The following is a 121,896-nucleotide window of genomic DNA, read 5'->3' on the forward strand; positions in this document are numbered from 1 at the left end:
ATGTACTGTTTAAGATTCTTGTCACTGTATGAGTTTCACTGCCCTTCCATATTATGTCAAAACTCATATTGTCCAAAAACGAAAAATCGGATATATTACATGCTAAGCAAATCAATGTCAATTAACAAAAATGTTAATTCGTTTATAAATGTTAAGCAAGGTCTCATTCTTTTGACACGACACACAATGGCAACCCTCTATATTTATCACCCAAATTAATATAATTAACACATAACTTGCTGCCGATAACCGTTATTATATCGTATTTTCATTGGCTGCATGTTGTTTCGGGATAACGACGTCACCCACAGTACTTTGAAGAAACGCCATTCCGTATCAGTGAATGTTTTAAGATCTGAGGTAAGTTTTTACTTAAAGGCGATTCAGATAACCCATTTATAGTTGTTATACGGAGTTTTTATGTTGTTGATTTTTACATCTTAAAAATAATATTTAAAAGTCCTTTTTTAAAAGAAAACATTTTTGAGAAATATGGTAGAAGTTAGCAATTTTAAGTCAGCACATTTTAATTTTGCCATTTAGCATGACAGCTTCTTTAATATTTTTACAGGTTATAACCTAAAACGAAATCGTTTAGATTATTGTTCACAAATTAAATCTACAATCTCAGTATCTATTTACTATATATCAATATACTGTCCCTTTACAGAATAGTTTATAAGAATAAAATTTTTGGTTATTTTTAAAATTGTAATGTCTAAAATTCAGTTTGGTCACAATCTGGGCAAGATTTACGTAAATATTTATAGCCGAATCATGATCAATAACAAATATTTAATTGGTTGTTTTGGTTTTGATTTTTGGTCATTACGAATCATCTGTGGCCGTTTTGACTAACATTTATGGCCTTTATGACAAAATGTTTGGCCCATTTTGGTTTCAGGGCATTTCATCATAAATAACGTAATGTGATTTACCTTTTTTTAATCGGACGGAATTCAATTCTGAGAGGTTCTCTAAAATTGATATTTTTGTTTTTGTAATCACTTCTATAATAATCAATTTAAGCAAATTTTATCGTAAATGATAAGCCGTGAAATATTAGATATTGTCAGATAAATGAAATTCGCGATCAGCGGTAAGATAAATTATTGAAATAATTGATAAAGTGTATTAATATTCTTATTACAGGGAACCACGGAGGTGATCGTATAGCCATGTCGTGGTTATTAAAGAGACATCGAGTACAACCAATGAAAGATGATGACGTACGAACATCAATATCATCATTATCGCCATCTGAACTAGATGTGGCCATCAACAATATGTTAGAAATACGACCAGCTAGAAATAAATTTGAATATGCATGTAGAGGTATGCTTATCTGTATGAAATATTTCAACATTCAAAGCATGTGTTTTTAGAAAAAAAATTCAGATAGCCAAAAACTTTGTTATACTTTGTATCCTCTTCGTTTCAGGTAATCCTATCACGACTTCCGGCAAGCGGACCCAGTTGGTGAAGATGGTCTGTATTGTAATGATACCAGTAGCTGTTTTAACAGGTCTTACAGCCAATACATTCTTTAATACGTTTACTAGCTACATGTCGTCTGGAATCAGAAACACTATCTTGTACAGTGTAGAACTTGGCCAGGTTGTCCATAGTTTACAGAAGGAGAGAGATATGAGCGCCCTGTATATCAGTAAGATTAGTCCAGTATCCAAATCCTTTCTTCTGCAACGGTATCCAGAGACAGATAGATCGATCGAACAGCTGACTTTTTGGACGACTTTGTCTCAGTTTGAGTTCCAGTCCAAGGATAAGTTTCTGTCCTATCTCAACAGGCACAGGTAGGATATTGGAAAATTCTTACGCTTTTCCAAATAATTACTGAAGGTAATGAATGGTTTTATCTGCCTTGAAGCAAATCTGTACTTTTCTGTAATCCTTGGTACACATTCTTTCCAACACTTATATTATTCAAGCAAAGATCCACAAGTTTTGTAAATTTCTTGATTTCGGATTGCATGTAGAATCAGTTAAGAGATTTTTGGACCAGGAACTGAGCCCCGAGCGCTACTTGTTTTTGTTGTTATTCTTGGGACCGACCATCTTCGAAAAAAGTCTATTCAAGTACTATCGACATGAATTTTAGCGTGCCTGTTCCTTGGACAATTGCTCATCGATTGACTGGTTTTGCTGTTGATATGATGTCCAAGATGGCGGGATGGGGTCATACTCGGTTCCTGGTTCATAGTAAATTTCAGTACTGTCAATGTATTTATGTAATTTATAATTTTAGGTATGAATTAGATACTTTGAACCAAACGGTTACCATGGAGCTAGAGTTGTACACAACTCTTATCCGAGTTTTCATCAAGTGGTTGTATGATACTATGCCTGAAGCCGAGTCTGGATTCATCTGGAGAAGTCTTGTAGCCTATCTAGAAGTTATTATCGTCAAGGAATACATGGGTTTGGAAAGAGCCCTTGGTATGGTGTTTTACGCTAAGGGCCGATTCCCATCACGAGATGTGTATCTATGGTTTTCGGAAAGTCAGGACGTGTCGAATGCAACTTTTCTCTCAGCTAGACGTTACTCTGATCTTGTAGCAACACTTTACAACAAAAACATCGAGGTACGTCCAACCCTTGACTAGACACTTTTCGCCCGGTAATTCAATTCACTTTGAGAGGACATTGTGCTTTCAGTGGTATATTAATATTAGTTCGATTCAATTTTGTTCAAAATTGCAGTATGTTGCTTTCTGGTGATGTAAAATGTTCATTTATGATCTAATTAAAGTATCTACTATATTTCTTTTCAAAGACAAGTTTTGTACGTTTTGCGTAAATATACAAATTACAGGGTCATATATTGAGATAGTCTGGTCAGCTACTGCCATGGTCGTCAATTTGTAAACGTGAAAACGATCGGAATGATAATTCTGTACAAGATATAGCCTAGATGGGAATTATCTAAGAATCGAGAATAGCACTACGGTTAAACAAAAGTCCATTTTGCTACAAAATTACAATTAAGATCATAGTTGTCCAGACTCCCCCAGTATATGACTCTACTTTGTTTAGTTTATATTACTTTTTCAAATGTTCTGCTCCGACTGGGCTAATGAAGACAGGCATATACGCTATAAAGAAATTGTGCCCTGACAGTGGCGCTACGGCCTACTCTTGTATCGAATTCCAACTGTCCAGGGTTCTTTTACGTGCACGCGATCTCGGTTTTTCGTCCTTCCCACAAGGAGGAAACCACGCTGGAAAATCCTAGTTAACTATCTCGGCCAACACTTGGATCGAACCAGCGTCTTAGCGAGCCCCCACGTCTCCCCTTACTACTTTAAACCATCTTGATAGTTCAAGACGAAACCCTGACAAGTGTTTTAAAATATTTCAATTACTGATAATCATTATCTAGGTTTATTGTTATGCTGTTTAGTGTTATTTTTAGGGTAATGAAACTATTTTAAACGTATTGGGTAGAATGAGAGCTGAAATTCGACGTAATGACCTAGGTGGACAAGGATCTATCAAGATGGCTGAATGGTGGTATAACAACATGACGGTTTATATGGATTTATTGTTAGAAACTCAATCAGAGTTATCCCAGGAAATTACAGGGTTGTTAGATGAGAGACAGAAAGTGAATTTACAGAAATTGATTGCGATATCTATCGTGTTTGTGTGTGTTTTTGTCATCTGTCCAATCATTATATATGCTGCTTATACTCTGACAAATGAGATACAAAAATATTCCATATCATTAGCCAACAGGTGGGTTCATTTTTATCATCATTTTCTGTGGTGAAAAAAGTAACTATATTCGGGAATAAATAGACTTGGTAACTTGGGAGACTTAATTTAACTAAATTGAACTGAATATATTAAATCAATTGTTTTGAGCGAATGATTTATTGCCTTATATTAGGCAATCGTATTTTCGTAAGTTATACATACACTCAACATACACGATTCCATATGAATTGCCAGGCTATCAGCTGAAAATGTCTGTAGACAGGAATTTTCTGTGAGGGATTATCTCGTGGTGGTGAGGCGTGAAATGACCAAATGTTATGAAGCAAGTTTTCTGTAATAGGGCGGGGTGGTGCATAGTCCCCAGAGACAATTTTGCAGTTGATTGGTTTGATAAGTTTATCTAGCTTCACTAGACAAGATGCTTTGAGTGGGATAATATTGACATTTCCGATGCGATAAATTCGATATTAATCAAGATTACTTCGAGCAATAAACGAGGTTGGGCGGGGGTTGCTAACCATCCGTTCTGAATTGGTACAAGGGGCATGGAGGGGTGTCTATGACTTCTGTTTCTTCAACTTGGTCGAAGGGAGGAGGGACCCATTCCACTGGTCTTACTACACCACCACATTTACGTGATATTTCTTATAATATCTGCCAAAATTTATCGCCACCTCCATCTCCTATTTTTACAGAACAAAAGCTTTAAACAAAGAGAAGAAGAGAACAGAAACACTGTTACACCAAATGTTACCTAAATCGGTAGCTGATAAACTTAAAGCTAATGAAGTTGTTGATCCAGAGAATTTTGTGGAAGCTACGTTGTTTTTCTCAGATATTCAAGGTTTTACCCAACTCTCTGCTCGTAGTTCACCTATACAAGTTGTAGAAATGTTAAACAGTTTATATTCATGTTTTGATGGTAGAATAGCCATGTATGATGTTTATAAAGTAGAAACAATAGGTGATGCTTATATGGTTGTTTCAGGTAAATATTGTTTCAATATCTTACAACCGCCATCTTCTTTTCTCAGAATCGAATGAAAACTATGAAACCCCTTCATATTGGGGTAGTATATCATTTAATGGACATCAAATCACCACAGTCACCTGTAAAACGAAAACCCTCCTACAAAAATAACATTATATTACAAATAAAATATTACACCTTTCAGACAAATCGGTTTCAGGAAAAGATATTTGCCCCCGACGAACATGGACGTAATTAACTTCCGACATAATACTTAGCTCCATTTAATGTTATTTTTAAAAGAGATTTTCAAGGTTACTGGCGTCTCTGCATTGCAGCTGTTGTATGACCATGCTGATGCTTCGTGTAATTTGCTTCCGGTACATTGTATTATCTCGACCAGGAAGATTAAATACAAATACAGTCATTCTTTATACTAAACCCACTGAATATTTTTTTACTTCATCTGCTTGTATACTTTTCTATGTCTATATTCTGGAAACATGTGTTTAATCTTTAAAGGAGTTCCGAAAAGAAATAATAATCAACACGCTGCAGAGATTGGAACAATGGCGCTGAGCTTATTGGATCATATTAGTCGACTAGAAATACCACACCTACCAGGAACCAAGTTTAAACTTAGGATAGGAATTCATACAGGTAATCTTTCTCTAAATATTAGGTCTTGAATCAGTGAACTGATATATTAGTAATGATCTACTGAAATAATTTGTTAGCTATCTAGAAGGACTCCCTGGTAACATGCGCTATCTTGTTCTGAAAGAGGTTGTTAGTTATCCATAAGATCTTCATGGTATCATGGTGGTGTTCTAGCATGCGCCATCTTGTACTGAAGTAAGTAAGTTAGTTATCCACAAGAACTCCATAGTAGCATGACTATGTTCTAGTAAGAGTAAGCATATTGTGCCATTTGGTATACTATTTATCAAATCTCTATATCCAGTAGCGCTCTATCCTAAAAGTTCAAATTATCGCCCAATTAGTTTTGACTTTCAGTATATAGCGCTGTTGGATGGATAGACTGTAATCCTGGGATAAATTACACCAGATGTAATTTAACATCGAAACTGGTTTAAGAACGTTATTCCCCAGAAGCAACAATGGTTACTGTATTATATTTGTAGGCGCTGTTGTAGCTGGTGTTGTTGGTATGAAGATGCCTAGATATTGTTTGTTTGGTGAAACAGTCAGCATAGCAGCTAAAATGGAATCGCTTGGAAAACGTAAGATCAATGTTTACAATTTTTTCAGCGATCAAAATAACAGAAGGCCTGTAAAACATAGTATATTATTTATTTAAATTCTAAATAAATACGAGCAAAGAACATATTTTATTCATGGCAATGACGACTTAACCTATACCTCCCAGTTCGATTTTAAATGCGATATGGGCGATTTCTGCATGTCACACACCCTCCACCCCGGAACTGGCAAGTTAAGAGATGCGTAGGTCGAGTAGATGGAACGAAAAACATTGGCGTGCACGTATAAGAATCCTTGAAGATTGGAATTCGCTAAAGAATAGGTGGATATCCGCTGCCCGAGCAAAATTCACCTCCCTAGCACTGCACACGTGTCCATGGAAAAAAAGGGTTAGTCTAAAAAATGACCAATGTGCTGATGATACGTTAAACCCCATTCCCATTTTATAAGTAATTTTTTATGGATCAGGTTGTGTATACCAAAACTTTTTCACTTGACAACAACTCACCACCCACCCACTAGTGGCTTTGTCATTCGAGTCACACTAGTCACAATTTTAAAATTCCCCTCTCTTTACTTCTAATTTAAAGCGGGAAGAATCCATATAAGTCATAGTACTAAAGATGCGCTTCAGACATTGGGTGGGTTTACTATGGAGGAAAGACAGGATGACGTATGTCGGGTAAGTTTGTATTTTATACAGAGTAAATGTTATTGTATCTCTCTTAGATTCTTTCATGATTAGTCAGTGATAGATCAATGTTGCTATAATTTGATTTCTCAGTTTCGTCTATAATATGGCATACTCCCCGCAGTGTTTTGTTTGATTAGAGCTAAATCCCACTAAACACTGCTTTAATGTAAGCAAATTTCTGTTCCAAATTATGACTGGTCAATAGCTCGATTAACAACCAATAGCTAACTGCGTAACAATGTTATTACGCTTACAAAGCTCCAAATTGGACTAAATATGTTTACATAACGTTACGTCATGACTCACGATTTTATTATGCCCAATTAACCAGTACATAGCAGAATATTGCAGAAAAACTAATTGCGTGACAAACGAGGCTATCAACACGAATACGATGTAAACCATACTGTATGGAGATGAACAAGACTTTCAAGGTTTTTAATACCTTAAATCATTGTCCAAACTAGAACATTTCGGGACTAACATTACATTAGCTGCAGGAGGATATTAAATTACACATTTTTCATTTGCTAGTATCGTACTTACTTCTAACTTCTTAATTCTTATTTACTCCTGTAGCTAGCTAAAATTTACGTTCTACTTTTCTGCACCAACAAGGCTAACAGGAAGACAAACAACTGATGATGTTTGTTTTTGTTTTTAATTTAATGTCGAGATATATTTGCGTGCTGTATTTATTTTAATATTGAGATAGAGATCTAATGGTCTTTATTTGTATTTGAACAGAGAGACAGAGAATTAATGATGTTTTTACGAGGCAGTTATCATACCTATTGGTTAACACATAACGATGGTCAGCCGCGCCAATCAAGAGACAGTACGTCATCGTATTCCATGGATGAAATGTCCGATGATGAAAGTTTAGAGGCTACAGGTAAAATATATTATGTCATTCAGTGTAGAAAATAAGATTAGGTCTAAGTCGAACTTTCCGACCTTATTGCCAGAATTATAGTGGATGTTGTTATACCTTGACGTTGTGAAGATAGTATCAAGGTAGGCGAATGATTGCTAGCTGCTACCATCAGTCGCCGGGCCAAAATGTAAAAGGATACAATTGTCACTATTTCTTGTAGAATTATTTTAAGAACATGGCTTTTCTGTAACATAATGTTATTGAATGGATACTAAAGATTAGTACATAAGAATACTCTACAATTATTGGGTTAGGGAATTCTCTGTTTGATATTTTACTACCTCGGTGTCTATTTGTTTGGATGGGACGAAAAACCGAGGTCTCGTGTGCATGTTGACGTGCACGTAAAATAACCCTTGACAACAGGAATTCGAAATATGAGTAGAAATAAATGTCCCTCTTAGCATTAGCTCAGATAATGTAGGAAAGTAGATGTTAAACCCCATTTCATCCACTTTTCGGAAAATACATCACCAGGGCAACATCTGGTGGTGTTAATACTTGGCATACTCATTTGCACGCTCCATACTCTTAACAATTATTAGTGCAAAAGTGTTTGTCTCACCTGCTATCAAGTTTTGCGCTACAGCAATGGAGTTGCTTCCCTTTGTGCGGGTTGAATCTTCAGATATTCATTAGAGCAATATTGTCGGTTTTATTTTCAGTGGGCCAGAGAGCGAGAGGAAAAGCCACAAATATTGTATGAAATTGGAAAACTGTTCTGAGTTCGTGATTCATCTGAGAGAAGCATAGAACATTCGGTGACAAGATTTTCCAGTAATCCAGTAATTTTCAAACATTCCCCACGAAATACGCAATTTGGAGTGTAAAAGCAGAAATAATTAAAAACTGCGAAGTGTTGTGGGTTGTCATTGTGAATATTTAATTAACTGTATTAATTTTCATCACATTTAAATAGCTATAATCAGAGTTATAGTCAGAGGATTGATGAAACACACCCGACTTATTATTTAGCCATTGTCCAGATTAAGATGTCGCATACGAGGGGCGCGCATCCCGCTCATCTGGCGTTCTATAAAGGGAATTAATTTGCAGTGAAACCTATGACAAAAATTAAAAGGCTTCGTCTTGTAAATATTAAAATATTATTGTTGTATGTATATGTGGTTATTTTTTAAGTTAAAGTAGAGAATATCAGCTATAAAATGAATGTAAATATAGGCCTACTCGTATGTATGTATATATGTATATACAGATGTATATATTTAGATGTTATTATTTATTTTTAATTCTGTTAACAAGGCGAGATATTCTGGACTTCATACTAGTCGCTCTCTTTGAGCTATGTTTCCGGTTCCATTATCGCAAAACCATGCTATATACAAGCGTTATTGTTTATATTTAATCGAAATCCTACGTCTATAACCAGAATACATGTATCACGTAGATTTCGATTTGATTAAAACGATAATGGCGGTCTTCGCAAGTCACGGATGCACATAGAAAGCTCTTATATAACTGTCCACAGTCAACATGGCTTGTGCATAACACATTGCTACCTGTACGGTCGTCAGAACATCTCCACGCTAAGAGATTGTTTCGTTTCGCTAGTTTATTTCAATTTCATCAGAATAAACGTAAAGAAAATGAAACCTCATTTTGACTACTTTTTATCCCATGCCGGATAAAGTTAAGGGAGGGACGTGGAAATGTGCTCCGCCCGTCGGTCCATCCCAGTTTTGTTTCCGGGGCATATCTCAGGAACCTTTCAGAATTAAGAAACTTTGTACACACCCCAAAATTCAAAATTTTATTGTAGTAGTGCTTTTTGCTAATTACAAATTTCTAGGATTTAATATGTTTTTGTATTTCCATGGAAACAAATTTCACTGAGTTTTTGATATACAAATTTTTAGCCATATCATAAACCATTCAAGATTTATTGAGACTTTATACAAATTAGAAATTTTTCAGTTAAATAATTGTACTGTTTCTTCTGCAGAAACAAATTTGTCTACGTTCTAAAATATGCCCAAGTGTACGGGATTTTGATGATCGAGTCTTTTAGTTACACAGCATTTCATGTGAGTGATTTAAACTTGAACAATCCAATAATCGTGGGGCTTGACACAATGCACCCCCACCCCCCATCCAATTAAGATTTTAATCAGATTGACAGTGATTTATGGAACATTTAAATATTTCACCCATTGAGATGAAGATCGATTACAATATGCTGGGGGAATCCAAGTAAGCATTAAGTAAGAACTAGGTTAGTGAACGAAGAAAACATTGGATCTCCTCTATGTATAATGTTACAAGATCAGCCTTCTCTCAGACGCCGGAATCAACAATTTATATTACAGTTCTACCACAGTCACAATCCACAAGATATATAATTTAACACACTACCAATAGATCACAGGTACATAATCTCTAAAACATCACAAATGGCGGATAAAAAATAATTACTGTGAAATTAATAACAAACAAACGTGGCTTACGTTTCCATTGACGGCTGTAATAATGGCACCATCGCATTCGATCTCTTCTCGTTTATTGAAAAGTGGGGAAAAAACGTGCCGAACTGGAGGGAAAAGTCCTGGCATTAGTGAAACTTTATAGGGTATTACAGAAAGCAATCGTTAATATCCTGCTTTTGACATTTGTCTTCTATTTACAGGAAAGATTAGATCGAATTGGAACTGCAATAAAAAAATTAGGTGCTTCAAAAAGTCATTGGGTTTTAACTTGCCATTGATTGACAAAATCAAGTCTAACCAATATTGGTTCCGGTTTCTTTAAGCATGAAGAATTCTGTACAAATGCCCATCATGTCTCCATATATTTTGCAGATCGGTGATCGGTAAGCGCATGCGCGTTGTATCATAAGGTGTGTATCGTAAGGTCTGTCTTTGTGTTAACTGGTGTGGTTTCGTTTCCCCGGGTGTACGTGAAAAGGAGTAGGGTCGCCTGCCCAACCTCATGGGTTTTCTTCGGGTCCTCCGGTTTCCCCCCACTGCTAAAGACCCCTTCGCACATGCGTATTATTGAAATAAAATTGAACCATATGTTAGTCCTGAAATGATCTAGTTTGTGTCGTGTGGACGTTAAACTCTCCCTCGGTATCAAGAGTGTCATTGGTTAATGACGTTATAATGTTTGTTAATAATGTGTCAATATGCTGACAGTTTAAACACGAAGAGGTGTTTACGGAAAATAAAAATCTGGCACGAGTAGATGAAACACTGTATAAAAATCAGCTTGTTTACTTTTGATATTCCTTATAATATTTAAAAGTCACACCAGTTCTCTAATACATTATACCAGGCACCTAATCTTCTAGATTCAATCTGAAATATTTACATAAACTTGTCCTGAAGACAATAAAACTCACGACTCTACCCTACAGCTCTATTGTCTCTTGTGTTTGGTTATTGAGTTGCTTGATTGACTCAATTGGCCTTTTCTTTCTTATTGCCAATATAAAATTTGACTGCTACGTTACTTGAGTAATTGCCGACACAAATTAATTTTGCTCTGCAATTTCCAAGTTTCATTAAAGTGTCTATTTTTGACAGTCTGTATTGGTGTTTATAGTGTTGGGTCGACTTGTAGGGAAAGTGGTTTGCTAGTCGCCACCGTTCTTTCTTCATTCTCTTTCTACCGTTTAGCGGCAAATTGAATCATTTGCTCGAAAGAGCTCGCAGACACATAGGAAATAAAGTTATCTTGGTCCAAAGGGCGATCACTTCGGTTCCATATTCCAGTTCACGTATTTATTCGTGTTGCATACAGATTTATTTGACTCTAGCAATGAGCTTTACAATGGAAATTTATGCATAGAATAGACAAACCGTATGTTTATCATTGTGTCCTTTCTAAAGCTACAACGCACTAGATAATTCAATGTCAAGCAAAAGTATATGGAAATTATTTTTACGATCGACAACTAAACTTTTGATCTTCGAAGTAGTTGGGGCCTCGTTTTACATCATTTGACGTCAAGGCAAAGATTCGTTTACGAAAGGGCCAATCAAAAGTGCAGGAGGAACACTGGAACACCACAAAGAACGGCGGATAACAGTGATTTCTTACGAACTTTGTAAACCCGTTAGATCATGATGAAAAAAATAAACGAAATTTAAAACATGAATTCCATTTCCGGACTATTTAAAAATCTAACAAAACAGCTTACTGGGGGCACTAACGTGTTTCCCATCTTAAATAGATTCAATTATATTTGATAGTGCATAGAATTGTATAAAGAACTGAAGACTTTTGTTAATGTTCTTCTACACAGTTCTGTGAACGTATTTGGCCTTAGTCGATCCTTTTCTAAAAGATAATTATACCCTTCAGAATTTCTAAGCTTGTGTTTATATTAAAATATTTCAAAAAAAAGAAGAAAAAAGAATCGACATTGTATTGTCCAAGTATTGAAATTAAAGCCTCCCAATGTTGCCCGAGGGAATTTGAGCACACTCAGAACTATGCAATAACAAGGCGTTCCTTATCTTCTACATGCTTCTGAAAGAAGAGTTGTTAAAATGTCCATTACTGTAGAACGTGAAAAGGCATATTTAACTTATTTAGGTATATTCGACATGTTTTAGAGTTTTGATTCTTCTTTCTCTAAACTGAATTAATTAAACTATATACAACTTTAAAGCAATGGAGTTTGCATAGGCATAATTAAATTAACTGTTTGACAAAATCATACAATTGTTATAAGCATTACACATATTCGCTATTATATTTTTTTACGAAAGTTAGGAAAATATATTTTCAAGAAAAAATCCAACTCATCGCCAAAGCAAGCAGAAAAACCCCAAGTTCGTTTAGTGACTTTGTTATTCTTCAAAAGACCCGCATCTTTTTATATTTTAGGTTCAACTTATTAAGTAGATATCAAATGAAAATATATTTCCATTTCACCTGTATCTCTTATCCAATAAAAACAGAGGTTAAATAGTTTGACATTTTATATTCTACCAATCGGATCCTTTGATTGACAATAGAGAAATTGTTTTATGATAATTGAAAGTGGTTCTCCCTAAGTCTATTATATGTATATATATATTAAATCTATATCTATATAAATGCTATATTTACCTTCTTTAAGTGATGTAGTGATTTCTAGATTTATTAAATTAGACACCGTTGGTCGAAAAAAATGCCTTAAGGCGTGCAATTTATTCTTCATTTCTTCTGAAATTCTCAAGGGTGTTTGATCAACCCTTTCCCAACGCGGCCTTATTTCGTTTCGGGTTATAAAAATCTTTTAGTTGTCAAGGGAATGTGTTTAATAGAAATATCCTCTGCTGAATGAAATATGTATACATAGAAAATATTACAATTAATGTGCAAATATTTACAATTGGGCTTTAAAAAGGGATACATTTAATCCACTTAAACACTATAGCCACTCTCATGTACTTCATTTCTTTTTACATGAGAAGAACTTTCTGGATGAATAAGTCGGGTTAATTTTTTTTTCACTTTTTCTTTTACAAAAGTCTGTCAATTTTTTTTTTTTTTTTTTTTTGACAGCGTATTGCTTTTAAGGAAATTCGTTGTTCGACAGCTAAATTATCTTTTTTTATAAATAGAATTGAACTGAAAGGTTATTCAAAGATGACGAGTCTTTTTTTTTAATATATGATCTATACACAGAAACAGTCTATATATTTTTTGTCTTAATAAAATGCAAGGATAATATGCAGAAGAAAAAAAAATCGATGTGATGGTTTTTTCTTTTTTTTATGGCGGAATATCCAATTTGTTATTAGCATCACGTTGAAGATCCCCTAAGAATATGTCCGGACAAAATGTTTGTCATCGCACGCTGTAGATCCCCTGAGCGTCAGGACAAAGTGTTTGTCATCGCACGCTGTCCGTTTTCATTATCGGGGTTTGTGCCGAAAATTAGAAATTAAAACCAATTTCATTTGAATTAATTTTTTTTTTTTAGTGCAGGTTCAGTGGCCGAGTTGTCTAATACGTGCGGTTTATATCGTCAGGTTTACAAATGAGTTAACTGGCATGATTACGATCCAAGCTTGTAGGTCCTGTCTAACGTCGTGGATATTCTCGCGGTCCTTCGGTTACCTCTTACTTCTAACAAATCGTGGAAATAAAGAACACTTGTGGATTTCGGTTTTCCGTCCACTTTCCTTGTCTGCCCCGCAGGTGCCACCCTGACAAGTGACAACCCCAAAGTTCTTCTTGACCCATGCTGGGATTTTAACCAATGATATTATAGCCGAGATGTCCTACCGCTCGACTACCGCGGTCCTCTAATTTAAAGAAAAATTCGCAGTTTTAGAATAAGATACATGGAAACAGGACAAAACATGTTAAGGAATTCACCAAATTCAATGCTTTTTGTCTGTCTTACAAGAGTTTCGAAAAGGTATTCTAGCCTGTTTGTCGGGGTGGCCTTTTAACTATTCAATTCATGCAAAGAGCAATGTGTTAATGTATATACACCTGGTATAAGTGTTTACATGTGTTATTGTGTTGGTTAATACAATGTAAATACATGTCTTTATCTATTAATAACAATGTAAATACCAAACTAGAGAAAACATCTTCATTATAAAAGGTTAGCCCTCTTTATTCTGTCATCTTTCCTTTTATGTCAATGTAGAAACTGGCCAGATGGGAATGGGCGGTTATGTTTTTTTCGCTGATTCTTGTATGTTCAGTATGGTGGAAGCCCAACAGCCATTTATGTATAGAATTTATTGATAAAAAGATTTCTATTTTTCAACAAGCGAATAAACAAAACTTTTCTCTTTCAAAACAGAACTAAAGAAAGATGATAAATAAATTATTGTATGACATGGAATAGAAATATAAAAAGTGTGCAATTTGATTGGTAGTGACTTCCTTGTGTTAATAATTCAATTTTAATATAAGCTACGTATTTAAACTATAATTACTGCTAATTGTTAACCCAAAGTGATTTTTATAAGTGAATAGGTATATAAATGGATCGAAATGGATGGATAACAGAAACTCACCCGATTCATGTTATCTTAAAAACAAATTTTGTCGAAATTTTGAACAGGTCAACTTAAAATGAAAATATATATATTGTCAACGATAATTTAAAACATATTTACATATTTTGTGTAGAAGTTTTATTTTGTTTCAAGTTTCCACAACGGAAGAACATTTTTCCAGACTATCGACACAAAGATCATGGTGAAACATCTGAAAAAAAAGAAGAAATTCAGAATATCTGTTGGCAGTTTAATGTACATTAGTTTCTATTGATTTGCCACCCTCGTATTTTTGGGTCTTTTTTTAAAAAAAAGTAATAATAATTTTGATCTAGCCAACCCATTCTAATAAGAGTTTGTTTTTAAATACTATGATGTCCTAAATAACAATAAAACCAATCTTTACATCAAAACAGTGCATATTTTTGACTTTCAGGATTGGTGAACAATCTGGTTGATATTAGTGAAGGATTTCAATGCTACTGATGCATAAGCAGAAATATGATCGAATATTTATACAAAATGTTGATCAAAATTTGTATACGAGATGTATAGTAAACATGCGTGATTTATAAGACAGGCGTATACGTCTCCAGTTTCCAAATGTTTTCACCTCTGAGAAATCCAAGCAAAGTTTCCATAATATGTAACACGCGATAGTTTCGTATGATCCGAGTGATATTGACATTGAAATCAAAATAAGGCGGGAGCTCGGTCTGGAAATTAAATACGCATATTACCTCAATTCGAGAGGGAATAAAACTCATTTAATGTGGATAGCGACTTCAAAAACAATATCTAAGCTTGTCTTAATTCGACAGGAAAATTGGGTTTCTTGTGTCAATGGCGTGTCAAACGAGACAGAAAACACAAGTTAAGCTACAATAAACAGACGGCAACACAACTGGTTTAAATCTTGGATCTATTTTTAATTTCCGTGGTTTAAATCCCAGGGAGCAGGGATCAATTACTTCTCACATTTTACCATCGATCTTGAAAATGTGTGTTGATTTGTGTTTACTGTAGATGAGTTATTTAAAACCAGTCCTTTGCCATTTTCCATGGAACATATTCACCACGAGTCGACCAATAACGTCTCATTATAACCACTGTTTGTTCATCATTTACTGAGTCAATAACTGGCTAATCGCGAAATAGAAGCTGGATAACAGAGAATCATTCGTTGGTTCCATTGAGAAATCAGGCAGTCTGAAAGTAAAAATATATGAAGGGTTTGTTTGCATACATTTTACTTTTTGATGCTAACTTAACAGCTTAATCAAACTGGGTTGCAAAGATGGTGGACGAATGACTTAAAATCCTATGTTGCCAAGCTACAATTTCGCAATTGTATATAACAGAGAAAGGGGTCGCATGTCTAATTCCTTGTATTTTCCTTCATGATCTCCGCTTTCCTCCCACGTCCAACTTTAACCCCCATTTCCTCTCTGGCCTCAAGGAAATATCAATACCTGCGAGTAAACAGAACGTGTGCAATTCAATCAACCGGCCCGATGTCGCGAGCGTTTCTGGAATACCTGACTTCGACTTTAATTCCACTTATCCAATATGAAACATATTTTGAGATTTTGTAGTTTGTTTGTTTTTCCTATAAAATCGATTGGAAAACACAGAACAAAGTTAAAGAGTAAACTGACATTTTATCATTATAAGTCTGTCAAAGCACTTATGTTTATGTCATCAGAATATGCGGAATTTCAAAACCGTGCCATATGACATTGTTTATAAGCATTGAATATATTTCGATTTATAAATCTGCCAATTAAAATATTATCAATATATAGTTTGTACCCTTGCTAATATGAAACAGTTATTCTGGAAAACAGACAGGTTGTTTCTTGTTAAACCTGAAAATTACCTACGATTGCTACAATGACACAAATTCTTAATGGACTATTAAATATTCCTATATTTTTTGTCTATGTTGCTGTGGATAAATCGTTTAGAACAAATTAGAAGACAAAATGATATAAAGAATAAATAAATGAAAATAATACAGACGGTAAATAAGTGATCTTTAACTATAACATAAAATAATACAAATGGTAAATAAGTGATCTTTAACTATTTAACATAAACTAATACAGATGGTAAATAAGTGATCTTTAACTATATATAACATCAAATAATACAAATAGTAAATAAGTGATCTTTAACTATATATAATACACAATAATATACATGTAGATTGTAAATATGTAATCTTATAGATGAGATGGTAAATAAGTAATATTTAACTATATATAACCATCAAAGCCATGAAATCATTTCGGTACTATTTCAACATGCGTTTCCTGTCCAGAGGTTTTAAATTCATTGACTGTTTCACCACTGGAAGCATATGATAAAATAAGAACGTCTCGTTAAAAGCATATTTTGCCCTGACAGTAACTAACGTTTTCGCGCACTTTTCATCGAATAACACCCGACAAGGTTTCATTTACGTGTACTCGGGCGTTTGTTTTTCACATCCGAAAGAATAGGCACACTTTCCTTGTCCATCCACATTGGAACAAGGTAAACGATATGCCCCTGGCATCTGAATCATGACTGAATGTTAATGCTTGAGATTTCAAAAAGTTTTTCCGAAACGATAGGTTAATCCATATTTTATTGGCCTTTGGATTTGGGAAAGTTTAAACACGAGGATATGGTCGGTCTTCTTAGAACACCGGATGTATTTCAACCTTGACAATTGTACAATTCTGACGATTCCATAAAATGGCAAAGCGCCGCACACAACAATTAAAGATTGAAATCTAATTAGTTGATATTTTTACATAATAACTGTATTATTATATTGGAAGCATTGTTTTATTTTAAAACAATCAGTTATTAATATATGAAATGTCAGACTTCAGTCATTCACAATTAAAACATGTCAGTTTACATTTTGTTATCTATTCACTGACAGATATAACAAAGCCGGGTGATCCATTCTCTTAATGTTATTTGATATCGCTTGATTATGGTCAATACAGAACACTAATGTGATGCTATTGAAAACATTGGATAGCGGAGATGGAACATTGATTTATATAGTAGAAAATAATAGAGTTGATTACTATAGCTATTATCACAGATAAGGGAAGACATGTCTAGATTTGTTTTGTTAGACATTATAACATATATCTATATTTATATTTGGTAATCCATTTACACGTGTCTGTTTATGTTCTATGGCCACTGATTCCACCGATTCCTGGTAACAGGTCACGATTCATCTGGGATTTAGATTTTACCCAGAACATTAAAGAATAAAACAATCGGAATCCATTTATGGTGTGTAATAAAATGTATACATGAAGACGTCTTAGTTTTATGGAATCCAAGCAAATAAAAGCTGTCCATCTCAGAGACGTTTCAAATCTTATGTGATATGAGTGGATTATTTTGACTTTAAAATTGTGGCATACTTTCAAACTAACTAACATGACTACAAGCACTGTCGTCATCCCTGTATCGTTTAATGTGATAAGTATGAGATTTATTCAAAATTCTTCTCCAATTTTAAACACGGATAGAACTAGTTTACTAAGGTACATATTACACACGGTATTTGGGAACTATTAATTCTGAATGTTGATGTAGCATATTACCCACTCAAAATGCTATACTGTCGCTGTCAAACAACATGCCCCGTGCAAATGCGAAAGCAGTGTATACTTACTGCTGTTAAACACTTAATATCACCTCTCATTTGTTTGAAAAGGTTACATAGCTAACACTTTTTTGGTACTATGTTTTTCTATTGCTATGACATTTTGGTATCAGTAATTTAATTTATTTGTTTAATTACATAATTGCTAAATAATTACACATTTAAAATCATTACACACTTGTAGAAAGGGCAGATTTATATTCTACATGATGGAATAAACACAATGAATAAATGACGCAGTTTATGATAGCTGCCATCTGAAAACATACACAAGGATATTACTATAAACACCATTACTACAATATTGGCACCATATGTAGGAATGTAACGGACTTATTAAAATATACTAATCATATAATTACTACTGACATTAGTAATCTGTTAATCATCTAGAGTAATATAAAACTAACTATATACCAACTACTAAAAAACTACTCGAAACAAACAGAATAGTACTTATGTCCATGGTAACCATTGTTTTTGGCGATTACTTGTTGGGATTTGCAAATGTATGTCGTATCGAAAACATAGTAATTTGTTTATGAATGTGTCAATTTTTAGTGACTATAAAAAGTATTGCTTGAAGGTAGGTTTTTTGTCCGTTTCTGGCATGTCAACAAAACCCAAGATACTGAGTTGGGCACTTATTCAAGAATTGGACTTTTGGTACATTAAGGTTATAGGACGCGGTCATGAGTCCTTCAACTACTTTAAAATTATCTATATTCTTATAAATTCTTTTTCAGATGCAATTTATTTATCTACAAGATTTCTGGCGAAAATGTCTGGTCTATGTTAAAGAGACACATCTTCAGCGTCAGTTTACATTAATCAGCACGCATTAAACTCATTTGTCATATCCTGGCTATAATATATCCCTTTAAATTAATGTATAAATTGTCCTTGGGACATGCATTGATATCAACAACAACATTCTTCTAGCGAAACGGACCATTTTACGATGGTTTAGCTGATTGGAATACTTTTGTTAATCGATATAACTTTTTTAAATTTAATAAATGTATTTCTTTGTTTTGAGTTATCAGGTGGTGTCCTTGACAGAGAAAGGTTTGAAAATGTGTAATCAAGGGTTCCACTTGGCTAGGTGACAAGACGTGGCACGATAAATAGAAGGATTGAATAGCAAAAGACCACTTGAAAACCAACAAAATATCAGTTTTTTTTATATCTTCACCATGGTTAATTATGAAAACACATGACTCATACCTTAACAGCATTAGCCGTATTCGTTGTACACGTGCGAGAAACACCATAAAATCGTTATGGAAGCGACTGTGGCCAATACATGAGCAAAGTGGGGTCTCGACGGTTTCAAGGGGCCCGTAAAATGCTTTATATTCGCCCACATTTTACATAGGTGTATTATTTTCGTGTAAAGGTTGTACAGATCAGAGTGTTTAAGACTGTCAGAGTGTTTAAGACTGTCTTTTTCAAACTTACTTGGTTTCTTCGGCTAGGAATATTGAGGAAGCCGTTTGAAAATCAAGGTTACGCATCGATCTTACAGTGTTATAACCCCTGTAAACCCTCTAGGTGTCAACATTTTTTTCGATTTTCATTTCACACCTTCTGAGTTTGTTCGCTTGTCAGTAGGGGGAACACTACAAAATTCCACAGATGGCCTACACTACATGAAGATCTGACAATTTGTACTCGAAGGTCGTGTCAGGGGTCGTAAGAGCGGCTTTTGACCTATGACGTCAGACATTGATTGATCAATCAGCGTTGACGTTTCTTGTACGGATTACCTACAGTTCCGTGCATGGCAATCCAAGACGTCAACGTAACAGACCGTTTCATTGGGGTATCCCTCACTTCTATAATAACGCTCTCAGATCCTATAGTAAAGACAAGTAAAACAAAATTTTGAATTATAAAAAACGAAACGAAATGGGGTCTGTGTTTTAATCAGATTGTTGATCTTTAGGCCATATGCCGGTATTAAAGTTTTGAGAGAGGAACAGTTTCGATAGGTTCAGTAATTTTTACGCAGATTCAGTGCTCCTATCACCGATATCCAGGATAATATTCCTAATCGCATATTCTTTTAGGATTCTTTTACCGCTGGGTTACAGTCTTGGTGTGCGTACATTGCTGACCTGGCAATAGTTTCTTTATTCAAAGCATGTGCGCGCTGTATCATACGGCCTGTCATTGAGTCAACTGGCGTAGTTTCTAATCCCCGGTTGTACGTGACAAGGAGGAGGGTCGCCTGTCCAACCTCGTGGGTTTCCTCCAACTGCTAAAGACCCCTACGCGCAAGCGAATTATTGAAAAAAAATTGAACCATGTGTTAGTCCCGAAATGACCTAGTTTGTGTCGAATGGACGTTACCCCCCCTCTCTCTCTCTCTCTCTCTCTCTCTCTCTCTCTTTGTTCAAAGGTTTTAAAATCCCTTGGGTGACCCTAGTTTTCGAAATACCGATAAACGAGCTGGTTAGCCCACTTCCTTACTAATTCTGTTTCCGTACAAGAATTAAAATTCACCCCCAAGGAAAAGAAGCGCAAATTAATAGAGATGCATTTTTTATTTCATTAGATGGTGTCGACATCTAGTTAAATATTGGGGTCCTAAGCATCAAAATTAGATTCCAAGTCATGAGTGCCTAATCACGATTTTCTCATTACAACATTATCAACAGCTTTTAGCTAAAACAATGAACTTAAGTACTTGTTAGGAGTTCTAAACCAACCAGTCACTAGATTCAATTTTAACCATTTTCGTTATTATTGACCTCTGTCCTCATTTCTATTAATCATCTATTTTCATTCAAAATAGTGGCACCAATAGAAGATATTTTCTCAATTTTATGATTCAGTATGCAGTATTCGATCTGCAAAATATTTTTTGCTGATGTAACTGTCGTTATGAAAAACGGAAATTGAAATTTTGTGTAATTTCTTCTCTCGAAGATTTTGAAAGATTAATTGGCACTATTTGAGGCATGTTCAAGTACTTTTATCAATCTATGAGTGGTCACTTAATTACTGTACTCTCCATCTCAAAAAAGTCAATTAGGAGCTAACTAATTCATATATCCATCTGCTTCCCGAGCTAGCTCCGCAGCAATTGAATTTCTTCGCCATTAAGTCTCAGATTGTCGTCTGCTAAATAGAATTTACGATGACCTTTCAGATTGCGGGAACCATGCTGAAGAAAGTGAGTCAAGCTATAAAGTGTACCGCGGAGATTAAATAAAATATTCCAACGAGAAGCGAGTAAACAAAACCCATAAGAAGTTAAATTAGAAGGCCCCAGTTATTGCAGGAACTTAAACTCACTTGAATAGATCGTAAAGTCATCCATGTCCATGAAACGGAAAGCAAGGAGATTGAATTTCTAACATTTTGTATTTAATCCAGCCATTCAAAGTTCAATACGATTTTCAATTAAATATCATGAGTTCGGTGCTCAACCACAAAAACTCTCCTATAACATACTGATAAATCGATTTCTTTGATTTGCTGACATTTTTTTGCTGATTTTGTTGTGTTCTGAAACGCTCCGTTAAACGCTTTAATGATCTATTCAAAGCCGGTACTTTGAAAATTTGTATCCGATGTTATATGATTTTAATGACGCATTCTTTCCTTATTTAGATGTAAATTACAACTGGGAAATAAATCAATTAATTACATGACTTTAACTGTATGAATGTTAGTGGGTGGTAAGAGCGATGTGATTAATTCGAAAGTTACAGACATTTTACACATTACTGAGAATTGGTGCAAAGGGAGGGAATCGTGCTAGTTTGTATTTTCTCGTACCACTGCCGCGTGTAATTTAATGTAAGTACCAGCGTAAATAAGTATTAAATAATACACATTAATCAACTGAAAATACATATTAATCAACTGAATAATCAGTATGCACGCCTTTTTACTATGTATGCCAACAAATTAACCGTTGACCTTAGCTCAACGGCAGACCTTCGACTTGCTGAAATCCATTGCTGTCTGTTACCACATCCTGTTTATATACAGAACCAACTCGAGATGTAATCTATATCTATATCCATATAGTAATTAACTGAAAAATTAGAAAAAAACAGTAACTCTAGCAGATGAATTTCCGGATTTGTAATAATACAGAGTCTTTGGTATAATTAATGTTCTTCAAATATTACAATCATTACTTATTTATGTTCCTACGCTGCTGTCTATTCTACAAATGGCTTGTTTCACACGTATGTGATAGGCGGGAACACCTCAAAATAGTTGACTTTATAGTTGACCTGCATGGATTAAAAATAGAAAAAGTTGACTATAATTCACCCGTGTCTTTGTATTAAGAATCGCCTTGTTGGTAATTTAAATGAACTGCAACAATTTTGGTTTTCTTCCGATTATCTCTCCAATTATACCGCATACATGAAAAATCTGTCGGTATCATTGTTCTTAAAACAAAATATACAATTGTCATCTTTAGCTGTACGATATATAATTACTCTTCAAAAAAAAGTAGTGGATATTCAGAAACAATACAAAATTTATGGTGAAGATAAAGGACCAAGCACAAATTCAGTCTGTAAAATATTACCAAGTTTAAAATACCAAATAGAATTGCAACGAGTTTTGCAATAAATACTCTTCAAAAAAAGTAGGGGATATTCAGAAACAATACAGAACTGCGGAAATGCACTGCTGTTTTTATTAGAGGTAACCAGTGTATGTTAATAAAAGGCCAATTGCCTACACATGAACATAAACAGTTCATATGGGCGGCTTATCTGACGGTCCATTTCACTCGCAAAGAGATACACTGTCAAAACTGAAAATGGACGTTTTAGATTTTTGTCTTAATAATGAGTAATTGCTCCACCAATCATCAGACATTCAGCAATTCGTCGTGGCATGCTCCAGATCAACCGTCCAATCACGATTTGGGGCAATCTGACCCTCTTCTCTTGCAGTGCCACGGCCAATTCTTGCAGTGTTGTCGGTTGACGTTGACGTAGACGAACACGTCTCCCGATCATATCCCAGACATGCTCTAAAGGGGAAAGGTAAGGACTCATGGCGGGACAAGGCATACGGGCAATATGGTGACGCTGGAGGTAGTCATTCACGACACGAGCGCGGTGGACACGGGCATTATCATCTTGAAAGATGAAACGTCGACCTGCACGTTGAGCAAAGGGCAGAACTATCGGTGCCAGGATGTGGTCACGGTAGTAGTACACACCAGTGACCCTTCCTTGAACAATATGAAAGTCCGTTCTGCCAGTCATGGTGATTCCTCCCCACACTATAACAGACCCACGCCCGAATCTGTCTGACGTTAACGTTAGCATGACGCCCATTTACACGCCTCCAAACGCGAGCACGCCTATCGGTAAAATCCAGAGTAAATCTGGGCTCATCTGAGAACATTACACGCGCCCATCGACGATTACCCCAATTTCTACGCTGCCTACACCATTGACGCCTGTTTGCCATGTGCTGGCGAGTTAATGGAGGCACAACACGCGGCCGTCGCACATGCAAATGGGCTGCATATAGCCGATTTCTAATCGTTTGGGGTGTAACTCGAATTCCAGTAACTTGGTACAAGTTTACAGAAAGCTGATTGGCCGTTTGTCCTTGATTTCGCAGGACCTATCTACGAATGTATCGACCCTGGGCTTGTGTAGTGGCTATAGGTCGACCTGAACAAGGTCTATCATCAACATTATGTGTTTGTTGGTACCGGTTCCACGGTCTGCTAATCACAGACTGTGACACATTAAGCATGTTGGCTACTGCTCGCTGTGTGGAACCCATTTGAAGCATGCCAATAGCACGTAGACGTTCTTCATGTTGAAGACGTCTCATTGCAAATTAAACTTAACACACTAAAGCAGAGATACGCTAAACAGTAAATCTTATGCAAGAACCGATAGGAAAGCAAACATGGATAGGATAAATCAGCGGGCGGCAGTTTTCATCAACCCTTCCTTGATGTGTCAAATTTGACAATGAACCCCTCCCACATGTGTGGCGCTATTGCGCGTCGCACTTGCAGCTCAGTGGTTCTGTTGGGGCGATAAGTTCTTCATCTGTTAACATACTGTCAAAGCATGTCAAGTGTCCATGAATATTTATCATATTACAACCTGCATAGGTATTTGCATTTCAATATCCCCTACTTTTTTTGAAGAGTATATTTAAAAATAAGTCAGTCGTTCAGTTAAATGATAAGGAATTACTTGCCTGGCCCAGATTATCAAAAAAACACGGTTAAGAAAATCTTTGGTGTTTATGGATTGTTCCTGGAACCAGGCATGATGCCAATCAGCACTTTATGTTATTCCCAAGATATCATCACATTTCCTTTATTTCTTCAGAGATTTCAGTGTCTAAAACATGAGATGAATTGATTGCGTGCTGCTGTGGTTGTTTTTCGTTTTGTCACTTATCATGGACTCTAGAGTATATTGTTGTCTTACACACATTTTCTAATTGTCTTTATAGACGAGACTTGTGTTCAACGATATTCTTATATAACGAATAGAAACACAACGTTATAAAACGTTACTTCCGATCCCCTTCAATTCGTTTGTCAAGAAGGAGATAGCTGGGGTACCTGGGTCATTTCTTCGGGACTAAAACATTACACGTTTCTTGTGTTAATATTGCTTGAGTAATCGGATTTTTAGAAGAAAGGGAGCTACAGATAGCGTTTTTACACCAGTAGAAAATTATATGACCAGAAATGCAGATGGCGTATTATGTCCATAATATATCTATACAACGGTAGACATTATATCTTCACAAAGTGATAATGTGTAAATTGTGTTGAAGAATAATCACCCAACATCAAATAGTCAGACATAGAATGAGTTTTTTTCTTGTCTCTAGAGAAGTTGTACGTGTGTCTAGTAATTTACCAGTTAACAGATTATCGTCTGCCTTTTACTGCGCTTCCTCACCCATTTATAAAAACGTCAATAATTTATCAAAATCTAATCACGTTCCCTGCCCTCTTAAAATGAACAATTTTTTCAGATTTGCCGTTGAAGCAGAAAAAAAAGCTTTTTGTGTTAACCCCTGCAGTCCCCAATTATTATGTTTTGATTCAAGTGGACTGTGAAATTGACATTTTTGGTTCCTTTATGAACATTACATTTAAAGTGAAAGTCGTTTTCTAGTTCAGCTATGTGATCTTCCCGAAAGATCTGACCCACAAATCTTAACTAATTAGAGTGTAGGTTACTCTTAAGATTAAGACATCGAAGTACACCAGTAGCCAACACCCCGGTTGTTACGGAATCATGTGCATTCACACCGAGACATGGTTTTGTAGTTAGCGATGACAACTTGAAAAGTGGTATCAAGTGATCTAAAAAGAAAAAATGAAATGAAATGAAATGAAATGGGGTTTACGTCCTATTGTTCTGCTCCGAACTGGGCTAATGAAGACGGGCATACGCCATACAGTGTGCACTACGGCCTACTCTTATGTCGAATTCCAACTATCAAGGGATCTTTTACGTGCACGCCAATGTGTACACGGGACCTCGGTTTTTCGTCCCATTCGAACGACTAGACATCTGTCCCTGTCATCTAGAAAGAAAAAGGAACAATATTATGCTGCACGATACTCTTTCAATACGCATAGCTAGACAGAGCGACATTTGACAAGCAGAAATTTGTGAGCAGCGTTAATCAACATTACAGTTGTTTTCGGTTGGAAGTTGCATCGTATAATAGGATAAATATAATTTTAAAGACTACAGCAAAAACGCACCCGACATTATTACTGTTTAAAATAACACATACCCGATAATAAAGATAGGCTGGTAATATACAGTCCGCCCATTTATTTTTTTATGATATACATATCTCAGTAGATATAATGTTATTAACATATCTATGCACATAACTAGATATACAGTAATACTTGCATGTCATTCTCATACATACAACTAGTTTTCAGTATGCAACATGAATACCAGATGGTTTTTATGTAGCACTAATGGCATAAACATTAGTGTGTGTCGCAAATATGTCATACAAATATATTAAGATAAAGTATATGTTTTGACTGCGTGTCATTTAAACAAATTACGGAACTAAGAGTTTTGATTATGTTATTTTTGAAGGTTTGTCAACATGACAGAGACCCGCCACAGAGCGGTTATCTTAGTCTTTTTAAGATATGAGGGAATCGCCAGTAAGCACCCACACATGACCATCGTTATTTGAGTCAGAACGGAAAGAGAGAGGGAAAATGAGGCTTAACGTCCATTAAACACCAATTAGATCATTTCGAGACTAACACATGGTACAATTTTATTTCAATAATTAATTTGCGCGTAAGTGTCTTTAGCAGTGGAAGGAAGCCGGGGGACCCGGAGAAAACCCATGAAATTAGGTAGGCGAAACCACGTCATTAGACTCAATGACAGACATTATGATCATTTGCCACCTCCCTGCAAGGCGAAGGGTTTGCTTACAGGGTTAGTTTAAGCTGGGCGACAATAAAATTCCGCGAACACGAGAAGATATTTTCATCAAATCTTGTACCCATATTTTACCTATGGTAGACGAATACTGTCCCCCGTAGGGGGGATCATTCTCAGGGTGCGTTTAAAACAGAATAATTTTGTCACTTTAAATGAATTTCGATATTTTGAATAAATCATTTCGGACATTAGCTACTTCTTCACTGTACACAACCTTAATTACCCTTCATTGAATTAGAAACAAATCTAGAAAATGTCTTAATCAACTCTAGAAAGTTGTAAATGTGTCTCTCTGACAACTAATTTCATTTATGAGTTTATTAATGATAATACGGCTAATAAGAATGACCTAAACTCAGTAAATATATTGGCTGAGCTCAGAGGGAGTAATCATTCAGGAGTAATAACAGCTCTGACAAACCGGCAACAATTTCGTTATGTCCGCAAGCCACTCAGCTACGGTCAAGAGCTCTTATCGCAAACTTTTATTACATTAACGGATCGAAGGACAATGGCGGTTAGGTTCATTGTAGATTGTATTACATCCCCCGTTCCTTTATTCATATCAGTTGAAGAGATACGTGAACACGGTGATTGATTAGAACTCTTGTAATATACAGACTAAATTCAGGGTGGAGATGTGCTCAGTAATACTACACAATGACAAATAAGTGTTCTTTACGTCAACTGTGTATAATTTACTTTTACTCAATTTCGTCTTCTTGTCTCCTTAACTTGCATACAATATTCTTATTTTATTATGTTGTGTTTTATTACGTTAAATATATCTCGGTATCTGACAATTATGTTTACAGTCTGGGTTTTAATTCTGTACCATATCCTTAAAAATCAAATTAATTAGTTTCGCTTATATTTAAACGGTGGCCCTTCTTTATAATTGGGTAAATCATTAAAAGTTAAAGGTGTCAAGACACGTTCTCAATCCATGATTTTCCTAATTTTACATGACAATTAATCTATGTATTGTAAAATGACATTTGTGTTGATTGGATACTAAAATGTAACGTACAACATCAAAATCGAACAATACATAATTGGCATTTATTTTAATTAGATTGCATGATAGCATTCTCTTTTTGGGTTTATTGCTCCTGTTTGCTCACTACACTTATTATTTTAGCGTTTTCCGAGATTCTATCCGGATTATCGCCCTTATTGTTAAAATTGTTTGACGTTCTAACTCATGACGTCAACTGGCAGAATATCGCCATTGAGGAGACGACCACTGTCAAGATCGGTGGCATTATTTCTGTTACGTCTTTTTTGTATTCCTGATCTGTTTTCAAATTTGAGTGAAGTCTGTGTCACTACAGGCCCGGGACTGTACAGCGCAGTGGACGCTTACGGCTGGCCCCCGGACCCATTCACTTAATTTGATATTTGTTTGTTTGGTGCAGTGTCTATTTTCTGTCTTGACCGCAGGTTTATCTTGTAGATTTTTGTTTTACGTGTAGTGCGGTCCTCCTGCACTTACTATTAGTATTTAACGTCAGCTTCCACCGAGGATGATATCGCAGACAAGTTGTCTTATTTTCATTTAATTATCTTAGCCCACGCCCAGGGGTCTTTTATGTGGGAGGAAACCGGAGTACCCGGAGTAAACCCACGAGGTTGAGAAGGCGCCCCTATCTCCAAGCCACATACGCTCACACCAGGGATCGAAACCACGAACGCAAGCTAAATAGTTAAGGCCATTGGTCAAGGCGAACGAGTTCTTCTCCATAACGTCACACCAATGTCTAGGTAGTTTGTTTCACAAACTATTAACCATTGCATGATCTGCCGTGATCGATCAAATATCAATGTTTCTCTCACTTAATATTGATTTAACTATTACGTTTCATATTAATTATTGTTATTTTTCAGGACTGGCATACGGTCCTTTGCTAGTATAAATATTCACTCAATTATCATGAATTAATATTTCTGATTGATCTAGACAGAATACGTGATCATATTGTTTGAGCATCATTTAAAAATAGTCAGTGTTTTGTTGGAAGAATAATACACGTAAAGTCAATTAGAACCTTATATAGAGACACAGACAGTTCTGACATCTCGAAGTTTTGAAATAACTGTATGTCATCTGGGTTGCGTGCTGTTCCTTGTCTGTTTTTCTTGACTTAACATGATTTTGTAATCAATATATGATATGCTTTTACTGGGAAAGGGGTTCTTGATTGGCAGTCTGTCATCAACTATATAATATTATGTATTTTTTTTAAAAAGTTAACTTTCAGAAAATTACAGTATAGTAGACAGAATGATCTCGCTTGAACGAAATACCGAATCACAAGAACTTTAAATATCCCAGCAAGACCGACTTGGAAATCAACGTATCTGTAAAGTCTGAGATGTCATCCTTTTGATATCGTATCCAATCCTCTAATTTCTCAGGCACTAAAGACCATTCTGGTAAACGACGTCCTAACCAGGTGAGAGAGAGAGAGAGAGCGAGAGCGAGAGAGCGAGAGAGAGAGAGAGGGGACGTCCATTTGACACAAACTAGATCATTTCAGGACTAACATATGGTTCAGTTTTATTTCAATAATACACATCCGTGAAGGGTTTTTTACCAGTTGGAGGAAACCGGAGGACCCGGAGAAAACCCACGAGGTTGGACAAGCAACCCTACTCCTTGTCACGTACAACCGGGGAATCGAAACCACGCCACTTGACTCAATGACAGACAACCCTCCGTTCTAGCCAGATATTATTTCTATTGAGAAGTTGGTGACTTTGATTCCAAACAGTCTAGCTTGACATTGTTTTTTAAGAATAAATTGAGAAAACGCGCCCCATATGAAGATTTCACATAGCTAGCACATTTGTATTATGTGAAAACTTTAAATCCGCCAATCGTTATTTGAGATTTTTTTAATCTCTTGAAACAACGTTCTGCATCATCGGAAGAATCCAGTACCACCTACAATTGTTGGTTAAAATCTTTTGATGGGCCTCTTTCTAATCCCATTGAATCTTTGAGATTGTGTACCGCTGATTGTCCACCGTTTAATAAAGAAAGCAAAACCATAATATCAAATGAAGAGCCCCGGGGAAGAACGATCTAAGTCACTTTTCCAACGAACCCCAGTTAATGGCGCCCTCTGTTAGCAAATTGTATAAGCTTTCTATAAAACAATCAATTTCAGGTAAAAACGATTGGAGTCATATCGAACCAAGGCCCTTCTGAAATGGCTTCCCGGGCAATACGTCCATCGTACCCGTTATTTGACCTTAATTTGGCTGAAAAGTGGAAGTCAATTGTTGAACTGGTAATTATGATTCGTATTAAACATCATTTTGAAGTTGTAATTAAACCTACTCGTTGTTCTGTTCTCGTTATGCGAAACGACAAAAATGTGACTTAGATCGTTCTTCCCCAGGACTCTTCAAATGTTAAATGATTAATTTTAGTACTTTAGTATGGATTAAGCCGTTAAATGACGACAAGAGAATTTAACCCCCGAGCCAAAAAAGGTGACCGACTTATCATATCACAGCATAATCTCACTTTGGTACTTCAAAATATATATTGACCAAAGATGGCGACATTTGTCTCTTGATTAATTTATTGGCCAGGTAATAATAAAAGCAGCATTTGAAAATTTGTTGACATTAACATAAGAATGGCCTAAAATTTCACTCTCATAAATTTGAAGTACCAGATTATTATCTATGATCTAATAAACTTTTAATATGTAAATTGATAGATACAGAGAGCTTAACCTGTCTCAACCATATGGTACAAGACAGAAATCAATACCTGGTATTGTTTGTTTAAATCATAAAACTGATCATATCACTGTACTAAAAACGTGTCTTTAATATATACTTTGATATAGTATAACATTGGTTATGATATTGATTATACTGTATACATGTAATTAAAGATTATATTTACAATAAACTATACTGGACATCCTTGGATCAATCAAGTCTGTATCTTTAAAGGTACCATATAATAGACAGTATTGTTGGGATTGGTATCGATCTGATTAGATTTTCAAACATTTAAGAGTAGGCATGTCTAACTAATTATGTTACAAACTTACGATTGATGGGCTTCCGACAGATTACATAGTGTTCTATCTGGACGTGGAACTTTAAAGATATTCGAACTTATTGTGGTATTAGATGATATAGATCATATCTCATTGTTTACATTATTACCTCAATCTGATTGAAACACAGATCTTATTTCGTTTCGTTTTTTATAGTTCAAAATTTCGTTTTACTCGTCTTTACTAACTAGGATCTGGAAGAGTTGTTATATAACCCGCGTTCTGGTTGATGTTTGGGGATTAGCCAATAAAATGGTCTGTTGCGGAGAGTCACACTAGAAACAAAAAATGTTGATTGGTTAATCTGAAGTCATAGGGTCAAAAACCGCTCGTATGATCCCTGACGCGACCTCCCACTACAACCGGTCAGATCTTGGTGTAGTGGAGGCCATCGATAATATATAAAAAAAACGAAATATAATCTGTATTTTAATCAGATTGTTATTACCTTTCAGATTTAGATCTTTTCGAATTATCATGAGAACGGAGAATGCAGTTCGAGGAACAACCCATATTACGTTTCATATTTATATTACTCATTCATATTATTATCACTTTGTGTGTGTTTACCATATCCACTTGAAAAACAAAAGAAACGTGATTTTGAATGTAATATCTAAATTAAGAAATAATAAGCCCTAACTTAAAGTAGATAAGAGACGTAGGGTTAATTACACTGTATGGAAATGGGGAAATCTTGACTTACGCGTCAATCTTATGCCACATTAATGGAACATTACAGATTAAGTTGTTGCGTCTTAAAGGGGTTTCCATTTTTAAAGATGTTTGCTTCAAATTTGTTTTCGAATGACTTGTAGGCTAAATTTGGACCGCTTTAATATGTGTTGAAATGGCAGAACTATGATTGTATTGTCTATTTGTCTATACAGACTTAAGTATGGCTTCTATTACTTGCATAATTAAAATTCATAGAAAACCCATCACTTAAGGAAAGGTTCGCGCTATTCTTTTACTGACGCCACAGAAAATTGATTCCCAAGATGGCTAGCACATAAATAATGGAAATAACATATCAGAAAAACTGATTCCAATGATTTTAATTGCATATCAGTGTGTTTTAGTTTTTAAATATGAACATCTGCTGCCCGGTTTGTTATTTCTAAGTGACAAATAGTTATAGGCAATATATGACGCATATGTCAAATTCATCAACAAGGTTCCCACGTTCTCAAATTACACAAGCTAAAATCAAGGTTACACACCGGAAGTGTGTAAAACAATTAAAGTGTAAGCGTACTAGGTAACTTTGTCAAAATATTTCTTGTTATTGTATATGTAAAATAATATGACAATTCTAAAGTTTGAGTTAATATTTCTCAAATTGCGTCAAAGAATTGACCGTGTTTTATGTGTTGATTTGTTTTGTGATGACACATTGTCGTCTTTCAAAATTTTACGTCCATAGATTAAGCCAACAATAAAACAAAAGAGATAAAAATCAATTTCTGCTCAATACATTCATTGTTTCAATGGCATTTAATAATTGAACTAGAGTATACAGGTCACAATTCTATGGAATACAATTACTGCTTATTACTAGAGAAACCTAGTCGAAACGTCGCTCAGTAATAAGTAGTAATTGTATGCCATAGAATTGTGACCTATATAATCAATATATTCAACGGAAATTTTAATCATAAAGACCTCGTCTCATTATTAATCGAAATAACACCTGATCGAGATAATTTAACAATTCGTGTTTAAGTGGCTAGTAAATGGGAAGTAGTCAATACAACCAAACTAATTGCCCGATGGCCCGATGGCCCGATGGCGAACACCACCATCTCAGCCCCCAATTTCTCGATTTTTCCTTCACAATGCCATATCTTCTTTGGGAAAGTGTTTCTAATTGCATAGTATCTGGTGTATTCCTGTACAGTATATGTTTTTATGTTATGTTACCCAGCGCTATTTTCATGTTACATATTCTTGTTGTTATATTTTGTAAGGAACTGTTACTCTAGTTTCTAGCATTGTTTATTATGTAACATAGTCTTCTTGTTATATTTGGTAAGGAATACATGCTCTACTGTATGTTGCTCCAATATTCGGCATTGTTTGCTATAACATATTCCTCTTGTTATATTTGGTTAGGAATACATACCATACATTATGTTATGTTAATCCAGTACACAGCATTGTTTATTATGTAACGTATTCGTTATAATTGGTTAGGAATACATATATGCCACAGTATGGTGTGGTGATGATAGATCACCATAATAGCAAGAAATAAATCATTTTAGAAATACAACCCAAAATAAAAGGAGCGTAAAATTAAAGCCACCACTAATAACATTTCAATTTATATTTCAATTTAATAACATTTCTGTCACTTTATAACTAAATAGGATAGCAAAATAACATTAAGTTTATAAAATTACTTCTATATTACATCACAAAAATATCGATTTAAGTGCCAAATAACTATGCGGATTAAGTGATTATTGGATATCACGATTCTCAATTGTAACCGCTGTTTATCAATCCTTTAACAATTTCTTAGTTGTTGTTGAAAATTCGATATGATCCCATCAAAAGGCAGGAAGTTTGTGTATTATTATAAGCGCTTTTCATAGAAGTCGGATATGAGTTGTCCATTTTCCTTGACAGATAGATTGGTTTAAAGTCATTTTTACAAGTTGGTGATCGATCACCGTTCAATTTGATCAATCGGCGAACTTTGAACTAATTTAATCACTGAACCGTCACGTTGTTTTAAGTCTTGATTATTTTATGAATCATTGTTTGGAGGTATGTTCGTCCAGTACATACATACACTGTAATAAATCAGAGTATAGAAATATTGTTAGAACTTGAACTAAGCGCACCGTGCACGCACCGCTAGTTATGGCTAAAGCGATCGTATGGAATTAGATTTTAGAAAGTGAAGATCTGTTTTGATTTAAAGCTTATGTCTAATGTTATTGATGATACACGGGATGCTTACTTCTTATAATACCATGCAGCCCTGCCATGTGGGGTGGGGATTAGGGTAGAGAGGGTAATGGGTTGTTGAGTGGTCCAAAGTGTACATTGTAAATAATGGGATTTTTTATCTATGTAAGCTTGTACGTGACAAGGTTTAGGATCGCCTGCCTTACCTCGTCAATTTTATAACTGTGTTCCCCCCGCCCCCACTGAAATTATTAAAATAAAGATAAACCATGTCTTAGTTAAAAATGACCTAGTTAGTGGTCAGTTAGTTAAACTCCATTTATCCTCTTTCACTTGCTACACGGGTCGTCTGTGAGAAGGGTGTTGCTTTGAGAGTCAACGTTATAGCCAATCTGATTAAAACACCGATCCAATTTCGTTTCGTTTTTTGTAGTTCAAAATTTCGTTTTTACTTGTCTTTACTACATGTAGTGTAGGCCATCGAAAGTATAAAAAACGAAACGAAATATAGATCTATATTTTAATTAGATTGGGTTATAGCAGGCTACATTGACAGTTGCAATACACAAATTCAGTCCAAATATATTTATGAAATCAGATTTGTTTACGCTTGAGCGAAATCTTCAATTTTCCCAAGGCGCTATATATCTGTCGGGTTGATCTAATAAATACATAAAATTGCAACATACCATTGTAAAAATATTATCAGCCTTGGGGTTATAAAGTCAACCGAGTAGAAGATCGTCATATGAGATATAATCTAGAAGATAATTACCATGCACAACTAACATAACAATGTACTATAGATATGGTTTAAATTTCCTGGACAATACAATCAATATTACATTAAATATATGGTAATCGTATGATAAATTGCCGGTTAATTATCAGCCTAACATTACAGCAAAAAGAGAAATTTATGCCTAATTCTACTGTAGTTTAAAAGCAAAAATATAATCATATTTTATTCATAGTTATTCATTGAGACGATCAGAGGTTCACTTTTTCAGAAAATATGTTACCACTTAACATTGTGCGTGACGTAGCTACATGTTTGATACCCTTTAAGATTTAGGATTTCTTGCGCTGTGTGCATGTTCTGTTTGTTTTATGTTTTATTGTATACATAAAGAAGTGAAATGAAATGAAACTGAGTTTAACGTCTTACTTTTTCTGCATCAGTCGGTGCTAATGAAAACAAACATACACCCATGCAGTGTGCCATTGGAAATATTTGCCAGGACAGCGACGCTGTGGCCTATTCTTATTACGATTGCGATTTAACGTACTGCCAATTAACGTACCATCCGAACGACTAGACGCCTTTCCTTTCAAGATCCCCCACTCCCATCCTTCAACACCCACAAGACGCAGGCAGGAAAATCGCCATGAATTTTCTCGGCCAGCACTTCAAACCCGGAAACTTCTGGTTACCGAGCTAGCGTGGCTGCCTCTAAAGAAGTAATGACACATTTAGGTTATGTCCATGTACTACATTTATGAGAGGTGACACTCATCTTGACCTATATTATGATAGATTTAAGTGTAATTTATTACATGTTACATGTATACTTCACGTTACATCAATCATACGTTATGTCTACTTATCTAAATACTTATATACCTAATACAAATAATATAATACTAGAATAGTTGCATTTCTTATTTACATATATCATAATACATTATATACACAGCATGCTTAAACAGCAAAACACGACATGTGTACGTCTTACTTATGATACAGTCCAAAAAATAAATCCCAGAAAGTGAAAATAGCAATATGTAACCTTGTACAATAGATAAACATAATATTCTGTAGACGTGAAATTATCAGATTAATGCCGAGCTATTACAGTGTAAGAATGTGAACACACCTAGGCGAGTTTTAGGGTGAAAAAGGCTTGGATGGAAAGAAAAACGAAAATATATGAAACAATAGTAGAGGAGAAGAATATAGAAGGAATTCGTGACCAATTTCAGTAGAACTTATTTTTAAGTTGTTGACTGTATCTGAAAAATGTTCTGATCAAAATGAGTGTCTTTGACCCTCTCTAACATGGACCCCGTACCTCCTTGTTAGTGAGTCAGCGGCTAATCTCATTGAGCCACCGTGGTTCCCATGTAAAATCCGGGATGACTGTTGATATCATAAGGTCACATAACGAACTGACATAAAGCTATCATCAGATAAAACAAGATAATATATGAAAGTAAATGATACGATCCTTAAATTGGTTGAATAGAAAACAATAAACCCCAATGTATATAATTTGTTTATTTGCTGTTATTAGATCTCAACCACGACCTATATCTAATTTACTTTAAATCACCCTTTAAGACACCATAATCCTTGTTGATATACCAATACACTGCAAAAATAAAGGAGTTGACTGAATATATTTAAACACATTGTTACTACGCACAATCTAATGAAAATTACATAACAATTTCGTTTCATCTTTTCTGATTTCGTTTCGTTTATTTTTCTTGATTTTCTAATCCAACCTACTTTTTTTTATAACAGCAGCTTTATGTCAGCGAGAGTTTTATTTGTATATTATAAAACGCAGCACTGAACACCGATACCGGCAATTGTATTGATTACTATGTTCATGTGTTTTGAACACTGTCAGTGATGCAGGACGGAGGGCCTAACAAGGACAGCTGACTAGTCGTTCGAATGGGACAAAAAACTGAGGTCCCGTGTACACATCGGCGTTAAAGATCCCTTGGCAGTTGGAATTCGATATAAGAGTGGGCCGTAGCGCCGCTGCCCGGGCAAAATTTCCCTCATAGCACACTGTATGGCGTATGCCCGTCTTCATTAGCCCAGGTTAGGAGCAGAACAGTAGGACGTTAAACCCCATTTCATTTCGTTTTGAACACAAACTTCAAAGAAAATATGCCAAATGTGAGTGTAATAGAGCAGCAAAACTAAAACTAAAATGGAATGGGGTTTAAGGTCTAATCGGCACAATCCTTCGGTACTTTATAACAAACAGAATATTGTGTTTTCTATTTCTACGGTTGGGTGTGCAATACGTGGCATTGAAAATATTGACCGGGCATTGGATTTAGATCAATTGATTCTACCCCCAAGCATCCAAACTTCAGGGACAATCACGACAGTGTTGGTTTTAACGCTTTTTGTTTTAAAGTGTATCACCCCTTCATGGCATAAGTGACATTAGGTACATGAGCCCGACAATAGGCGTTAAAATACATTTTCGATCTCTTAAACGTAAAGGTCATAAATCAATGTCGGGGGGTTAATACCCAGGTGACCTGAAGGGTATTTAGTATGTGCTATAGTTGATATTATGTTACTATTTACGTATATGTCTATAGTATTCTACTGTTTCATCTGTCATTTTTATTATAAATACTATTTATGCTAGTGTAATACTATCAGTCAGGTGTGGAGAAATACCTGCATTTGAATTTTTGGAACAATCACCCTTTAAATAACTACACAGCACTCTCCGAAAATTCATAAAAAAAAACAAATTTCTGGGTTATATGAATCAGTCAAATGAAAAAATACCCATTGCTCGGCATGATATTATAGGCGTGTAAATTTGAAATAAAAAGATTTGTTACAACCACAGGTTTATTTCTAAAATTAGATGGAATCTGTTTATATTGGCGTTATATTATATAATTATAATATCTAGAATTTTATATATTAGTGGCTCCCAAAATACGAGTGCTTATTTGAATGGATTACATATTAGTACTGTATTATACAAACTGTTTAAAACAATTACATAATCGCCCTAAACAGTTACTTGCATTAGATCTTTTACTCTGGATTAAGTAGATAATCCGACATTTTGTTTCTATACACTGTTGAAGGGTTTAACAATTATGAGCAATTTCGCCGTTTAAGGACATAATACGTGACACTTTTTGTACTGTTAAACTATAATCAGTCTGAACTTAGTTGTGTAAACAAGAACTATTTTGTCATTCGTAAATTAGCTCTCGTCAAAATTACTATTATGATTCATCATGCATTAATGTCGCTTAACCTTACTGAAAATGCTGATAAATAAATTGTCATAGTTAGTTTGTTTGGATAAACGAAAAGACGGAAATATGTACCATTAGGGTACTTTAGTCGATTGTCGCATGGGTAAAATGTTTCCACTGCGAAGGAAATGTTTACATCGCGCAGGTAACGTTTTTCATGTTGTTTTTATTTACCATAATTTTCATTGCAAAACTCTCTTTCGTTGTATTGCAGAGTGAATCGTTCTCATATTATAAGGTAAATTACTAGAAAAGGGTATAAATTAAGGAATAGCACCAATAGGCCATCGTATAACAATTATGAGAAATGTTATCTTTTCAATTATCAAATCCGCCAACCCTTTTTGTCCCCCGCCTTTCGAGGACAGCAGGGGACTAATAAAATGAGTTCGTTCGTCCGTCCGTCACACTTTTTGGGACACAATAACTTGGTGCATGTGTTTATTAGGTCAATGCCTTGATGAAGTTCGAAGATGAGCATTTTCTGCAAAGGGTAAGCAGAGATAAGCAATTTGATTGGTTGATGCTTTGGGACACGATAACTTTATTTCTAATTAAGTGAGAGTAATGACACTTGGTGTATAGTTCATCACATAAATACCTTGACTAAGTTCGATAATGAACGTTTTCGTTGGTCGATGCTTTGGAACAAGATAACTTTGATTCAATTTGATAGAGAGTGATGAAACTTAGTGTATAGTTAATAATCAGTTTGATTGCTCGATACTTTTGAAAAATATAAATGTGCGATTAATTAAACATACATTATGCAAGAGCTAAATCTGTCTATTGCAGGTCTTTCTTTGGGCCTGAAATGTTACCTTAATTATTAATTAGATATTAATTAACCTATCCAGACCGTAATCAACTCTAGATGGCATCGCTAGCCTGCGATCTTTAGTGGATTATGAGCCGATTTACTGCATAACTTTCCTTCGCGATTTAACGATTAAATGGATAATCGAGACTATGCTGTTTATCGTATTGACTTTAGTAATGGTGATCGAGGCTAGGCGGAAATTTCAATTGCCTTTACATTACCTAATTTTTAACTATTATAGTGAGAACTGCCAACTCGTTATCGAATCTCCCATAATGTATCTTTAATATGTGGCATCTATTTATTTCGGGATTTTGGCTGGGGACATCAGCCTCTTTGTTGGCTTGTTCCAATATAAAAGGTCCATATTTGAAAAAAATAAAATAATCATCAACTGATCGATAAATCGATTATATAAATAGTTGTGAGTTATCGATTAATCAAATTTATCACAGATTCTTTATTTATTATTTTATTTTTCATAAGGTCTTGTTGTTTTAGTTAATAGTTTATATGATGACTTTAGATCAAAGACAATAACAGTGACAGAAACACATTAGTTAACTCATTACTGATGTTAGAGAGACATACATATCATAATTATAGATCAAAATGGCCAGACAAGAGAACAAAAAAGAACAATTGGAAAGTCTGAAGAGAAGAAAAAATCCAATTAACAGTGAAATGAGAGGAACATTAACGTCTGAATAATCTACAGTGTTATAAATATAGTGATGAATATACAATCAGCATAAAGAAAAAGTCATTATCTTTGAATTATGTGTTATAACAATGGCGGTAATGTTTCACAGATGATCAACATATTAATAAAACTACTGTATATTTTACAAAAGGTTGCCAGATATGATGAGATGCTACTGTATTGGTGAAAATTGTCCTAATATTGCAAACGTAGATTAATCATGCGCGAATAACCTTGAAATGAAATGAAATGGGGTTTTACGTCCTACTGGTCTGCCCCGACAGAGCTAATGAATACGGGCATGGGTCATACAATGTGCGATGAGGGCAATTATGTCCAGACAACGGCGCTAGGGCATATTCTTACATCAAATTCCAACTGCCAGGGTTTCTATTACATACCCGCTATTATGTGTACACGGGACCTCGACTATACGTTGTCTCTTGCCATTCCCTGTGTCCTACGCCAGCGATCCCGATGAATTTTCTCGAACAACAACAACTTCTTACTCATCGTGGCTCCGAATAAACTGGAATTGAAATTGTCTTTGGGTTACTATCTTAACTACGTTTAACGCAACCGGGGACTATCATATGGTTAATTTATTACTTGTGTGGTCCAGTAATTTTGCGCAAGATGCCAAATGGAATTCCAAGTTTCAGATGATTACATGGAATGTCACTACGGTCGACGTATGTACACAAACTTGTACAAACTGCTGTTAGTGGAATTAAAAGAATACTTCAATCTCCGATGAAATGTACATAAAAACATATTGTTTGTGTATATTTTTTTTTTATTACGTTAATACATGTTTTTGTTAACAACACAGATCTCACAAAAACAATGGCATCAAAAGATCTGTTTCATTATATGACCACGCATGCGGTGTTGAAATTTGTATTTGAGCAGGTGGTCATTATATGTGGATGGCTGTTTAAGATTGGCGAGCCCCTTTAATCTGATAATTGAAGCATATGAACAGAGCGATATTCTTGTATGTATAATTAAGCAAAGCTAAGATTACTAGATTTACAATGGGAATATCAGGGTATTAAGGGAAATGGTATAATGAGAAATATGATATCTAATTTATTACCATATCATACAACATAATGATAAATTCATAACATCTGTCACATGAGGTGTAGCAAATATCAGGATTCTTATCAGCTCGTGTTCAAAAGATCATCTGTGCTAAATGAGTATGACATTGGCAGAGCGAGAGAGAAAGAGAGAGAGAGAGAGAGAGAGAGGGGGGGGGGGCATGCCCGTATTAACACACGTATTAATTTCATCCTTTAGCAGGGGGAAATCTCGCGCTTTGCATCAGCGATTATCCGACTACCAGCCTACAAATGATACCTAGTGTTTATTTGTAGTTGACAAACTTTCCATGCTTCAGTACATAATTTGCACCAAATTCAGACAGGCGAGGATTATCATTAACTTTCGTCTTTTGGTGCATTAGACACAAATCCTGAAATTCTTCAAAGAAAACATATAGTCCATATATTTCAGCAAAGTTTCGTATTCAATATAGCTTAATTATATCAATTCTTGCATCGTTTCATGCGTCATCTGATCTGGGGTGATTTTCGTATCACATAATTAAAAACCGCTTATAATCGTAATTCGTTTAGGGTTAGTTGTCGGATCAGTGATCTTATAATAACATTATCAAAACTCCCCTCAATGACAATGATAATTAGGAATATTTGCAGAGAAGACAAAATACAATGGAGAAGAAGGAATCTATAAATATTATCACTTAAGCTTACATGAAGCGATGTCTAATGAGGATTTGTAAGATAAAAGATAAAAGAAGATAAAAGAAAATAGTTAAAACGAACCGTCTCGAATTTAATAAATACACTGAATTTTTATAACGTAAAGTAAGTCTTTAACTCAATATCATCCACAGTCTTCGATATTGAAAACACAAATTATTTGTCAATTTAAATCAACATTGATGTTGTGATTTTACCAGAAAAAGATGGGCTTCTGATATCCTATATTTAAGACAAAATAAACATTTTACCATTGGTACATGAATGGTGCACCAGAATGCGTTTCAGTGCCATTTGTGACAAGGGACTCGGACAACGACACTTGACATATCCCACAAGTCATGTCAAACGATTACTTCATATTCTTATCTGGAGAGCATGCGCAATAAATACTAACGGTGTAGACTGGAATAACCAGGCGCTAGAGTTTGCCATTCGATTTAGACTTCTCGCGTATTTCGCCGAGCATAACTGATTTGAAATTAGAGTAAAAATGGAATCGATTTAATGTAAATCAGTTTATATACATCCATATTACATGATTAATATCATATGCGATGGGACCCATTAATTGTGCCAATTTCTAGGTCCCAAATATTAGCGATTTAGCTCCTTTAAGTTCACAATTCCATGCCATATTATAGTTTCGATCACATAAAGGCTCCTTGTCGATCGCTCAATACGTGTGTTAACTACTTCCGGTCAGTGAAATACGTGTAATGGCGAGCGAACATACTACCGCCGTTACATTTTCGGCCACGGAAACAACAGAAGTATCAGGAATGGGTAAAAATATATGTTGCTCAAACTTACTCAACAATATCTCGAGGTTGCGTCATCCCGTTTTTCTAGAAAGGATATCCAGCATTTGGTTCACATTCTGCATTCAAATGATTGGAAAGCACGTGATTAATTTCGGGTCATCGCGATAAAAATGGTAAATAAACTTTTGGAGGACACCTTGGTCATGACTTTTTGCGTTGATTGCAAAGTCGTTCTTGTTTTCCTTCGTGTTTTGACATACATGAAATAATAGCCATGACTAGCAGTGTAAACTTTCTTCCCCAACATCCATGACTTGAAAGGGCTATACTTGAAAGTCGCATTTTAGTAGCTATAAATGCATATATGTCCGGACAATATATGCACACCAAAGTCTATTCGTTGGCTAAGGAAAATTGCTGACAAGTTTGCGCTCAGCTATAGTCTCCAAATATTCCCTTTGAACGCAATAATGCCATACTTGCAATTTATTTAAAATTTCCATGATTACTGTTGTTGAATGAAATAAGGTGAACGCTATGAAAGAGATTTTTCAGATGGCGGAAGCCAACAAACCGTAGATAACCTAAATCTAAATAGGCAATGCACATTTACATGACTAATTGTGCTAGATTTAAAACGATAAAGACCAGTACTTAAACCTAATCGATAGCCCCCTCGAATTGACCTTCTAAACCAGACTAATCGTCGTCTAACACACCAAAAGGTCATAGAGTATAGGTAAATATATGACAGTATGATTTGAACTTAGGAAAGGTATATTTCTTTGATGTTAAAAAGTCGCATGGCACAAACTGTTTACTGGTTAATGATACAATTAACATTTGAACTGCGACAATTTCTACTATTTTACACGACTGATTGTTGTCACTAAAGAACACATACACAACAATGCTTGCTATGTCATTTTTCATTATCTGCCCCCGCGAACAAATTGAGAGAGAGAGAGAGAGAGAGAGAGAGTAGTGGTAGGAAACAAGAGAACCTATCCTACTCCGTGTTACGTACAAGTCTGAGATCGAACAACTAAGCTTGACTAAATGATACCTTGCCTCGTGATTTCGACTCATGACCTTTTAAAAACAATACGTGGTTCGGAGACAACTACAAATGTATTTATATTTGTACAGTCGATATAAATATAGCATTATGGAATAATATGGTAAACCGCTTTAATAAATAAAAAAAACCCTGTTTTATACGTTCTTTGCATACAGACATCAGTACAAAATAAAAACAATACAAACAAAGCCATATCTTATCTACATCTGACAGTTGTCATGCTGATTCCATTTATATTTTAATTTCTTCTCTTTATCTTTGTTGAAATCAATTTAAAACACATGGTACGTTTAATTTACCTGGATCATTTCAATTTACACAATACACCTCTTTAATATAAACATCTGAATAACAGTTTAATCTATTATTAGAAGTAGGCTAATGCATAAAAGATTGAAAGAATTCATTTATTTAATCTGTTTTCTCTGATCTGTTTTGGAAATCGCCTTTTCTATCATTTGTTTTTTTCCATAAAATTAAAAGATTTTCTCATATTTAAAGAACGTCTTAGTAGTTTTCAATGTGTTTAAGGAACACTCGGCGATTTTCAATAATTAAGAAATGTCATTGGGTTTATTCAACAAGGTGTTATTCAAAATTAAATACACATATTTTCCTGTTACATAAAGAGTTGCAAGTCAATACAGTAAGTTAATATAACCTTGTTTCGAGTGTACTGATGAATTGGACCTAGGGCTCACAGGTAGGTAAATCCGACCCTGTTAGTGTGGGTTCTTGGATATTCCGTGTGGGTTCTTACGATTAAATAATCTGAACTTAATGATAGAAACAGGAAAACAATGGTCAAATAAACGAGTATTCTAACACATACACTTAATCCAATTAGTACATAATTAGTGAAATTCATAAAGGTTCCAGAATCCAGAAATTTACATTTTAATATCATACATCCTTTTTAAGAGAATTATGTCAAAAGCTAATATAAGGTTTGGTCTGTAACGCGATTTCTAGGTTCATCCTTATGCTAAGCGGTGACGAATGTTTTTCACCCGATAATAATTGTGTATCTCTCCCGTTCCAGCAATCCGTCTGATAGTACCAATGATTCCGACCTATTTCAGATACAAAGAGCTTTAATTTAAATTACATTTTCAGATGACCATCCGTTATTATGTGACGAACAGGCCATAGGGTCATTGTGGTGTCTTTCCAGGCCTTTCTGACATGGCAATATGCCTCTTTCATTCCTTATCTCGGCTGACTGCTGAGAAATACCGAAGCCTATTTTAGATTAGGACTTTAAAGACAACACACCGTGTCCATAAGTGAAAAACTTTAGAAAACTTTACGCGCACAAACCTCTTTAATTTCAATTATCTTACACATCAAACGTTGCCAAATGTAAAATACAGATGATGTCTTTCAACAAATTCAAGATAACTAGCAGTTGAGTTACTCCTCAACTTTCATCTTCGCGTTATTCTCTTCGTGCCATGTTAATTATATATGAGTACAAACAAATTAAAAAGGTGCACAAATTTAAATCCCAAAATGCCAGAAAAAAACCCAGTTGGATATATAGCTTAATACCTTTACCAAAACAGTTTGGTCCAAAACTTATTCAAATCGATCAATTCCTACTTAAGTTGTTGTGTCCATTTAAACTTTAATCGATTTGCATTGATTTAACACCGGCATCTTTATGTATCTTAGATAAATAAATAATATTTATGCTCTCTTTTTTTAAGGTTATTATTCGGGACTCTTTTTATTCTTGAAAATCTATACATCATAACAACAAATATTCTTTTTCACTTAATAGAAAATCGATATCTAACTTATTTCAAACAAATTATAAACCCTGTTTTAACGAATTGGTATAACCTTGTAGATCGTTTAGTGATTTATCCAGAAGTAAGCCGCATTATGCTGGTATTATCCTATTCTTCTCCCCTTTCTTAAACATATGCAAGAGGCAAATCTGCCTATTACGGGTCTTTCTTTAGGCCCGAAATGTTATCGAAACTATTACTTAGACATTTATTAACAAAACAAGACCATAATCAACTCTTGATGGCATCGGATACTCGAGATGTTAACTAGATTAGAACAGTTCGCCATTTAAAAATTTAATTTAGAAATGGGAAAGCGAGCCTAATTCTCGAATATCGAAAGCAATCAAGATCTTTGGGACCAGTGCATTACCACAATGCATACATCTTGTCAAAACTACAAACAGTGATAACTTGGCTAAGAATGAAGTAATCTGAATGAAAGTTTTAATATTTTCATTTTACATTATCTATTTTTGAGCTATTATAGCAAGAATGGTCAGCTCTATATATACATCTTACATAATGTATCTTTAATTCTTTCGCCGACCGGATGTCCGCGATAAATTGGGACACACCGGATTTGACGGAAAATATATCATCGAGGAATGCTGACTAGATTCATGTTTTATACGCTTAGGAATAGCTTATTCAGTACAAATTCTAGTGTTTTCTCTCATTAAGAGTGGGGTGAAAGTCAAATATAGGGTCTAATACCTAATCAAAGTAACCATATTATACCCCGACTTTTTGTGGTACTCGGGCCTTTTAAATTATTTTATATTAGTCTACATGTATATATTTCGACATTACAGTTTTTCTTTTAAGATATTCACGAACCACCTTGCTTGAATATCAATAGCCAAAAAACAAAGGAGGTGGGTGTGTGTGTGTGTGGGGGGGGACAACAGGTCAGAAATTTGTGACCAAATCTCCTGAATTTATGTTATTATGGGGAAACTATGTCCATTGCTGGGACAGTCTATGTTCTGATTGGGCAAACAATTGGAAAGTTTATACATTTCCCCAACCCCGAAGAAAACAAGTTTAATGATCAGACTTTTATCTTTAAAATTGTACTTCTAATGAATATATTTTAAGGGTAAAAACATATAGCTTATCACTTGGAAATTTATATTTATGTTTAATATCGTTGTGTCGTATCCAACTAGACTAAAAGATAACTTTCTCTACTTCAAAGATCTAGTTAAAATGATGAATTGTAGCCATTCCTAAACTCTGCGCTGTGCATCAGTCTTATCTTATCAGTTCAGGCCTCACTGCAGGTAATATACCGTAATAAAATCTTAATGTAGTTTAGCCAACCAAAAAAAGGGAAAAGTTGCCGCCATACATCAAATAACCGGCTAAAAAAGTAAAATTTTATAGATTTTCCGAAAATGATTTTATGTTCTGTGACCGTTACATTATTATCGTGTTATAGCCCTTTGATCATATTTTCTGTAGTTTCGTGCAGATTCACTTAATTACAATAAAGTCTATTAGATTCTTTAATTCCATACAGATGCATGTGTTAATGTAGTGTTTAACTTTGAAAATTACCCGACAAATTAACGGTAAAATAACAGTAAAGGAGGAGTGAGAGAGAGAGAGAGAGAGAGAGAAAAAAAAGAGAGAGAGGGAGAGAGAGAGATGGGTTTAAAGTCCACTCGACGCAAACCAGGTCATTTTGGGACTAACATATGGTTCAATTTTATTTCAATAATTCGCTTGCGCGTAGGGGTCTTTAGAAGTGGGAGGAAACCGGAGGACCAGGAGAAAACCCACGAGGCTGGACAGGCGACACGGGGTTGGACAGGCGACCCTGCTCCTTGTCACGTACAACCGGGGAATCGAAACCCCGCCAGTTGACTCAATGACAGACCGTATGATACAGCGCGCGCGTGCTAAACATTCGGCCATCCAACCCCCCGGTAAAGGAGGAGTAAATTAAAAGTCATAGTATCGATAATAATGTATTTTTGGAATTGTAATCGTTGTTTTTGGTATATAAGTATACTTTGCTATTAATAAGTATTGCGGCGGGTTTTGCAATATTATGAAAATACATTTGGATTAGTGACAGTTTTGATGGTAACGACGACGACGATGGTGATGATGGAGACGATGGTGATGATGGAGACGATGATGATGTTGTAGACGACTATTTTGATGATAAATTTATTAATAATTCTTATTATATTACTAAATTTAAAATTTATGGTGAAGATGAAGGACCACGCACAAATTCAGTCTGTAAAATATTACTAAGTTTTAAAATACCAAATAGAATGGCAACGAGTTTTGTAATATTACAAAACTGGTCGCTATTACCAAACGCGTAACGGCGTCTTTGCGAGAATTGTAAAAGCGAATTTCGTAACTATTAACAAACGCTCAGAATAAAGTTTAAATATATATCGTTTAAGGCTATACTATGGTGGCTGATTGGTATCATGTCGTGATGTCGTGGTGTCGCGACACTACGACATTTTCACCCGACACCACGACATTAAGAATGTCGTAATGTCGCGTAAAAATGTCGTATTGTCGCGTAAAAATGTCGTAATGTCGTGATGTCGGGTTGTCGTGGTGTCGTGATGTCGGGTTGTCGTGGTGTCGTGGTGTCGTGATGTCGGGTTGTCAACTTTATTTATCAATGTTGAAGCGGCCATGAATAATAGAGAGCTGCCCCATGCCGAGACCAAGTCGGCCCTCACTATCTCATCCTTCACTAAGAATACTTGCGAATCAAGCTGGCCCTCACTACCAAAATTCGCTGGATGACCATGACTTGAGCGTAATCACGTGCTCGGTATGGGCTAATTCGAGCCTTCGGTAAATAAAATGAATTGAAAGTACTTTTAGTAACTCATTTCTTTGCTCAAAATAAAAATGCTTTTATCTCTTCTAAAGTATGTAAATGAAATGGGGTTTAACGTCCTACTGTTCTGCTCCTAACCTGGGCTAATGAAGACGGGCATACGCCATACAGTGTGCTGTGATGGAAATTTGGCCCCGGCAGCGTCGCTACGGTCTACCCTTATATCGTATTCCAACTGCCAAGGGATCTTTTACGTGCACGCCAATGCGTACACGGGACCTCGGCTTTTCGTCTCATCCGAACGACTAGACAGCTGTCCTTGGTCAGTTCTAAATTTTACATATTATACACGTGAACGATCTGACTTGTGCCTTTAAATCTCTTTTCGAGTAAAGAAACCAAGCTATCTAAAAAAGCATAAGAGTGAACACTTGAATAATCGAAATAGAACTTCACTAAGGTCCGTAACTCATAACTACTTTTTTTTTTTTTTTAAATCTTGTTTTTATTATAATCTGATAAATTTTTGTCTATTCGATCTTAGTAACTATTTATTATATGATATCAAATATCGTTTAATTTTTCGTTTTATTTTCTACGTTGTATTACATTTTAGTGTAAATATCATACAAAAAAAGAAACGAACGAAATTGTAATCTATTACATTGAAAGATATCAGAATTATCTGCAATATTAAAAAATATGTTAACATATATTTAATCTTTAGAAGATATCAACATATTTTAAATTCTCTGAAGAGATCTACATATTTCAAATCTTAATAAGATATGAACTGATTGTTTTTTTCACAGAAGTGGCTCCCAAGATTCATACGTTCTGTCATTAGGATTTCTGATCTGGGTGGGCACTTCCTTTTATTAATCTAGGATATTTTCTAATCATTATTATCCGTTCTGTATCCCATATTTCCTTACTAAGTCTGACTGCATTCGTTCTTTTCTTACATTCAAATGAGTGCAATAAGTAGACCTAACATATTTCATTCCTGTAGAACAAACAAACACAATATTAGAAATGATATCATTCTATCATTCTTAAACCGGAAATTAACCTGATATATTGCTGTTAGAACTATATGGATCAGAAGTTTTAAAGTCACAAATGTATACATACATATTACACCCCCTTGGCGCATATGAATTCACGGCATACTTTTAAAATAGCCCCCTTCGATACGTGACATTTTTTCTGTTGATATAGATTAGGTTACATTTCTGGCATTAGGTTACGTTTCTAGTGTAGCAATTTTTTTTAGTTTAGAGTACATTAAAAGGTACCATTTCTGCCACCAATACGAAAACCAAACAGGTTCCATTGAAAAATCATGAATGCTAGCAGTATTGTTTATTTATCCATTTCACTTCTTCTCTTTTTGTAATTTTCTTTAAGTAATAAACGTACAATCTGGCAGCCTTTTTTCTGCTTTCATCTGTTAAGTATGGGGAATTTTACATTGAATAAATATTTCGATTTCTGTTTGTAACAAATGTTAGAAGGTGTTATACAATGTGGTGTTTTCTTTGTGTCAAATGAAGTTCTTCTGTGTTTCCTGCTCGATGTTAAGGTTTTTATAACACACAACGCATGTGCATCTGATCAATATGCTAACCAGATTAATCATATCATATAATACTTGTTACATCTGAGACGTCGATGGACTTGTTAGTTCCTTGATTGACGCAAATTATGGTTTTTGTCTTAGTTTCGCATTCTTGGCAATGTCTGTCTGTTTATAACGATGTACTTGTTATGTTTTTACAACAATGACATTTGAGAAAGGTACATTTACTTACGTAGATATACTTGTAAATGTAACTAGAATATCAATTTGATTAGTTTATTAGCAAGTGGAAAACAGTGCACGATCTGTTTTTGTAAGAGACTCACTCACACACAACTAACTATATCAATATGTAATACCTTTGATGAAACGAGTTATTTATTTGTTTCCGAAAAACAATTTTGTAAATTATCAACTTTCTTGAAGGTTCAGATTCGATTGAATTAGACGGAGGGTCTGGTACGGAACAACGTCTAGTCGTTCGGTTGGGACGAAAAACCGAGGTCATGTTTACACATTGGCATTTACGTATAAAAGAACCCTTGATAGTTGGAATTTAATTGCTGTCCGGGCGAAATGTCTCCCATGGCACACTACATGACGTATATCCGTCTTTATTATCCGGGTTGTGCTGACAAGTAGGACGTTAAACCCCATTTCATTCATTCCGATTAACACATTTTGCATTGTGAAGTTTCTTGATAGTTCAGATTCGATTGAATTGTCATCTGATGAGTTATTTCCGATTTCGATGACACATCCGTGTAGTAAAGTGTCTGCGTTGCGAAATATCACACGCAACAGAATGGGAAGAACTCTTTTCTCAATACTTTATTATATTTGATTCATGTTTTGTTATCGACAAATATATATTATGTTATGACCATTCATAACTGGTCTATTGTATTGTTTGTTTATTTATACCCGTTACTTACATATATATACTTTTTTAGTAATACGTATTTACGCACATATACTATCACGTCATTGTTCTATTCTTAGAATACGAGGTGTTTTTCAAGACGTGTCATTATTAAGAAGATCTTAATTCTTTAAGTGCGAGAATATATAAAAAGACTATTGTAAACTGTATAGCCCACCATTATAAGCTCTACCTGTTTCAATTGAGCTTTAGACATTCTGTGGGTGTAAATTTTTATTGAGTGGTATTTTTTTTTTATACAAGTTTTATTTTACAATATCTTTACCTAACGCAGCATATCATATGTCATACAATTTTATTTTCATGACTTAAAAGATACAGCCATTTTGAACATTAAGGAAAACTTGAATCAAGGCGAAACCTTATTTCTTTTTCAATGAACCCTTTGTTTGAATCATTCAAATCAAGTGTACATGCAAATAAAATGTGTTTTAACATCGTACTGTTTTGCATCAATTGGGGTAATGAAGGGGTATTTTTGTCCGGGCAGCGTTGCTACGGTCTAATACTATTTCGAATTCAAGGGGTTATTTTGTGTGCAAGCTAAGTTGTACGCGGGGCTTCGGTTTTTCGTCCTGACAAGACATGTTTCCCTGACAGGCCCTCCGTGCTGTATAGATGGCAAGAGGAAATCACACTGAAAAATCCGTGGAAACTCTCTCGGCCAACACCGGTATTGAACCCCGGATTCCGTAGTCAGTTAACTAGCGCTCTATTACCCGAAAGACCACGGCTCCCAACATCCAAATAGATATTAATTTAGATATTATTTTAGATATTTTAGATATTCAAAAATGATCATACATTCAAAGTTAAGAATATCCAGAATACTGCTCTCTGAACCTATCAGTAAAATAATTATTGCTTGCTTCGCTCCATATCCGGTTTACTTACCTTACCTTTTTAGTTACAAAATTATGCGACAAAAATAAGCCACAATAACCGTGACATATTTGCCAAAAAAAAACGTTTATAATAATAATAAACAATTGGTGCTGTTGAGAATTATTCTAGCAAGGGGTTACATAAAGACAGTGAATCTTCACTGTTATAAAATAGTCCTATGAAAACAAGGAACAAAGTAGAGACGAGCCAGTCGAAAGCGGGTACCAGGGAAAACCGCGAGAGAGGTCGATAGTATATTCATTTCTGTTCACAGGGTAGTAGGACGTTAAACCTCATTTCATTTCATTACATTTCAGTCCACAGGGCCAATAATGTTTATTTTTTAAGCAATAGCACTAATCGTAAGCTCTTAGTTTCTCATCAAATGCACCGAAATCAGTATGCACCGCTTAATCCAGGCTAATCACCAACAATGAGTATAGCGCAAACTATACGGTGATTGTAATTAAAGGGGAGAATACTGTTAATCTTTAAGAAGAGTAGGCTATACAGTACTTTGAACATTATAATTTATAATCCCCTTAAAACGATATACAGGTTTATCTTAAAAATAATAGAAGGCAATCAGGATTCTAATTCCAAATTATTCTATATTGTTGGCTGATCTTTAATTTAATAATAGTATAATGAGTATGTCTACAGATCCGAAAATATCATTCACGTATCTCCCGGATTTCTGAATTATTGCGTTTAATTTAATCAATTTCTAACTCAATTGAGTAATTAGTCCTTTGAACAATATGGATTGTGCCGAAAAGAATGAATTTAGACCTAAGGCATTACTAAGTCAGCCTACTTAGATTATCCCCCTTACATGTACGTACATGTATAATCATCCTTGAAAAATGTAAAACTAATAAATGAATTAGCCAAAAATAATCGCATTTCTATATAGAAATCTTGTTTTCCTAATAATTATTTTGTTTGGACTTGTTTCTCATTATTAGAGTTTATCAAATAAAAGATTAAAGTTAAGGGAGTCTTTAAAACAATGGTATTAAAGTGGTCACTTTAAAAAAAAAAATCAATAATTACAATAGGCCTACAATTCTACAAATATATCAGCCTGATTTAAAAGGCAAAAACGTAGGATCTGGCAAGGAACAGTGTCTAGTTGTGCGGGTGGTACGAAAAGCCGAGACCCTGACTTTGTTTGTCAGGTCTTTATGGGGGGGGGGGGGTTTAAAGAAATGTTTGTGTACAATTGGAGTGAAGGTAAAAGAATCCATAACAGTTGGAATTCAATTGTTCTCCGGACCAAATTTCTCTCATAGCCCATTGTATGGATGGCGCATTCCTGTCTTCATTAGCCAGGATGGCACAGACAAGTAGGACGTTAAACCCGACTGAATTCATTCATTATGTTCAAAATCAACGAAACTACCATGTTTTAACTTCCATCATGTCCTTGTTAAAAGATATTACCTTTTCTTCACGCTCCGCATTTCAACTTCATTACTTTGTGTTTTAATGCTGGTAGGAAGGGGGTGATAATAAAGTCCGTCATTTCAGTCCCAGGTTTGTACGTGACACGGCGTAAAGTCGTCTACCTAATTTCGTTGGTTATTCCCGGTCCTTCCCCCCACTACTAAAGACCACTAGGCGCAAACAAATTAATGAAATCAGAATGTGTCATTTGTTAGCCCCGAAGTGGGCTTTAAGACCCATTTCTATCCCTTTTTTTTATCTGATTATATATCAATTGATAATTCAGAACCAATGTATTATTAAAATTCATGGTTTACACTAAATTATCACAGTATAGAATAATCAAAGGCATACTCAATTTTCGAAAACCTCGTTGAAAAAAAACTAAGAATTATGGACGAGTGGTGTTTGTTTGTATACTGGATTCACAACTACACCGTGTCCTAGCTTGAACTGTTATGGTGGCCTTTAACTACCAGCAACGAGGTCTGGGTAACCACTGTCATCTTCGTCAGTGGAGTTGTTTCAAGACACATAAAACACGAAATTAATACAAACCGTACACTCCTCAAATTTGATGGGAATTTACCGGCAATATCACCCAGACATCAAGCTATAGCGGGGTAACTTTTCACCTAAAATCCTTTTTTCTCTCACCACGACATTAGACCTAAACGTTCAAGCAAAGTGACGAGGGGGCCCTGTAAATTAAAAGCGCCATTGTCCCACACTGGAATCATGGATTGGGTCTAGAATAGCCCTAAAGATTGCCAGGGGTTACGCCGAAGCGGTGACAAGGGTACTGTTTTGGACGAATGGGGCAAAAACAGAGGCTTCATTACGTATCAGTGGTCTACGTAAAAACACACAATTTGTTATGTGAGTCACAAAATGACGGCAGTCTTCTATTGGCAAAGTGTTAAAACCCCTTGTCTTTCCTTTCCCAAAATGGTGATGCATAGATGGACGTGTCCGAATCTGTGTACACAATGTAGGATTAGCCAAACTGCATCCCGAAGATATATTATTAATTACCTAAACATTGTTTTAAAATCCCAGATGGGGGCTGGCTTCTTTTACCCCCCTCCCCCACCCCGCCCTAAAAACAAAACCAAAATCAACTGCCGAAAGAATAAAACAGAATTCTTGTATATGAATGTAATGGACTCTATGTATTATAGTTTAAACAATATTTTATTCATTTGAAAAGGATTGAACAACAGGCAAAGCCTATATAATTAAGTTCTTTCCCATAGGGACTATACATAGTCTGTTTTATATACAGTTCCTGATAGTCGGCTAATTAACAATGATAAGAACTGAATTATATTACCTTGGTTTTATTTATCGTCTAATCTGTTTCTACAGACAAATCAGTGTTTCTTTTATTACCAGATCTTGGAATTTCTTTTAGATCGCTTTATCTGTACTTCATTTTACTTTAATATCGATGTCCATTTAAAGGGGGGCACGGTGGTTCAGTGAGTAAGATGTTGGCTCGCTAACCTGGAGATTTCCGGCGTGGTTCCCCCTAGCCAGTGGTGCAGGACGGAGGGTATGGCAAGGGACAACGTATAGTGGTTCGGATAGTACGAGAAACCCAGGCCCTCGCGTACACATTGACGTGGACGTCAAAGAACCCTCAGCAGTTGGAATTTTGTATGGCGTTTGCCCGCAGTTATTACCTCAGGTGGAACAGAACGGCATAGTTAAATCCCATCGGCATAGTTAAATCCTATTTCATTTTATTTGTCCCATTTAATGGAGCGGACTATTGGTTTTGCCATTTGAGAGAGAGAGAGAGAGAGAGAGAGGGGTGGGGGGTACACACACACACACAAACTAGGTCTAACCCATGATTCAATTTTGGGAGGAAATGTGAGGACCCGGGGGATGCACAGGCGATCCTGCTCTTTGACACGTACAAGTGGGGAAACGAAACCAAGCCATTGACTCAATGACAGATATTGTGATCTAACGCGCACCGCGCACGCGTTATACCATTCGGCCACCCAACTCTCATGCACATTTTGGATAGACCGAGCGATTATCTTTTTTTTTTCTTCGTAGGCCTATACAGAATATGCATAAGCTGAAAGACACACACAATATGCTGATTCATTACTGTTCAGCATTGGCAAATGGGCCGTTTAAATGTTCATCATATTCCTATCCAATTAACAATCCCAAATTTCTTTACATCGACCCTATGTCATTTTTCAAGGCTTGTTTAATATATATGCTAGTAGTTTCATATGGGGGTTGTTTTGAACTGTTTTCATAAAATGTCTTAGTTTTTAAAATCACAAATTATGGGTTGTCAATGCCACTTTTAGGTATAATAAGGAAGTTTGAGATTTAAAATTATCCTGTCGTTATGGACAAGATTATATCCTATATGAATCAAATCAAATCTGTCTTGTCATGCCATTTACCGATACCGATAATAGCTACAAATTGTGGTTTTTGCTAATTTTCTATAGAAAACAAAAGAAGTCACTTTGCATAACAATTGCCTCTAAGGTTTTTAAACACATTAATCTGTCAACAATTAGATCTCTGATTGATTCAACCAAACGATTCGAGAGTGTGTGTATGTATCACTTGAAGCTATTGGTCGATAGCGTCACGTGATCAGCTATGTTATTGTTGTAGATTACTCTTAGCGCGTGTACATATACCAGTTCTGTTAATCTGAGGTTTATTAACAAGTCGACAGGAACGGACTTCAACCAAAATTACCTTCTGCCACTAAAAATTGTATTAGGAGTTCGGTGACTTTATTATTGGTCCGTTACGCTTCTGTCGGGATTACCGATCGTGGCTTCAACATTACGGCGGCAGAAATAAAGCAGACGACACAACGCTTGTGTGCCGTGTACACGTCGGGAAGTGATTGATAAAGGCAGCCATAGCCAGGCTCTGTTACCAGTTATAACCATTCCTGCAATTTATGCAGTCGTCTGCTAGCAGTGTACGTGAGAGTAGTTTTACAAAGTAGGTCGAAGAGGAACGTATTTACAATCTTAGCAAGATGACAGACGCCGAGTGCTCCCGTGGCCTAATAGAGGGCAAACAGAATAACGTTCCGAGAGCAAATAATGGTGCGCTAAAACCAGAACGATATTTGGAAGAGTGTGAAAAATTAAGGACCCAGTTAGATAGGACCAAAACATATCTATATGGGTTGGCAGCTGTCGTAGTTGTCGGTGCTGTAATTTTTATAAGTATCGTAGCAGGTCTATATGGCAAACTCAGCCACGATATGGCTCATCATTCCCATCGACCTAAAGTAGGCGAACAAGTTGCCAAAATTTTAGAAAACAAGGAAATGTGTTTTTCGTGTGGTAAGATAAGGTTAGGACCTAGTCCTGAAGAGGATACAATGTTGAATACTTTTGTTCGGAAAGATAACCAAAAGGGAGAACAGTGTTGTGTAGAAACCCCGGCTCAGTTACTAAAACTATTAGAATTAGTAAGTACCATTAATTTATTAATAAAATTTAACAAACACGAACAGTCAATATTATATACTATCTTTTCAATCTGCCATTTTGCTATTTTATTTTGTGTTCACCCAAAATAGAACCAATATTAATAACTATTTTGAAAATTAATAAACACATTAAAACCCAAAGATAATTACTATTTTATTAAAATTCATATGTCACCAAAAATAGTCCATTTACGATCAACAAGAACAGTAATTGATAACTATGTGACACTAAACTGATATTAGATAATGACTATTTATTCACGAGCTGTGATATATTGATATATACAATATCATAAAAACATGTCACCAATATTCTATTGTTGTTCATAATTCTGTATAATATTGCCCGTTACTATGTGCCAAACCTCGTATATGTATACCTTTGATTGTCAACAATGTATAAAAAAATACAATACATTGTAGTGTATAATATATCATTTGGTTCTAGCAATTATATTTGACATTCCACAGAACAATGGAATTATAGATATAATTGTAACAATTACGCACCTAATTGTATGTTACATAAACGTATCGAGAATTCATGTGAAGTCAAGTTGCAAAGTAATATTACATTCACGAGTTGACGTTCAATAATAAACCCGCGAGGCGATGTGCAAATCTTGAAACCATGCGTTAAAACTTAATTTGCTGTTACAAATCCGCACACCTGGTAAATTTTCAACGGCAAATTTCACAGCCGAATGGCATAGATTTAAGATTTATTCAGATTTAAATGTAGATACATAGACATACCTACAAAAATAACATTGTAGATTAGTTACGCTATTGATTGAGCACATTTGGTTTGACATTTACATTGTGGTATTTGAATATATCTCTGAATAATTTGGAGAGGAATATGGGGGAAGGATCGGTTGGTACAATCATTTCCCCGCGGGATGATGCACTTTTATCGACCAGAGACTGACTACAAAGCAACATTTGGTTCATGTCATGTGAATTCCTGATCTCCCCTGACAATTTCATAATTCTCTCCCAAAAAACTATATTTTTGAGAAATAAAGCAGCAATGAAATGGGGTTTAATGTCTCGTGAATACAATAATCATTTTGAGGCAAATCTGTTAATTTTTATTTCTATAATTACATGTGTACCGCGATCTAGGAGAATTTTACACAGGGAGAAGCGTTTCCACTTACTTTTCATTTATTTCCAACTGTAAAGAGTTTTATTTGCGTGCAAAATATATATGCCAATGTGTATAATACACGGATTATTTCGTCTCATCCCAATAACACCCTCCTTGTCAACCCCACGGACGGACGCTACTCGTGACAAGTAAACTCCGGGATGTATTGGGAATACACACGGACTGCTATAATAAAAACAATTGGCAGGTGTAGTTCATTGGCTTTGTGAAGTAATCATTCTAAATTTAATTCTTACTATGAAATATGAAAAGAATACTTGTGTGTAGAAAACTGGGACTACTGTTTATTGTAGATACTACAAACATCTATGTTATGATAATTATAGATAGCAAACTTAGATAACTCTACTTTTGTTTTTGCTATCTCTAACTATGTTATCTATTGTGGCAAGGCCTTATCTATGTAAATGACCGAAGAGTGACTAATTTGCCTATAGGATGAAAACACAGTAAACGAAACCCACTATATTAATGACCTGTGTTGGTTATGCAGGATTTTCTTACTTTCGAGAACACGCGATACCACTCATTTATTTAGCGTGGCCTAATAGATTATTTTAGGGTGGGTGATTTGGGGGTTCTCAAAGCAACAATTAGCAAGTTTTATTCACTGTATAATACAGGCCCTCATTTGTACTATATCTCTGACTTGACTCGTTTGTCTACTCCAACCTCGTGGTTTTCTCCGGGTCCTCCGGTTTCCTCCCACTGCTAAAGACCCCTACGCGCAAGCGATTTATTGAAATAAAATTGAACCATGTGTTAGTCTCAAAATGACCCAGTTTGTGTCGAGGGGACTTTCTCTCTCTCTCTCTCTCTCTCTCTCTCTCTCTCTCTCGTGTGTTTACTTGATAGAACACCTGATGACATTTCTCATTTATTCAAGAAGATCGCATACATGTAGCTAACAAATTTGTTCACTGTAAGTAACGATGCATTTTTCCATAGATAGACAACGTCGTCATTACAGATGTTCTCAATTATAAAATTAATTGCAAATGTAAGGGTGTTAACTCTTATTTTGAAATTTGAAGGTTAAACATTGAAGAAATTAAAGTTTTGATAGTTAATGTTTGAGTGTACTATTAACAAAACCCTCATGATAAAACTAATTGTGTACTTGTACTTGAAATTACACATGGAGAAGTTAAAAGAAAAATTGTGATGAATGAGTGTATCGAGGATCCAAACCCATTTTCAATAGAAAGAAGTGATTGATTGCCTATTTCTAGCCTGATCAGTCAAAAAGATAGTTAGGTTCAAGAAATATTTACTTGGCTTGTCGATAGATTGTTTTTCTTAATAAGTATAGTTAGCTCAAACGCGTAGAATTTGTATACGACTTAGCTTCTTACAGAAATAATGGAGTTCGTTTAGAGTGAATTTAATGAAGGTTTTAAGCGATTAGGTTACAGTTTATAAGGGATAATATAACGTTCATTAAGAACAATGTTATTAATCAACCGCACACAGTCTGTAAATACTCTATTTTATACCAAGAAGCCAATACAATTATATACACACATACAAATAGGGGTTGCTATACGGGTAAACAAGCCGACTTCCACCTAATCTTTTGAAACAAAATTTTAATGGAATAGTGTTTCTCCCATCGATTGTCAGATAATACACCAGATCAATCCAATTCAAAAATTCATTTTGCCCCATCGTTGAGGCCAATTATTGTTAATGTATTAATAATGATATCTTTTAAAGGTGAGAAATTTAATGCTACATGTACCCATAACACAACACTAAATTTAATGTTAAGCACACTAGTTTGCCAGGTTTACGCTATGCATCCATGAAGTTGAAGGTTTTCTAAAGATAAAGTATGAAATTAGCATACCAGTGTTATATTTTTGTGGGATTTGATCATCCAAAAGTTAATAGCCCATTAACAGTTAACAGAACGCTTTAAATAAAAATACGGTACATGATGTGCAAGTCTAAACAATTTTCTAGATTATCTTGTCTGTAACTTCCTCTAATCAATAGCCATGTTATCTAATTAATATGTAGTTATGACGTAATAATCAAAACAAAATTTCAGTAATTGCTCTCTAATTGATCCAGATCGCTTGATTACAAATTTATGGTTGATAAGAATCTGTCGGAGAGGTCGGCTACATGTTTTGACGATGCGGCGTTAAACGTACATAATATACTTCGCATGTAATAATTTTATGCCAATTATTCTATTGTTGCACAACGATCACGACATTGAAGTATGATTTAATTATGCGATTCTTTTTGGCGACAATTGATTAAATGTGTTCTAACTCAGCGGCCATCAGAGATACGCCACGGGTTATTATAAAGTAGTTTTGTAAATATAACACCATTTTGATACACGCTTTGATGTAACTTATGGGTTCACAGTCAAACCGTCTTTAAAATTCGAATTTAATGGAGAGATAAACCATCAACACATCTTTGTATAATAATACCCCTTTCTCCTCCGAGGATAATACATCATGAAGTCGTGTCATTTTTGTAAAGAATTAAAAATTTATAGACTGTCGACACGCATGGGTATTAAAGACCCCGACGATACTCGCCAAAATAATATACTTGTACTACATATATACTTCTTTACATAGGTATTAGTTTCTTTCCTAGAAATTAATTTAAATTTTAAAATCATCTATTAAAGAGTATTTCGAAAGATATAGGAGAAATCGGATCTTATTAATTGCCTAAAAATGCATATTTTTCATTAAGCGTAACGACATCATAGTTAGAAAAGTAATATTTTATGAAAGAACAATACATGTATACCTTTTGACTTTCTAGTACACCTATAAAACACACCTTTCTTATAGTGGCATGTAAAACAGTCATTTGAGATTTCATTGATAATGTAGTAAAAGGGGTACCAAATGTTGTAGAAAAAAAAACTATGTTAGGTTTGAATTAAAATTTTATAGTATATAAAATCTCTGACACCCGAATAAAGAATAACGGTGAAAAAACTGTCAGCAATGAATAGTGTTGATAAGAGAGACTGGAGAGACAGTAAGGAGTGATAAAGCTGTCAGATATTTTTGTTATCAAGCCACCATTGTGTATTCTACCTGCAGTTATCGTACACGTATAGTTTTAACCTGACATTTTTATCAGAAGTTTGATGTAACATCCGATAATTCGTTTAACCATCCAAAGTAAACAGCTTAAGATGTCGCTTATGTACATGTATATATATTTACAATAAGATTTTCATTTTTGGTCACCGTATCTATAAAGACAACATACATAATTGGAAATGTAACCTTCTTTAATTGGAATGTTTTTAAACCGAGACCTTGTCATTCACCTCTATGTTATTGTTAATCTTGAATCATATAGACAGTACTTATTATTAGGTATGTAAGTATATATACCTATCCTCCATAGGAATATTACTGAATGTACATATATAATACAATTAAACGTATACGAATACAATGGACAGATCGAATTCCAATCACATTGATCGGATTAAGAGCTTTGGTTGGGATATCTTATGTATTCTTTAATAAAGAATTCTAACAAAAGACGCCCGCTATTTATAGGAATGCACCATTCTTACATACACTGAACCCATTTACCCCAATAGTAGTACTATTGTAATTATATATATATTCATTCGACTGAATTCTATACAACCATCAATATAATTTTCTTATTTTACATATGCCTTCATGTACATATCGTAGGTATAAAAATGTATATTTCAAATGTGGAATTGTTATTTATATAATTAAAGATACATAATGGGAGATTAGATAAAGAGCTGGCAGTTCTCATTATAATAGTTAAAAACTAGATAATGTAAAGGCAATTTGCTAAAATTTTTAGTCAAATTGATCCACTATGAACCGAGAATTAAGCGATTGAAAGTTCGTTCTAGCCTCGATTATCATTACTAAAGTCGGTATGATAAAAAAAACATACATGTAGTCTCGATTACCCATTACATGATTAAATCAGGAAAGTTAAGCGGCAGATCGGATCATAATCCAATAAATATCGCGGGCTAGCATTGACATCGAGATTTGATTATGATTTGGATAAGTTAATTTTAATAACATTAAAATGTCTAATTAATAATTTAGATAACATTTCAGGCCTATAAACAAAGACCTGCAATAGGCAGATTTAGCTCTTGCATAATGTATGTTTAACAAGACACCGAATTAATGCCGAAAAATTCTGCAATGAGTCTCGATGTTATATATAAAACCTAGGTTAAATATGTTCGCTTGCACTTTTAAGTAAGCCAAACAGGGATAGGGCCACAGGTTTTCGAGAAAAAAAATAACATATGTTCATGTTTATAACACCAATGAAAATGAAATTCAAAAGACTTTTATATCCATAACTCTATTGGATGAAAAAGGGGAAAATAAATAATATAGAAAAGACGAGTGGAATTTAATAAAGTGTAAAACAACATGGTAATCAATAGTGAAATAGGCTGTGAACAGAGACTTGAAAAGATAAATGGACCGCAATATTGACTTCGAATCAGAGTTAGTATAGTATGAAAATGACATACACGAGGAGGTATTGATAACGGTAAAGTAACAGATGTTCTTCCAACATAATCTATTTTGTTTTATTTCATATATTCGCTTTTATTACAGTTTTATATATATATGGACATATAGATAACTTTATATCTTTATATCATTTACATATTTCATTATAAAATAATCGATTGTAACTAAACATCTGTAATATTTATTTAAAATTATTAAAAATTGTTACAACAGAAATGGCACCTCTTTTCCAATGACGATATCGCATTACTGTCAACAAATAACACAATGTATATCACTTTCGTGGATTGATAAAATATGTTCATAAAAAGCACCAACATATACGTGAAATATGTGTATTGTGTATTCGATGTACATACATTCTGTATAACTATTCACTAACATTGTGATATATTCTAAGCTGTGAAATATAGATTAAATCAGTGGCATATACGCAATTTAACGAGCTACATGTAAATAATAATATTTGCAACACAAAAGAGGCATTGTGCTAGAACAATTCATTTAATGTACCTAACATGACAATGACATTTTATTTTATAAAACGAAAAACATAATGATCATCCATGCCGAAATTGTCGAGGCGAGGCTTGATTATTTTTTTAAAGCATTTGTACTGAACAGATTTTAACGATTCCAGAGGGATTGGACAAGCGACCCTACATTTACTCCTTACACTTACAAGCTGGGAGTCGAAATTGCAGACCCTATTATGATCATTTTATAACAAGCGGAAGACTTCCTAACAAGTTGTTGGTGATTCATTTATTTCTGAGCAAGCATTAAAGTACTGTAGTTCTAGAAATTGGAAAAGTGTCCTCAATTAGGGTGATCATGAAAGAATTCTTAAACGTCGACTTACATTTCTATAACCGCCTTAATGAGATGTTCTCATAATATATGGGGAATGGCAAATCACAAAATGTCAAATCATTCCACCTTCTAATTAAAATTGTTGAATACAATTTGCATGACTAGTGACAACTTAGTTTAAAAATATGCCAACGATATCAATGACCATAGTCATAACATGAGACTTATATGATATCAGTTATAGTTCATTATTAAAACGCCTCAAGTTATTATATCTTTTCTTGGGTATTAATGACAACTCTTTTCATTTTAAAAATGCCATTTAAAGCATGTTTTTCTTCCATGTCAATTCTTGACATTTTATTATGACTAGTAGACAAGCAGAGACCAAGTGCCACACACAAAGAGGTAACTTTACCTACTTAATTGAAACATCCTAAAGTAAGTCAATTATACTGCAAGGTATATTTTGAAAAGCATCTAAGCGTAGACAATATGACACAATACTCAAAGCTTCTGTGAAAATACCCCGTTTTTCATAGTTTATTATTATTTGAAAAGATAGCACGACATCGTATAGTCACGCTGGCTGGGTATCACTTATACCTCGCTGTTTTCTGTCATTACATGCAGCAAGTTGACTAACGATTTAACTGAGGTGAAAAAGAAAAAAGTGGTTTTACTGATTGAGGTATTTGATAAGTTATATTAGCTGTAGGGGTATCGTGAGTCAGTTTATCAGTTGTTAAATATACTCTGTTCATCTACCACTATCCATTATCTCAATGATCTCCTTTCTCGCTAGTTACATGTTTCCAATTCAATATTTTATCAGCACATTCCACAATATTCACATCATTTAATCAAATCGTTTTAATGGAATTACTTAGTCAGAAAACATTGCAAAGAATAGATACACTTAAAACAACTCTGCATCAGATTCATTAAGGTGTCCTGTCTGGGCTGTACTTTCACCACCTTGGAAACACTAGTCTCAAGTCTGGTGTTAAAATAATTTTTAACAATGGAATCATACCCTATAAATTCCATTTTCTTGAACATTGTCGCAAGTTAATCGATAGTCCAACAATCCCAAGGAATGCCATTCTATTGAATCTTTTAAATGTCTCTGAATCCCGTTGGCGATTCGTGCCAAATGAGTTCATTACTGCTTTATGTCTTTTCATAATTGGCCAAAGCTGCTTGTTCTTTAATACAGTTTCCTACTTTGCAATTCCGCTAGTTATTGTATCTCCTATCCAATAGGCATTGATTTTGTATGGGCGCATCGTCATGTTGTCTTAATTTCTATACTGGATGCGAAGAAAGTCACACAGCATGTTTCTAATTATTCCAATGACTCGGACAGTCTCAATCTACACATTAATATCACCGCATCCATGTCCGTCACCGTAGCAATTGATTTTATATTTTACCAAGCGGCAAACTGTAATCCATAAACTGACGTTCTACCGACCTTTGTTATACTGATACAGTGCATCGTTTTCTACAGAACCATTTGTCAGAGGTAACAGCATCTTTCATAATTTACCTAATATTCTGTCTTTATATTGGGTGCCTTCGTATGTCCTTGCTTATATTGGGTGCGGGTCGTATGATCTGTGCTGATATTAGATACTTTTGTCAAGCGGAATTTTCCTATCCGTATCACGTATCCGTTGCGTCAATGTAGTTTTAGAGTTTTGGCAGATTTTCACGTCGCTTCCTATTGCGTCGCTGAGCTGAGCTTAATTCTATTGCAGCATCACCACCAGTACTAGTCAAGTGCCTAGCCTACAATTTCCGGTAGGGAGTGAAATCTCTCGACAGTCGCTGGGCTATTAAAAATTATTTTAATGTCGAATCTTATCATCAATCTTGGACTTCGACTCGACCGCAATTTTTGGTTTCACTAATGTTTCATTTCAGAAAGTTTATACCCCTTTAGCATAGAATAAAATCATTTACAGATTTGCAAAGTCCCACCTCCCTAAATTTAGCACGTAGATCAACCCATGCAGACAGACAGACAGACAAGAAAAGTATGAAAAACCCATCAAAAATAATGATTAATTTCCAGTCTTTATCATGGTTAAAATCACACCAAATATACACCTCCGTGTTCTAGGATACACATAGATTCACAAAAAAGCTATGGTACAACATTTCTGCGTCTAAAAGTAGCAAAAAAGACGACAACGTAATACGGACCTTTTTCGCATGAAAGCTGTTCGATACGTGCTGGGGATCACGTGGCTAAGTGGGTAAGACGCTAGCTCGCTAGCCTGGAGGTCGGGTGTTCGATCCCTGCATTGGCCGAGAAAGTTCATCCAGATTTTCCGGCGTGGTTCTCCCTTGTCAGTGATGCAGGACGGAGGGGCTGACAAGGAAAGCTGTCTAGTCGTTCGGATGGGACGAAAAACCGAGGTCCCGTGTACACATTGGTGTGCACGTAAAAGATTCCTTGGCAGTTGGAATTATATATAAGAGTAGGCCGTAGTACCGCTGTCCGGGCAAAATTTCCCTCATAGCACACTGTATGGCGTATGCCCGTCTTCATTAGCCCAGGTTAGGAGCAGAATAGTAGGACGTTAAACTCCATTTCATTTCATTTCATTTCATTTCGATACATGCTGTCGTATCCGTGTGCCGTATCAAGTGTTAGAAATACACACACATTGATGACGTCTCACGCAAAATCGATACGGCTACGCGATACGATCTAGTAATTTACGCCTGCTAAAAGTGTCTATTCTGTTACACCGTACACGCATTTATTTTAATATCTGCAAATGTTTTACAGATAAACCCACATTACAGAACAAAAATCGCATCTCGGCTTCGTGCACAAGACAGTGCGTGTCTATATTTATTTGAAAAGCAGATGCAGCTTCTCATTTGAGAAACATTTATCAGAACGGGAGTTATAAACGATGCCAATACTACCGTTGTTCACGCAGAGGAGAGAGGGAAATGGGATTTAACGTTCACTTGACACAAACTAGGCCATTTCAGGATTAACACATGGTTCAAACCCAAGAGGTTGCACAGGCGACTCTACGTACAAACGGGGAAACGAAATCACGCCAGTTGACTCAATGACATACCTTATGATAAAGCGCGCACGCGCAACCCCCACCCCCAGTTGTTCATGCAACATAAAGACGACTCATTACATAACAAGTAGTTAGCAGTTTTTACCGTTTCGAAATTATCTGAAATGTCAAAGTAGATTTCTTGTAGCCGTGTCACTTTATGGTTCACTTGCATGTTACAATGTATTTTGATACAACTCTGGATCTTTAAGAGATAAATCTATGGATTTCTGAAGACTGTACTAGTATTAGCATGATAAACTATGGTTTATACAATGGCTTTTATTTATATCAAGCAGGCGGAAAGATTTTATGATCAGAAGGACTGTCTATGACACATTATGAATAAATTTGATATTTATCTAATATGGTATTATCTAGATTAAACTATATAAAAATACAACTATTATTTGGCAATGGGTCCAGGTCTTTTTGAACGTATAAATTATGAAATATAACCGGATCGAGAATATTTGCTTGGTGATCTTTTCTTTTAACTAATTCCCATTGTGCACCAAACCTGACTATATGTTACCCAAGAGGTTCGTGAAGAGTGCTGCAGTTTATTATTTGTGTTCTTTAGGGTACCTCAGTGCATTTCTTTGTCTTTTTGCTTGAGGTTTCGATTGATATCCTAGTGCATGTAGTAATGATTATATGGTTAATAGTTGATACAATTCAGTTTCGATTGTTCTTGCACCCTATCTCCTCCACTAGATGTTTAATCATAATTATGGTATTGATTAAACAATGTAGTGCATTTATTATGTTCGTTGTATTATTATTATTGATATCCGACGACTACCGCCCACATCAATATTCAGTCAACCCAGTTTCGTTTCTCGGAACTATAACGTGTATGTCATGAATCATTTGCAACTGAAATCGGTTATGATAAGTTGCGATTGACATTTGTGATGATGGATAGGATAGGTTAAGGTTATATTATTGCTTACAGCAACATGCCTAATATTACAAACTAGTTGAACTGTGGTTTTAGAAGTATGATATATATTCATAGCCTCTCGAAAAACTTGGTGTATAGCTTCTGGGCATAAATAATCATAACTTTGTCACTGGAGATAGACATGATTTATTATATGACTGAAAGCTAGGAATATTGTAAACGTCCTCTTTATAAAACGTCTGGTTTCTAGTAGTTAATACTGACTGCTTGGGACATGCTTTAAGGCACAGTGCTAATGGACGATCAGTAAAACACGCTTTTCAGTGTATCATGATCTTTGTTGTAGGTCTGATATTTAAATACATTTGATTCCAAGCAATCAAAATGACAGTACTAAAGTATTTAATTTTATACTTATGTATTTCACAGACACGTTACATTTTATATGTCCAAATTTTGTTTCGTTGCCTACAAACCAGTTTGATTAACAGTCGAATGATTATCTGATACTAACTTTAAATTTTTCAGACTAATGAGTGACATATAATTATGAATCAATAACTGATTAATGTATAACCTTTTGTTTGACCATTTACAGCATCAGTTAAATTCGGTTCATACATACATGTAGACGATTGAATGTCTTGATACTGAGTCATTAGATAACACCGAACCCTTTATCCGAGAAGATAGTTAACATCTTTCGTTGTACATGTATTTGTGTAACAGTTACACACATTATTAAGGTCACGTTTCTACTCGCGGGATTCATTTCTGTCTTATGCATTGACAACCAATTGGAAGAATGAAGATTATAAATAAAGTTGTTAGTTCTGATATTTAACATTTCAATTTCTCAATGGATTTTTCAACTTTGCCCATTCTCAATATTTAGAAGATATGTGCACCAATATGACAATTCTACTCTACCCAGATCATACCAGCTAATAAACTAAGCGAGTTTTCGTGCATGACATCTTTAGAATATCTATAATGGTAATCAAAAGGAAAGCAATGCCCCCTTCTCCACGACTCCCGTGTTGATGTAGCAGCTCGACTTCGTCTTAATCAAATGCTTTTATGAGCTTTCAACATGCGAATGTCTTTTCTCAGACGTGAGTTATGTATTTATAAACTAAAAAATCTGTCTCCCACTACACGGTCTCTTGTTTCCATAAATCTAGGGTAGAATTCATTGAGTGATCATCTAGAATTATAAGCTCGTAAAATCAATCAATAAATACAGCCGGCAATCTGGACCGGGTCGACCTATGATTAAACTAACTCGGTAGACTACACACAGCGTTATTTCACATGTTACATGCTAGAAATATAATTAACTATTGTGGAACAGGCGTGAGATACTGAACATTAACTTAGACTTGTACAGATTACCTAGATATTGTGTGTATTCTCGTTCAGTTCGTCAGGTTCTTGTACCAAGTCTACGAGGATATAGATTTTTGTGGCGTTCATCAATGATATTCGCACACTCGTATAACGTTTTACATATTCAGAGCCTTTTGACTTCTGTGGATGTATTCGATTACATTTATAAACACGTTCGTGTAACCACAATTACTGAAAATGTAGTAAACTTATAGCGACAGAAATAAAACAGTGTTCACAAAATTGCCAACAGCTTTAGTAAAAGAAATAGTATTATTTGTATATTTGATGTCACAAGTTAATCTCTGTCGACAGCTGAAATAAGCTTAATTTGGTAGCTTCCTAGCCTGATTCAGACTCTTTTCCGGGAAACTGGCTACTCCATGCTCTTATTGCTAATATATAACCATGGTTTTTATTAATATGACGAACACTGAACATGACTTGCTATATTTTAAGCTGAAAAGAATTAAAGGTATGCTAATGATAAACGTGAAGTAGTATGTGGCACCACAACGATTTATTAGTAAGATAAAGAACTTGATATGTATGCAATATGTATAAAATTACTTCTTTTCATCTTTTTTATGATTTATAACACAATTATTCAGCTTCACGTCATGGTTGAAATGGTACGCAAACGATGTTCATCTTTCCGTTATTTATCTTTACTTCAAAATGATTTATGGTGTACCTATTTACATACTGCAGTGGAAATCTATATATTGGTAGCTCAGGCTTTCAATCTAATGCGATTTGAAGGAAAGATAATGTAGATACGCGTTTAGAACATAGTAGAACCCAGTAGAATAATCATGTTTTCTGTATTGCAAATGTTCATGGCCCTGCGGGATACGTCTGCGAGTTCTAATTTTTTTTACAACATTATTGGAACTGCATCAAGTTATAAAAACTACCTTGCATTGATAATGTCCATACGGCCCGCGAATAAAGTAAATCATTATTTATTATTGTGTTTAAATAGTTACCTATGCATAGAGAATTCAATTATTATTATCCAAATATATACCAACCTCAACGAGTAAAAATCAGTCTTATGTTATGAAAGGTTATGCGTGTATTTCCTGTCTGGCGTAAATGATGAATGTTGGAATAGTAAGATACAGATCAGATACCGGCTCCTTTGTCAGTGTTTTCTTCTCCTGGAAAGACCAATTGAGATGGTGTCCCTGGACGTCTGTAAAACCATTGAGTGAATGGAGTTATCCGTCTTACATTTCCCATCAAACTCACTACAGATCAGATGAATTCTGTGTGTCAATACTTCAGACCAAGGCAAACATTAGAGGCCACCACCGATATATTGGTTTGACTTTCTGACTGCCTGTAAAAGGGATCATCTCGCATTGATTTTTATTTTACATCTTCTTCAGCATCAGGCACTTGCCCATTGGGAATAATATACCAGTTATATTTATTATAGGCTTAAATTAGGTTTATTGAAAACCTTATCCTATCTACATAAGTGGTAAGAACCACAACTATTCTAGCTAAGCTGACAACTTATATATATTAAGACACTTCAGTACTTTCGAGTAGAGAAAAAATTCTGGGATCCCACGATCATGTCTAGAATAAAATAACCGCTATCCACATAATATTCGTATATTCAACATAGCCAACATTTTACGCACGAATAATGTATTATTCAAACTGTGGAAGTAATGAGATAGACATTGCATAAAGACGGATACAATGACACTTGCATAATATTTTAATGCACCCTAGAATGTATTTTCTCAAAATATAAATGATGTTTTACTTACATGTACGAGTGATGAAATAATTTACAAGATTGTGTTTTGTACACCAAGCGTACACGAATTGTGGACGGTTTATACATCAATGCATCTTTTCAAGACGAATTGCATATAACAAATAATAAACTTTCTATGTGTAAAACCACCAAAATCCAATGTCTTGGATATGATTAGTTGTATCTGGAATATGATATGTTTTAGGAAACACAGACAACTTAAAGTTACAATTTCATATTTTCTAAGAAAGTCATAACATAATTATTTCTATGTCTTTTGCTCAATAGGTTGTCAACTCACTATTATACGATCATAGGTGTCATTCTCACACTTAAAACTCATTTACACCGGGAATAATAACACAATTACCTCCCAATTACCTCCCTTGTTTTCTATTCTCCACCATGGAGTAGCTATCCTCAAACGTTTGAATTTGAAGAGAAAAATGATATTTTTGCCAATTTCTCAACTGGCAATAGTGAATTATAGGATTAATAGGATTATTCTTTTACAAGGTAGGACTGTTTATAGATACCATCTATTTTAAGGCTTTATTTTAATAAATTTTAAAAATATAACTTAAAAATATGAAATTGCAGCTTTAAAATTAGTTCTATGAACCCTGACTTACATGAAGCAATACATTTTGTTCTGCATTGAAAACTACGATACAATTTCAACTTAAACGTCAGCTGTCAGGTTTGTCTCATATTTTAACTGTTCATGGATTTATCTTTTAATATACTCGTCGACAACTAAATCCAGTTTATAAAAGATCAGTTTTTGTGAAGAAGTCCCAAGTCAGGACTAAAAGAACCCTGGTTAACAAATTCATAGATACAATGTCTCATGCTATTGGAAAATGATTCAAGTATTGACTTACAATCGATTCATTATATATTGTCTCCGAACCAACTTCTATTTAATAAAAAAAGCCGAATAACAGGAGCGATCGCTGAAATATTATGGTTATGTAGCTTGGTATATCGCATTAGTTGTCTAGTGTAGACTCATATTTAATCAAGGAATAGTGTAATATAGGGAAAGTATCTTCTGCTCATTGCTGCATTGCTATCAGTGTTCAATCTCTTTCCCACATCCGACGGCCGTTGAAGGTGAAATTTATTATATATTTTGCCGTCCGTGCGTTGGGTCGTATCTCGGATGTATCGTCGAAAAGTACAGCTGACTTTCCACAAGTATTTTATTAATTAAATCTATGAAATATTATTGGTTACTTCTGCTTATCTCCAGTAGTCACTCAACATATTGTGTTTATTTACTGTGTGCGTGGCATCAGAAATAAGTTCGTTAAATTCTGTAAAAATACCACATCACCTTTTGTTGAACTTCACCGAAGATACAAAAATATCAGGATGACATTTAATCTTAGATTTTTCTTCAAGTGTACTATTCCGGAAGTGAAGCCCACCTCAAGCGTATCAATAGAAAACACACCTCGATCTGTTCCCGTGAGCAGTCACTATTAATAGGTCCACAGAAAATGGATATGTTGTAAATTAATGGTTGTAAAACATAGTGTTAGTTGATCCCGTGAAGAAAGAGTTTTGTTTTCTCTACTCTCTATAGTCTGGTGTATGTTTACATTTCATACGCTACCTTATCTTGAATTCTGTACATGAGTTTACCTTCTTAGTTTATTTATTTGTTTATATGAGCTCTGAAGCTAAGCAATTGAGAATCAGAACTGTATCAATGCTATTCTTTCCTATAGATTTAACAGACAGGGGGATGAGATATCGCCATGATTACAAATTTTGTGAATGGCTACAATTATTAAAATACTATATAAACTTAAGTTTTTCATATTCCCAGATTGAACAAACAAAAAATACAATTCACACTCTATATCTGCAAGTTAAAATTTTCTGAATATTACTTCATGGGTTGTTACTCGTGCGTTGTGGATTGACTCGGCGACTTAGCTGCGGTGGGTGCATGTATAGTTGCCTGACAAACGATCTTAAAAATTTATTTAACAATAATAACTGATAGACAAGTGGACTAAATCTGTCAGACTCTCTATTTGCTCTCGAAGAGCGTTTATTTTAGACCCCGATTCCATTGGAATTTACAGCAGAATTAACAATAATCGAAAGCCCATTTTCTGGCCTTAAATGAAAGATTATACTATTTGCTTTTGTGAGGTTTTTATCTGGCAGAGAGGACTTGTATGTAAAGAAACCCAGCATTACCTTGTAAATATCAATTGAGAGTGAGCGACTACATCTAGAGAAAATATCACGAAAGACGCGAGAATGTGATTAGTTGGAGCCAACCTGTCATTTTTGACTGTCTGAGCCAGTTACAAAGACATCACGTCAGACACGCGTCATTGTTGGTTTGGTGGTTGTTATAGTAGTGCGTACGTTTGTTTTCGGCCCTTTTAAGATAACATCCAAGGTGCACCAGTAAAAGCATTTGTTTATTTGATTAACTATCACTATTCGTTTAGAAGATAACAAACCCGGTCTCCAAAGAACGTTATTGTTCTATCTCATATGCGTGGGGATGAAGACCTAAGTAAATGAATACAAAATATGCAGTGATTATCAGGCAAACCTTTCGAATGATTTAATCCAAAACCAAAGTACACAAAAACGTAGCCCAAAAGAATGTTTGGTAGTATATCTTCGGCACCTGTGAAGAAAGGTACTCATTTTAGATTGATGTAAACGTCGGCTCTCTACTATTTTTGTTCTTGTACTTGCAATTGTTTCATTTCGTCCAGACGTGTTTGTCGGGAAACCGGGCTGTAAATTGTGCCGTGAATGTCAAACTTCAGGGATTAAGCTTCATTTGTGTGCGACGAGAATAAATTAATCAAGAAAGCTTTAGATTTATTTGTTGGCGAGAAGTCTCTATACCAATAGTTTAAGGGAATTGTAGCTTGAGAAAAGGTAGACGCTTGGTGAATCTTAATAACTCTTTAAGATTCGGATCACTGTATATGTATTCTTAAGATTTAATAAGGTGTCTCATGGGGCACTTGCATGCTGCTTCGAATTAGAGTAAAATAGCAGGAAAATCCCCTGCTTCTTATAGAACCATAACCACCCAGATACATACAAGATAAACACGCTGTTCAAATACCGAAACTCGTGAACCCATTATAAGAATCTCACAGCAACCAGCTTCATTAATACATGTAGGTCTATCCAATAAAAATATATTCTAATATCATTTTAGGAATTTCACAAGTATATATGAATGTTTCTCTGGAGACCACTCGGGAAGACTCATGTGCCAAAATTTTGATCCTTTTCAAATAACAGTGTGGTTAAGTCCAGCCTGCGTTATGTATTTATATGACTTCAATGAGTTTAACCTAAAACGGTCTTACACCAGGGACATGGATAAAATCAACATAACGTTAATCATTCCCATTTGTATTATAACGATATATTTATTTTTGTCAAAAGACAGACTAATTTATTACAATTGGTTGATCGCGTTTTGGGATATGGTCTGTTTATTGTGGTAATGTATTTTATGTAATATTCATTGAATGGAGGTGCCAAATACTTGATATCGCATTTAGTTCGACATGTAGTCATATGTATCAAATCGATTATTTTCTCCGATAGCAACAACATAATGCAACAGTCAATTCAGTCCAAATCCATACTTAGAATGGTTGACAGAAGGCGGTCAAAATGGGGATAAGGTTCGGAAGACTCAGTTCAGATAGGGTTAAAACGACTGAGACCGACACCAAAAAACGTAATACTGGCATATTGTAGGTAGCATTTGTAAACCGCACAGTCCAATATAGTACATTACGATTTCAAAATTCCGATTTTAACGATTAGGGTTATCTTAAAGATACATTTTTCGTACACAGATATATTTTAAATAATTCTCAAATGGTTTTCTAAAGAAGAACAAAAGATTACAATCCATGATTGACGAGATAGCTTTAACGTTGTCTACAACTTGAGTGAGGGGTCTCAAGGGAGGGTTGATTTTAATCACAATTCTTTTTAGGATGTCGATCGCGTTTCAACGCCGAATTACACATAGATAAACAGATAAGTAGAGAGCTTGAGATAAATTGCAGTGTTTTGAAAATAGCGAACTTTGTTCTGTAATCAGAAACTTTATTTAAGTACCTGTTGTTGGTTAGAGGATACGTCGAGTAAAGCGTTTGGTATTTTTATTGCTGACTTGGATCGTGGCTGTGTGTTTAGTTTTAAGATTAACTTGTGCATGGACACGATCTTTGTTTTCTCTGTATACTCTTTATCTTCTTAGTTTACAGCTTGACTATACTATTAGTATACACATGACTTACACTAAACAAAATAAAACTCAACATCAATTACATTGTCTGTATATCTTTACTCAAGAAGGTTTAGAACCTATAATTATTGCGAGATCATTTCAAAGCTACTTCGATCAAATTATAGTTTTAATGTATCAGATTTGCGTTGCGTACACATTGGATTTACATGTACATTGTATAATACAGATTGGACGTTAATTGCTATGTTGTCAAATTTGAATTCCTTGAAATGATACATGGCTCCTGTGACAGCTTAAAGAAGTCTTTCCAAATATAAGTTCAGTTAATTCTGTTTATTAAACTGTTAAAAGCTTTACATCTATCTTAATCGTAATTTGAAAACCATATGCAGATAAGGCATGACGTGTGGTAGAACTGAAAGTAGAGAACCTATGTATCGTGTTAATCAGTACAACCATCGTTCACATTATCACCGTCCAATTAGAAAGCATGTTGTTTCACCTTAAATCTACCTTGTTAAGATAAGGTAGCAACATGGCCTTCAACAGATTGCCTGACATCACTAAGATATACTTAATGATGGTATTTACGTCTGATTAAATGAACGAAACCCACGTCAAAAAAAGAGTTTGCCCCTACATAAGTAGCATGTAAATACATGAAGTAAATGAAACAGGTAATGGCCATAAACTTCATAAAGAATCTGGCAAATAAAGCAGATCTTTGATTCTAATTCAATCATCGGTGCTTATTGATAGTTATGCTAATTATAGCCCCGTGGTTATTAACTGTTATTATATCATGTAGGTTTATATTTATTTCATTATGTCCTACTAGTATTTTAAACCCGATTGAGACGTGCACATATGATAACATACATACATGTACCTTCTAAGTATGTCCGTATCTAATACATCGTTCTGCAAATCTAGATCATATTTTTAGAATAAAAAAAATAAAGGTTATATGTACTATGTTTCACTGCAATCAGTACAGCGAATTTGGTAAACTGCAGAATAAACTCCCTCATCCCTGAAACCCATCGGTCATTACCGCTTATAGATAAATGTATTGACTTGGATTTTAGAAACTCGAATTCCATAAAACTGTACTACCTTTGTACTTCAGTGTTCTTTATACACCTGATCTAGTACACATGCGTCGGAATCAGTCACGTATCTCACAATGTCATTCATATTTAATGAACGTAAATTACTGTCACCACGAAGGTCTCATGACCAGGTCTGAAAATATTTGTGGAACGTTTTTTCCCCCCAAAAGAAGGTCATCAGTTTCTTTTCTCTTCTGTTTGTGAATGTCAACGTAATTACATTAAAGAAAACTTAAGTGACGCAAAACTTAATTTGAATTCTTTTCTTCAACACTTGTCTTATTGATTACAATACCCCAAAACGATTTGCAGCATGTAAGGTTACATATTTGTGTCCAAAATTCATTTTGTTGGATAGTCCCATAAGACGTAACATTTAAGCATGCTCGAGCATCTGCGTATGAATAATTAATCACCACAGCTTTGATGAGAAATCTCAATCTCCAGAAAACATTTGATTAATAATAACATCGGAATAGATTTTAAAAAAAAAAACAATCATTCAACAAGGAACATGTCTTTATTCGGACACCTTTTAACAATGTAAAACAGTATTTATAAGGCAAATTCTTTTCATGAATTTGTATTGTCTACAATACTAGAATAAACGGTTGTGATTGGCATGATTGATCAAAAATAAAAACAAAATCAATAGTAGTGGAGGTTGATATGAAAAACAACATTAACTATACTTTGTGTAAAAATGCAATTAGAGAACAAAGCCCTGTGTCAATATTAATCTCAGTCCTTATAGAACAAGCTAATGGACACTGCCGCCATTATTTAGTATCTGACAAATCAGATGCGAGTCAGGCGGATTAGATAGGAGCCGTCACAATATCGGAGAAATAATCACCATTTTCTATTCATTGAATACAATGCATTATGTATGGAGTTTATGTCCGAATTATTTCCTTTGAGATAAATGCCAGCTAAAATCCAAATTGCTCGACGGTCGTGCTTTCCAATATGTGTTGCCATGAATGTCATTTATTAATACAATGTCATAACATCGTCCCACCAAAAGTTTTTTCGTTGTTGAGAATATAACGCTTGCGTTATTTGTAGCGGTAAGTAGCAAGGTCCATATGTTGAAATAATTAGATTTATGTTGCTGTAAACATAATTTCCCATAAACATACATTATGCAAGAGCTATATCTGCCCATTGCAGGTCTTTCTATTAATTAGTCATTAATTAACTTATCCAAACCATAATCAACTCTCGATGTCATCTTATGTGTTGGATTTTCTCTGGATTTGAATCCAATCTGCTGCTCAACGCTCATTGATGATTAAATCCAAAAATGCTTAATCGAGACTGTCTTTTTTATCGTACCAACGTTAATAAAGATGATCGAGGCTAGGCTTAAAATCCAAAAGCTAATTTAAACTATTATAGCGAGAACAGTCAACTCTTTATCTAATCTCCAATAATGCCTCTTTATGTATGTATGAGTGTTGAAATAAAAAAAAATATAGAAATAAAATTGGAAATCCACACATACTTTCACATTGTAAAGATAAAGTGTTTCTATAGATAATCATGACGCCATGATATCCTTCAAGTGGAGGGAATTGTAGCCCAAACCACAGTGTGTAATTTAAAAACCTATAATGGTTTTAGTAGTTTCCAATCTTACTTCTAAATGTCATTTAAAACATTATTCCAATCTAACTTCTAAATGTCATTTAAAAAGTTATATCAAGATATCATCTACTGAAGCAATGCAGTCGGTGAAAATAAGAAGATTTATGTTAAAACTAGAAAGTAGCAATGTAAGTTTGTTCTGATAAACACGCCCAAGAGGATACTTCAGCCGATTTTCGAAGTTTTTTGTGGAGTTGTTTGGACGACGTACGTGAAATCAATGATAGTGATAGGACCTCGGGGATACTATGTGTATGGCCGTTTTTATTATCTATGGGCTACCCAGGGAGGGTATTTAAATGAGTTACGAGGTAAAAACTACATACGAATCATGTTGGGTCACTACAAGATTTGCATGCAGCCCCGGGCCGATAATAGATGCTATTCATCTTTGTCCAATCAATGGAACTAGAGTGACAGATCAATTAAATCGTGGCTAATAATATTTATCTGATTTATGACGAGAACAAACACAGTTCCCTTCATTATACTATTGCCCATTAACAAGGGAATTTTACGTTAAGATAAATGACTTTCTACTATCTGGGGATGTACTTCTCAAAACCAATATTTCGTCAAAAACAACCACCACAACTATAGTGAGAACACAGAATAAAGCGATCGAAGCTTTGTGATTGCCCTAGTTTCGCCTCGTTTGTCCCTTAGGACTCGAGAAAATTATACGTTATTGCTGAACCTTTTTGTAGAAAGTAAGTGATTCAGCCAGTTGATAAATTGTTATAAAAAAAGATTAATAGTCTTAGGAACAAATGCAATTTTGTGAGACATCAAATTGAATGAGATAGATGTACCACTGCTCTCTCTAGATGCCCTCTACCGGTTATATGTATTGACACAATACACGCGATTCAAAAAATTGACACCAAGGAATCGATGCGTGTAGTCAATTTATATGGCTGGATGTTATGAGCCATTGCATTGTCTTGAAATTAAATTCTATTGATGCTTTGTCGGTAGAGACCGTATCTCTGAGATGAAGCAGTACATGTAATTGTATATTGAACCCTGAACTATTTATAGAGAGAGAGAGAGAGAGATGGGGTTTAACGTCCACTCGACACAAACTAGGTCATTTCGGGACTAACATATGGTTTAATTTTATTTCAATAATTCGCTTGCGCGTAGGAGTCTTTAGCAGTGGGAGGAAACCGGAGAAAACCCACGAGGTTGGACAGGCGACCCTACTCTTTGTCACGTACAACCGGGGATTCGAAACCAGGCCTTATGATACAGCGCGCACGTGCTAACCATTCGCCCCCCCCCCATACTATTTATAAGGCGTAAAACTGTAGCTCTTAGCTAAAATGGGTGGGTGGGATATAATATGTTTAAGTTATGTCTCGAAAATTCTCTTCCACTTCTTCTCAGGGTCAATATCATTGTTACAGTACAAAATCTGAAACTTTACGTAGACAGTTCCCAGTGTTAATATCTTAGAACTCTCAGGGATTTCTAGCAGTGACATTTTCCAGATTCCTTCCGACTATTCCGTTTATAATACTGGCAAGCTTAATTACATTTTAACACTTTACTACTCGTAAATATAATTTGTTTTTATTAAATTATAACCCCCTGTACTGAATTATTGAGGAAAGTTCGTTGATTCCAGCATCGAATTTCTAGTTTATGTATACACATACTTTCAAAATATTGGTTTGGTTGCTTTTTGCTCCTGCTGATAATTACGTTAAAACCGTTTCTTGTTGTCTTATCCCTGGGTTAGCTTCACTGAAAGTCCATAATCGATTAGAATTAACGCCCGTGACTATTTTTTTAGTTAAACCTTTAATTATCTAAAATAGTCTAAGGTTCAATAAATCAACACGTCAAACCGAGTGTTATCCAGTAACACAGAGCTTCATGATGAGTTATCTTTTTATTCTCCGGGTAAAGTGGATTTTTATGCCCAGACGCTAAACTCTCTTAACAGTCAAAGACGATCTACACGTTGCTTCTTTCAAATCTTGTCGACTTTGTTTTCCTTCCCGACCTCACGCAATATTTCTCTATCTTGATCACGCAACTACTCCCCAACTATCGATCCCTGGGAAATTGTCTGCATCTGAAGATGTGTTCTAAGCATGTGGCAAGCTGCAATTAACACCACCTCTTTTTGTTCCTATTTCTCGATTACCCAAGAACACAAAAATGATTTAATGTCACGAGTCTGGTCAATCGATGCTAATCTTTTTCACTGCCTTCAAGTTGGTTTCGATTGGTCAAAGGACTTAAGGTAAATCCACTTATTGCCCAGCAAGTTTATTTGTGCGACCAGATTACGGCTGTTGCTCTACTCAGAATCGAAATGGTTGTCGTAAAACGTGTGTATATGAGATCGATGAACGATTGGTATAACCAATCACCTGCTAATCTTTTATTGATCTGTATTACCCCGCCTTTGCAATTCTCTCTCACAAGTATCGCTTTTGGCCATTCGATATTCCATTCAAAATGCTGTTTCGAATTTCACTTAATCGTCAATACTTTGTGTCTTAGAAAAAATACAAGATATCGGCAAATATTGTTTCTTGAACGGTCGTAATGCAGCATTGGAATAATGTAAACATATTAAGTAAACACGAGAAATTTACTGGGCTAAATTCGATTTCATAACGCGACACAACACAAATGACTTTTAAAATCGCAAATAATAGCCATATTGATTTGGATCGAAGGATGGTATACAAAGCATCCATTTTGCTTTAGGCCAAAAGAAGAAAGATCAGCTTAATGACTATTTGTCGTCAATATAGGAATTATCTCTACTGAAAATAATCTAAATACTTGAAAACTTTTCCCCCTATAGAGCCACAAGATGCTATGTTTACATTTTACAATATTACTTATACTTTGTAAAGGGAACCAGAAATCCATAAAGCAATATTATACACATTTCCGTTTTGTCTAGGGTGTTTTAGACGACGTTGACTGTCCATTGTTTCATCATCTGTATCTTGTCTAGTATATCACAAGAAGAATTCAATATTGACAATGCAGATTTTGTAATAATATGTACTCAATGAATTTTCGAATAAACCTTTTGATTATACAGACTTAATGAACTTTTTTTTTATTTTCAGTTTATTGAAAGAACATATAGAGAGGAAATGGCTAAAGGTATGTTATTATTTTTATGCATCACGACCCAGTCTTTGAATTCGTATTAGATATGATGCTTGCATATAAGTGTAGGTATTTATCTGTTCATGCTTGCAACTTAATAGCCTGACAAAGCCAGCTGTCTAGTCCATTCGGATGGGACGAAAACGGAGGTCCAGTGTACATATTGGCGTGCACGTAAAAGACCCCTTGGCAGTTGGAATTCGATATAAGAGTAGGCCGTAGCTCCGCTGCCCGGGCAAAATTTCCCTCATAGCACACTGTATGGCGTATGCCCGTCTTCATTAGCCCAGTTTAGGAGCAGAACAGTAGGACGTTAAACCCCACTTCATTTCATTTCATTTTGCAACTTAATATCAAATGTCAACACAACCATGACCTTTCGTAATTTAAACACATGCAGATTACAGTAAAGATATAGAGCCATTTTATCTGATGTCATAGCCTAATTCCAATCAATTACATGATAAGGGCTTACATTACATCCGGTTCAAGTCATTCAATAATGGACATTCCAGCATATCCGAAGGTTGCCCCGACCTATAAACGAAGCTAAAACATTTGACCATTTGACCTCTTGTAACTATAGGTCACGTAATTAAGAGATATGATAGATACATACTTTTATGATTATCGATCAGAATCGGGAGTACACCAGCACATTGCTATCCAGAAATCAAAAATATAAATAATCCCCTTATCTCTTTCAATTATTTAAATGTATTTAACTTTTGATATATGAATGACCGATGAACATATTAACAGTATCGCCCCTATTGAAAATAAAATGTCTATAAATATACATGTAAGTATGATGAATTACATAGGTGGAGCAATTTTATCATAATGATCCCAAATGCGTCATTCAGTTTTATACAACTTCTTACCTATTTCCGTTCTCCCATTTTCTTTACAGTTTAAGCGTTTCAAAATGAATTCTCGAGATGTCAATCGGTTGCTGTCGGCTGTTTTGTTTCATTTTCATGAAAGTATCTTTGTTTTCTAAATACCTGACAAATTTGTGTATCGAATAATTTCTAGTGATAGTTAGCCCAATTTCACTATTCATATCAAGTGTATGGTTAGAGGCGATATATCATTTAGGATGAGTCTGTAAGTGCTAATAGAAAATGATAAAACCCACGAATTGCCAGTAGCTAAGCTGCATGATATCCATCTCATTGATGTGTTTTCTCTTGTTCTTATCCTTATAGCTTTTGAAGAAACATTTGTTTGTATTATCTTTGTTTTAAAGAAGCTTCGTATTCGATCCGTGTATGCTTAAATTTACTTTTAGTTTATGATTGGGGGTAAAAAGATGATTGAGATAATATGCCTATATATAATGAGATGGTATTGTTTTGATATTCCGCCTTTGATGAAATGATAATTGATGATAGAAGTAGCCTATCAATTGTGTTCTGTCTTTTTATATTTTAGACAATAGGAGAACCATTATTTCCCCAAATAACAATTTTCTAGTACATTACAACCTTCTAACAATATCGAAATTCGCTGAAAACTAAGAAAACTCTTATACATATATCGATGTTTCTCAACATTCATTAAGGGAAAAATGAAAAAGATTGTATAACTGAGTTATAATGGTCGTTCTATTTATATAGCAAGATGAAGATTTATTAAACATCAGCTATTGAAGGGGTTAGAGAAACCTGCAGGCTTTTGGCGGCTTTATTACACTAGACACTTTTACAAAAAGAAAAATGGTCAGCCACTTTACTGTGTGTCGCCGAGATTGGTTCAGCTATATAGAAGACTGTTCTGTGATATTGAATCTTTTATACCCTCTGGCTAAAGACGAGCTGAATTAATTTACTTGGCTATCGATATTTTCTACACAAAACATTTTCACTCGCATTGAGAGAAAAACTGCACTATGTCAGATGAAGCATTTAGAAATTGTACTGCATTGCAACAAGGGGTTCGGTTGTAGAAATAACACGTCCGTCGATGAAGTAAACTTATTGCATTGTCATGTGCACTAACGTTTACTGGCAAAATCCAAAATATCGAATCATGGAAAACCTCTCTCCATCATCTTATTGATACAGAATATTCAAAACTTAAGCCACTTGAGTGTGAACAGGAAAGATTGGTAAGGGAAACTCAAGTGGTTCCGATGATATTCAATCATCGAATCGCCCTCTTCAGACAAGCACAGAATAGCTTTCTATAGGCAGGCAAGAGATGGGTCGATAGTGAACCCAAGTTATATGAATTTTTCAATTTGACCACATATTATGTTAATCAATAAGCTGCAGTGAACAGTTTCTATAGACTAAGCGATGAAAGTACACAACTCCTTTTGACAGGCCTTATTTCCGAGTCATTTTCTCGCCTACAAAAGGGATTTCAACACAAGGGTCATACAGAACAGATGAGTGATGCTTTCAAGTAGTATTGGACAATCAAAGGTTTTTTTTTCTTTGCTTTGTGGGTGTGTGAAGAAGAGGGTATAGCTTTAACAAGCTATTACTAGGCTAAAAACTTGTTTTATAACGGTACTTACTCTGGACCTATTAATTTTTAATGAAGAATTTGTATTACTCATCAAACTAGCATCACGAAAGTCTTCCACCCATCTTATGTCCACCCTCAAAGCTCTTCCAGAATTCTCTTTCATGTTGACACTATGCAAATCGCTGTTTCGGTATCACGCATGCCTGGACCATTGCTTCGGTTACATTGGTAGCATCACACGAAAGTCTTCCGCCCATCCTATGTCCACCCTCAAAGCTCTTCCAAAATCCTCTTTTATGTTGACACTATGAAGATCACTATTTCAGTATCACGCCGTTGCTTCTGTTACTTATGTATCCTCTATCCATTTCTTTGTCCATTGTCTGACAATCGGAGTTGTTTCGCAATTCTATTTATTTTGTGGATTGATATAACCATAGTTTGTTTTTATGGTTTCAAATTACCCATAAATTATAAGATTGATTCTACAGAAAGCATCTAGACATCATTGTTTCAAATGACAAGTCTTCATAAATGTAAATGCTGTAGACGCCATTGTTAGATTTGTATGTCGAAATCAGAAATCTTAGAACTAACAAACAATGTAGCCATTATCAGTTTGGATTTCATCTACATTTTTCTTCCATTGTGGACTTTGAATTGTTTTTATTCATTTATCAAGAAAAGCCATAAATCTGACTTGAATTTGACTGACATTGTATGAAATCTAAAACAACAATCCATTTAAAATACGTATCGTTTACCTATCTAAGACTTTAAAACTGTAAACGATTATATAAAGATTAAAATATTTTATTTGGGTCTATCCAGGATCGCTTGAGGGTGTGTTTGTAAGATACATTATTTTCGTAATGCTTGGCTATTAAGGTGGTATGATTAGGTTTAGATTTTCATTGGTTGCATAAAAGCATTTTCTAGTCCAAATAAAACGATCAATGTTTATGGGATGTTTTTGTTTCTATTTGTTTTAAATGATATTTCAGGAGGAACCATTTTGATTGCGATTAAAACCAACGTTGCCTATTAAAACCATCATGTCTTTGTAGATATGTTCTAAAATAGAAATATAAGAAGATTGACGAGCAGTATAAATATCCCCATTTCTTCATTACACTAAAAACTGCATAAACCGATGCGTAATAAAAGCTCGCGTTACTCAATTTTTCTGAGTAATTGACTGTAATTATTACGTTTCTAGATATAACGATGGCTTTTAGTTGATGCCTCTGCTACGGAAATTATCATTGCCACCGTGTAATCCAGGACCATTAGCGATTTCTATAGATACCTTGTAAAGCGATACTTGGGGTTATTCAATCTGTGAACAAGGAAGGTTTCCCGCACGCAATTTGTTTGGGAATATGGATGGATATAATATGGTTATTCATATTACTAGTATTCTCCATATCACAACTTTGATTACATTTTTAGATTAATATTATTTTTGTGCTTATTGTAAAGGTCTTCGAGCATAGAATTGCTAATCACCCTGTATTATATTACCCTCAAAATATACACACAAAACGGGGAATACATTATATCTGAGCAAATTAAAAGATGAAAAAAATGCTTGAAACATCTCCCAACAAGTTAAAAACTCTCACCGCCTTCAATACAAATTCTCTCATGGGTTATACATATGTAATATCATTGCCACGAAATTTCAGTTTTAATCTGAGATTTCTATCAAAATAGAAATCAAGAATTCAAATGTATTTTTTGTAAGTCTCCCAGAACTATATTCACCGTGCTTGATTAGATGCCCAAACCAGCTCCAACAGAAAAAAAGATAGAAATGTTTTACAATCATCTCTTTCTAGGTAATAAGACAACAATATATGTCAACAACCATTTCAAAGGGATAGAAAAGTACATCCAACACGCGAACAATATTATGGAGCCGTTTACTCAAAACGCTGTAAAGAAAAGTTTATTCTCGATTATCAAATTAAATATGTTCTTCGTTATATTTTGTGTCTAATTAGAATTTGTCAGTTTGAAAATATACATATAACTTTGCATATTATTTGCCATATGTTCTTCGTTATATTTTGTGTCTAATTAGAATTTGTCAGTTTGAAAATATACATATAACTTTGCATATTGTTTGCCATACAGACTAAAGTTAATAGCTACAGGCTAAAGTTAATAGCTGATTCATACATAGTGTTTAAGGTCATGAGACGAAGAGGCCTATTGATTTTCATCTATAATTACTGCTAGAGTTATGGCCCTTGATCACTTAGAAAAATCTTGTAGACGCTCTGGAGGTTAAAGTTAATATTCGATTGACTTTAAATTGATACAGTGTTTAAGGTCATGAGATTTCCGATAATTGCTGCCAGAGTTATGACCCTTGATCTCTTTGAAATATCTTGTGGACACTCCAGAGACTAAAGTTAATATCCGATTGACTTTGAATTTATACACACCGTTTAAGGTCATAGGACGATGAATCCTGTTGGTTTTCATCCATTTCTAATAATTTTTGTCGGAGTTATTGCCCTTGACCTCATTGAAAAATCTTGAAGAAGCTCTAAAGGCTACAGTTACTATCCGATTAACTTTAAATTTATACATACACAGTGTTTAAAGACATGAGACAGAGAATCCCATTCATTTTCAGCGATTCCGATAATTACTGCCAGAGTTATGGCCCTTGATCACTATGAAAAATCTTGTTCACACTTTAGAGGCTAAAGTTATTATAAATTGTTTATGGTCATAAGACAATCAATCGAAACAAATTATAATGATTTTTGATAATTACTTAACGGGTTATTACTCTGAATCAGATTTTCATGCGTTGTAAATCTTCTCATTAATAACAAAAGAAAAAATATGCGACAACACTTGCTGTCTGCCGGACGACTTAGCTGGGAGCATGTTTCGTTGCCTGGCAACCCATCTTTGTACTAATCTTAATTATTATATAAGTAATAAATTTGGCCCATATCATGGCCATATTCTTATTGGCCATATGTCGCAATGCCTTTTTAATGTAACCTTTATTCCGTTCATATATATATTGACAATGATATTGCGTTCTTTGAAATAAAATTTATAGATCCATACATACTTGATGAAGTAGAAGTTAAAAGAAGTCAATAGATATAGATATTCCACGATGGCCTTTATGGAACTCAACTTCAGAACATAATCTGTTCTTAAATCTCATCACAAAAACTATATGAACTCTTATAGTTATTTGTAAACAATATATGTATATTTGATAATATTTTCTAGGACTTCTCTTGGTATATTTATTCACGTCTTTACTTTCTTGGATAGTTTGTCTTGGGGGTTTATAACCCCATACATAATAAAACCGGACACTCGCAGGGCAAAGATAGTACTAATCCATCTTGAAATAAATACAACTTGGAAATTTTTAATTTTTTGGATAGGAAGTTAATAATATAAGTGCAAATTTGGATAAAGCAAAAAAGAGCACACCCAAAATTGCGTTTTGTAAACCATCTGGTGAAGACAGTAGGGGGTAATAATAAGCACTGAAAATGCTCAGAAATCAGATTCTCGTTCAGTAATATTAGTATATTGTTATTATTTGTAAATGTATTTATATTGGCATATGAACAAAATAAATACAGTTTTACATACTTTGATGGTCCGTTATATTCTTTGGTTAAACTAATAGAGAAATTTTAATGTTAGCGTTTTACGATCTTGACACTGATAAAATTGAAGCAGGTTATCATATTCTGGAATATGTTAGCTAACTTAGACAAACCAGCTAACTTGTCAGTATTTCCATTAGGTTAATGCAATAAGTGAACCATTTACATCTAGTTAGCCGCCAGATTAGCTTAATTATCAATATAGTTATGAATAATTAACGAATTAGATTGACAGAATGACGGCACTAGTCTGTTAATCTATTGTTAAAGCAGATTCAAATTACAGACAATTAAATGCATGAGTGACAGTGTCGTATATTAACCAGTTTGTGCTGGAATCAAATATTAAGTGACACATTTTTTTTTATTATTTAAAAATAAAAGGTAAACCGAAATTCAATTTAATAGCCTAAGGCTAAGATTTAGAATCTGCTTCTTGTTAAGTTTTTCTTTCAGCGCACAAAATTGGTTGACACCAAAACTTTATACGATAATCTTTCAACCGAGTTAAAATCGTGTGTTTACGGTTTGCATCTTCAACAATATAAATAATATCGTACTTATGTCACTATTGTTCTATGGGAGAATAGTACAACCTTTAACAACGCAAATAACAATTGAACAGATTTAATGAGCAAAAAGTAATTTCTGTAAATCGTCTGGAAAAAAATGTCTTACAATGAAACTAACAAAGAAATATCATTAATCAAAATAACCAGTGTTGTTTTTCATTGTTCTAGAAACTTTCTTGCTGAAATACCGTCATATTTGAATATAGGATTTCCTCTCTCTAATGTATTGTTTGTCATGCTTTAAGGTCAATTAATGCTCAGAACGATTTAATTGCTAAATACATTGTTTGTTTTTCACTAGAAAATTTGAATTGGCTATTAGCATTTAATGATAAAAGGTTCTTCATATGTATTTATGTATAATTCTGTGTACACTAGAAGAGAAAACTCCGATGGTTGACATCAAAATAAATATGAAAGGTAATCGTGCGTCATTATCTTTAACGGTTTCAAATTATCAAAAGTCTCTCGATGCCATCTCAACAATGGTACCAATAAATAATATAAAGATCCAAATATAACACAATTCTTGTAATTAGTTTTCGCCTCATTACTGCTTTTATTGAAGGGTCTTTCGTCTCGTTAGGTGCCTTGTCTTCATATTTCTAGATATTGAAAATATATTTGATCACACATTCCCTTCCAATTTGGCAAGTAATTGTCGTAACATATAAACTGTTGGGTTTCATCACAATGGTCCTCAATTACTGTTAACGGTGGTTAACTTTATATTCTTCATCACAAAGCAAAATTGGCGCCATGTTACCATAGTGATGGTAAATGCTAAAAATGCTCTGGGCGTAAATTGCGGAAAGAACGCCACAATGGAGCTTCCGATGAAAGATAGAAACACGGAGAGCAATTAGAGCCTTTGTAACCACATCAAAAGTCTTTTCACGTTTGCCTAACGAGTAGTATAATATTAATACTAGATAATCGAGGCTTTTCAATCAGTGATTTTCAATTTCATTTGATAATCTCAAACGCTGGATAATCGAATATTAGAGATACGTGAGTGGCATGAATAGCATTCGGTTCTGGCAAGCACTTAATTTCGCTAGAATTACAAACTAGCAGGAACCGTTCTGTTGAAAATGAGTTGTCGCCATATTTAAAACCTTTTAGTCTGGCCAGACTGTAAATTAATACCCAACATACCATTCTTAGACAACAAAATGGATACTTTAAGGAAACTTATGAAATGTCTTTTGTTTATTTACATATATGTAATGGTCATCAAATTATCTGCTGTATTCTCTTTCTGGTCCAAGTTTGAAAAGCCTGACGTTTTGAATACCGATTATTATGTTTTAAAAGTTTTTCCTTGAGCGTGCACTTTATAATTTCACGGTTTGTAAATCAATTTTTCGAGAAGTAAAGTCGAAGAGCAGAAATATGCGGATCATTAATGCCCATACTATCGCTTTAGTGAGTCATGTACACGGAAGGCTATGCTTGTCCAAAAACACGCGGTACTACATCTTTCATTTATATGAGTTCAGATAGCGAGTAATTTCTATTGGATATACATGTACATACACAATAATATTGAATCCCTACATTTCTTTTTCTACATGCACCAGATATTTCAAATGCACCGATACTAATTATCACGGATATGAATTACGTGCATAGCAATTAAATAAGAAAGATAAACATTTAGTGAAGACAATCCTAGTATTTATATAATTATATATCAAAATTATAAAACATTTGCCAATTGTTAACTACTATCATACCTTTATTGATGGAAAAAAAGATTACAAGTTGTCATCACTACATATTTATAAGATTAATTACGTATCATTAAAATGGAATTCAATGTAGCGATAAACTGCAAACACGACATGAAAATCTGTTTTCCAGAACGCAATTTACAAAAACTGAAAATAAATATCCAGTGTAGTTACTACCGTTTGCCAGATTTGAGCTTTGGGATGCAACTGGTGTAATTTTATGCCTCATCATATTAAAGGTAATTTTAACGCTTCGTTAGACGTAGAATTGGACAATGGTTTTAGCATGCCTTAACGGTGCTACTGTTTATTTATATGGGCAAATGTCATAATTCTCGTTTCTTATTTATAGGCCGCGTATCAAATGACCGTAAAACCATAAAATGCAGGTATTATTACTAGCTAGAAACATAAAGTGTGGTGGCACGTTGCAATACCAATTATTTACTATGTAGGTAATTGATAGAAAACACAGGTATTGTAGGATGTTCTTTCACTTAATACAATTGTAAATAACTGCCATTTTCCTCCCGATAGAAAATAGTTTTTGCGAGGTGATACGCCTGATATACAAATTCATTTAATCACTCAACGTCCTTTACCATCCATGTAGACCAACCACTGGCATGTCACATATTGGATGACCACAGAGGCACACATTTCAAACCAACAAACTTTTTAGAAGAATTCTGTTGGGGTATTACATGGAATTCATTTTAAAGGAATAAGAATATGGTGTTTGTTTTGATTGATTAAATGGCTATATTTAATCCGGTCTTATACTCTCTACACACTCTATTTTCGTGGTGTCAATAATAAAATATTCTACTTCAAGACGTTCCCTTGATAAATGAAAAAAAAATCTTAAAGCTGTGAATAATTTATTCTATGTGTAATTTCCATCTTGATTTAAGAAAATCGTAATTTAATTAAAGGAGCTAAATCTCTATCCTTTGGTACCTAGACATGGACACAAATGGGTCGCAACGCATAACATAATTTAATATGAATGTGTATAAACTGATTTACATTCAATCGTTTCTGTTTTTACTATAATTTCTGATCAGTTATGTTCGGAGAAATACGCGAAGAGTCGAAATTGAATAGCAGTCTTTGGCGACTGGTTATTCCAGTCTACAGTATTCTCCCCTGTGGGATATTTTCAGCCTCGTTCATCGAGTCGCTTCCTTATAAATTGCGCTCGGAAATTGCGATTCGTGTGCCAGTTTTAAAATTTTCATTTTGTCTTAAATATTGGATATCAGAAGCTCATCTTTTCACGATAAGATAGCAACATCAATGTTGATTTAAATTGACCAACAAGTCATGTTTGCAGTGTCGAAGACTTTGGGTGATATTGATTTAGAGACTTGCCCGCTTTAAACTTGTTTTGTGTGAAACATTTTGTCTTGTCACATTAGGTAAATTACTATCCGAAAATCATGTAGGACCATAAAAACATTAGCTTTCATAATGTCGACGAATTTTTGGATAAATAAAGAAAATAGAGTTCATGAGTGGTGAAACTTAATATTTTTGTTGATGTATCTTTATAAGGAATTGTATTCGTCTAGTGATTTATGTGTTAACACTGCATACTGATACCCATCAAATAGGTATATTTACATTGTGCACGATTTAATGTAGCGGCAAATCAACATGTGCAACCCACACTTACAGCTACTGCTAGAATTCCCTTCTTACCATGAAAATCCCAAACTCAGCTACAATATCTTCAGTAGACCACACACACTGTGTTAATGATATATCACAACTCGTAAATATGAAATTCGGAATTTTAATCCAGATTGACCTACTCATATTTTATTTCAAATACAACTATTAAAAGGGGGCGGAAAGTGTGATGTATTCTACAATAAAATCAAGAAGTTAACTGACTAACCTCAAAATCATTAATTTTTCAAATACATCAGAATCTGTTGTGACTGTAATCATGTAAACTACATCAAGATTCATTGATTCACCAAGTATAGAATTCTTTTGATGATCTATATAGAACTTATTTACAAAACAATATTCACTCAAATAGGTTCTTCAATCCCTTTAATTGAAAACTTTTGAAATGGATCAAAAGAGTATAACTCTTATCATTGGCAATGTTTCGTAATTTACTTTGTTTAACCCAAATGGCATTCGGTATCTTGACTTCACCAACTTCTTTAATTTCATCAGGCGATCGTCGAGCAGATGTTTCATTGACGTTTTGTTAATTATTCATGCTGTAAAACATCACAAGACTGGCCTCTTATGTTTTCCGAGCACCTTTGACATTAGGAAATAAGTTTTCAGCAAATGAAAGATAGTGTGTGTGTTTTTTTTAAATTCATCACGTCATTACATTAGCCAGAGATATGATTTGTTTAATAAATAGTTAAGAACATTCAATTGCCTTTCAAATTATCTGATAAACTAACGGTAGCTTCCACAGCGGAAACTTCAGATGATCCGTGTGTCAGGTTATGCTTGATTCATCTTATAGGTTATCTGATACGGGAAGGTACCAAGGGAGATAGACGCGTTTGTAACCACCTATTATATTCCATGTTATAAAGAGATATTTCTCTTAGATTGGCACTCTTTGTTGTCTTTAACTGACATATAGGCATCGATTTCTCTGGGATTTAAGGTCACTTGTGGAATCTCGGTAGAATCTTGTTGAAATCAATGGCACATCCTTTCTCCATGTCAAGTGAAGCAATACAATCATATGCTTGAATTTTCAGATACCAATTCTTGGCGGGTTCTATAATTATGTGTATTGAAAGACAGTGAAGATTTTGGACCATTTTCATTCGATCTACATACACTTTTATACATTAATCAAGCCTAATGCTACATGTAAATTCCCACTATCACGATTCGCGCTGCGATTGAAATCGTTGAGTAATCGTGGTGATCCTAGTAGGTCTTGTTATATATTGGCGTCAGTTGTAGTAATCGTGTTGATCGTATCGAAACGTATCCGAAGTATCTGCACGTACCAGATCGTGGACTCAATAGGGACAATCCAATCGTTGCGCATCGCACTACAGTGGGGACCTAGCATTTAAACACTCGTCCGAATTTCTACACAATTCTATGGAAGACAATTACTGTTTATATATGAGCAACTTTTCAATCAAGTTAGTATATTTGACCCGTGCAAAATGCTTCCAAAAGCCCCAGATCCCTTCATATTTCTGAAGCAATGGTGACGAGCATTATTATCGTTAACATTGCTTCCAATTGTTGCCAAATTGGTAAAAAAGGACAGCAACTTGATTGGTCTACAATAGCACAATGGTCTGTAGATTCTAAATTACGATTGTTTTTTCTGGTATATGATTTTGTGGGGAGACATTCTTGGGCTGAGATAACATTTCTGTAAATAACAAAAGTGTACTTGAGATATTTCAAGGATGACACAGGATCACAGGCTAATGAAACGCCAGTTTGGCTATTGCTGACTAAACGGTTATTTTTAGTACCTACGTTCCATGTATAGTGGATTCATTTCTCTCACCCCATTGATTATGATTGATGGTATTGTAGTAACATAAATAACATTTATTTGGTCATCACTAGAGACATTGTCTGCTGCTGAGGGATTATCATTTACCCATAAACGTGTTTATAGCCATGCTATTGCCAAATGTTGAATTCATAAATCTCGAAATACCGGTCACTGATGTGAAATACCATGTCATTGGTGTATATAGTGTTACCTATTTACAATATGCCCATATTTGTCTGAATATCTGAAGTTTCTTCGATAGATACCTTTACGTTCCTTATTTGCTTACAATTTTCTGATAGAAATGCCAAAATAGAAAATCCACATAGGAGAGTACAATTGTTGCCTTAACTGCTATTGAAAAGAAATCAAAACATATTAAAAACCGTCATATTTGTTTTGCCTATCAATAATGACACACCATAAAGAAAACTACATGCACATCAATGCACATATTTAATGTAACAGCTCCGTGTATAACATATTGGCTTTTGACCCAGACAATTTTTATTTATGATCTTCTCAGCTTTCTTTCAAGTAATAATATCAAAGGCTTGTGCTTAATTAGATTTCCAGCAACCGGTACCTCCTCACTCAACGCCAGTTTTGACGTAATGGTGTTAATATTTTGCGAATTTGAAAGATATTGTATCGTAAACCTCTTGTCTGTCGGTCTTGCTGAAGCACCGAGATTCACCTAGCTTAAATTATATTTAGTGCGTTAACCTTAGGCTAGTATGTACGGTATCTCCCCACTGGCATCGCAACACGTGTAATGATGGTTTCTCTCGGACCAACATCTTCTCATTCTTTATAATAAGTAGGCCGCAATACTCGAACGAGTCCTTGGCCTCAACAGGTGTTGGGACCAGAAAAAACTGAATATTTGTATATGGTTTATTGATGTTTCTAAGAATGCAAGTAGCTTTAACACAAAAGTGCAACAGATATTGTTAGCTATGTGAACCTTCCAAAGTAAATGGTATCGGAGGGTGCAGGCATAGCATGCTTCGTGCACAAAACCCATCACTTCTTATAATATATATATATATTTTTTTATATTTTACCTGATAGAATATTGAAAATCGATAGTTTAAAACATAGCAATGTTTACGTTGTCGTTATGCTTTTATTAGCAGAACAATGCGATGCGACTTATGATACATTACTGTGCTATAATTTCCTGTACCTAATCTACACGACAAATTATGTTTACACAAACCCACCAACATAACATCTCTGATTGAAACGTAAAAGCCCCAATGAACCATACCGTTTTTGTCATTGATGTCTAAGGACATTTCTCGCCGTAAACCACTTAACTTTACAATCCTTTTCTATGATCAGGAATGAACTAAACCCGCGTTGTTTCACCTATGATAATAATAGTATTATGATGATCATTACTGCTTGATATGCATTTGTTTATTTTAGAGATGATTATATAACAGAGCTGTGAAATTGTTCTTTGAAGAATGAAATTGCTAATGCTAAGATTCCCGTTCTCTAAAACACCAATAAGCTCTCATACACTTCTGATATTAAGTGCCTTAGATACAAAAACGGCTGATGTAGTCTTTAAGTCTTCCATACTTTCCATTAGGTAATGATGAACTTAGGGAGGTTAATAAATGTATTAGGACTAATCTATCCAGATCAAAGGTCAATTGACGTTCAATTATTTGTAATATTTGTCTAAGGAATCGGCCATAGCTTTGGAGGCAAGCCAGAGCGGGTTTTTCATTATAGCATTATGGAAAGGTTGACTGGTCATTAGATATTGTATAATGTTCAACAAATGAACTCTGTCTAGTAATGTTGTAAAATGTTTACTTATTGTGTAGATAGTATCAACAAAGGTTTAATACTTTGTTACGATGCTGTTGGTATTAGATCGCAGTAACTAATAGTTTGTTGTCGTATCTCAAAGGAATTGGTAGCGGATATAATGTTAAAGATTATACTTGAACCATTGAACCCATACGCCACACTCGTCTTTCTGTATTCGCACAAATAAGTGCATTTGTATAATAACTATAATATAGGCCCATCATAATGTCTCGAATGAAAATCAATATCCATGCCATAGTTCACGTCAACTTTAGTTTACATTTTTTGTGTATAGTCTCTCGGAATGCCGTTCAGAACAAAAGAAACTTGATGATCAAAGGCCAAATATCACTGTCGTTCACCAATGCCCATTTGGTAGACAACTTTTTTATAGACAAAACTTATGCCAACGTCTTTATCAATATCTTAAAAATCTAAGAATTATTTCGTCGGTTTTGATGTATTTGTTTTTCGAGAGCGCCCCCAAATGTTGAGTTCACCTATTGACCATCGTAATAGTTTTTAAGTATTTATGGGCATAATCTACATCTAGATATAGACTCGATGATATCATTATTTTTGTCTGTGGCGTGATTACGGGAACATACCATCACTGCCTATATGTTATAATTCCATCTTGAAAGTTATGCAAAATATTATCAACAAGATTCCGAGACAAAATGGTATACGGTGGGGTGAGCTATCTCTACCAGCGGCATACCCTTCCCACAGACACCCACGCCCCTGCACATAAGAATTAAAAAAAAAAGTCAAAGGATTTCTGAAAGACAGCTGTTACCTGTTTGCCACGATAAGCTAATCGCCTTTTAATATTTTTGCAAGACACATAGAACTGAATCCATGCATAAATTTATAACCGAAAATAGTCTGAGATTAAGCAAGCAGTCTTAAAAGAAACATCGACGTGATTATTATTTTTATGGTAAAATAAATAAGTGGCTTATTCAAATACATCGTGATCTGCGAATAGAATATTAATAATGCATTGTTCTTAAAATGGCGTTAAGCAGTCTATATCTCCGACAGAAAAATACATATTTCCGATGTATTGTCTAAATAACGAGTTTTATCACCAGTCTTTGCATTGTTTACCATGATTGATTGAGAAAATCCTTAAATGGGAAGCTCATATCGGTTATAAATGGCGGTATTTTAGACAAATCGTGTCGTATTTAACAAAAGCCCGTGACATTATAACAAACTGTGATATACCATGTATATCATATAGCATTGGTCTCGGACATTTAATACCAGATAAAATATTACACATAATTTGTTCAACACTGACTTACAAATATATACATTTGATGCTTACTGATATAAAGATTAATGTACATATATAGGTTTATCTTCCTGATCTTATCCATGTGGCAGGGGCAATGGTCAGAAGTGGAGAAATCGTTTTAATATACCGTATATATATATATATATGTACATGACAAACACACGATACGCCAGCACATCCCTACAGGTTTTTGTAGCCTAAAATTATGATACATTACTGTTCTGGACGGTAATGATCACCTGCGTATATTTCTTCTTCTGAAAATAAGCAGGAACCTCGAACGTAGTAGTAGTACTCTCAAATTAACATGGATATATGGATATGGTTAGTTATATTAACTAATATATTAAAGTCAATTATTCGAAATTTGACCGTACACATCCAATAACTCTTATGATTGGCATAATTAGTGCTTTTTATACGCCCACATTGAATGTGGTCGTATATTGTCGCCCCCGTCCGTCCGTCCGTCCGGCGCCCACAATTGCTTGTGGACGCTCTAGAGGCTAAAGTTAATATCTGATTGAAATTTAAATTTATACACAGTGTTTAAGGTCTTGAGACGAAGAAGCCTATTGATTTTCAGCGATTTCCGATAATTACTGCCAAAGTTATGGCCCTTGATTACTTCAAAAAATCTTGTGGATGATCTAAAGGCTAAAGTTAATATCCGATTGACTTTGAATTTATACACACCGTTAGATTGATTTTCAACGATTTTCGATAATTACTGCCAAAGTTATGGCCCTTGATCACTTTGTGACGCTCTAAAGGCTAAAGTTATCATCCGATTGACTTCAGATTGATACACAGAATTTAAGATTTGAGACGAACAGCTAAATCCATGATATTAAACGTTTTGTATACAAAACGTTAGCATGGGGCAGAACTTTATAAAAAACCAAACAAATTCTAATGGTTTTCTGATAATTACTTATGGGTTGTTGCTCTTAATCAGATTTTAGTGTATTATAAATGTTTCATTACCGAAAAAAATAAAAATATGCGACAACTCTTGTTGACTGCCGGACGATTTAGCTGCTGTGGGCGTATGTTTCGTTGCCTGGCAACCTACCTTTGAGTCGTAGTTTCAGTACTGTTTTGGTAAGATTCGGTGCAAGAGTGTTGAATTTAAGAAACCAAATATATATTGTAAGGAAATTGGGTTAACTTGGTTTATTGGACTAGAAAGGTAGTGTGAACTCAGTTGTTATCAATAAACATGTCTTAGATGATATTGGGAATCGATTTAAGATCAGGTCAATGTAACGCTTCACTGCGGTATATAATAGTTTACACGGATAGAAAATCGAATTATTATTCAAATTCCTTTATTTAAAATAACAGTTCTTCTTTTCCACCGATTTACTTAGTATTGGCACAGATTGTTTAAGTTTATAGTCATAGTTATCAGAAAAGGTCATAACAACGCCGTACGTGCGATACTAATCTCATACCATTTTCTAACAGGGCAATCCCAACAATGCTTCATATGAACTGTTTACTTAGAAAACATCATATCCATACTAAACGCCAAGGATTCTTCACAAGCTGAAGGCTTTAAGTGTCCAATCCTGGCCGATTTGTTGATTTAGTCAATTCACATATTTGAATAGCTTTCTTTTACAATTGTTCTTTGGGCTGAAATAGATGAAGCACTTTGTTAGCATCCTACTTCTCAATCATCAAAAATTGGTTAGTTTACGTTCCAAATCTAGCTAGCATCCCCAGCAGATTTTCGGTAATTTTTCGGTAGATATTACAGTCTTGAGTATAAGTTTAAAATGACATTTTTTTATGAAACGATCTACTCGGGTATCAATCGCTTGATTAGATGTATGCTTGTAACCCGCCTTCATGGTATCTTTCGCATCGTATCAAATGGTTGCTTGATATACAACCGTACTTTATTCAACAGTTAGCTACCCTTTTTTTAACAATAATTATCTACAGATGTCAAAATGATTACACGTTTGTCAAATACATTGAAGGATGATACCAACAATTTTCTTCACATTTAGGATGATTGGATCATCTCTGCCGTTAAATACATCCCTCTTGTTTTCATAACCATAGGGTAGCCACGGGGTAAGTCGGTACTAAGGAGAGAAATGAACGTTATTTCCAGAGTTTAAGATGTTTTTCTGTCTATATTATTTTGTAGTTAAATAACTTATCTGTTAGCACGTAATTCTGAATCGTGCAGGTGAGCTTTCTATTATCTGTAAGAAAATATCCACGAGCGGTTTTTTTACATATAGACGAGAAGGTAAATAATACACTGCCACCTAGTGACAGATATGAAAAACAATGGCGTGTAACTCCACTCAACCTTGTTACCTCCATCTTCAAACTGGAATTTCTATTCAGAAACTATTAGCCGCTCTGATGAGTTCCGCACGCAAATAGACCATTATCATGCTTTAATAGAATATCATGTATGTTCTTAAAACCAGTACGAAGGGCACAGGGCGAACATTTTTAGAATTTATTAAGACAGAAAAAAAAATCCGAAATTGACAATGCTTCGTGTGTTAGAATAATTAATAACTAGAGTTCGGCCTCGTGTAAGTATATTAACTAACGAGATAGCTTACACATGCAGTAAAAATAATCGAAACAGAACACTATTCCTATGTTTGTATACACACATGTATTTCTTAGAGAAGAAGAACAGGGACATTGTCTGTAAATTTCTACGTGGTACCAGCCAAACAAAATACCTCATTGGTATGTAGGAACCACCCCCGGCGATAATGTACCTGTCCTGAGCTAAACGGAATTTTCGGTGCTCCTAATTAACACAAGTTAATTTGTGTAGATTTTACACCTTTTCTGTACTAAAACAATTTCGAGTTGTTTATACATGTTAACAGGTGTAATCAATGTGAAAAGAAAGTAAAGTTGTCCGACAGCAGATTTCAACCATGCTTATTCAATAGACCAAAGGAAAAGGTCGCTGTGTGGTGGTGTGTGGCTAAGATTACCTGCACTTTCCATACGATACCCGCATCATATTAAACAAACAAATACCATCCAGTCCTTAGATAAGACATTAATAGATACCGTGTGTGCCTATTCTACCACCCCCTTCTCGCTGTTGATATTATTCAATATAAAAATAACATCATCGTTCGATATAAATATAAACACCACGACCATACATGTTATGATCTAAGTCCATGCTTACAAAACTTAAGGTGCAAGGTGTGGTAGTATAGTCTTAGCTTTTAAGATTTTAGGTAGTTTCGATCGGTGTCAGAATGCAAGTACAAATTATATCTATGTCAATTAGCTTCTTAAGGGGTAAGGAAAACTGATTATCCGATGCCATTTCTCATTTAAGAAGTTCAGATAGCTAAGAAGCACCATTCTCTTGTAAGATAACAGTTATGATAAATCTAATGTTTGTGTGTATACACAGTTAAACTGTATTGCTAAAATTTCGCATGTTTAAATCATTCGAAAATTTCGCATTTCTAAATCATTCGACTATTTCGAGATTTTAAAACATTCGAAAATTTCGCATTTTTGAACATTCGTGGCGTCTTGTACGTCAGTGCTGACATGTTAGGCATGACCTGTTCACGTTACCTATCATGGGAAGGTATCTAATGTCAAAATGCCTACATACTGGATATATCATGTAGAGGGAGTATGTAAGTCATTATGATAGATGTGTATCTCCATACCATGTGTACGTCATTAGAAGATGCTCAAGATGATGAGTACCATGTGGTCGGCAGGTAGTAATTGAACAGATCTAGCTATAAAGCCTATAGTGTTGGTAGATAAGATATTATTTACATGGTATTTGGTCTAATTGTTTACAAGAAAGCTAACAGTTATTAATTAAGTGGTTCTTTAGTTTTGTGAATTGTACACCAACAGTAATTTGGACATAAATAGTGCAGTAGCGACATATTTTCTATATCGATGTACGAATATTAAAGACGAAATCTAATGACATTTATGTACATCAATGCAAATCTATTTTGATGCAGATATTACGTATCAATTTGCTATAAATATCTTACGTTATAGAAAAAACAAGAAAGAACACAAACCAACCTATATTTATGCAATACTCAATTCTAATTACTAGTTTGTAAAATAGAATTACAGCATAGCATCTTGTTTTATCTTATTAACTCGACTGTACAGTATATACTGTCTAGCAATTTTATTGATCTTGCTCTAGCTTAAGAAAGAAGAGTTACAAAAAGATGTGAATAAATCGACGAAATATACAGAAAATTAGTAATTAATTTCTCATGATTAAAAGACGTTTTTCTTCTGTTATTTCTGTGTACTTTTGAATCAATGGTTGATGACGTCTTCATTAATTTTTAGAGACAGGCAGTGATGAAATCCTTCATTAGTCTCTTTTTTTTTATTAGTGTAATGCCTGAATTATATTTTCTTTTACAATAAAATTAGCTTTTCATCTGGGCTTTTATTTTGGATATTTTCTCTGATCATCAAATTTCTTATTATCGGTTATCCAAAATATCATCAAAAATACAAATGTAAAGCCATCTCAGTCGGAAACGTTATGGGACACAAATATATACCGGTAATAATTGTCTCCAGTAGACCTTAGATTTTCTGATAATGGAGAATGCATTAAGTAATGTTTCTTGATTCACCAAGTGAGATGTGTGTTTCCTGAAGACAGCCCTAATAATTACAGAACTAGCTGAAAATAATAGAAATCGATTCTCGCTTCTATCCACTGTAATGGGTTCCTCCCTGGCATCACGCTATGTTCCTTGACTTGTCTTTGTCTTATAGAGTAATATCAAAGAGGACAAGATTTGGCTATAAAGATGCTTCTGAAAGAAGAATAGAAGGCTAAAAACGGACACTGTATCATATACAGTACACACATTGACATATGTCATAATTCTTTGTATACAAATGACTAATTTCTTATTTTTGAACGTATTCAATATTGATGGGTTTAAATCACAAATATCGTCATTTATCTCCCTTGAATTTTGGTCTTTACGTCAACATATCGACGTCGCCACTTACCATGTGTAGTGGGAAGAAAAATGGAAGGAAGTCATGAGAACTGATAAGGATTAATGTTATTAGAAGCAATGACATTATTGACTTGTAGACATCCAATCCATTTACATGTCCTATAGTTTATAAAATGTTGGTCCGCTGGAAACATATATCACCGTAGTCATGACATATGGGTAGTCAGAACAGCATTATTCAAATAAGTGATCCATTTTGTAGGCAGATAAAACGATGGTATTAATGAAACTGCTAAGATAGCTGACACGCAGATCAAAGTCTTAATCGTGTTAAACAAAGCGAACGAAGAATCACACCATTCTAAATTTCACGCTTGCTAGACATTCGACAAATAAATCATTTAGTTAGAAGCCTTAAAAGCCATTGTCGAGAAGTCTTTAGACTACATTGCATATTATATGTAAATATATTTGGCTTCGAATCCAATACCTTTTGTCTGATGGCTTGTAAAAGGTATTGTTCTCCCGACGAAAGATCTTATTGACGTTGATTAAACTTGTAAAACGTTATAATCTGTCATGTAAGTTTTATTACCAGCTTAATAAATATATTTAGAAGATGGTTTTGGCTATCCATTCAGATATAGGACCATTACACCACTGTGTGTTAAACATGGTCTTCGAAAATCAGACAACTCTCGCTATTAGATCGTATAAACAGGAAAGCCAGCGATAATTGCATTAAATGTTACATGTATGGTGACGGGCAATGGTGTGTGTAAAGATTAAATCGTCGTTATACAAGAATCACTTAATATTATTAAAGCCCAGCTAAGTGAAGGCACTCTGGAATATTACCAGAACCATCTTATTGCTTTTGGGTGTTTAGACTATTGTGTTTAATGTAGCAAAACTGGCAGTTTGATTTATTCTCGTGTGTTTTGTAATTGACCCGTGTTATAGAGGTGGCTTGTCTATTTTTTAAAAAATATTGTGTACTCAAAGTTTTTTGATTTGTCTGGCTTTCATGTGAAAATTATTAGCCATTTTCCATTATATATTGATCACATGAAGTTCTTGTAGATATTTGCTTGCATTTATTGGAATATTCAGTTTATACAAATATTAACCCCAAGCATTATCCCATTGGAGTAATAATAGCCATTGTATAGTTCTTAACTTTTGATGTTTAGATTTTTAATTGAGAAATCTTGGAGCGACAAAGCAAATCATCTTTCCGCCCCTTGTTCGGTCAGTACCAATCTGATCCACCTATCTCCTCCCACCATAAGAATATCTATATATTTACTCACCTGTTGGGTATCATCAAGGTGCACAATAATACAGGTGTGGTCAGTTAAACATCATAATTCTGTGTTAAGAATACAACATATGGTGCAAGTAAGATAAAGTTTACTCTAATAAGATTTGTAATAGCAGGAGGGTTTTTTGTAGAAATATTTACAATTTCATTGTAGAAGTTTAGCTTGACCATATGTTCCTATCACTTCTTGATTTCATTGGATCTTTCGCTTGTTCAGTGTATTACTCTGGTACAAATTCGAAATAGAAACTTGGAGATGATAAGTCCTTAATTCTTTCGATCCTGATATGAATTTAAAATTACATTTAATGCTGATAAGTATATAATTCTTGGTTATTCATTTAAATAGAAACTTAATGATAATAAGTCCTTAAATATGGCCTTGTATAAATGCCAGTCTTCAAGGAATTTTGACAAAACGCTAAATCTTTACATGATATTTTATTCATAAATGGCTTTTCCATCATGACCCGTGTAAATCTCTTCATTTAATGTAATAAGGTAGTTCTGGCATTCTTCACCAGAAGTTACCTGTCAAACATCAGTTCAGAGAGAATAATCAGTGCCGTGATCATATCATGATAATTGTCGATTTCATCTCCTGACCATATGGTCAATGCTGGAACTGTTGCCCTAAAATACACCCTGTCGACCAAGCAACATATTTGATAAATAAATACTCTCTGCTTTATAATGTGAAATGAACATATGATCTAAGGATGTTGGTGTTCCCTCGTGGATTGATATGGCCTTTTAACTAGTTCCATGTTTATAGGTATATCCATTGTAAAGTTTATATGTTATATTCTAGTATTACCAATTTCTTTGCTTATTGGAAATATGACGGGCATATGTACATTCTTAATCTTAATAGTTTCCAGATTATTATCCCTTACTTAGCACCAACTACCTTCAATTTTTATTCACAACTGAGATTTATCTTCCGTGTTTTCAATAATGAATATGGTAATACAGATTTCTTCTAAGGATAAAAAAATTTGTTCTTCATATTGCGTGTTTGATCTGCATCTCAGAATATATTATTCATAGACAATATTATCTACATGTAAGTTAGATTATAAATTTATGTCATGTTTCCTTTTCCAAAATCTGATTTCGTGTTATATTCAGTCTATAAAATTAACATTTAATGTACAGGAATGTCGAATGAATCACATTTGTGTATTGTACATGGGAATAATAAAAGTTAAATATATTTACATTATAATATCTCTAACAATTTATTGAAACCAAAACACACAACGATAACAAACAATTGCAAAAAATTCACTAACACAAAAACAAAGACACGCCACCCCTTCAATAAAAACCCCCAACCTAACAAACAAAAATACACACACACCAAAATAAGAATAAAACTCACACAAAGCAACATTAGTAACGACGGGCCATGTTTTTGTTACAGTACCACGTTATAACTATTAGTATTGAATACTGAAACCTTATCCATGGACCATGTTTTAAAGAAGCACGTCATAACTATTACTAAAGATTCTTTTACGTTAAAGGTGAGCCGAGTTTAAAGTACTCTGTAATACTATTAGTAATACTTATGTTATTTGTATATTTTCAGGTAATATAAAAGTACATACTGGCGGTAACTCTGGTAATGGTAAGGAAGATAAACCTGCGGCTCATTTAATGGGTGTTAATAGACGACCAGATTTAAATCAACGTAAGTATGAATAATTAATTGATCGCCTGGTCATTTGAATTCCTTAACTGAACATCCTCGAACTGCTTAGTCATGAGTATGCCATCTATACAATGAACATTTTGACAAGAGTTACTGTTATATTTATATATTATTTTCCGTATGTCGTAATCCAAACGCCCGTCAAACCAGTTGTTGATAAGATATAGTTGGATTCAATGCTTACAATTTCTTTTCTTTTTGTTTTGCAGCACCAGGAAGCCAGTTCTCAATCTCCAACTGGATTTATAATCAAGATTTGGCTTTTGCGAAAAAAGTCACCTATCGACATGGTCGAATTGTTGTTCCGGTACCTGGTTTATACTACGTTTACAGTCAGATATCTTTCTTGGAGCTGTTCATGAACCGTGATTCTGGAAACGGTGCTAGTACGGAATCCCCCAGTCTCTCCCATTATCTATATCGCTATAACATAATTTACCCTAATGGCGGCGAAGAGAAAATGATCCAGAACTCTATTACCAAGTGCTGGGGACAAAACAAAGGTTTCGGTGAATATACAAGTTACCTTGGCGCCGTTTTTGATTTAAGACAGGGAGATGAAATATTCGTGAAAGTTTCCAATTTAACAATGGTCGTGAAAGATCCTAAATCCAACTATTTTGGTTTGTTCAAGCTATGAGATTTGTAGAGGGGTTTAAAACTACCTAAACTGTGTCTTTCAAACTGCTTTCAAATTGTGTTAAAATGAAAATAGAAATAATAATGCGGTAGACCAATCGTAGCGGAAAGAATTATTTACTGCTGTTTGGTGCTTCCGCTTCGATGGTTGGCTGCCATACTGCGGATACTTCAAAGAGGTATTTCATATAGTAGGTAGGCGCTGTTCCAGATATGGATACCATCCGGAAAGATAGTTTCCAACTACAGAAGATACCATAAGTAAATGATCAGAACCGTCCAATATAGGAGATGGTCTCGGCATTCTTTTATAAATAAATGCTCATTTTAATTGGTCATAATATCTAAAATTGATGACGTACTACACAGAAGCTTGTATATTAATATTTCTTCACTTTGCCATGGATTTTATAAATTTCTGTATACATTGCGGTAATTAAAAGTATATCGTTTTTTTTAAAAATAAAATCAAGTCCCCGCATTTCCCAACGCAATACAACATATAATGACCTATTCAAATAATTAGATTTAGTATCTGGATTAGCTTAATAGGAAACGGACAAAAGTGGAATTGTTTCATATATTCACGTCCCAAAATTCAGCTAATATTTGCAATGTGACAGGTTTTTTTTGTCAACTGTCGGTATTTTAGATAGAACCTGTCCCATCTCCTGTCCATGGGATCCACTTATTAGACTACTTTATTTAGGCAAAAATGAAAGCGATCTTAAAACTACCTATTCACTAGGTTTAGGTAAAAATATTATGCTACTCACATATCAACAATATAGTGGATTTTCTTATTCTGCCCAAATAAGTATATCACTAACTAGTTGAAATTTAAATAACTAACTGACGAATGTACCAGTGTAGACTATATTCTATGTTTTTTCAATCATTTAAACAATATTATATATACAATATATATTAACACTTTAACAAAACGAGAAAACATAGCATAAATAAATGTTTTTAAAATCATGGTTTAAATTCTACAAGAATCTAACTTGTTATAAATGTTCTAAGTTTGTCATATTCAGGGGATTTAATTTCGAATTTGACTTCATTATTTTCAATCATGTTTTTTGCGTTCAGAGATTAAAACTCATGTTTAAATAGAACGGCCCGATACGTTTTACAATGTTTAGTCTGTACACTTTCTAAAGCCATGTTTATACGGCGACTTTGTTTGTATTTTTTAATGTGTCATTTTGCATATAAAACCAAGAATCGCCGTGCAAACACAGCTTAACTTTACTGAAGAAATTCAGTTATGTGCGTTCTTTTGGGCATTTAAGGAGGGTAATTTACAGACACTACGTGAATAACGTGATAATTGTTTATAGGAATACTAATAATGTGCCGGGAACGAGGATTCTTACAAGATTTATACATATTGTATACTAAATCATGGACATTTATTTACATTTGTACGGATGGAAATACATGTTTTAATTCCATGTATGAATGTTTTATTTTCCACCATGAAAATAATAAAAACTCATGATGAGTCATGTATTGCCAAATCATGAAAAATAGTTTTTTTCATTTTAATTCATAATAATCATTCGTTATTTCATAATAAATAAAAACATAGCGAGCATACATTTGTGATATATTCATCATTGTTTTAGGAAAACAAAATTGATAAAAAAAAAGTTACTGAAAACATTTTATCGTTATCTATTTTAAATTGTTCATAATCATGATGATTTCATTATTTCGTTGCATGCGAATTCAAATTAATGCAGTTGTAAATATAAACGTTGATAATCTTATATGTGTTATGTTTTTTGAAAGTGATTGTTTGTAATAAAAATATGAGTATATGTAATATTATAAGGAGTATAATTATTATTATATATTCTATTGAAATGTTAAATATATATTGAGATGTTTTATTTGTATTTATTATTCTGACGTTAACGTTTCGTTTAAATTTTCAAAATAGTATTTGAACTAAAGGTTTGATTTGATAACTTCAATACTTGTCCGAGTTGTAGAAAATTAATAGGCATTACTGAATATTTAAGCTGCATTTAAATTTAGATACATAATACTTTTATAACTTTTATAAAGTTTATAATAAGAAAGTTTTGGATTTTTTTCTTAGGGTTGTTTTTTTGTTTAGTTTTTCTTCGATATAGATGTAGTCGCGAAGCTGAATAATTAGTGTTCATTCAATACAAATTAATGTGTTTTATATTAATTAAAAAATGTTCAAGTTATATATAATAATTCCTTCATCCATCTGTTATATGTTTGCTTTGATATATGTGTGCTGATTGGACAATTAACAAGGTTTTTTGTATAAGAAGGTACTATGTGTATCCATGGTGATTGTATTATGTTAATCATTGTTACGTAATAAACCATGCCTATTTTTACTATCAATCTATCGGATATTTTTATCTTTTTAATTTCACAGGGAAGGGGAGGTAATTAGGGGACACAGAGACGCATACCCGAAGGGTGAAAGACCACACTTAATATTGTGACAATTGCCTTCAGTGCTGTTTGGCGTACATTTTCAGCTTTGATTGATAGGATTCGAATGACATATACGTGTCTCTCAAAGGTTGTGATAATTAGGCATTTTTATGTAATATTCGGATGTTCTTTATACGGAAATAATGCAGAGAATTTACAATCTTACTTGAACTGAAACAAGAACTAACAACTGAAAAAAACACGTTCTGGTGACATAATACGTGGGACGATTTCTTTTTTCCCCAAACATGAAAAGACAATAGGTTCAATGAGCATTATGAACATAATTATAACAGGAATAATTCCAGCCTATTACAGCATCAAAAGAAGATTCGCAGACAAAACATGATAATTATAAGCATTATCCCTGAAGACTTGTCCTTACTTCTACAGATCATGAATAGATACAGAACACGACATTAAAACATAATATAACTTCAAAGAGCTGTATTAATCATTGTCATATATTTGACGCTTGAAGACAAAAGGCTATAATATTAGTTTGTTGTACACGATACCCTAGTCCCTAATTGCCAGAGAGATGCCACGATTTTATTTGCAATTATGATTCTCTAACCTAGACAAAATGTTAATCCAATCCTTTCTTAAAAGAATATATTTGTTTTGAAATAAATGATAATCGCGAAGAAAACCAATTCTTTAGCTGAAAGGGTGGACTATAGATGAGTGCCATGGAACCAACGAAATATCATTGGGAAACAAGATGGGTTTGACAGAAAACGAAAATGACACGGTGTAAGTCTCTTAAATTGCTAGGGAGGTGGGGATGGTAAACAAAGTAGGAAGAAAAGTGGGTGGGGGCATGGAAAAACACAATCTTAGCAATGATTAGATCCTGGGAATGTATAACATAATATACAGTTATGGGTAATCTTGTGAATGGGAGGGATTCGAAATGAATGTGAAAATTGTAATGTATTAAAGAATGGGAGTTACTCAAAACAAACACGATACTACAATGGACCAGGAATTGCTACGTCATTGTCCAAAGAAGAAACGTGACAAGTTTCTTGCTGAACGTACTTGTTGAATTGGTGGAACCTTAAAGATACATTGTCCCAGAAGTATTTGTCGGGTGGTTATTTCCAATAAAAGTATGGCAAATTTGGTATATATCGAAAGAATAGACGCCCAATCTTACTAGAAAAATACTGGATTACCTGAAAACACCCACGGAGCAAGCATTGGGCAAAAATTAACCGGCAGAAAAACGGCAGACTGCAATTAAACGGCAGAAAAAGAAGTTGAAAGACAATAATTAAGAACTTACTTAGGCCTCAGTATGTATAGTAAACATTAAGTATATAATGAATAATACATTCTGAAAAATAGGCCCTCCCTCAATGAAGTTAGGTGACAAACATGACTTCTAACAACAGCTTATTAATAGCCTGAGGTATCTCCCCGCGATTATAAGGTATTGAGAGAGGTTTGAAGCAAATTTTTGATAGATTGATTAGTTTGAATATGTCCAAATATATCATCAAATCACACAGTTTGTGCGCGGAAAAGTATCTTTAACCATCGAAGAACAACAACTAGATGGGTAAAGCTTGGGAAAAAAGGGTGTATTCAAGGGAAAAAATTGCTGATAGATTAGAATAACAAACGGTTACAATTACGTTTGTAAGCAATCGGGGGTGACAAAGATACAAGTCTTCGTATATCTGCGTATGGTTAGTCTTTTTCAATTTCAGTGTCCTCTTATCCCCATCATGGCCCATGATCATATTTATCACTTGTCAACGAGAACCATATACCAAGAAACTAATGGTACACTTTTAAAACGTACCTGACGGAAACCGTAATATAATACCTGATAATGTATAAATCTGGTAAATATTTTCAAATCAGTGACCTCCCTAAATGACCGCGTGTCAACTCCAAAACAAATATTGGTTAATAGCTCCGTCGTTTTGAGGAAGGAAAATCTGTTATCAATTTACCCCCAAAAAATCATAATAGATCACTTAGCTAGTTAATGTTGGACTTACAAGAACGATACGTATGTAATCTGTTTATTGTTTGTAAAATCGTACCCTGTTACACCATACACCACACGGTCAGGTGTTGTATTCTTTGACTTGCCTTTGTTCCTTCATTTCATATTTTGTTTAACATTCCATATGATATATTTTGGCCGATTTATTATAAACAAAGACAAATGCCATAGCATGTTTAACAAACCTCTAGTATATATATTATTACCTATAAAAACAAACAGTAACTTTAGTTGTGTCATCATTTACTTTATTCAAATTACAGGCATTATCACAACAACTGCTGTAAAAATATGTCTGATTTTAGTGCGTGATTTTGGTCAATTCCAAAAGCATAAGACTAAACAAATTCATTTTAAATCAACAAAACTTCATAGACCATTATACCGGAATAGTGTCCTATAACTAATGGCTTGATTTACTTTTACATTTTAGATTTCATATGCTGTATTCATAAACCATTTGTTCAGTAGTTAATTGATCTTCTGTAGTTCCCTAGAAAGCATAAGTCGGGGTAACAGGCACCGTGCTAGACAATCATGTACATGTCTCTACCGGCAGATATACAACCTAAGAGATCTAAACATTATAACAGTTAACTACATATTATCCCCTTTCCAGTATTGGACCAGTAATCCTCTCCCCCATTCCTTGGTCTATAAATATTTCTTTTAAACATTTCGATGATGATAATCTTGATAACTACAAAAAGCCCAATCTGCCACAATCACCTGTCCCGTGTTGGCAAATTTCTTAATAGAGAGTTGTCTGCGATATCATCCTAGGTGGAAGCGGACGCCCCCACCCTCCCCGACAATCATCTGATTTAAATATTGAAGGGCGTTAACCATCTAGATTAGGAAGCCGTTGTGACTCAGTAAGACATTGGCTCATTACCATGTAAATTCAAAAACTCTAAACCAAAAAGTGCCATGCAAAAAGAAGTGGGGTGGGTGAGAAGAGAGGAAAATAAAAAGGGAATTGTTGTATATAGACGCTCTGCATTCACCAGGGGAAGTAATTACATAGTCTTAATCCATTTAAGGATTTGCTATTTGTAATCATCGAAATATTTTGAAATGAAATGAAATGAAATGGAGTTTAACGTCCTACTGTTCTGCTCCTAACCTGGGCTAATGAAGACGGGCATACGCCATACAGTGTGCTATGAGGGAAATTTTGCCCGGACAGCGGCACTACGGCCTACTCTTATATCGAATTCCAACTGCCAAGGGATCTTTTACGTGGACGCCAATGTGTACACGGGACCTCGGTTTTTCGTCCCATCCGAACGACTAGACAGCTTTCCTTGTCAGCCCCTCCGTCCTGCATCACTGACAAGGGAGAACCACGCCGGAAAATCTGGATGAACTTTCTCGGCCAATGCAGAAATATTTTGAAGTGTACCAAAATTGCAAAGCTCTCTGTACAAACTGATTCAAGAAAAATGACATTTGCTGTATATCACCGAGTACTGAGAATTTTTTCACCATTTAATGTTTTTTAGCGTTGCATTTCTATAAATTGCAAAACTGTATGGCAGTAAGCTATAAACTCCAGGTGTTTCATATTTATTTGATAGCTATACTTGACATGGTATGTATCCACTTGATATAAGTACAGACATAACCTTCCCAACAATCATGGCTGCCTTCTTTATGAGTACTTTCGGTGACTACTGACCGCGATTTGGCAAACGATTTACCAGATTAAATAAATTGTTACAGTATGGGTGTATAAAAGAAGGGAGTAGATGCCGTCTGAATTTCCCGTTTTACCAGATTAAATAAATAATTCAGGGAGCAAAAAGTTATACGCTTACTAAATTACATTGGTTGTTGCAGCCTGGGTGTATACAAGAGATTCCGATATCCGTCTAAAGTTTTCGTTCATCCTACTACCTAGACGGCCCTTGCAACCCCTCCCGGTATATGTTTCGGTCACCTGAAGAAAATGATTAATTAGGTAACATTAAACAGATAATTTATTTAACTAATTATCCACACTTAATGTGAAAGATGATATTTTTGTTTTATGGATGGGGTCGGGTCGGGGTATTATTAATTTTATCCATATTCATTCTAAATATTACCATAACTTACCTACTAGGATATTATACCTCCAAAGACCATTTATAATTTTGTTTCACATCAACTAGTACATAAATGGGGTATTTGATTTTAAATTTCCTTTGAACAACTGAAGCTGATAGACAAGAATCAACTGTAAGTCCCCCATGTCATAACCCTGTTTCCATCCCAATGTCTTGTACATACTGCCCCATACTGTCCCAAAGGACTACGGCGAAGCATAAAATTAAATCATAAAAACTGCTTTGTTATAAGGTGGCATTAAATTTGATATTATACATGTATTAACTGATTGCAAACTCGGGTTCAACTAATTTTAAAATATATTATTTCCCTGGATTATTGAGCTTGAAATTAATACTGTAATATTAACTGACATATTATAATTTCACATTATTTTTATTTCACTATTTTATGCCAACGCAGTATCTTGCTCAGTTTGATCAATCACGTATAAAACAACAACACAGTGAATGCACTGAAAACGGCCATGTATTAAAGATACATTATGGGAGATTAGTGCCGGCAGTTCTCACTATAATAGTTAAAAACTAGATAATGTAAATAGAATTTGCTGAAAATTTCAGTCAAATTGATCCACTCTGAACCGAGAATTTAGCGATTGAATTTTGGGCTTAGTCTCGATCATCATTACAAAAGTAGGTACGATAAAATACATAGTCTCGATCATCTATTTCTTCTTTTAAGCATGAAGGAGCGTAGAGCAGCAGATCGGATCCTAATCCAGTACATATCGCAGGCTGGCGATGACATCGAGAGTTGATTATGGTCTGGATAAGTTAATTAATGTCTAATTAATAATTTAGATAACATTTCAGACCTAATGGAAGACCTGCAATAGGCAGATTTAGCTCTTGCATAATGTATGTTTAATAGATCTTATTTATAAATGGCATGGTACACAAATACATGTATATAACAAGTTCTAATAAAATTTGAAATACGATAAACATCTGTAATAACAATACAAATTGTCTTATACAGTATTATGGAAGATTGGAATGTAAAAAGGACACCACCGTATTGCTGTAAGTTTGCCCAGGAAAAAAAATGTCACAAGAGATATCGTATCGACTGTTTATATGGTCTGGAAATATTAGTGAAATTATTATTGAAATATATTATTATTTCACACTATGTTATTTACAAAGCCTGAAATATTTGGTTCAATAGCTCACAAACGTTTTAGTTAATTGGTGATTTGATAATGTTAAGTCATTGAGTGCTACTTCTGTAACTTGGTTACTGGGTTAATAAGAAGTAGTTACAAGAGTATCCACTCCAACTATACTATAGTTCACAAGCTTTTTGATGTAACATCTCAAGATCAAAATGTGTGTATCATTAGGTATCCAATTTTTAAAATCCGCAACCTAAAGCAAAATTTGTTCTCCAAACAAGTAGGTTTTCTATTATTAGGTGATTCGTGGCGATATTCTAGAATATATTCAATGTGCTTTAACATACTTTCTATCGAAACCATGTTCTGCCAGTGACAGTTCAATGCATATCGAGTCATACTATAAACCATGCAATGTAGCCCTTAGATCCACTCTTACGCGCCTGGGTATTCAAATTTTCATATTTCACCACTAAACGAAGCCACGTACGGGAATACAGACAATTTGTTTGATCAGTAAGTTAGCATTATCTGAACGCCATGTTTAAAGAAAATATGCCAGATGACATTATAGTACAAAATAAAAAATAAAACGATTGGTTTATATTGTCTTTTCTTAATTTGAATTTTTATCGACGTTCATCATTGACTTTAGGAGATCGTCCAATGCTTACATTGCATTCTTAATTAACATATTTATAATATCACGAAAATTGTTATTGGTTTTCCTTGGGTATATGAAGAGAATCGAGGTGGCTCGATGAGTAAGGCCTTGTTAGCCGAGAAAGTTCTCCGGGATTTTCCAGCGTGGTTTCCCACTTGTCGGTGGTGCAGGACGGAAGGCCTGACAAGGACAGTGTGCAGTCGTTCGTATGGGACGGAAATCCGAGGTCCCGTGAACAAGTTGAAGTACACGTGAAAGAACCCTGTAAGCTGTGGTGTCGCTATCCAGGGAAATTTGCCGCATATAACACTGCATGGCGTTGTTGCCGCTCATCAATAGCAATGTTAGTGCAGAAAAGATCATTTCAACGGACTTCTTTGATTTTGGTAGAGTAACGTAAGTAGCCCCAGTCTCAGCACTTCGATGGTTTCAGATCTTGCTGGGTCGAGTTGATTGCTATTCTCCATGTATAAAAACAAATTGTATTTGTTATTCAAAAAATCGCCCGTCCACTATTACTTTCAGATTACAACGATAATTCTACCGGACACAGATATCATCTATCTAACTTCTCCAATCTTCTTTAAACTTTTATTCGCAAATTCTGTAATTACTTGCAGGAAACCAGTTATCCATCATCAGGAACCATTTGTAATCTTAATGTTTAATCAAAACCAAGCACCGAAACGCACAACACCTAATATGCGATTATGAAGCTTCACTCAGCATTTGTTTTTCTAAAGAAAAAATTCTTCATTATGTTGAAGTGCATTTGGAGTAGGCTATCTCTTAGGACTACATTTGTTTACCATAGTAACGATACTATCTTTACTGCTGTTTTGGAACATCAGATCTAAGACGATAGTGTTCAGTGTTTGATCCTTTTCAAAATCAACAATGACATAATCAAATTACATCATCTATGTACTTTGCTGTGTTACATAACACAACACACCAAGAGCTTAAGTAAACTATATAAAAACAGTTAAATATCACGGATTTAACCGCAGTTTGGTGATCGCGAAAATTTATCGTACGTATTCGTGGTTAAAGTATCAAACAACATCCCACGGATGTTGGATTTCCGACTATCTAATTAAAGTCATACAACATTAAATTGGCGTGGGGAAACCAAACTGGAAAATTGCTGGATCAAACCGAAGTTCCCTTTAATGAGCAGCATAACTGAGCAGAATTGGTAAGTTTTATAGAACCCTATTAGCCCATTTGACAAATTAAACATTACTAATTTATCCAATTTGAAAGATGGTGCCTGCCATCATAACTATCCAGATTCACATAAACCGAATGATTAATTAAACAAATCTATGATAAAAAACACAAAAAATGTCATATATTATCGTGACGGTCATATAATTTTTTAAGTGAGGGCTATTAACGCTCTTACTATAAACGTAATATGAAACAGCCCTAGCATAACTTTATTGCTATAGTATACCTTAACATATTCTCCAGGAGACATTTTAGTAATAGCATAGTGATTTCCTGATCACAAGACCCCCGTCAAGGCATTTGATCTAAATATCAAATTTATATTTGGGCATCATCATACATGCTTCTATAATGTAAAATATTCGTATCTCTGATTAGATAAACACTCATTTCCTTTCCAACCTGTCAACATAGTCCGGCATAAGGGAAACATGATAGGCGTCCATATATCAACAAGCAGAACTCTACCTTAGTGATAAGTGAATGTCTGTTAACAGAACAAATATCACTTGTTGCTGACCTTATATATTAAAATAATAAGTTTAATAATAAGTAGGACTAGAACCACTGTAGCTAAAGTAAACACGGTGTCATGTTATATAACACCCGTGGTTTGTCTTTCTGATTTATATTCATAACCTGAAATTCTAACCTGTATAATTATAGTTAAATATCCTTTAAATTATACTGTAACAATCTACCAGTTGTAGCAGTAGTAATCATAAAATATACTTAACATACCATCACATATTCGTAGACCGACACTACAATCACTGAAATTAAAATTAAGTAAAGGAGACTTTAACTGGAACTAAAAAAGGCCCAATGCTCTTTGTTTTTATTCACTCCAACCAAATGCATTCAAACGAAGAACCAAACAATCCTGAGAGACAAAATTTAATATCAATGGTTATCCAATCTCCAATGTTAGCAGCATCAATGTAGCAGTAGGTGATATGGCTAGGGTACCGCATATTCCCATTTCTCACACTGGATTAAATTAAATAATTATAACAGCAATGACAACAAATACATTGAAATTCAAGAGAGATTACTAAGATACAGCATACATTCTTTAGTGAAATGCAATAGATGGAACATTTAAGATCTAGTTTCACAACTGGCCAATCTTGCTGAAAACGATTTTCAGCATTGGAGGGGTTCAAAAGAAAGATAGAACAGTTTAAATAAAAGGTTCCCTATCTTGAAGGCACCTCGGTATAAGTAAACATCACATACATGTATATTAATTGGAATTCAATTGAATTTCTCGCCAGTCTAAGACAGATGTGGGAATGCTATAAACAAAAGCTTCAAGATCTGACACGTGAAATTTAGTGTGCTGTAAGCCATAGACCTCTACATTAATGTTCGTCTGAGGTGTTCTTAAAACAAATGCGCTATAATGCTTGTGTGTATTTATATAAGACTTAGAGTAATTATATCTTTAGATCACCTTGTTCATATCTTAGGAGCAAACAAGAAACAGGTGTATATATACGATAAGTAATCAGTCTGGGATTATATAGACCTTATATATACCATGGAATAATAACAATTGATATATAACTGTATATATACTAGAAATAATGCTAACATTTATTTGTCTTATGTCTTAATTGTTTTGTGGGTAAATGTATATTTACATAAGTTTCTCCTAATGTGAAGGCATCGTAGAACTTCGCGGGATTCCAGTTTAGATGTTCTTCAGATTCTTGCATCTGATTTATATCAAATTCGCATTCTTAAATTAGAATCATTTTTGAGCTTATTTTAAATTAAAGTATATTAACCCTTTTATTTAAAATTTCTAATCAAATTTCTTCATAATTTTGAGAACCAGTCGCCGCGTCACGACGGATAGGGTAAATAATTTGCATTAAAGATGTCCCAATTTCCACTGGGTCTCCGAAACAAGGTGTAAAGATGTATTATATTTACAATGTTTGAAAGATATTCACCCCAAAATATTGAGTCGTTATTTTGAATTGATCATTAACACAGTTTATACAGTTGCAGAAGTCTTTCAGGGCACAGGTCTTCAGTGTCTCATTGCGTGGTCTGATAAACTCGACAATTCATTACCATTTATAACCTTTTTCGACTAGGCAATTAAACGCGTCAATACAACACGAATCACTAGAACAAGAATCCGAAAGCATAGAAGAATGCTACCACTGTACATGCGTTAATAACAGGTTTATCCAGGCGCAAGGTGTTTGCTAGTCAATATCCTCGTCTCCATTCCCACCGTAAAACTGCGAGCTGTCTTTGTTTTTAAAAGTATTATATAAGTTTTGAACAGTTAAGATTAGAATTATTTACTGAAATACTGTATATATGGGATTTCTACTTTAATTTCGCTAATATACTCAAACGGCAGGAAATAAAGTATCTCTCATTTTATTCCATTTTACCTTGTAATTTAAGTTTCTTGTTTAACTAAAGAACAATTTCAAGTGTTTACCGAGTTTTGTGATGTAGACAATAGCCTGGTGAGTGTTTAACCTCTATTATTGGCCCATTCTTGACGCATAAATTTTGATGTTCCAGTGAATCACAGTCAGGGAAGAAACACGTCTCTATCGCTTCCTCAGCTCTGATTGCGTCTGTAATTACAATGTCCAATCAACCAGTCTCGTACTCGAGGATTAAGGCAGACAAACTTTAATTTGGTAGAATTGACTTTTGAATTGCATTTTAGAAGTTGATGAAGAACGGATTTTGACTATTCGATTTTTAATCAATTTGGAATTACTTGTTTTTGGTTTCGTTAAAAACTAAGTCTAGAAGATATGGAGATAGAGTATCTCCAATTAAATGTTCCTCGTTCAATTGGTGGGTATTATTTTCACTACTGATTTGTGAAGAGAGAGAAGAGGGAGCTGGGCATAAACCAAAAGGCATATTCGAACGCTAAATGGAATAGTCGAGTATGTACAATCTGAGTTTTTTCAGAGTTATTGTTCAGAGCGCTTATTTTCTGGAGAACGGAAGCGCATCTGAACTAAATTAATTGGAAATATCAAATCAATTCAGTACAATTCAATATAGCTTGCGCTCCCCAATCCGAGAACTCATCTGACCTGTTCTTATCCTTAAACATCTAGCGGTTGCGTTACCAATTTGATATCCAAATTATGTGGCAAATTATTCCCATATTAAACAATGATATATTCCCTGGATGTCTTCATCGAATAAACTTTCATCATCACTAAATAATCACTATTCATCGGATGTGATTTATATTCAAAACCAATTATGTAAGAAACCCCAATAGACTCTCATACCGCCATATCATGCAATAAAACCTGACCTTCGAAGGTTAGAAAATCTTTAAATACACGAATTTAAAAATCAATAATTTCTGTTTCATTTGAGTAAAAAGTTTTATCTGTATTAGAAATAAGGATTTTCGCGTCATGAAAAAATGTTCACCTCCCCGTGAAACATTATGGGATTGAACGTTGGAAATATATAATCTATGGCGGAATAGAAATACATTTGTAGTACACGTTTCAAAGGTTAAAATACAAGTATATACGTTTAAATCCGCAGATCATGTGTTTGGGAAATTACAAATGCATAATATCCTCGCCTGTGAATGTGACTGGGAGATGACGATACACATCCTGCAGTTTGTGGGATACCTGCTGCAAAGAAAGGGCGGCGGGGGAGGGGGTCCGTTCAACACGTTGCATTGAATGTGACAGATTAAAGTGGAAGATTGATTGACACTGCAGTGAATGTGATAGAATGTGATAGAGTACAGTTCCTGCGTGGTGTGGAGAACTCAATATATAGAACTTTGGGTGAAGCCGGTACATTCAAGGTACAAGCGGGAGATGCTGGTAGTTGTGCACAATTTAATGAATAATGACGTTTTAGAATTTATGCACAAGACTTTGTGGTGGTAGCATGCTTTAAATACAAAACTTTAAACTAATACGCGGCATAACAATAAGACGGGTGGTACACGGGGGGATTTATACCGCGCTAGTCATATTTCACAAAAAAAAAAAATCTTGCGGAATTTTAAAATTTATTGTTATTTTCCATTTCCTGCGTAAACACTACTTGTACATGTACCATCTAGTAGGTCTATCTGATATAATTAACGATAATACGTTTAACATCCCTTGTTTAAGAGTTGTTTTCAGGGGGGTATGCAGACAACATCCACTTGCCACCAGGGGGTGCGTAGACAACATCTACTTGTTAAACACTGGAATCCACTTAACTTCGTTACTCCATCTTGGTCCATTATTAATCCGCTAAGATGAAGTCCAGAAAAAGTAACATAACAATTGCTTTAACTTCTAAGCTTCTGTCAGACCCGCTGCCTTGGGATTCCACATCTACGTAAGTCACACTGAAATATGTACCAGTTTCGTTTAAGAAAAAGCTTTTGACGCGCTGTAAACTGACACCAGAATCCAACAGAAAAGTCAACCAATTTAATGTAAAATATTGATTGGAAATGTAGTTGTTGGAAAAAGGGGGGAAATAGTTAAATTAGTTTTCTTAGTTAATTGAACTTGGTTTAGAAATAACCATCACTGCTGACAGGGCCATATCAGTATACCGCGACCGTAATGATTGGCTTGACGGTATAATGGGAAAACTCCTTTTCTACCCCGTTATACGGATATAAAGTATAACGGATCAGTTACCCCAGGACTAATTTACCGTTTAGCGCATGAGTTGGTTTAATTAACTTATTCATTGTCTTGGAATCGTTGGTGTCAGAAGTCAAACCGATTCCTACAAAACATTCAGTATATGATAACTAGCGTCCTGCTATTACGTAACACTATACTGATGGGTTGAATCCGTAGTAGTGTGGGTAATATCTGTACAGAGGAGTTCTAATTATACAATTTCCCATTTCTATTAAATGTTCTGTTGAAACAATTGGTAACACTTCCACGTTTGCTTTCAAATGATTTTGAAGGAAGAGCTCGGTATACGGATAAATATGGTGTTACAGAACAATAGTTCATCTACGACTGATGGGGGCTTAAGTACATGTATATTCCAAGCTTTGTTATATAGTTATCAAACCAGTAGCCTGTGCCGCCTCCGACCAGAGAAAATTAATAATGTTAAAAAAATAAAACGGAATGAAAACGCCGAATCCGGGAAGGAAAGCAGGACCTCCATGTCCGGGTTATCAAAAGGACTCCTGAGTTCATGAAAATCCTTCTCACAGAGTCCGCGAAAAAGGCAGTGACTTCAATACAAAGGCACACGAGTCACACCATCAGTCCCGCCATTGGTCATTTTAACAAACCGTATTCTGGAAATATTTTAGGACCCCTGAATAATAATTCCAAACGTTTTAGGTGAATCCATGCATGCTCAATAAGACTGTTAAAATTGAAATTCAACTTTGTTTCTGAGAAGTGGGAGATTTATTACCACCGGAAGTCATTGTAGAACCACTGTCAGATCCCATCTACGGCGACGATGGCCTGTTAATTTATATCCACCCCTGCATTGTTTAAGTTGAAGACTTAGTTCGTTTATGCAACCACAGAGCCAGAGCCAGTGTACATGTATATGGACTGTTAATTCTGACAGAGACTGCTTGTAACTGCTTGTAATGCTTGTCGGCAAGAAGCTCGTATTATGACAAGACGAGGTTTCTCCAAAATCGGATTAATATTTTTAGAGTCATACCCTGTTTTTCCGAAACCTACCAAAACTGCCTGTAATGTTTGTCAGCATAATAGAGGCCTGGGTTTTCATCACATTTTTCTGAAATTTCCAGGTAACTTGTATTACGATAAGACAGGATTCCCATTTCTTTTCGACAAAACTGATTCATATATTTCGAGTAAAGTTATGCACCTTGTTTGCCATAACAATTTGTTGGTATGATATAAGTCACAGTTTTTATGGAATTTTTCTAAAACTTTCAGCCAGAAAAGTTGCTTTGTAACTAGGCAAGGCTATTTAATTCTTTTCGGGATAATAAAACGGACATGTTTAGAGTTATTGCCCTTGATATTGCGTAAATTTTTTTCCGAAATTCGTAAATTAACTTGTTTGAAAATCCTATTAATGTAATAGGGGCTACATATCCGTTCCGGAGTTAGCCCTACCCTTCACCACTTTCAGAAAACATTGTGACTGCAATAGAGCATATTGCTTGTAAAAGATCTATATTTTTTCAAATTTGGTGTAAAGCATTGGGGGTATTAGAGGTCCGTGGGGTTATTCTCCCTTTTGCGAAAACCTTGTGAACGTGATAGAGCCTACATATATTTTTTCAAATTATTGAGGTCATGAGAGAACTAACCCCTAAATAATTTAGCGTTCCGCGCCCTCCTTTTAAGGAGTTATGCCACCTTTTCCGAAAAAACTTGTGAACATGATATATGCTACAATCTTGTGAACATGATATATGCTACAATCTTGTTTTCGAGATAAAGTTGCTGTGTTGGCGTATACCACATTTTCTATTAATGTCAAAGTATTAATTTAAGTAATTACTAAGCACTAAAAACTACCTATTGACAGAAATATATAATTATAGAAACAAAACCTGCCTTCCTCCATCTTAACTATAAATAAACTAACTAAAATATATATTGGATGTCGTTTTGACTATGTTGATATTTTAGTATGATATAGGATATGATAACTTCTACATCTGGAATGATATTGAATTCTATCAAGCGATCGTACCAAAACAGCCAACAAGCCAACAGGTAGATAGATACAAGCCCTTTAATATTTATCTTAAAGTTATCAGTCTTGTATTGCACCGTCTGTTTTGTTGAGTAAACAAAAGCCGCGTATTTGTAGTAACAAAGTTTGATTAGAATTTCATCCCAAAAGAACATCTAAATAAATAAGAGGTAATTACTTAGAACAATGACTACTGCATAAAACGGGCAATAAAACATGGTATATAAGAGTTTTAGTGAAAGATTTACAACTATATAACACTATAATATTACTTCTGTCTATGTAGTTGTCTATTTTATTTATAAAACAAAGATAATTTGTGGAATTGCTCAAAAACGTGGAAATGTGTCGAACTGCCTTATTCATAGAGTTGGTAGATTTGTTTTGTGTTTTGTTAGTGTTTTTATGTAAAAATATATTGTAGTTAATTCATCAACATTCTTCTTTCGAGTCAGCGCATATTTCTGTAATAGTACATGCAGGAGGGCCACACCACACATAATCAATTACAAAACCATGAAAAGACGCACAATATACATTTCAAACAACAAACGTTTATATCAAATGGATTCTGGGGCAAATCATAAAACAAACCAAAAAGAAAAACTTGAGGACAAGACATATAAACCTCAAATACATTGCAAGGAATACCTAAAAAACTAAGTGGTTAATTGTTCATAATAACACAACTTTATGGATTTACTACTTCTAAAGTTGTGTTATTATACCTCTACTTCTAAATGTCATTTAAGGATATGGTTAATTGTTGTTTATTTGATTCTGTTTCTTCCTATTTTTATAAGTAATATTTTTATTCGGATTTGTATCTGAATAGGGATTGGGGAAAAGGCATAGCCTATATTAAACCCTTCTCCCTGTTTCTGCCTATGAAGATGGTACTGATACTGATGGTAAACTTATGACGATGTTGCGAAATGTTGTAAGGCAAAGACACGATGACGATTCTCTGCCGACATGTCGAAACAGAACACTTTTTGAAACTATCTAATTTTCTATTATGCTAGGTTATGCTAATTTGCTAGGTTATTAAACTGATAGATACCAACATCAGCCATTACTATATGGTGTATAATATCAAACCAGATAAAGTATTGTAAAATTGTTCAAAAGACTCAATATTCCAGATGAAAAGGAAAATACAGACTTGCAGTCCATAAAAGGCACCAATAATTCTATCGTAAGTCATGACCATCGATTGACTGGATGAAATCATCGTTTTATGTCTTAGACCGTCAGTCAGCAAGTGAAGAATAGCTAGTGTCTATCCATGAACATCGATGTCAATCAAGTTGGCATCTAACCCAGTTTATTTTATCTAAATAATATCCTTTATCCCTTAACTTTAACTATGGAAAATGACTGTTAGGAATAATAATAATTAATAATCTGTTGAGTTTGATTGACAAACTGTTAATTCAAAGTTTTTACGCACGGCGATCAACTCGACAATCTTTAAAACAGATCCCTTGATAACTGCCCTGGCCTCCGCGTGTTGTACAGCTTCAAATCCCAACCTACTTTTACTGGAAATTTTCTTAAACTGTTACATGTACAGATTTGAAAACAAGCTCGATAGAAATATAGGATTTTTACAGATGTTTCTTAAGAGTTTTAATAACAACACATGGTCTCCACTTTCTGTAGTCAAGGTAAACAAACATGTCTAAAATTTGATATAAAAATTCTACATGTTTTCAAGTAGTTTATTTATTCAAACAGAAATTCTCGTGCCAGGTAAGAAAGGTGTAAAAATTGACTAATAAATGTGTTAACTTTTCAAGTAGATGAGTGGTGTCATGGAAGTTGCAAACGTCAGGATATGTATTTAAAAAATGGAACATACCCTCTCAACGCAATAAACTGGAACATAATACATCTCTTGAAAAAACATTAATTTCCATCTATATAGACACTTCTAGATAAACATTGGTTTCAGATGATCTTAAACCCAAATATTATATAATTGCACCTGGGTGTTTTTGGAAACATGACCCGGTGTATTGTCTCCAAAAATACGGACAAATAAAGAAGTGGTCTTGAATTAAACAATCA

The 121,896-nt window shown here is 34.6% G+C and overlaps 2 protein-coding genes and 1 long non-coding RNA gene across 3 annotated transcripts; 2 read left to right on the forward strand and 1 right to left on the reverse strand.

Annotated features, from left to right (window-relative positions):
- The first annotated feature begins 1,214 nt into the window (after positions 1-1,214).
- LOC126811279 (uncharacterized) lies at positions 1,215-8,712 on the forward strand. Its single transcript, XM_056098560.1, has 9 exons — positions 1,215-1,335; positions 1,442-1,814; positions 2,267-2,603; positions 3,434-3,756; positions 4,434-4,726; positions 5,231-5,368; positions 5,854-5,952; positions 6,523-6,614; positions 8,704-8,712. The coding sequence occupies exons 1-9, from the start codon at positions 1,215-1,217 to the stop codon at positions 8,710-8,712; spliced, it is 1,785 nt and encodes a 594-aa protein (XP_055954535.1).
- A 5,687-nt stretch (positions 8,713-14,399) lies between these two features.
- LOC126809324 (uncharacterized) lies at positions 14,400-22,306 on the reverse strand. Its single transcript, XR_007674904.2, has 3 exons — positions 22,168-22,306; positions 15,275-15,743; positions 14,400-14,745 (listed from the first exon to the last, which is right to left on the reverse strand). It is a non-coding gene; the product is annotated as an uncharacterized LOC126809324 (long non-coding RNA).
- A 32,712-nt stretch (positions 22,307-55,018) lies between these two features.
- On the forward strand, positions 55,019-105,882 carry LOC126809088 (tumor necrosis factor ligand superfamily member 10). The gene is made up of 4 exons (XM_050534057.2): positions 55,019-55,832; positions 79,683-79,719; positions 102,727-102,828; positions 103,059-105,882. Exons 1-4 carry the CDS (start codon positions 55,392-55,394, stop codon positions 103,487-103,489), a joined length of 1,011 nt encoding a protein of 336 aa, XP_050390014.1. The 5' UTR covers positions 55,019-55,391; the 3' UTR covers positions 103,490-105,882.
- The last annotated feature ends 16,014 nt before the right edge of the window (positions 105,883-121,896 follow it).

Source organism: Patella vulgata, chromosome 1 (assembly GCF_932274485.2).
Source record: "Patella vulgata chromosome 1, xgPatVulg1.2, whole genome shotgun sequence".
Classification (NCBI taxonomy): Eukaryota; Metazoa; Mollusca; class Gastropoda; family Patellidae; genus Patella; species Patella vulgata.

Bases quoted from the DNA above. Each gene is read 5' to 3' on its own strand.
- LOC126811279 (XM_056098560.1), top strand. From the start codon at position 1,215: ATGAAAGATGATGACGTACGAACATCAATATCATCATTATCGCCATCT. The intron at 1,336-1,441 runs GTATGCTTATCT...TCTTCGTTTCAG, and splicing joins ATTTGAATATGCATGTAGAG to GTAATCCTATCACGACTTCC. The intron at 3,757-4,433 runs GTGGGTTCATTT...CTATTTTTACAG, and splicing joins TCCATATCATTAGCCAACAG to AACAAAAGCTTTAAACAAAG.
- LOC126809088 (XM_050534057.2), top strand. From the start codon at position 55,392: ATGACAGACGCCGAGTGCTCCCGTGGCCTAATAGAGGGCAAACAGAAT. The intron at 79,720-102,726 runs GTATGTTATTAT...GTATATTTTCAG, and splicing joins TAGAGAGGAAATGGCTAAAG to GTAATATAAAAGTACATACT. The intron at 102,829-103,058 runs GTAAGTATGAAT...TTTGTTTTGCAG, and splicing joins ACGACCAGATTTAAATCAAC to CACCAGGAAGCCAGTTCTCA.